The sequence below is a fragment of the Cupressus sempervirens genome, chromosome 4 (genome assembly GCF_028749045.1).
Source record: "Cupressus sempervirens isolate cs-2001-9-10 chromosome 4, ASM2874904v1, whole genome shotgun sequence".
Lineage (NCBI taxonomy): Eukaryota > Viridiplantae > Streptophyta > Pinopsida > Cupressales > Cupressaceae > Cupressus > Cupressus sempervirens.
In genome coordinates, this window is record NC_143121.1 from 128,124,232 (window position 1) to 128,268,410 (window position 144,179).

General features: G+C 35.0%; 1 protein-coding gene and 1 pseudogene across 1 annotated transcript; both read right to left on the reverse strand.

The window, feature by feature from the left end:
• Positions 1-22,749: 22,749 nt before the first annotated feature.
• On the reverse strand, positions 22,750-77,836 carry LOC149560267 (ferric reduction oxidase 2-like; annotated as a pseudogene).
• A 459-nt stretch (positions 77,837-78,295) lies between these two features.
• On the reverse strand, positions 78,296-84,248 carry LOC149560268 (tubby-like F-box protein 5). The gene is made up of 4 exons (XM_089824576.1): positions 82,525-84,248; positions 82,092-82,179; positions 79,569-79,704; positions 78,296-79,417 (listed from the first exon to the last, which is right to left on the reverse strand). The coding sequence occupies exons 1-4, from the start codon at positions 82,882-82,884 to the stop codon at positions 78,745-78,747; spliced, it is 1,257 nt and encodes a 418-aa protein (XP_089680702.1). The 5' UTR covers positions 82,885-84,248; the 3' UTR covers positions 78,296-78,744.
• Positions 84,249-144,179: the final 59,931 nt, after the last annotated feature.

Consider the following 144,179-nt stretch of genomic DNA (forward strand, 5'->3'; position numbering starts at 1 on the left):
CTATGAAGAGACATATGTACCTATAGCCAAAATGGAAGCACTAAGGATGTTCTTGGCTTATTCAAAAAATAAGAAGTTCAAGGTTTATCAGATGGATGTTAAATCAGCCTTTCTAAATGGTGAACTTTAAGAAGAATTATATATTGAGGAGCTTGAAGGTTTTCCTTTATCAGAAGATAAAGACATAGTATGTAGACTAAAGAAAGCTCTATGTGGTCTGAAGCAAGCACCTAGAACCTGGTATGTAGGGTTGGATAGTTATTTGACAAAGCCTGGACTTGCTAAAGGTATGGCAGACAGTAACTTGTATTTGAAAGAAGTTGAAAATGGTTTGTTGATTATTGTAATAATTTTTTATGACATCATTTTTGGAGGTAATGATAAATAAAGTGATAAGTTTTTTGAAGAGATGAAGAATGAGTTTGAGATGAGCATGATAGGAGAAATGAAGTTTTTCCTAGGATTGCAGATTGTACATAATAGTGAAGGATTTTTATTTGTCAAGCTAAGTACTTGAATGATTTTTTGAAAAGGTTTGGTTTGGAAAGTTGTAAACCTATTGGTACACCTATGATAATTGGCCACAAGTTATCCATCAAAGATGAGACACCTATAGTAGAGAAGAAGAATTACAGATCCATGATTGGAGGTTTGCAGTATTTCACTCATGCCAAACCAAATATAGAAAATGCAGTTAAGATTGTAGCTAGATTTCAAGATGATCCTAAGGAATATCATTTTGCAACAATGAAGAGAATATTTAGATATTTGAAAGGGACATCTGACTATGGAATTTGGTATGACAGATCGATTAATTTCACTCTATGTGCATATACTGATGTAGATTGGGTAGGTAGTATGGATGACAAAGAAAGCATCAGTGGTGGAGCATTCTTTCTTGGAGAAAGATTGGTTTCTTAGTTAAGAAAGAAGAAAGATTGTATTTCATAGAGTATTGTTGAGGAAAAGTATGTTGCAGCAACAAATAACTATAATCAAGTTATGTGTATTCAAAGAAGATGTTGAAGGGTATCATAATTGATTTTGAAGAACCTATTAACATTTACTATGATAACACAAGTACAGTGAGTATGTATAAGAATCTTGTATTACATTCTAAGACTAAGCATATATCTAATAAGTATCATGTGTTGAGAGAGAAAGTAGCAAAGAAGGAGATCATATTAGAGTATGTGAGTACTAAAGATTAGATTATAGATATCTTTATGACTTGTCTTTGCCTAAAAGATACATTTGAGTACTTGAGAGGTATGTTTGGGGTTATACGCATGCCTACTTCTAAGTAGGTGGTGCAAAGAGTGTGTCAGTCTAGTGGTACAGAGCATTATTGTTAGCATGGATTGAATGTTGATGCTTCCCATATGGGGGAGTATTTTTTATGATCTAAGTAATAAGGACTCTTGGTATTTGGTATTGAATAGTGTCTTTAGACACTCGAGCTAGTTGAAGAATTGTTGCAGCATATTAGCAATTAGTATGTTGTAACATTGAGATTGAGGTCTTTGACATTGATGTTAATGGGGGAGAGTATGCATGAAAGAAACACATCTCCTAAGTATGGGAGAAAGAATAACTCCTAAGTATGGGGGAGAAAATATGCTTGAAGGAGACATATCTCTTTAGAAAGATTTAGCAAGATTCATCTAAGGAAGCAAGAATATGCATCTGATGTATTATGAATTTTTTAGTATGAAGTAAACAATTGATGTCTAAGGAGCAAGAGTATACACTTATTGTGCACCTATGTATTGATATTATTTTTAGTGTGTGGACAACTGATGTTGGTCAGCAATACTAGTAGAACACTATTTGGTATTCTTGGAACTTATATGGTTATTTCATCTATGTTTTCATCAATGCCAAAGGGGGTGATTGTTAACACGAATTTTGATGATACTACTTTCAGGGAGTATCCTAAGCATTGGAGAGTATTGAGATGTTGCATTCATTACTATGTTTTTCATTGAGCTCAACATAGCATGGTTTCTATAAAGACTAGCTAAGTAGAAGGAAAAAATCTTAATGGTATAGATAATGGTTTGATTGTTTAGTGATGCATAGTTATGGACATATTTGGCACAGTGTCTTAATGATGTAGTTAATTTGTAGAGTCTTAGTTGAAGACATATGGAAGATGTGCCTAATTTACAAAGAGTAATTTAGAGACATTGATGTAGGAGCATCCTAGGTTAGCATGTTATCCTACTCATTCTGACAGTTATTGTCGAGTTTCAATCGTTGCCAAGTTGTTGCAATTGTGGAGTGCTAGTAATTTTGTAGTTTAAATCAATTTTAGGTTATCCTACATCATGTAAACACTTGGGTTAGTGTGTTATCCCATCTATCTCTATAGTGTGTGTTGAATTCCATATAGTGTGTCGAGTGACTCTTCATGTGTTGAGTTTTCCTATTTATGTCAAGTGTCAACATTTTGGATATGATTTCTGTGTTTTTGGTGCAAGATGACTTGCAGGATTTATTTTGACTACAACATTTATGATGAGATCTTGCCTTGGGATGTGTCTTGACTATTTTTGGGTCGACCTTCCTATTTTGTATGTTCTAGAATATTTTGTAAGCCATTTTTGCAAGTATAAATAAGGGTCTTGCTGAGTCTTTTGGGACAAATTTTGGGAGAAGGAAGATAGATGCAAATTTGGAAGAGCTAGGACTATGGCTTAGAAACCAGAGGATTGCTTGGTGGACCTAACGGTACAAGTGTGATTCTTCCTAGAGTTCTTTTCTAGTTATGTATCTGGACTAGCTGAGATTGGCTTTGTAAGTTGGATCTTGTTGGATCTTGCAGAACTGATTGTTTTGTAATTCCTATTTATATTTTTCCCTAATATTGCATATTATTAGTTATATTTTATAAATAAAGAGTTGTGATTTGGTATCAAATCTTGAATTTTTCTTCTTCTTGTTGTTTTTTTGTTGTGTGGTTATTTTTTGGGGGCTAGGATTGGCGATTCTCCTGCCTTGCACTGCATCAAGTGGTATTAGAGAAAAGGTTGTTCCTGAACATGTAGATAGATCACCAAAGCTAAGGTAGTTTGCACAAAGATCATGGGTTGAAGAAGGTTGATTTAGTGGAGCCGATTGATTTTTTGGTTTTGTAGATCTATTGTTTAGGGTTTTTGAAAACTTGGAAGATGCCTCCAAGAATATTGGACCCTAGGGTGATTGATGATCTTATTGATGCTATAGAAGAACGAATCTCAAAGAAGGTTAAAGAAAATTTTAGATCTAAGATGGAGGAGTTTAAAGCTAATTCCAGATCTTAGCTACTAATACATTAGGGGTCAATTTGCGACATTAATTTGTGACGGCAGGCAAATCTAATGTGTTTTTGGGCTTTTTTTTTCAATTATAGCTCAATGACATCGCAATTGCGATGCTAATAGGATACAAGAGAAAAAAAAAAAAAAGGAAAATGTTTCTCGTTTGTTATACAACATGAACCCGTTCCATTACCAAACGCAATGTCGATGGATGGAGGCAAAGGCGAGTTTGAGGCAAGGTGGCTTTGGTTTTGAGGTGAGGCCATTTTTAGATTGAGGTGGCTTTGGTTTTGCTGGTGAAGGGGAGCAATGGAGCTGCTAAAGAAGTAGACAGAGTGGAAAGCCTCTCAAACCAACCCCCCATAGGTTTTGCTCAATTTTTCTCTGTAGGTCTTGTATTATTTTGTGAGTATCCACACTTCCCTTGTCATAATTCATACAAAAGAATTTTCACTTTTACAAGGAAAACTTCATTTATTATGGTTTTTCCTTGTACTATTGTCCTTTGACTAGTTAGTCAAGCACTGTCTCAAACAACAAAATTCTAAGGTTGCTTCAAGTCTGTAAGAGAATTCGACATATTTTTTTAGTTGATTTAAATCCATGTCAAAAGCTTCACCACACAAATATTGACCAGAAAGAGAGAATAGAACATTTTGTTGGAAAGATCATAGCACTGTCTCAAACAATAGAATTCTAAGGTTGCTTCAAGTCTATAAGAGAATTCAACATATTTTTTAAGTTGATTTAAATCCATGTCAAAAGCTCCCCACACAAATATTGACCAGAAAGAGAGAACAGAACATTTTGCTGGAAAGACATTGATCGAACCTTATAAATACAACTATATCACTTTGTGAAAGGGCTTCAAGCACCAATACTAGGAAACTAACCACCAAAGAATAATATACAACTAAATTTAAATTTAAGTCTATGTAGCCAAGTTGAGAGCTTTGAGTAACCTCCTGCATAAAAAAATATGAAAACTGACCCATGATCAAAATATAAATTCCTTCTCTAGATGAGAATACTATTTTATCCTTATTTATTTAACAAATATAGAATGAGATAATAAGGCTATTCCTTTTCCTAGAAAAGCTTCAATAGATGTGAAAACTAAAACATGATCAAGATATGGATTGCATTTCAGATAAGAAAACTATTTTAAATTTTAAAAATTATAAGGTATGAATTTTTTAACCAAAAAATAGAATATGTTAAGGCCTGCAGCTTGACAATTGCAACAAATCCTTGTTTATTTACTAAATCTAAAATGAAATATGTGGTTATTCCTTATTATTAGGAAAGGTTGCACTCGATCTGAAAACTGATCCTTGATCAGGATATAGATTACTTGCAGATAAAAATACTATTTTTTTTTGAAATATTATTACCTAAGGTATATTAATTTAGCAACATCATAGGAGACAATCACCTTGCAATTTTGACAGCTGCTTGCTAAATTAACAAATCTAAAATAAAATAATGTGGCTATCCCTTATTCTTCAAAAGCTTGGACTGAGTTTACAAGAACCATTCAGCACATGCTATGAATATTGTAAATATATAGAGAAAAGATTTCCAGAATTTCCAAACTACATTGACTTGCATCTCCAGATGTTCAGTGTGTGCTTCTTTATTTAGATGCTTTGGAACTTTGCTACTTACTTGCCATGTACCTAAGAGCCTCCTCAGATGCTTGGTGTTGTGCTTCCTTCTTTGTTCTACCTATACCTACTCCTACTTTTTCTCTACTAAACAAGACCTGAACTCAATAAGAATTGTAATAAAAAATATAAATAATGTCAGCACTAATTTAATCAATTTGCAGTATTGAACACATTATCTTTAAATTAAACTTAATATAACTTCCATGGGGATGTAATTAGAACCAATTCATTTATTATGCACTATTTTCCTTCTATAAAGGCCAACAACCTAGCAAACTAACCTCCACATTAAATTGGAGCTTCATTGTCTTATCCAAAAGAGAATTACATTCCACCTGAGAAATAGCTAATCAATAATCTAGTAGCTAACAAGATACAAAGACAATCATGATACAAAGAAAATGATAGTGTGACAAATCCCAGCTGAATACCTTTGTTCCACATTTCATTGCAATTTCTTGTAAAACTCCCATAGCATTTGAAGCATTGAGTATGTTACCTCCTCCTGGATTGCTATTAGTTGGCACTTTGTTCATGGAAGATTCTTCATCTTCTTATTAGCTCAATCAAAATAAGACCTTTAGTTTAAAAAATCCACCAGCATTTCCATATACAAGTCAGAACTAGAATTTGCATTATAATTGCATATACATTAACTTAAGCTTGTCAAATCTCTCTCTGAAAATAACAGATAAATTTTACAAAAATTGCAATTCCACTGAATTTTTGCTTCACATTTCATCTGACATTTTTTCTATTTCTGACACCTAATTTATGTCAAGCTTGGTACCAATTGATTTTGTGTAGCATTTTATGGTCATTGCATCGTGAAACACCAATTTGGGGGAGAGACCCCCTCTGCAGGAGTCCACAAGGGGATATTTCATTTATCTATTGTTCACCATGTTGTACAACCTTAACCCAATCTAGACTCAAACCAAAGATCTCTAGTAAAGAGGGTGTGCATATTCTTGCACTGCTTGATCAACATAGATATTTTTCTTCTTAAGAGTAATTATGTTACCAAGCTCTCAAAAATATTAATTTAAAGGTTGAGCCAAGTTATTAGAGGATGTCAAAATTAGCCACATGCTTCACATCCAATATACATGCATGGATACATGGGAATAAAAATATAAATGTAAAGAATAAAGTTACTAAATCATAGCAATCAAAATGATAGTTATTAGAAGAAGAATTTTTCTATATTTGGGCAAATATTAAAATCTTTCCTAACAAATAAATACCTGAATGGGAAAATGAATTTGGAACCATATGATTACTTTTTACTCTAGCATCTCCAAAAATTCCCTACTGGAAAGGAAATTTTAATAAGCAAGTCCCTTACATAAAAATTCACTTTTAGATAAATTGAAAATTCATACTAGTCAATACATGAATGTAGCAACAATTAAAATGCCCACCTCCTCAAAAAGTCATCTTTTAGCCTCGCCTAGACACCTATCAATTGCAAGAGAATTCTCCACACCATGATTGAAAGAAGGCTGTTGAATTTGTTTTTCTAAAGAGAATCGGACTGAACAATTAGTCCTTGAGTTGGCCTTGTAAGTTGCTTGGGACTCGTCTCTTCTTCTGATCCAAGCCATCCACCAAGCACTTAATTTGGAGGTACTAAAATTTGCAATGGTCTAATAGGTATAGGAGGATCAGCTAAATTATGTTTCCTAGTATCTTGGCCATGTTGCAGTATCAAAAGTCACCTTCTTGTATCAGGATCCAATTCTGATTTAGGAACTTCGCCTTCTTCTCGAATTGGAGAACCTTGAATATTAGATTCTATACTATTAATGGTTTGAGGTACAAACTATTTAACTATTGGAATCCCATGGGAATATTCTTGAAAATGTTTGATTGGAGTATTTGTACAAGATGGTCACACAGGAATAAAAAATGGAGGTACAATAGCAAGTTGTGTTTGATCGGGAAGGTGAGCCATCATTTTAAAACCTTGATTGTTTGCCCCATTAGAGGTAATCTCTGATTGCAAAGGAGAATTAGATTCCTACAAATACAATAGCACTAGTCAATGTAGTATAAGTCTTTTGATTTTTCCTGTGATTTAACAGACACCATCACAAGATTATATAATAACAATAACATATCCCTGACAGTCACAATGTAGGGTTTAGAGAATTGGACTAAGAAAAAACATCAATATAATGCCTAATTCACTAGATGATTAGGAATGTGATATTTTCTATGCAAGATTAGAGTCTAGAGAGAACCACTTGTGAATTTTCAATTTAATTGTCTATAGAATTGATTGTTCATATGGTTCCCTTAATATTGGAGAAACTATCCACTTTATTGCTCTTAGGAATAAAGAACATAATGCTGACATTACACATGAATACATAAACTAATATGCACTTTTAAGCATTGTTTCAATACAAAATACCACATTGATTTACAAGAAACCAAGTTTCTCCATAAGGAAGAATATTATTGCAGGTAGAGATTAAGAGGTGTTGTTGAAATTAATAGGCATTTGCATAATCCCAATAGAGACGAATGGTGAGGTTTAAGTTACTCCTAGCAACCTATTGTAAATTCTCACAAATAAAGTTGTACACATTCATTAGTTTCTTCTTCCTCCCAATTTATTGCAATCTCTTGGCTTTTTTATTGTAATTTTTTGTACTTATTAATGCACCTGACCTTAAAAACATTGTATCACACACTTGTTTTTTCTTGTAATGAACTCTTGAATTAGCAATGTTAAAGATTTTAGCTATGATAGAAATATTTATCTCTAATTTTTCTCTATGTATTGAAATTGAGATAATACCTATGGATTCTGTTTATAGTTGGATATTTGAGATAATATTATATGAAGTGGCATGTTTATGCATTTGGAAATATGAAAAGACTTGTATTTGAAATTGAAGAGAACATTGGTTGTGATATGAAGAGTCTCTCAATTATATATATGTGATTGCTTTGTGTGTTGAGATAACGTATCAAGTTGAAAGCATTGTACTTGAACATTTTTATATCAATGAAAGATATATTTTCCTAGTGTGATTGGGTCTTTCCCTTCAAGCCAAAGTGTTCTCCCAAAATAAATGTCTTGTGTCTTTTGTACCTTTTTTGTGTTCTTTGTTGTTGTTTATCCTTACTTCTAGGCAAAACATTAACAATCAAGGGGATTGAGGCAATTTGTAACAAGATTATTTGGGAATGGAGAGATTTATGGTCCAAGCATGAATGGGTAATGAAGGTCTAATATAGCACACAATATCTGAATCAACATTGGAATTAATTAGTCTTAAAAAATGGTTGATATTAGTTAACCATGTTAATTGTGTCCTAGGTATAGTTGGTTCTGGTATAAGTCTATAAAGATAATACACAAGATAAAGAAACTTAAGATGTGTCAACAACTGTTTTGTCAAGGGTCATAGTTATCCTTATTTAGGATTGCCATAAAATGATGAATAGAAAAACCCTTGATCTCTCCTTAGCAAATAAATCATATACCAATAATCTAAATGCATATCAATCCATTGAACAAAAGTCATCTTATGTAAACTAAACTTTTTTTTTGTTGCAAGATGTCCAAATAACTAAACTATTAAGAAGATTCTATCAAGAATATGTATCTGGGGCAATTGAAATGTATTTTGAAATTCTCACATACATTCTACTCATTATCAAAATTATGCAAGAATTATATATTTTATTGTGTAGATCCACCAAATATTGGTCACCTTTCAAAGTGATAAGAAGTTACTTCTTGAATAAAATCTAATTGCACAAAATTATCTTGATTGTTAACAAAATGTTATATCTTTAATATTCAATTGCAAGCATTTAGGGAAAACTAGAATCAAATGCAATGTGTGAATAGTTAATTTTGAGAAATTTGGTCAATAAAATAAAGGAGAGGAAGAATCAGTTCAACCCATATAACAACTACTTCGTGGGACTTCTAACTGTATGTAAGAAGTTAAATATAAAAATTCAAATACATCAGGACCAACATAAAACCTTCATGAATTCAGCATTCAAAAAGATATTGGATAAAACTATCCATCAAACTAAAACACTTGTACCTTGGATTTAGGTGAAAGCACAACATTGCAATCATGTTGGCAAATCCAACTCCAAAACACAACCCTACTGAGACTGCCCACTATCGATCCATCTCGTCTGCATCTCCATCTGCATCTGTCACTGTTGTGTTGTTCCTTTGTGTTTGGCCACCTATTTCACCCCCACCAGATCTCATTGCTCCATTTTCAATATACCCTATGGATGTCCCTATCTAACTATATATCTTTTAATTGCATATAATAACTAATTTATGTGATTTTGCATGACTATGTTTGACTCATATAACTGTGATCTCTCTAGCACTATGATGTCATTTAATATGTCTTGCTAAGGCTTGTAAATTTTGTTCCTTTTTCCATGTCATGTAATATGTCTTTCCTTGTCGCTTATATGTTTTGAGATTGTTGTTAGGCCTTGTAGCTTGTATAATTTTATTGTTGGAGAGCTTCTACAGCTAAGCAAGAAGATTGTTGCACGAGTTATAGCCATGCGCTCGGGTATGAAATTTGTATATTTTTAATCTACTATATATTTTAACTAGACTTTTAGCTTATATGTTTTGAAATTTTAGTGGCTTAATGTTGTAAGGCCTCTTGAAATAAGACCTTCAGGCAGTTGGTCAAAGTTTTACAAATAATCTTATCCACAAATTTTCCTAAAGCAATTGACTGAATTTTATAAAAGGTGATTGGGTTAAATTTCTTAGGAATAAAGTCAAAGAAAGTATTTTTAAAATATTAAAGTATTTAGCTAGGTCTAAGAAGATTTGTGTACTTTTGACAGTTTTCTTAGTTTGTGAAAGTTGTAGACCGAAGTTTTCATACCCTAATTTTTGCTTCCTGCGAAGAACAATCATGTCAAATAATATAAGTGAAGAAAAAAATAGGGAGACAATCGCTAGATTGTGGTCTAACTTCAAAAGAAAAGGTGATGGAAAATGTTATTGTCCTTGCAAAATTTGTAAGGGCTTAAACTATAGAAGACTGCTAATCAAAATAGTTAAGAGACATTGTAGGGAGAATGGTCACATTTAAGGGGGGCATGACTATCATCCACTGGTAAGTTATTCATTATATCATTTTAAAAATTTATATACATATGAAATCACTTGATGATGAGTTGATTATCATGGTTTATTTATGTTAATCAATTTTATATAGGTTGATCTCCCCAGGGAAGTACATGATATGAACCGCAACAATCTAAAGAATATGGTTTTTGAAGTGGAGGAACATGGAGGTGCGAATATCCAAGGTGAAGATAATGATCCCATGGAAGATGACGATCATGTGCCAGAAAACACAATTGAAGATGATGGTATAAATACATTGATCCATGACACATTTAGTCCAAGTGTATCTGATCGTGATGATGATGATAGCCTTGATGTACCTCTACTTGAGAAGGCATATGAGCCCCTATACAAAGACTCCCAAAAAACTCTTCTCTCTGCTATATTGTTGTTGAACTTGAAGGTTATGAATGGTTTATCCAAAATTACAATGTCATGTATGTTAAGGTATGTCACATATGTCTTTATAGTTAACAAAAGGTGAATAATGTACCACTAATATTATTTATATTAACAAATTATATTTTTTGTTGTAGATTGATAGGCGAGTTTCTGTTACCACCATCAAATATTCTACCTCGTTCATATCGAGAATTATCTACTATTATGAAAGATATTGGAATGGGGTATGAAGCAATACATGCTTGTCCCAATGATCATAGTATATATTATAAAGAACATGAATTTGCAACACAATGCCATGTATTTCATACGAGTAGATATCGAACAGATCAACTAACAAAAAAGGTGCCTCAAAAAGTTCTTCGTTACATCCCTGTTATTCCACAGATGCGACAATTATTCAGGTGTAGTAGCTTGGCTCAATTTATGGATTATCATGCACGCAATAGAAGTCAAGATGACATTATTCGAATCCCTATGGATGGTTTGACATTTATGCACATAGAGGAAAAGTGGCAACACTTCAAAGAAGAACCTTGTAATCTCAGGCTTTCATTGGCAGCGGACGGTGTCAATCCATTTGGAGAGATGAGATCTGTTTACTCGGTGTGGCTTGTTTTTGTTATCAACAATAACATTCCTCTATGGATGTCAATAAAGAGGGAGCACATTATGTTGGAAATGATTGTTCTAGGTATCTTATCATTTGATAGTTATTAATTTACATGTACTTACAAATCTTGCAGTAAAACGGTCACAATAATTATATAACGTTACTGTTCATTCAAGTAGGTAAATATCAAGTAAAAGATATGAATGTATATATTGAACCTCTTATTGATGAGTTGGTGGAGTTATGGAATGGTGTCACTATTTATGATGTGTCTAGACCAATAGGACAAAGACAATTTCAATTCCATGCAATACTTGCATGGACAATACATGATGCCCCAGGGCTAAAACATTTTTGTGGTATGTTATAGTGAATTCAAGTTGTGCATGATAATTCTAATTATAAAAATCAACATATTTAATAATCCAATTATATCATTATCTTGTAGGTCTTCAAACAAAGGGAAAATTTGCATGTCCAATTTGTGGTCCAAAGATGAAATCTCGTCATTCAAAAAGTTTAGGAAAGCAGGTGTTTGATGAGTGTAGACACTTCCTCCATAGGAATCATAAGTATCATAGTACGGAAAAACATCTTTTCAATGGGAAAGAAGAGACTACATCAAAGCCACGAAGAATGACACCTCCCCTATGGAAGTTGAAATATAATAGAATTAATCGTCGAGGTAATGTCGTTCCACCTAATGGTTTATGTTTGTAATTTATATATTTCTATTGTGATGTTTTTTTACTAATTGTGTAATTGATGATCATGAAGGTCGTCAAGGCAGTATTGAGAACCTTCCAAAGGGACTAAAAAGCTATTCCAGACAATTTAGTAGGTTGCCCTACTACAAGCAGTTACAAATTGTGCATTTGTTTGATACTATGCATATTGGAAAGAATATAACAGAGACATTGTGGAAAATATTCGATGGAAGGCGTGACAAAGAAAAAATTATCAAAATTTGTAATGACATTCATGAATCCAATCATGCATTGAAGAATTTCATTCACTCAAATAGCAACAAAGATCATATTAACATAAGTGCCCTTCCTTGGTTATTAATGGAGCAACAAAGTGATGCCATAAAAGAAGTCATACAAAAAATTTGATTTCCCACAGGATTTGCTGCGAACATAAACAATCTCATATCAAAAAAAGGTGAACTCGGGCCAAGGCTCAAAATGCATGATTGGCATACTTTCATCAAGGTAAATTATGTTCTTCTATATTTACAATATATTCATAAACTACGTGTACTGCTCATTATGTTATGTTAGAAAACAATGAAATGATTGGTTTATAATTACTGCAGTACATGATTCTTCTATCTCTCCCAGAGCACTTCAATAATAACATCAAACAAGTGATATATGATCTTGGAAAATACATGAGGTAAGCAGTAATATCTGTTCAATTTGTTGTATATATTTATTATATTCATGATTTGTTTTTCTTGCTATATAATCTATTGTATATTAGTTTGTAAAGTCTCGTATCTATATATTTTTTGTGACTTGAATCTTTTAATGTAGGTGGTTGTAATCTAAAGAAATCAATAAAGAAGATATAAACTATTGGAAGAGAAGAATTCCTCATTTACTGTGTGAAATGCAAAAGTGTCTACCTCCAACTTTTTTCAATGCACAACAACACTACCTCATACACCTAGTTGAGGAGATTGAATTGTGTGGACCTGTACACAGTAGGTCAATGTGGATGGTTGAGAGGCACTTGAAATCTTTGAAGGCTTTGGTTTGACAAAGAGAACATCCTAAGGGTTCTATGGTAGAGGGATATATGGTATACCAGACTATGGTGTACATTACTGAATATCTTCCTAAGTTTGCATCAAATATCCATGTAGATCACATTTGAGATCTCGAGCCTTTTAAAAAATTAGAAGGGGAGTACTTGATGGGGAAAGGTACATTGAGGAAAGTGAGATGTAATAAATTATAAGATGTTATTGTAATAAATTATTTCTTAATCTTCAAAATAAATTGGTTGTAAGTTGTCTATTTTTTTTTGTACAAGTGCTCGAGAGTAGGATGCACTACATTTGTATATTGCAAACAATCTTGATTGGATGATGGTATGAATTGAACGATGTCAACATTTTGGTCTTACATTAACATGGGAAGGTGTATCTTCATTGGTTAAAGAAGCTCATCGTAATGGAGATTCCAATGTTACGCAAAGGGAAATAGATTTAGCACATGGTTCAAGAGATTTCTAGGTATGTACAAATTTATTAATCACATGTATGTTTATCAACTCACGATATAATAATTTTGACATGTTTCACAAATTATAGCAGGTTAAACACCACAAGGCTATGTTCTATAATGGTCAAAAATTTCACGTCAAAGTGTTGGATGACACGAAGAAAACTTGTGATTCAGGAATAACTGCAATCTTTCAAGTGACTAATATTTCATCTAGAAATGACTTACATCCTCGAGAGTCTAAAAATTGATACTATGGCATTTTGGATGATATACTTGAGTGTGACTTTAGCTCCTTCAAATTAGTACTCTTCGTTGTCAAATGGTACAGGCTACCACTTAATCCAAATTATCCTGATAGAACTTTTATTGAACATGATAATGTATTTACAATGATTAATACAAGGTCATTTGAGCTAGTTGGGGATAAGCCCTATGTTCTTCCAAGCTAATGTGAGCAAGTATTTTACTCAGAGGTTCCACATAAATTGGGTTGGTCATTTATTGTTAGACATGAACCAAGAGGAAGGCCAATAAAGTATAATGCGATGGAAGAAGAAGATATCAAAGAAGTAGAAGATGATGTAGATGGTGATCATGATCGACAGTTATTGGATGATGTTCCTAACACAAATTTTCATGAAGAAGAAGAAGATGATGATGAAAATGATGTTGCTACTGATGATGATGATGAGGATGATGTTGATGTTGATGATGATGTTGTTGATGATGATGACGACGATGATAATGACGATGACAACGATGATGGAGAGGATGATGATAATGATGATGATGATGATGAGGATGATGATGATGACAACGACGAGGATGATGATGATGAAATTTAGAGGTATGCCATCAATCCTTAATCTATTTAATATTCATTTCTTGATAGAAATATATTTGTCTTTTATGGTTACATAGTTTATCCATTATCTATTTAAAAGCTACAAGTTTCAACTAAAAATAGAATACTACTAATCTAAATTAACTATTAATCTAAATTAATTAAATAAAACTATTTAAAACACATATTGATGTGTGAATGTATTGAGCCGTATTTTCTTTCAGTTCAAAAGCATTTGTAAGTGTTTAGTTTAGAAAAGGGAATTCATTAAATATCTATAAAAGGGAGTTGTACCTACAATAAAATTCATAGGGAAAACATAATATAAGTGCTTAGCCAATTTTTTGGTTAATAATTCTACCTCTATAGGTGATGTAGAGACCCTAGGTGGACTTGCAATCATTCATAACAAGAGTGACTTCCATAGTGTTCTCACAACACCAACCAAGCATCTTCATAAGATCCCTCTCCTTGATCCAAACAAACTCCATAACCTATCAGAGTGCACACCAAATCCTTATGCCACCTTAGGTTCTACATCTTTGGAATAATCCCATGAATGTCCCTCAATCCATCCAATGGATTCATCCAAGCAATCTAATCAACAAACTATCAAATGCTCACAATGCCTCAATAGGCGCCAAACTTGACTTCACCTTAACTAGGTGTTTCCTCCACCTCCACACACATAAAAAAACTTCAAATAGCATGTCCCCAAGGTGACTAAGCCCTCAACTCATCAGCTGATACAAAAACCCAGTTTTAGCCCTTCACTAGGCCTACTTCCCTAGTAGGCTTATAATGTGAGCCTGATTTAAGTGTTATATTATGTACCTTTTAATGTTTTTAATTTTTATTTGATGCTTATGATGGATTTGATTATGATTATGATGTGATTATGCTCACGATAATTGAATTACATTTGCAGCAAATTGAACCCCTTTCAAGAGCATCCTGCACAATCTCATGGATCGACAGGTATAAGTCAATAATCCTTATAAAGAGTCTATTTAATACACTTATCAAAAGTAAGATTGATGTCTTCTAATATCTCTCCCATTTGCAAGTACCAGCGAATAGGTATTTTTCAGAAGTGTCTTCCTCGAGTGAGGGAAATATAGGAATAGAAGAGGAAAGTGAGACATGTAGATTATCTAAAATAGGGAGATTAACTAGAGGTCAAAGGGCTAGAAGGAAATTCAATAAATGCATGAAATTTTTCCTTGCTCAAGGGCGGTCATGTTCTTATGATGATGAGATGGAAGGCGACATCGAGGTGCCCTTGAGGTACCAACATCTACAAAAACATTGGGTACCCAAGGAACTTCCTCCAATAAACACTAATTTTTGTGTTAACAAGAGGATATATCACATAGCACCATCATCATTACATGGTTTGGGCCTATTTTCTATGGACAGCATAAAGGTGTCTTACAAAAAAGTTTCTGAATTGATGGAGTATGTTGGACCATGTTACAATTACAAAATTTGGATGCATATTGTTCAATATAAAAAAAGTATGCATAGCTATGCCCTCTCGAAAAATTATATACAACAGCAAGACAATAATCAAAGTAAAAGTGTGGCTATATACATTGATGGAAAGCCAAAAGCAACAGGGAATATTGTGGATTTTATAAATAGTACATGACTTGGGTCAACTATAAAGCAACCCAATTGCATATTTGAGGCCCACAAGGGAAATCGTGTATTCATCTATGTGATAAAATCAATACGTGCAAGGGAAGAGCTTCTTATTGATTACAATTTGAACCACATAGATACAAATGAGGCTATTATCATGGGGGTAGTACATACTATTAAACCAACTCCTAATCAATGAATCCAACATAACATTTAGTCAATAAATTTTTGGCTAACATTTTTATACTTGATCTTTGACACAGGGGCACAATATGGAGCAACCGCCCGGAGGGGATGCTGGCCATGTTCCTAGCTTATCTACACATGAGCAGGTAAAACTCATTGTAATTGTGCAAACTAGATAGAAGCAAAATGTTATTTTTTTAATGTTTTTTTCTTCATTTTTTTGGAGTAATTTTGATAATACTAATACTATTGTTGTCACAGAGGGTCAGTGGTCGGAGGGAGGGAAAGGAACTTGCAGTCCCTAATCAGTAGCCCCCCCTTGAGGAGGACCCTTTCTATATTGATTTAGCAGAGACCGATGACCCGATCGGTTTGATAAAAAAAGTGCTAAAGAAAATTGGCAGAGAAATTATACGTTTGGAAACCATAAAGCCTACTACTCAGGAAATAAAAGATAGGGGATCTGAATTGTTGCACACCTCTGAAACCTTAAAAGTAAGTATTAATGAAATTTTTAATTATAACAAGAGTTCAATAATGTTTTTTATGTTATGCTCTTTTATGGCATTAATTAAAATATGGATGCATTGTCTTTACAGAGTTTTTTGCATGATTTCGAGCCCTGTTCCCATGATGAGGGTGCTGCAGGTGGTTCAGGTAGATCGCATGTTCCGTTCCCCACTTGTGTTTTCCACTTAATATATATATGAATGATCATAATCATTGACAATACATGCTCAAACAATCCTTTTTTTTAATGCTCTAACAATCTTGTCCATGCTAGTCCACGCATTCTATATTTATGCATGCTCTAACAATTTTATTCTTTAGCTTCAAATCAATTGTATCCTATGACAACGCTGCCTCCATCTAGGACAACCACAAATCTCTTTTCGACTGCTAAGTCGACAACACGCAGCTTACAGGCATCGACTGTTGCACCATCTACTGGTACACAAATCCCTCTTTTTCTCTCTTATGAAAGCAACAAAAAAAAAAAAAAATTACAACTTTTTAACATCAATTATCATTTGTTCTTTTATACTTTGTGACAAAGACTTATGAAACTTTTTACAATAGGAATTGCAGCATCATTTCCTAGATGTTCCTATGTTTCTAGTACGGGAATGGTGAAGGATGTCATATGAATCGTCAACGACGATGAAGGCATTTTATTAAAATTAGCCAAAGTTCCAGGTACTTTAAAGTTATTATTATTTTATAGTGATATAATAGTAATTTAGTTTTTGATCACTCTTCATCGACTAATGATCCCATGATTGTTTTGTAGGGAATGATGTTTTTTGGAGAAAAATTGGTGATGAGTGTTTACGAATATTCGGGCCCACCCTACATACTTGGTGGAACATCATATCCTAACTAAAATCCCAAACCACTATTTTGATTTCATATAATTGCTAGAATAGTTTTCCTTTTCATCCATTTCTTGAACTATATTAAAGGTAGCTTCACTTCATTTATGAGTCTAACATGGTTTTTTTTAGTTAAAAGGTGGAATAACCAAGACAAATCATTGAAGGATGATCTTATAGAGAGCATGACCCAACTCTTTGGACCTCGTGCATTCGAGAGAAACAAGATCCTTGAAAAAGCTAGTTTATGTTTGAAGTATATTAGGGACCAGTACAAAAAAAATTTACGAGATAACCCCAGGTATGAGCATCTGCCTTATGTTCCTGAGGCTGAGTGGCAGGCTCTGATTTTGGATGGAAAGTATAAAGTTGACAAGAAAAATAATATTACACCAGTAGAGAGTACAGCAAGGTATGTGATACTGTTGAGAATGTAATTATGTACTAATTAACCTCTATATTTATACTATCTAACATATTTCAAACTTTGCATAGATTGCCTGACACATCAAAGGCAACAAAGGCAAGACTAGAAAAGCACGGGACACACAAGCTCAGCTCTGGTGGTTTTTTGAAACTTCAAGCACGAGTTGTAAGTATTAGTAAATGAAAAATTGTATCAAAATTTTTATATAATGTGATGGGAAATGCTAGGATATACTAGCTTATCTATGCTCTTGATCCTCAACTTGGATCTTAGTGTTCCTCCACACCTATATATGATGCAGAGTAACACGCTTTGGAAGCACCAACAAACTCCTAGCACCTTGGAACAACTAAGCAATTCAACTTATCACCCCAATCCTCTGTTCTCCACAAGAACATTCAAGGCTTGATTCACGTTCAAACAAGGAACTAATCTACTATTACAATTGCTCCTTTAATTCATGGACCCAACTCATCACATAAGGCTGCATACTAGCTACTTCTCCCTTGTACCATTTAAGGTCTCATACACCCAACCTTGACACCAAGTGTTTTGGACAACTCCAACCCTCTAATATAAATGGAAACCAAAAAAAACATCAACACAACCCAAAACAAATCAGGTCTAAGGCAAACTTTTTGTTACCAGTCACAGGGCAGATTGCAGCACTTGACCTTTATTCTACACACCCAACCAAGAGTGCAATTGGATCCTCTAGGACTCCCAAACACCAAAGACAGTTTAGAACAACTCCAACATGACCAAAATAAGGTGTAACAATGGTTGGAAACCCTGCTAACTATTTACCATTTCCTTTTGATATTTTAACTACCCTCCATTGGTTGATGAAACAATGCAAGTAAAATTCACCATACCATGTAAAAATGTAGGGCTCAGAGTTCAAGAGATGCCTCACAGAAGAGGATAAGAGAATTGGCTTCCAACAAGGTTGTAGAGCCATGGCTGAATGGCTACGAGTTGAAATCAATGTGGAAGGTTCTAATAATGATGCATCTGAGCCACAGGTAAATAACCTAAATGAAATTTATTTCAAATTGAATACTTTACCAATTAGTCTATTTGATGTTAAGTTCCAATATAAAGTGAGTACATCTGTTTTAAGAAAGAAATGATAACAATGCGTAGGATGTTGGAATGCAGCCTGACAATCCTTCTACACAATCTGTGGATGCTGAAGGTTCGCATGACGTGCATCCTAGTGGTGGAGGTATACATTTGCTATTAAATTTTTTATATATAATTGCAATTGGTGTTTGGATTAACGTAACATTTTGTATAGTAGTTGTAGAGGATCAAAGGGTCGATGTTCATGAGTGTGTTGATGTTGAGTCCAGACAAAATGATGTGGTCAGATTAGGTAAAGAGTGCCACAGTTATGTTATTTAAAATAATTAAATACTTGTAACAATTATAATAAATTATTTTTAATTTAACTCTTTTATTTGTTATTGCAGAGGACCCCCCTTTGCAACAGCATAGGAATGTGAGATCATCAAGAACAGAGAACAAAACAACTGATGAGGTGGGAATTGATGATGACACTGATACTCCTTTTAGAGCTTACATAGAAAAAAGAAATAGAAAGAAAAAAAAGAAATGATTGTCATATACATACCTTAATTGATAATGACTGAATTTTATGTCTCAATGAATTTAATTATGTGCTAATGAATGTTCATGAATTATGTGTTAATGTAGAATATTGATGAATGTTGCATGTTAATGAATCTAATGTGTTAATGAATGTTATCATGTGATATTGATTGAATGTTACATTTTATTAATGGTTGAAAGAATGAATGAATGTTAGATGTTAACGGGGAATGTAGAGTGATGTTAGGGGGAGGGGGGTGGGGCCAAATGGGCTTCCACCTTCACATGGTTGGCCCTGTTTAGTAGAGAATATTAAACTATTCTCGAAACAAAGTGAAGCTCAATAAGATACTAATTTTTTCTCTATTTTGTCCTATGTTTAGACTGTTGTCCTATGCATTTAAGGCTTCATGCTTTGAACTGTCATGAAGTTCTAAACTTGTAGATTTTTTATTGCATCCTTGGATCTCAACACTGTCTTGGGACTGTGTTATCACCAATGATATGATTATCATAATTAACTAGGGAAACAATGAGTCCCTATGTTTCATTGGATCTCATGCAATGATAGAAAGGCAATGAGAGTACAGATACTTGTGATGACACTTGAGAAAACCTTTGTGTTTCTACCCTACATTATCATACAATCAACTTACGATTGATGCATGTGTACAAGTTCTTAAAATTTATAGTACAATTTCCTCACTATCATGATCAGCCTCCCTTTTCCAAATGATGCCTAACTCAACAAGCGAGAGGGGAAAAAGACTAACTAGCATCCACCTCATGCCAATAGATTGTAGTTAGACAATGTCAAAATCAAAAGATCATAATTCAAGTCAATAGAAATAATTAAAATATTGCATGTATATGATTTGCAAAACACAATCAATTTTACCAATCTTATTTATAAATTATTCGAATAGGAGGACCTATGGAAAAGATTTAGACTAACAAGATATCAAGTCATGGATATTCGTAAAATAATAAAATACTAATTGACATAAATTTGTATTTAGTGTCATCAAATTTAGTTCATTGTATCAAAACATCAAATGCACATAGATAAATAGTTAGTTAATAATCATTTTTTTATTCACATAATGAGTTAATAAAATTTGTTGTGACAAATAATATAGAATGCTCATGGAATGTGGAAAAGACAAGAAAGCTTATGAATAATATAATCAGGGTCAAAAATATCATACTCAGCGTCTCACCTCATTGTAACTGAGCCTAAATTGGAGAGTTCAATCTTCATAAAAAATCGCAAACCTTACTTTGATTTCCACTTTTTTGTATCATGGATTGTTTAAGCAGTATACAAATCTAGTCCTAATGCCATTTTTTTTTTTTTTCTTGTGAAGGTATATGGGCAGGTATGAAAATTGTGTGCTATTTTGATGGGAAAACTTATGAATGGGTGGTAATAAGTCGACAATGCAATATTATGGGTAAGGTAAGTATTATCTTCATGCTCAATTTTCCTTATCCAAGTAGAAAAGTATATTGTTTTTTAAAATTTCTATAGTGGCAGTAAGGGTAAGTATGGGCGAATGCTTACTGCCACTATAGACGAGGTAGGAACTTCTTAACTATAGACTGGTAGCAAGTGAACTATTTGAATTTCCTCATTCCAACCCCATGTTGCCCCTTTTGGGGGGAAGAAGAATATTTAACAAATTGTTTTTGACTTTGTTCTTGTGTGAGATTGCTAAAACTCCCATTCCAGCTCTCTTCCATTTCACATGGTCATAGAAATCCACTATTCCTCGATCAAAAAGACAAAAAGAAGCAACACAACACTAGGCTAGCTCTTTCATAGCCTTAGCCAAGTTCCTCCCAAGGCTAGCCACTTCTTCAATAGAGTCCTTCACAATTGAACTAGGAGCTGCCTCAATTGCCTTCTTTGTGCTCAACCTAGTATGCTTACTAGGACCACCACTAAAAGAGATACTAGAAGGAGACATAATTTCTTTTGCACTTCTCTTACCTAGACTAGTAGTAGTAGCATAGAGAATAGAAGTCACCATATTCATATTCTACTCACTATTTTTGATAAGCTAGCAAAGTTTGGTCTCATAATCCAAAAGTTTACCTAGAATGTCACCAACCTTGGCTTCCAGTTCCATCCTTTTATTTTTCTCTTTCTCTAGGCTAGCCTACAAATTCCTAGCCATCCTTTTCAAAAAAATTACCTCATTATAAATCCAACTGTCAACCATTAGGGAAATATCAGCTCGCAATTTAGCTTTGTGAAGAAATTCAAAATTTCTCTCTCATACCTCCCTACCCATATCATTAGGAACATCAATGACATAGTTAGCCTGCTCAGTATTAATTTCTCCAATCCTAGTGTCTTTTGGACCCCCAACTAAATCATTTTCCCCCATAGCATCAAAGCCTTCCTTCCAACTCACCAACATTCTGGTCCACATTAGGCAAATTCACCATATGTTTATCCAATTCACAATCTTGGGCATCCTACAATTCTTCCTTCTTTTTTATCAAGAAGATCCCCATCCTTCCTTAATTCCCTCTCTATGAAATTATCCTTCAAAGGATCCTATTTGTTACTTGTAGTCCTTCCTTCCTCGCCTTTATTGGTACTTTCAATTCGAGGCTTATCCTTTTTACCTTGGATCTTAGTTTCCTTTGGGCTTTTCTCCTCCTGTTGTAATGTTGTTGCTATAGTTATTTTGTTCATGAAGCTACTGTGATTCTGCTGGAACAATGTTGTTAACTTTTCTTCTTAATCCAATTAAAAATAGATATGGAATACACATTATTGTTATTATCAAATGTTTGTATAGAGGGAAAGGAGATCAGTGTCCCTCGTTTATGTGTTTAATTTTTTTCTAATGTTGTGTACATAAAAATTTATTACATATTTATCCAAATAATTGGCACCTATTCTTAGTATTTTGACATCATCCAAAATCTTCCATAATCTTGAAATTTCTTTTTATTTTTAATTCTTGATGCATTTGTGAGAATGCTCAGCTGATACCATAAGGAAAAGTTAGACAAAGAAAAAAGTGAAAACCTCCAAAATGGCTCAAAGTATATCATTCTTATTAAATTCATTACATAAAAGTTACATAGTACTCAGGAAAACTATAGAGTTTGGTAAAGAGGAAAATACTATGTGGGGTCTATGAATTATTGGACATGATATAGGTAAATTTATGAAGTATGGTGAATGTTCAAAGTATAATTTTTTTTTTGCATACACAAGTGCATTTGAGAAAGAAAAGCAGGTAGGACTTCAAATCTTGTGAGAAGACTTGACTAGAGAGTGTAACTAATAGAGTGAAAATCCAGTGCAACAGAGGATTTGAAACTCAATAAGGAAGTGTGACTCCTGCAGGCTGATGCTACACTTTCCTGCATACTTTCTGGTCCACAAACTATAACACCCACAGTTTTTCCATCCATTTCCAAACCAAATTTTCCAATGATGTCTTCCAATTTGACATGCCAATCACAAAGAATAATTATAAGTATTTGGGTCAAGAAAACTACAAGAATGTTTTAGTTCATAATAGAGCCATATAAAATAGTGGATACAAAAACAAAGGTATGCAACACTTGGAGTACTAGATACTTGTGATATTGCTATCAAGATTCAATTGTGTAGTTATTGGGTCAAACACATTAGCCCATGTTTGATGAATAGTGGTTTAGAAGAGCCCATCTCTCATGAGAGTGAATGGAACACTTCACACTCATTGCATCTAGGTGTTCCATTCATGGGTCAGTGAGTGCAATGAATGTTGAGTGTTCCATTCATTCTCATGAGAGATGGGCTCTTGTGAACCATTACTCATGAAACATGGATCATTGAATTTGACCCAAAAACTACATGGTTGAATCCTAATAGCAATATCATAATTTGACTTGCAATGGAAACTCCTACTTTTCTACTAGAAATTAGAAAGCATGTATGGTTTTGCACTTTTCTGACATTTTTAGATAGATAAAATTAAAAAATATAAAATATAAAATATATTGTGTGTTTCATGAATTCTTTATAGCTTAGTGCTAGACCCATGTAAGCCCAGTATAAAAATTTTGAATTTCCCCTAGTCCAAGTTTCAGCATAGCCAGTTGCTTTTCTTAGTTATAGATGGTGAACAAACAATCGGGTGGCATCCTTCCATGATTTCCATAGCAGATCCATAAGGGGTGAAATCTTTTTTTATTACACAAGAAATGAAGTTACCTTGAAGATTAGGTCATTGATGATAATGTATATTGCATCCACTTAAAATGGTGTCGCTTTGTTGCTCCCCTATATTGCCTCTCGATTGCATCTCATACATCTCTTGTGTTGACTTGTGGACTTTCTTGGTTTGAACTCTTTTCCAAACCATATAAGCTAAGCCTCCAAAGATTAGAATCCCCAAACTCATGCACAAAAATGTTATAAGTCCTCTGGCCCACCATGGGAACAAAGTGTAAGTGTTGTTATCCAATGGGTATATATAGAAGTGATTTAGTACAATGCTCAATATAATATATCCTAACAATGCAGAAGCAATTATTGTTGCATGCCATAAAGTATTGTGTGTGCTTGTTATAGAATTTAGAGAACCCATACATGTATCTACCTCGAAGATTTTTCCTCCTTTGTTGTGGTCATTGTTAACAAATATTTCAGTAGGTGAAGGTATTCCCTCTACATCCAGCTTTCCCATTTCAGTATCTGGGGTTTTTGCCTGAGTTACATATGCTTGCACCTCTACTTTCACCAGCCTAGAATAATTTGGACAGATACTTGAGGGAGATATTAGATTTAGGACACACAGATCTTCAACTTTTTTGACTAAGTATATGAGGAGGACTTCCCTAGGAACATGGTTTCCATTGTTAATGTTATGCCAATGCAATGTTTCTGATAAAATGCTCAGCAGTGGGGCTATTCCACTCCCTCCACCGATCAGTACCAATGCTTCATACCTGCACAGATGAACATAATTGAGATTACATATTTTACATTTTATGTTGGATGAATAAGGCATATTTTCAACATTTTTGAAAAAAACTATAATGGTCCCTGGTCAAGTTATAGTATTTTCTCTTGAGTAACTAATTGTAGGAGTTATCAAGGCTTTTTAACTGTATCAGCACCTTTTAAGCATATCTTGTATCTTGATTTAAGTCGACTAATGCCCAAATATATGCACAATATAATATATGTTCTAGCTTATGTTTTCTCACCATGATAATCTAAAATCTTACCATATAATAATAAAATTGAACAGATAATTTGATACCTTAAGAAGTCACTAGAAGCTTGACCAGAAGGACCTTCAATAGCTGCTTGAAGATGTGAAGGTCTCTCCACAGAGTTTATACATTCCATGAAGTTGTCAAGCTTTTTGGTCCATCCTCATTGGCACTTGATTAGTATAGAGAATTGGTCTGAGTCAATGCTTGAAGTAGAAACAATGTCGAAAGGATGCCATTCTGAACGTGATATAAAAGGAAGGTTCAAAAGAATAACACTCATAGGGTTATACACCAGCCTTGCATGTATAGAAGTTGCTTAGTCGAAGAGTGTCTTGACTAATTTACATTGTATGTACTTAACTTGTGTTTCCATAGTAGACTTGTTGATCTTCTCATATTCATATGCATATGACAATAAAATGTTGTATAAATAAGGTATACAAAATTATAAGTTTTAGGTATGTAAATGAAATTGTAAATTATGGTTAGCGATTACATTTACTGGCAGATCAAAACTTCAAATAGAACAATATCATAAAGTTCCTAACCATCCTTGGTCTCCCAATAATCAAAAAAAAATTAAAGATCAGATTGAAACTCTACCTTATTCCCTAAAGAATTGGACAAACCTGTAATGACAGTTAACACAGAACAAAAATATTAAGACGAGAAACGATCTCAAAATCCTTTAAAAACTTCAAAAGTTGAAAATAGACATACTAATACTCTGACAGCTTTTCAAAAACTATCTTAAAATGTTTGAATGAGCCTTTTGTCAAATGATGTGAAAATAATCAACATAAGTTAAATGAATGACCAACAAACTCCTCCTAAGGTTCAAGGGGGTATAAAATATCTTCAAATATGCTTAAAATTTTTGTTAGAATAACATAGTTCGATGTGAATGAGAATCTGATATAAATGCACATAACTCAGTTCATAGAAACACAAAATAATGGATTCCTTACTTTGCAATCTGTGAGCCCTAAAATGATTTGGTTCGTGAATAAAAGTGCTTATGCAAGATAAATATAAATTGAAACTAAACATTGTTTTATTTGTATCTTTTCCACTCAAAGTCCACCTATTTTTATTTGTACATAAACAAATTGAGTTTAATAAGGCATGTATACTTACTTGGGTGCTTTGCAATAGCCAGTTGTACTATGCTTGAAGATAGTTTTCTGGCATATATAACATGTACAGTTTTTTGTGACTGGAGAAACCGGAGATAATGGTCAAGAAGAAAAAGGAAAATTCTAGGTAGTGCAAGAGAGAATGCCATGTCTCCAACGTGCAGTGCAAAGAAGATGATGAATATCAAATACAGGTGGTGAGTGTAGTAGAAGAATTCAAAGAAATGTTGTCTGTTGAGTTTTATCAATGTCAACCAAATTATTAGGTTTGCTGACAAAGTAATCTCTCCAGCTATATTTGAAAATCCTATTTTAGTCCAGGATAATAGCTGCACATCAGAAGAAACCTTTGTTACCAATGTTTTCTCAGTGCCATGTTCACAATTAATTATTAAAGACTTAATTTTGATATGACACAAATATGATGTTGCATATTCTTGATGAAGTCAACATTATATTTAGATTTGAATAGCTCTTGTATATCAGGATAAATGTTTGTGGTGTATCTATGTGCACAATTATTCAAAAATTAGAACTTGTATAGTCCTACACATATCATTGAGGTTACTTTTGGAATAATATATGTATGGAAATGTATTAGCTACTATTAAGGCATTCCTATTCAATCTGAAAGTGATGCTATGATGCAATTGGAATGAAGTTATGTGGATCTAGGATATATATAATATGAAAATATGTCTCACCATGTTGTACCTAGATCATTCTTGAAACTTTAAGTGTTTGTGAAGATTCTAAAACAATGGATACAAAAACAAAGGTATGCAACACCTGGAGTACTAGATACTTGTGATATTGCAATCAGGATTCAACTAAGGAAATTTTTGTTTTTGTTTTACTTTGTACCCATAGCAATTGTGACATCAACTACTAGCATTGTAACATGGTTGTTGTAGCGGCGATGCCATCTACCATCACAATTGCTAGGGTGTCCATCGCAATTACAATGTCCTCCACAAGAATTGGGATGGGGTTGATGTAGCTGCGACGGCAATTGTCATCACAATTTTTGGGGTTTCCATCGCAATTGCGACATCAACCACAAGAATTGTGATGAGGTTGATGTCACAATAAAGTGGTTGCATAGCAATGGATAGGTGTCGTAATTGTGACGATATAGGATAGACGTTGTAATTTGTGACTAAAAAACAACGATGTTTATTACTGTCACAATGGTGACAAATTTCTATCATAATTGTGACACATAGCCGTCAAAAATCGATGCCAAATGTATTAGTATAGATAGCATTAATGAAGAGTGACATGATTGCTGAAATCATGAGTGCTTTAGGTGGTGTACCTAGGCATGTGGGTACTGGAGGTAGTTATGAAGAAGTTGTCAAAGCTTTTGAAGTTGTTGGATTAAGTGGTGAGGATAGAACTAATCATGTGAAGAGACCCATTGGAATTAGAGCTCATCAATTTGCTTGACCTGGATCTCTTTTGAAGCTGAAGCATAAGATGGAGGTTTTTAATTTTTTAGGTGCTTTGAATCCTAAACACCTAATTGATTGGATTGGAGAATTAGAAGACTACTCTAAGCTTGAGGATATTAAGGATCCACTCAGAGTGAGGTTGGTACAAACTAAGTTGAAGGGACATGCTGCCCTTTGGTGGAAGGAATTGCAAAGAGATAGATAGGAGGAAGGTGAAATGAAGATCTCTAGATGGATATTGATGGTGACTAAGTTGAAGGCTAAGTTCATTCCTATTGATTATGAACTTGAGTTGTTTAAGAAGTTTCAAAATCTGAAATAGAAAGATATGTCTATGAATGATTATACTGAGGAGTTCTACAAGTTGACTATTTGGTCTAGACACAGAGAATTATCAAAGGAAAAGGTAGCTTGGTATATCAATGGTTTAAGATCCAATATTCAGGATGAGGTTGGTATGTTGAATATTCCTTTGGTTGAGGATGCTTATCAGTATGCTTTGAGAGTAGAAGAGAAGTTGAAGAGGAAACATCAAAGAAATCCTTGAGGAAAGGAGAAACAAGATAGCTTAGCACAAGCTAAACCGAGTGTTGAAAGTGAACCAGAACCTATTGGTTAGAAAAGAAGGATAGGTAGAGGTGAGTTTAAAGGTAATTATTTTAGATGTGGTAAAGAAGGGCATAGATATTTTGAATTTCTGAGTGGTAGGACAGCTACTATTGTTAATGAGGTTGATGTCCAAGACAATCAGCCTAAGCAAGGAGAAAGTTTGTTGGCTCAGCGAGTATTGGTTGGTCTAATGTTAGAGGACTAGTTTGTTCAAGACTTACTGTAAGTCTAGTGGCAAAATCTACAAGGTGATTGTAGATGGTGGTAGTACTGATAACCTTATTGCTAAAGATATGCTTCAGAAGCTTGGTTTGAAGAAAGTGAGACATCCTTATCCTTATCAAATTGGCTGGTTGCAAGGTGAGCATGCTTTGGAAGTGAGGGAGCAATGCCTTGTTGATTTCCAGATTGGGTAGTATAAGGATCAAGTGTTGTTTGATATTGTGGATATGAATAGTTGTCATGTGTTAATTGGTAGACCTTAGCAGTATGATTGTAGGGTTGTGCATGATTATGTCAAGAATGTGTTTACTGTTGAGAAAGGTAGTATGAAGTTTTTCCTGATTCCTTTGTAGAATGAAGAGCTTGGTAAGAGTAACTTGAGTATTGGCAGCCAAGTTGAGTTGGAAGATTTTGAGAAGGTTGGAGATCAGCATGGAAAGTAGACCTATAGAACACCTATGGTGGATGTGAAGAAGAAGAAGAAAAACAAAGGAAAGAGTGTGCAAGTTGAAGACTTGGAGGACATGTATGTGAAGAGCCAGTTTGGGATTTATTTGTTGAATCTAGAAGATGTTCTTCCAGTGTCTAGATCATCTTTTTGAACTTGGGGTGTTTGATGTGGGAGCATCCTGGGTTGGCATGTTATCCTACTCATTCTGATAGTTGTTAATGAGTTTTAGTCATTGCCAAGTTGTTTCAATTGCTGAGTGCCAATAATTTTGTAGTTTAAGTTGAGTTCAGGTTATCCCACGTCAAGTTAGCATGTTATCCCATCTCATTTTGTAGTGTGTATTAAGTTCCATAGTGTGTGTCAAGTGACTCTTCATGTGTCAAGTGACTTTCCATGTGTCAATTTTTCCTATTTATGCCAAGTGTTAGCAATTTGGACATGATTTCTGGATTTTTGGTGTGAGCCAACTTGTGGGATCTATTTCAACCGTGACATTTATGATGAGATCTTTCCTTGGGATGTGTCCTAACTGTTGTTGGGTTGGCCTTCCTATTTTGTATGTTCTAGAATGTTTTGTAAGTCATTTTGGCAAGTATAAATAAGGGTCTTATTGAGTCTTTGGGGACAGAGTTTGGGAGAAGGAAGATAAATGCAAATTTGGAAGAGCTAGGGTTGTGGCTTAGAAACCAGAGGATTTCTTAGTGGACCTAAGGGTACAGTGTGATTCTTCTTGGTGTTTTTTTTCCAGTTGTGTATCTAGATTAGCTAAGATTGCGTTTGTAAGTTGGATCTTGTTAGATCTTACATAACTAATTGTTTTGTAATTGTTGTTTGTATTTGGCCCTAACCCAAAAGGCCTTATCATCGGGCATATTGCATGTAATCAATTATATTTTATAAATAAAGAGTTGTGATTTGGTATTAGATCTTGCATTTTTCTTCTTTCTATTGTGTTTTTGCTAAGTGGTTATTTGATGGGGATTAGGACATCTCCTTTGGGGATTCTCCTACCTTGCACTACGTCAGACATGGTATTGGGAAAGCAATTCCTGATGTTTGTTTTCTATCTTACATTTGAGATGCAATGAGAAGATGTGCAGTCAAGTAATGAAAAAGGATAGTTATTTGAAGGTGTCAGCAAGTGCACAAGCCCTAGTATCATACGTGTGAAGTTTTGTATAGACTGTGAGCTGATAGTGTTATTGTAATTGTAATTAATTAATTATCTTATTATAATTAATTGGGAAAGCCTCAAGGCTAACTTAAGGAATTATTATGAAGATATGGTATAAAGAAAATATGTTTTCCTTGTTTGTAATGATAGTAGAAGTGTTGTGTTCATTGTATAAAGTGCAAAATGTGAAAAGGAGTGGAGTGCTTAGTAAGTGTGTATAAGCGATCCAAGGGATTATTGGATGTGAGATTTGTGATCTGGTTACAAGATAAAAAGGAGTAGAAGTTTGGTTGATAGGACAAAGAAAGAGGAAGGAACAGTATGGTACAATTCTATTATTCTATAAGGAATAATACAGAGATGGGTTCATTGGTCTTTCCCTTGAAGTTTTTTGGGTAGTGGGTCCATCTATCTTCCACAACTCCTAATAAGGTTTGCACAACTCCTAATAGGGTTGGAATCTCCTAAAATGGATTCAAAATCTCCTAACAGGGACTCATAAGTACTTAATGTATTCATAAACTACAGGGTCCATCCTCTAACAAGGAGAATTTATATTAGTACATCATCTTGTGGGTACCATCCCCACTAAGGTTTTCCCTCTAATCAAGGGTTTCCCTAGTTAACATATCTAGTGTTATTTTGTATCAGTATCTTGTTGTGGTTTTAGTTTATATTATTCATATGGTTAAGTTTTAGTAAGGTTGATAATTGTGATAATAGTTGGATAACTAATTCACACCCCCCCCCCTCGCCCCCCTGTGTTATATCAGTGGACTATATATTCTAACAAGACCATTATACAACAAGTAGCAGATGGACTAATAGAGTAGTTGGCCCTACTGCAAGAGGTTATTGACATGTATACCAATGTTTCCATCACCCTTGTAATCCTCATGATAGGCAAGGAGGCATTGTTTCACTGCAAACAATCCTTGGAGTTTATTATAGAGAGCTTTATAAGATTTGCAAAGGAGCTCAAGGATGTGCATGACTTGGTGTAGAAGGTTATTGAGAAATTATTCCAATATCCAAAGATACTAAATATAGAGTCCTTTGTGTCTACTAATGGTAAGCTTGTGGATATTGAGAGGATGAAGTAAAAGTTCTTGGAATCTGTCGATGAAGTTGATCTACTCAATTTCCAAATGTCAAAGATCCAAGAACTCTTAGCAGTAGACTTAATCATAAGAAGAGAATCAGAGAAGTTCTAGTTAAGGGTCGCTAGAATTGATGAACTAACTAAAATGCATGACTACTAGATGATTCAAGCTAACAATATCATCATTCCAAATGTCAAGGAACTAGAAAAAGTAACTAATGCTATGAAATCTTATAGAACCAAAGTAGTTACTCCTAAGAAGACATGATGATCTGATGATCTGATGCTTTTCCTAGACATCTAGCATTCTCTCTCTTCTTTCATTTTGTATCCATTCATGGAATTTTTTAGTCTATGTAATGGAAAATGATTCTAGCTTGTCCTATTTTTAGCTTATTTTGTTTAGAGATGTGTTGTGATGCAATCATCTATTGTAACTATCTATTTTGAGAAGGCCTATATATGTAGCCTTTTGTGAAGTTAATCAGAATGAAAAAATTTACTTATGGGCAAACTCATGTAGCTGGGACTACTATGTGTGACTTTGAGTCCAATTTTAATTATGTTGTTCATTTAGTTTCGGTATAGTGGTTGGAATGAATGTTCTATGGTTGAAAATTGAATGAACACAAATGAACTTGGCTTTATTTCCTTCACTCAATAGATTGTATGATTTACTTTCTTCAACATAAGCATCCTTTTGTTCTTTATGTTGTATGCCATATTTCATGTGTAGTATAGTTCATTGCATAAGGAGGCTGGATATTGGTGGATGGAGTGACTAGGAGATAGATAATTTGGGTATTGTTTAGAGATCAGTTAACTCTATAATCCAGTAATTACCCATTTTACCATCCTTTCTTTTTCTCCTCTTGTTGTAATTGTTTATGCATGTTTCTATTCCTTTCATTTAAGTAGGAATAGATTGTATATTGTGAGTAAGTCCTCATTTTCACTTGCCTAGATTGTTTAATTTGTTAAGCAATTTTGTGTTTTTCTCTTCTACTCTCAAGTTAAGAGCACACCCCCAAAACTTGAAAAACAAAATTCATTGCAAATCTTGCATTTATAAGGGAGTTGTACCTTCCAATTTAGGGGTCTTTGATAATTACTATACTAACCCATTCTATTGTTAACCTCTTTTCTCCCCATGAGCCATTGGGCAATTCAAGAGTCAAGGTATAAACCCAAAAAATAAGGGAGACAAATTGTTAACCAACATATTAATAATTCCATGTCTATATCCTACCGAATTGTCCACCACCTAGTTCCCTTCCATGTATAGGTGTTGTATCCTAACATCATTGAGACTATTTAGGATATACTGGGCATCCCTAATGATTAATGTGGCATTCCATTACATCTTATTCTTTTCCTTAGCATCTTTAATGAAAATCATAGAGTCTCACTCCATAATCAAATTTTGATTTCACATGCTCTTAGCTAACTTGACCCCCCACAGAAGCCCAAATGCCTTAGCCTCATTGCTCGAGACACTTCAACATTTCCTAGAGTATCCTCTGATACCAACACCTAGAGAATTTTGGACTGTTCCTCCTACAGTGGCTCCCTCCTCCCACTTAGATCCATCAAAATTCAACTTCAACTAATTTAGGAGGGGGGGAGTGGTTTCCATTTAGTTTAAATCCTATGGCTTATCTAAGAATTACCCATTCTCTCAATAATTTGATTAATGCCCCACACTCTTTCCCAAGCCCACTCAACATAGATTGGGAGGTGCGAAGGAGATTTCCACTTCCATATCATGGCCCCTTCACTTATTCCTCCCATACATTTGTGAATGGCCACCCCTAGGGGGTATCTTTATATCTAAATATGAAATTATTTTGTTCTTTCCATAAGTTCTAGCATACATATTAGGGGATAGCCTTCTAGACCATTTTATCATGGGGTGGTGGAGAGGGAACTACCACCAAGGAATAAATTGGGAGATTGAATGGTGAAAAACCCATGATAATCCAATCTGCCCAAAAATACTTTGCCAAAAGTAAGGGAAGTGAATGAAGAGGTGTGGGATGGACTCTTCCTCCTTATAGCATAACACACACCTATTATACATCTAAAATCTACACCTCTTGAGGTTATCAATGATGAGAACACTATTGTGCATGACTAAACACCAGAAAATATTGATTTTGGGTAGAAAGTGAGGGTGCTAGCTATTTTTCCACTCCAGATTTCCCATATCACCATCTAGGGAAGTACAAGAAGATTTCAAACTAAATTCCCTATTTGACTTTTTTCCCATATTATTTTGTCTTCCCCCAAGAAGGAAGGGATACAAATCCCCTTCAGCTAGATATTAAGCTCTTTAGCTAAGGCTCTGCTCATCCCATCTAAGTTATCTACGTTGAATGTCTTCCATTGATTATTTTGGAAGTGGTCTTTTACCATTTCTCCTATCTCAGTCTCCACCATTCCTTTTAAAGAGGAAAAATTTGTTTCTTCTAAAGGACTTTTCCCCAACCATCTTTCCTTCCAAAATTTGATATGTTTACCATCTCCCAAGGTCCATTGTATGTCCCATTTCAAATATTTCTTTATCTTTGTGATGTTATTACATATCTTTAAACTAGTTGGAAGATCTTCACTAGAAAGAGTCTAGGAAAAAAGTTAGGAATTCAAATACTTAGCACTCATAATGTGGCACCAAGGGGAGGACTTTTTTACCCACCTTCATCATGAGGGATTCATTGAGATCTCCAATTCTTATCAAGTTCAAATCTCCTAGGAATTTTGGCTTACAAAATTTGTCCCAACTAACCAAGCTTAGCTTCTTCTTTTCCTCCACTCCTGTCCATAAGAAGTTACATTGTATCTTCTCAATCATATATCTAAATTTACTAGATATATTAAATAAAGATAAGAAGTAAACTAGGATACCTCGTAAAGAAACCATGAGTAATTGAAGCTTACTAGCATTTCTTAAGACCTTCCCCTTTGAACCTACTAGCTTCCTCTACATCCTCTCCACCATTGTATTCCAGAATTAAGCGGTCACTTCCTTGACTATGAGGGGGGGACCTAGATAAGTGTCAAGGAGAGAGGCAACCTAACATTCCAATTCCCTAGTAATTCTTTTTTGAATATCCTTCTCCATATTGCAAAAATATAATTTACTTTTTTTATCAATTATATGTTGTCCCGACACTTCAACATATCCATTCAGAGTCCTTTTCCAGACCTTTTCCTCTCTTATGGATGATATTCCATAAAGAAAGGTATCATCAACAAATTGTTGGAGAACCTTGGGAGGTAGAGTCGTAGAAGGCTTAATCCCCTTGATATCATGTCGCACCACCAAATCCAAAAGATTCCTACCAAGAATCCCAACAACCATTATGAAGAAATACGAAAACAATGAGTCACCCTTTTTAATCCTCCTCTTCGCATGGAAGAAAGGCCTTGGTGAGCCATTCACTAGCACCAAAAATTGGATAATATTAGTCATCACACCAATCAGGGTGATGAAATGTTCCCCAAACCTGAGTCTCTTAAGAGTCTTAATAAGAAATTCTCTTCTTAACTTGTGATAAACCTTAGAGATATCAAGTTTCAATGTCACAGCAGGGTTACCACACTTTTCCATGGAATATAAGACCTCATGTGAAGTGGTGACAGCATCCAAGATCTATCTCCCAGGAACAAATCCATTCCAAATCAAACTAATAATGTTGTTTAGAATGGGTTTCATTCTATTGACCATCGCTTTTGATAAAATCTTGTAAATAGTATTACAAAGGCTTATTGGTTGAAATTTTTCTAATTTGGAAAGGTCATTAATTTTAGGGATGAAAATTAAGAAAGTCTCATTGAGTTCTCTAAGAATCCTACCTATCATGATGAAATCCCACACTGCATGGATGAGATCATACTTGATAATTTCCTAGAATTTGTGGAAGAACTTCAAGGGAAAACCATCTATTCCAAGGGCCTTGAAGGCACCCATGGAAAAAATTTGTGCTATTAACTTCCTCCTTTTTCACCTTCCTAACCAAGTCCTAATTTGTGCCATGATCAATGACTATACATAACTTCCAAGAAGTTAGACTCGGTCTAGGGATTAACTTGAACACTAGGGGGGTTGTAAATCTCCTAAAAGTAGTTGTTCATCCATTTCTCTAGATCCTTCTCATCTTGAAATTCTTCATTTTCATTGTTGAACAACTTCACATAGTATTTCTCTTCTTATCCTTGGAAGCTGACTTATGGAAAAAACACATGTTCCTATCTCCTTCCAAAAGCCATTGAACTCTAGATATTTGCTTCTAAAAGAATTATTCCCTTCCAAGCATAACATTATATTTTCTTCTCCATCCATGTTCTTCTTCATAAGTAGCCATTGAAAGGTCACATTTCATGATCCTCCCTTGTAACTGTTCTAGCTTGAACTCAATTTCCTTCTTGTATTTAAAGATATCTCCAAAGCATTTTTTACTTGACTTGTCAACTTCTCTTCTTATAAATCCTAGCTTTCTTTCTATACAATACATAGCCGATCCTTGTATTCTAGTGTTTTGTCAATGGTTAATTTGGTCTCTAAACTAAGGATGTGAATGTCACATGATTTCATATCATAAGGGTTTCTTCCTGTGGCAATTTTTGGAATTCCAATTGACCAAGAGCATTGAGTGGTCAAAGACCAACCTTGAGAATCCTTGGAGGGAGGTGTAAGGAAGGATATCCAATCCCACCGATATTATCACTCTATTAAGCCTTACCTAAATAAGATTACTTCCCATCCTATTATAAGACTAGGTATATTGGACTCCCTATAGTTCAATATTCATGAGGTCATTTCCACTCAAGAATCCCTCTAGATCTTTCATGCTCTTTGAGATATCATTTAGGCCACCCTTTTTCTCTAGAGGGTATATGGGTAAGTTCAAGAAGTTAGGTCTCAATTCCACGAAAGTCCATTTCATGGAATGAGACTTCTTTAGAGACAGTCACCTAATTTTTAAGAAATGGGTACCCATTATGGTTTGGGTGCCCAATCTATATTCAAAAGTTGGGTACCCTATTTGTAAAAACATAAAACCCATTTTTTGTGGGGTTTTTTGTCATTTTCACTGTTGATCACTATTTGGAGATGGGAGCCAATTTGTTCTTAGAAACGGGAGCTCAATTTGAGTATTCTACTGAACCCCAGGTGATTTTTCACTCCTCCAGGTATTTTAATTTTATTATTATTATTTTATTTCATTGTTTTTAGTTTTTGGCTTTACAATTTCATCAATTTATTGCCTTTATATATGTGAAATTCTATATTTACATTGTAAATTATTGTTTTGTATGGATTATTATTCAAATTATATTTAGAGTATGTTTTCTCTCCTCCTTTTTTTTATAGTTAGATTTTCATTTAATTTTTTTTTTGGTAGATGTTCATTTAAAAATTAGTATTTTAGGTGTTTGGATGTATTTAATTTATATGACACATAATTAAAGTTAAAGTGATGGATGATTCTAGATGCATTAGATGTTTAGATTGTTTAAACATGTATTTAGATTGATATTTTAGATTTATTTCAAATAAATAGTAATTATAATTTTTTTTTGTACATATTAAATATTGACCAAAGATTATGGTTAGAATTTGTATAAACCCTATACTTGAACCTAAACTTTACACTTAAATACATGTCTATGAAATATTTTTCTAACTCTAATTTATTAACTTGTTACCCTATTTGTATCCCTAATTCAAATATAATCCAAATCTTAGTTATATATTAGACCTTGAATTTAATAATCAAACTCTAACCATAATCTTGAGCCATAACTATAATTCACTTTTTGACCTTAACTATAACTAGTTCATATTTTTCTCTACTTGGACCATAACCCTATTCTATCCTTAAGTCTAGTAAAAAGTATTCTTCAACCATAAGATCAATTGAAATATACAACTCTATCCTAATTTGAATGTTAGTTCCATAATCCAATCTTAATAGAGCCATAGTAACACTGACCTTAATATGTACATCCTAATTGAACCCTGCCTAGTGCATAATCCAAAATCCTTACTTCGATCCTAAAACTAACTCTAAACCTTAAATTCCTAGCTCTAGATAATAAGTTAAGTTTTAAACCTTATATTCATAACCCTGCCATATAGAGACTAATTTCTAAATGTAAATGTAAACCATGATGTTAGCCCATATCCATACCCTAACACTAAACCTAACCAAGTTTTATGTTCATACCCTAAAATGTTATTTCTAAAACTTAACCATGTAACTGTAATCCTCGAACCTTAACCCCTAAAATTTTTCTTTTATATGTAAACCTAAACCCTAACCCTATATTGCTAAACCATAATCTCCTACCTAACTTGTATCATAAATCAAATATATATTAAATTCCAAAACCTTTTTTAAAAACACTTCTAATCCTTAGCCTAACCTTGACCTAATCTAGAAATATATTTTGAATCCTAATCCATACCCTAACCTTAGTCCTTTGTGTAACAATAATTTTAACTCTATTGCGCAATCATAAGTTAATGTAAGCCATAACCTTAATAATAATCCATTCCATAAATTTAATCTCTATCCTCTTATTTTTGATATATTCAAGTAGTTATAGATGTATTAAATGTAACTATATGGTTTAAAGATGTAATAATATTGATCTATTTAGATTTATTTTAACTAAATAGTAATTGTAAATTAATTTTATGTTGTACATATTAAATACTAACCAAAGTTAAGGGTTAGAATTTACTTAAACCATATACTTAAACCTACATTTTATAGTTATGTACATTTATGATTCAATGTTTCTTTAACCATAATATATATTATTTATCATTCTATCATGAATATTCTTTCCTTAACCATGTAACTATAATTCACTTTTTGACCTTAACTATAACTAGTTCATATTTTGCTCTACTTGAACCATAACCCTATTCTATCCTTAAGTCTAGTAAAAATTATTCTTCAACCATAAGATCAATTCAAATATACAACTCTATCCTAATTTAAATGTTAGTTCCCTAATCCAATCTTAACTAGACCCATAGTAACATTGACCTTAATATGTACATCCTAACTGAAACCTTCCTAATGCATAATCCAAAATCCTTATTTCAATCCTAAAACTAACTCTAAACCTTAAATTCCTAGCTCTAGATAATAAGTTAAGTTTCAAACCTTATATTCATAACCCTGCAATATAGACACTAAATTCTAAACGTGAATGTAAACCATGATGTTAGCCCATATCCATACCCTAACACTAAACCTAACCAAGTATAATGCAAATCACATGTATAAATTAACCTTTCAATTTAATAACCAAACTAGATAATCATAATCTTGAATCATAACTATAATTCACTTCTTGACCCTAACTCTAACCACAATATTTCTCTTTACTTGTACATATCCCTATTCTATCCTTAGGTCAACCATAAATTGTGCTTCAACCATAAGAACATTGAACTATATATGTCTATCCTAGTTTGAATCCTATCTATAATCCAATCCTAGAACTAGAGCCACAATAACCCTAATCGTAATATGTACACTCTAACTAAACCCTAACTAATGCATAATCCCAAAAAAAAACCTAAACATTATATGCATAACTAGATAATATAAGTTAAGTTTCAAGCCTTATTCCAAAAAAATATATAATTAATGTAAAAAATTGAAGATTTAAACCTAACCCTTAAATCCTAAATGCTAAATTGTAACCTTCATTCTAAATGGAAAAATTTTAATCAAAAATTTTAAATCCTAAATCTTAACCAACATATATTAATGCTCAATCTATTAAAACCTAATTTTGTAAATGTTAATAGTTTAGAACACTTTTGTAAAGTCTATGCACAATCATAACACTAACTTTTTTTAAAAACACTTCTAATCATTAGCCTAATCTTTATCGTAATCTAAATATAATTTGAATCATAATCCATACCCTAACCCTAATCCTTTTTGTAACAAAAAATTTAACTATATTGCATAGTCTTTAGTTAATGTAATCCATTTAATCTTAATAATAATCCATTCTGTAAATTTAATCCTTAATTTAGCTATAATGCAAATCATAGACCTATATAAATTAACCCTTCAATTAAATAACCAAACTAGATAACCATAATCTTAAATCATAACTATAATTCAATTCTTGAACTATATAACCACAAATTATGCTTCAATGTAAGAACATTGAACTATATAAGTCTACCCTAATGCATAATCTGAAACCCTTAACCTAATCCCAAAACTAACCCTAAACGTTATATGCATAATTATGATAAGTTAAGTTTGAAACCTTATTCCTAAAAAAATTATAATTAATGCAAAAAATGAAGACTTAAGACTAACCCTTAAATCTTAAATGCTATTTATTGTAACATTAATTCTAAATGGAAAAATTTTGATCAAAAATGTTAAATCTAAATCTTAACCAACATATATTAATGCTCAATATAGTAAAACCTAATTTTGTAAATGTTAACACTTTAGTACCCTAAATTCTAATCACAATCATAACACTAACTATACCCTAACCCTAAAGTATAAGCACAATCATAACACTAACCTTAACCCTAACCTATATTCCTAAACCATAGTCTCCTACCTAACTCAAGTATCATAATTCAGATATATTATTCCAAAACCTTTTTTAAAAACATTTCTAATCCTTATCCTAATTTTGACATTAATCTCAATATAATTTGAATCCTAACTTGGATACAATAACCCTAGTCCTTTGTGTGACAATAATTTAACTATAAGCACAATCCTACTATTATAATCCATAACCTTAATAATAATCCATTTTGCAAATTTAATCTTTCTCCTCATGTTTTTTATATATTCAAGTAGTTAAAGATGTATTAGATGTAGATATATGGTTTTAAAGATGTATTTATATTGATATTTTCAATTTATTTTAATTAAATCATAATTTTGTGAATTTTTATGTTGTATAAATATATGCAAATTATATTTGATGGACCCACCCCCACCCCCTCCCCGACCTCCGCCCCCTCCATCTCCACCCCCACCTCCATGACCACCTAGTCCTCCTCCACCACCTACCCCAAATGAGCTCTGCGAGAGCATGAGGTGTAAACTTTGTGACCTTATGTGAGATATACAAACTATGAGGCATGAGACCTATCCCCTCATCACTTGATTGGCCTTGCAGATAGCATGCAAGGAATTGTACAATATATAGAGCACTTAGACAGTCACATGGATAGCTTTAGATCATGGAGAAAAAACATGTGTGCTTTCTATTCTAACGGTCTATCTTATAGAGAGGTCCATCAGCTAAAAATAACTAAAGGATATTTTTAAATATATTTTTTAAACCTGAAGATAGGTGATGAGATAAGTGAGAAGAAGCCTTGAATATCTATTAGATGGTGCACATATCCTCGTATATCAGAGCACTTTTGGGAGCGATGGTGGATGCTATTTGATAATCCACCACATGCTAATCATAAGGTATCCATGTATTTTCTTAAGAAATTATGGACGGAGTTTGAATTGGGTTTGAAACCTAATTATTTTGATATTAGATCATTTCATAGGTTCAATGGAGGGATTTCTCAAGATAGGCCTAGGGAAAAGCTTAGTGATAATACAAGGAATCACCAATGTCCTCAACCTCTTGTTCCTTTTCTTGCACCAGTTGCTCTAGTGCCTCTCCATTATCAAGCAGTTTCATCTGCTCTTACTTCATTGAGTGCCCTTTCGAGCAATTTAGTAGACCAATGGATGCAGGTGATGTATATTCATCCCCTTGAACACTTTTATACCCATTGTGGAGGTATATGCAGAGGCCCCCCAAAGTGATGTCAATGCAGCATAGGATGGCCATGATGTCGAAGGTGGTGATTTTGATGATGAGGCATACACTACTCATGGTGGTGTTAGTGATGATATTGATGTGTCATCATTTTTTGACCTTCTTTGTGGGAAGGGAGATAGTCAGGAGCAATAGGTAAAAATTTAATTAAAATTTATAAAGTACATTATTATTTACTTTCTACATATATGCATAATTGTATTAACCATATTAAAACTTATTTAGATTTTCAATTAATAGAGAATGGATGATACTATCCTCCTAGGAGACAGTATAATCTTTTTTCGAGACCTTCAAACATTGGCATCCCTCATACAATATACACTTTGAATTACACTTTAAATAATGTACATTAGAACTTGAATTTAATAGCATGTGCTCATATATTATTTTTATCTAATTTTGTAGGGATTGTCATCTGTTAAATAGTTAGATACTTGTACAAGTCTTGATCCATCCATCACTAAGGCATAGCCTCAAATAAGTACGGTATGAACTTTTCAAGAAAAACAGTTTTTATTATTTTTATGTACACATTGCTATTAACTTATCTTCAACTTTGATTCATGTATAATAATATATGTTGGTTTTACGAAGAGGAGATGGGTCATACTTTTCCATATAGGCCTTAGTATAGTCTATTTTCGACTCCTTCATCTTTTGACCATTTCAGACATGTCGATGATCATCATGGTAGCATATCTCTAGACACATCTATGACACTAGCTATACTCAAGTATGATATATATGCTTTTATTTCAAAAAAAATGTATTGTAAATTATGTACTTTTTAATTTGTGTTGCTTGTAGTTCATGTGTATATAATTTTGACACAAGGTTTATGTATCCATAATTTTAGGATGATGTCACCATGAGTGCTGGTGGGACTATGGGACTAAGCCAAATAGAGGTATAGACATCATCCTTTTAGGTCAGTATTGTTATTTATACATTTCATTATGATATTTATCAAATTTTTAAATTTATGTATTCTATTACAGGACCTAACCACTGCCACATTTGGTAGCTATGAGAGTGCACCTCCTCCTATTACAAAGGGACACCTATCTCACATGGTATTATTTTAAATAAGTACTAAATATTTAATTTTATTTAAAAGTTATATTTTGAAACCCATTTTAATTAAGCATGTGCATATTGTCTTCTCAAGATGTGACACAGGATGTCCCACACAATGAGACACATCATGTTACACAGGATGAGACACATCATGTTACATAGGGTGATCCAAGTCCTCTTCACATGGAGTAAAGAGGACTGTAAATCAGATATATATTAGGTCTTTTGGTACCTTTAGATTGTGTTTTTATGAAACATATTTTTATTATGATACACTTTGTATTAGGACAGTTATATGTATTATACATTTTTTTTGACTTCATAGATCATGCTATTACATGTTAGACCATATTATATATTTTTACGACTTCTTATCATGCTAGTGTATCTAGTATAGATTCTTAAGTTATCATGTTTTCAGTATGAACTCTTTTGTTTATTGTGGAATATTTTATTCTTGTTATGACATATTTTAATAATTTTAATTAAATATAGGAACATTAATTTTAACATGTTTGAATGTAAAAGTGAATTTCAAATAGAAGTTAACTCCTATATTTTACACAACTGAACTCATATGTTTTTTTTAAAAAAGTGAAGTTGTATATTGAAAATAAGTGAAGTCATACATGTTTCAATTTTAAAATAAAAAATTGGTTGAACACATTTCTTCAAATGAGGTCCTACAAAATAAAAATAAAACACAATTTGAAATGTTAATAAAAGCATAAATTAATAAGACCTATGTGTATTATGTAAATACGTGTAATGCATGTACTCACTATGTGTAATTTCACAAGATGTTGATGTTGGATCCACCATAAACATTTAAATTTTCATAAGTTTTACTTGAGACCTAAATAAGAGGTATATAAGTTCTCTAATTTTATATTGACAACACATACATACATTTAAATTATATAAGTACACATATAAAAAGAGCACAATAAAGAAAAAACTTACATGTGTGTATTTTATAGTCATCCCAATGTACCATCTGCATCCTCTCTCTTTTGCAATGCATTTATGATTGCATCATGGTCATCCATTGAAATTTTCCATAATACCTTATCAGTGGGTCTCCCTTCATATCTTTCTAATTTTATATTTGTTGCCACAACCAAATGAGAATAGTGTAAAATCTTCTTTTCTGATTGGTAGTCTTCAAATGCTGGTAAACCATTTCTTCTTGTTACGTATGTACATAGCCAAGTGCTAGCTACGATGACAAACCCAATTGGATACTCAAAACCATTATCATCTACTTGATGACATATCAATTTTTTCTTAGGTTCCACATATCTGGCTAGCCAATACTAAGTATGTTCATCATTATCATTAGGTGCAATAACAGCATAAACATGTCCTACAAGATAAGATAAAGTACATAAATAATTTAATCGCATGTGTATATAAATAAATAATATATTAATAACATGTAGTTGAATTAAATATTAATGACATGTACATAAATAAATAATATAAATTTAAGCATGATCACAAGAAAATTTAGTCAAATTGTGCATACCAGTTTGTATGAGGTCTAAAATACAACCATAGTTTTCTAATGCAAATGTAACTTTTGGGCCTTCATTTACTATATCATCTTCAAAATATGTGTCAGTAGGTGCTAATGATTTGTGTTTCCAATCTTCAACCCATTCTATATTCTCACATTCTTCCCATTCACCTCCAAGAAAAAACTGACAAAAACAAGCGAGCTTCCTAGTCCATATAGTCCAAGTGTTAAAATATGAACTCCTAAATGAATGTCATTTAGCTGACCCACTAATTGTCTCACAATAATATATTGAAAGGATATCATTCTCTTCAACTAGGTAGAATAAACGTCTGATTGTAGAGTTCTAACTTGACCCTATGTATAAATATTTGTTACATCATTCCACAATCTCCTGTTCATTAATTGCTCTCTACAAAGGGCTCTCTTCACACATGCCCCGGCACCATTATGTTCTCCTTTACCATGTCTAGCCTTAAAAAAACTCCACATATGTTGAATATTAGATTGTCTATGTGTCCTACTCAACCAATAGAATATTCTAGCATTCTTGAATTGTCATGTAGAATTATCTGACCATATCCAATGTTGTGTCATTTGAATTTGTCTCTCTCTTAAATTATCATAAAATACCTTGAAACAATATTGGAAAAAATTAGATGAATGAAGTTTATTATCACTTATATAGAAATGGTACTATCTTAATATTTTTTTGATCCTCCTTTGTACTATTAGGTGCATGCCTATAAACTATATGAACAAAAATGGCTACTTACATTGAATTGTAATATTGTGCTTGTACCTCATCTTGGGGTGCAAGTGTCTAGTTCTTTGCAAAGTCAACACCTGAAAGTATAGTACCAATTGAAAATTTATTCTTACATATGTGAAATTGTCCATCAAGCCATCTAGCATATTGAGAGTGTTTAACATATTTTGGTATGATCACACTCTTAAACTCATCCATAAATGCATGAGAACTAACTTTATCTGTAACTAGATCACACCTTCATCCAATCTTCCCATCCTTCAATGGATATTCAATAGTTTTGAATCTTTTTACATCAACTAATTGTTGTCCAAAATAGTCAAAGAATTTTCATGCAAACATTCATCTAACAAAGAAAGATTGCTCTTCAGAACAAAATCCTTACTCATGACAATCTCATGAAGCGAGGACATGTTATGCCCAGTAGATGTCCCTTGTGTAAGAATCAGGCTGAGACCGAAAATCACATTTTCATCTTATGTGACTATGCCAGGGAGGTGTGGAATGTCATCACACATGATAATGTGACCCTCTGGTGCAAACCGAATAATCTCATGGATATTTTCCATCAGTGGAAAGGTCTTTGTAAGATTGCTGGTCGACAGGATCACTCGAACTGGATTTTACCCCATTTTTGCTGGGGAATCTGGAAGGAAAGGAACAATAGAATATTTAGAGACAGAGAGGAGCCAGCTATAATCCTTGGCAGGAAGGTCTCGAAGAATATAAAGGAAAATCTCCAAGTGCTGAAGGAGGAAGAAGAAGAAGAAGGGGACAGAAAGATAGCTAAAGAAAAAGACAAGAACCTCAAAAGGCAGGATGCTAGCTGGCTTCTCCCCCCAGATGGTTGGTCAAAATCCAACTTTGATGGGGCCTCCAAGGGTAACCCAGGCCCTTCAGGCTACGGTGGAATCATAAGAAATAGCTATGGGGAGGGAATAGCTGCCTTTGCTTCCCCGCTGGGAATCCAGACTATTCATCTGGCTGAAGCTAGAGTTGCGAGTATGGTGGTCAAGTTGGCTTTTGAAGCCGGGATTACTAATCTCTGGCTTGAGGGGGACTCCAAAAAAATTATTAATACCATTAATGGTATTTCCCCTCCCTCGTGGACGATTGCGAACATAATTGCTGAGACTTGCGCCACTCTCACAAAGTTCGATAAGGTCCACGTCACTCATGTTTACAGAGAGGCAAACCCAGTCGTTGATTGGTTTGCTAATAAAGGGGTTAACGCCACCATTAATCTGTCCTGGCATGCCGAAAAAGATTTTTCGGCGGAGGCAAAGTTGCTCATCGACCAAGATAATATCTTGGGAAGGACGGCTCAAATCCAAGGCAATTATGGATAATAAAGATTGCTTAATAAATGGTAAGTGCCATTATTGGCATCATGATTTGCACCAGCAAAAGGGGTTTCCTCTGACTTTTCGACATGCTCGAAAGGACGATACAATTATTTTCAGAAAGGGGTTTATTCATGGGTATCATAAAAGAAACATCACCATTTTTTCGAATGCAAATAACTTGCACAGATCAGAGTTCATGAGAATTGTGGAAGTTGATCAGGTAAACATGACAGGTGAGAGGAGCAGAAAGGAGCCGGTGGGGGAAGTTCAGAAGTGGAACAACAAGGCCAAAGTTTGGAGAGAGCTGGAAAAGGGTGGGGTTACTAATTTCTTCGAGAAACTTCATGGCTCGGATCCTAAGATCACTAACAGCATGGTGAATTTGTGGAATAATGGTAAGGTTAAGGTGAACGGGGTCTACTTTCAAATTACTGAGGATGTGGTTGCTGAAGTCACGGGGATTCCGATGGAGGGGCATAAATTCTTCAGAGACAAGAAGATGTCTTCTAATGCAATCAAGGATTTTGTGAAAAACACTGAAGAGCTGAACAAGCTGGGCAAGAAAGAGACATTTTTTGTAACGGATACTATAAAGAAGCTCTGGAGGTATGTTCTCTACGCTGTCATTGAATATATAACCCTAGACCCCAGGTTTGATAGGGTTAGGACTCACCATTTTGTGATTCTGAATCATTTTCGCCATGGTAGTAAGATCTCCTTCCCGTATTATCTTTTTAACTCGATGAACAAGGCCATTTCTAGTTTTAAAAAGAAAGCTACCGTCAACCCGGCACTGCATGAGGGTCTTTTGCTTCTGATTCATGAGCATTTCCATGCTCAAACCATTAGCAAAAACCCTATCCAGGGGGCGGATGTTGACAAGAGAAACTCCAGTTTTTCCTCAGATTCTGACGATGTCAAGAGCATCAGCTCTGATGAGGTTTTTGAGCATTCTGGTAAGAAGACTAAAAGCCATAAGAAGGATTACCCCTCTATCAAATTACCTAGCAGAAAGAGCCCTAGAGGTCATACCCCAGCTAAAATTGGCTCTGCTGAGGAGGAGGAGGAAATGGATACTGATGATTTTGACAAGGTTTCGAAGGAGGAGCTGGATGAGGAGAAACTGAGAAAAAGACAGAAGAGGGAAGGAGAGAGCATGGAACGCTCCAGCAGTCAAGGAAAGGATTCTCTGCCCATTCCCCTCTCCCCTATTCATCCTCAGCCTCCTTTGGAGGAAAATGACAACTCTGGACAGATTGAGGGGGAAGTGCAAGTTAATAACAGAAGGAAGGCTTGGAAGAACTTCAATGTGAGAACGGCCACTATGGGAATTTACAGAGAGGCGATGAACCCCCAACTCCTGGTGGACGACCTCGAGAAGCCTAGACTCAATGAGCTAATTGACTCGGCGATGGTGGCTATTTCTGATAATGCAAGAGAAATGGGTATGAATCTGTTGAACAATGCCCGCAATAGCATGATCGACAACTTTAGATCAATTAAATGGCTTTTCCATGAGCTTGAGGATGTCATAGATAGGGTTTCCCAAATGGAAAAAATCAAGAGCAAGACAGGTGTTGAAAGCCAAGGCGACCGGAACAGCTGGGAGACTCTGATGGAGAGGAGAGTAAAAAATATTGAGAACTATAATCACAACCTGGCTAGTCAAATGATCTCCCTCCTCGCTTCGATCAACGACAACATCCTCTCTCTCTTGGATAATCTCAAAGACAGGAACCAGATGGAGGAAGATGATAAACAGAACAGAGACAAAGATAGGCTGGATGTGGATAAAGCCAAGGACAGCACTATGGAGCAGGATTTGACGAACGCCCAGGATCATAAGGTAGAAGAGCAACAAGAGTGCGCCGAAGCTGCCCAGACCATGCTCGAGATGGAGAAGTAGTCTGCTAGGTTTGGTCTCTGTCCTTTGGTTTTTGTTTCTCCTGGCTTTGGCTTTTTGTCCGGTCTCTGTTTTTCTGGTTGGTTCTCTGGCCTTTTTAGTGGGCAGCTGTTTCGGGCTGGGCCTTTGGGCTTATTTTCAGCCGTAAGGATTATGTTTTGGCTGGGCATTTTTTCGCTTATTTTCAGCCTTTCTTGTTGTTAAACTTATGGGTTTCAGGACCCCTTAAAACCTGTTTACCTTATCAAAAACAAAGAAAGATTGCCACACATATCACATGTACCAGAAAGACATGCATTGGAAAGAAAATATTGGTCATTAGGTGGCTTACAAAACAAACCTAATATGAAATCCTTTATAGTTTGAGGGGGTATTTTTATACCACATTCCTACAATATTTCTTTACTTTGCATGGTATTATGTATAGATTGAAATACATCATAATGGTAACAAAATTGAACATGAGTTTTATAACAACATGTGATTCTTTCCTTGTTAATCCTTACATACCATGGTTTAAACTTTTCAAAAGATCTTTGACTAATGGTAATAGTTAACACCTTATCATCTAAAAAATTTCTAAACAATTCAGTTTCAGTCATGTCCAAAAGGTGTTTAGGATGTGGATCGTGTATTTTTGAGCCAACTTTCAATTTAAGAACATCTCTTGAATTAGGTGATACTCTTATATTATCATGCCAAAAAAATTCAACCAAACTTTTGACTTCACTAGTAAGTTTCATATTAGATCTTGAGAGTCTACCACTAGAAGTCCACAAACTATTTGTTGGATCACATTCAAAGTTAACCCTTTTCTTTACAGCTCTTTCTAAATTTCTATGACTCACATTGAGATATCCACTTATGTTACTAATCAATATTTTGTTAACTAAAGTTGTTATTGTTTGTCATGTTGCATTCTTATCTTTAGAGTGACTTCTCTTTCCAAATAACATTAAAGGCATTAGCAACAGTGGATACAACTTGTTTTAAAGACTCTTTTTTATTCTTGGGTTTTGCATACATTCCTAACCTTTTTCATTGATTTTCACATTTTAGAGATTTTAATTAGTTGCAACATCAACTGATGTTGAAACCCAAATTTCTTATTATAAAAAAAATGTCTATATAATCTATTAGCATGTGTCCTAATCTATCTCCATGAAACCAATCTGTGAAGATTATCTAGCACATCATTAGAAAAATAAAAATTATGTTCACACACTTAAGTATCATTCAAACATGTTTATTCAGTACTTGGTGTTTCCATGTCTACATTCATATAATTGTTATTTTCAATTGACATTTTATTTTCAGTGTTATTTGGAATTTGAATCTCATTTTCATTAATCAAAGGTATCTTTTAAACATAAAATAGTGAGATTCACTAAAACTTTAATAACTTTTTAAATTTTTTGTATTTCTTAAATTAATTTACATGTCATCAATCTGCACACTATTCTTTTGAAGTTTTAAAAATTTTGAAAAGGTTAAATTTTGATTAAATTATGGTGTCCATACACAAGAGGTTTTATAAATTATCTTAATCGTCAATAAAAAATAATAATCATTATATAATTAAAGAAAATTATTCTCATCAATATTTGGGTAGGTAACTCCTTTTAAAAAGATTCACAAAAATTCATTTAGTTGTGTCAAATTATGGTGTTCGTACATGAGTGTGGTATGGTCCTGAAACAAGCATTTTAAAAAAGTGGTTTTTAAAGATCCATACCAAAAAAAAAAATCTATCATATGGGTATACAAATAAATTACATATTCAAAAAAGAGATTCTGGGCACTACAATTTTTAATTCTATAGTTTTTTTATATTTAATCTCTAAATGCTTCAAATTTTGGCATCAATTGACAATATATTTCAAAAATAGGAATAGCATTTCGACTTTTTGGCAAAAAGTGAGACCCAACTTCTTGCATTGACCCATATGGGGGTGTTGAAATCTTCTACACACATGAAATAGGTACCCTTCTAGTTCTTCATATAGTTAGAGGCTTCATCCCAAAGTTGAATTCATCCACCTCTAGTGTTTGAAGCATAGATGTTCAACAACACCCGATTGTGATTATGCTCATTAAGGGAAACCGCCACAAAATGGGGGTGATAATGCAACTCTAATCCTTCAAGTTTATTAGGGTTCCACATAGTGGCAATCCCCCCAGAAACCCTAGTTGCTTCACTATAAGAATATTTTGCCCCTAAATATAGGTAACTTGCCATTTTATCAAAGTTTAGTTTACTCATCTTAACTGAACCTGAATGAGAACTATATCCATGTTATGATCTTTGATCATAGATTTCAAAATAAAAATTTTCCTAGGGCTATTAAAGCCCCTAATATTCCAAGAGATTAGGTTCATTTTTTACATCTTTTTGTATCCTCCAAGGTCCTCTATGACCCATTAGTTGTGTCCCATAAGGTAACCTTTATTCATGCAACTCTCATTGGGGGTCTACCAAGCCTTGTTTCCAAGCCCACATCTGGCTTATTTTGGCCTCGCACCTTTCATTTGGGTTCTTACTACCCTCCCTTCATCCAAAAAGGGGCACCCAGTGTTCAGGATGTTGAGCTCAACTCGGCCATTTGGAACTCAATACATGGAATATTAATCCTAAGAGTGCCCCATGGAAGTGAACCATTCATCTCATCATTTCCTACTATTGCTTTCATCTTCCTCCAGCCATCCTTGGGTTGGGCTAGAGTCAACTTTTACTCTTCATTCTAAGACTTTGGTGTCAACACCTTTGGGGTCATTATTTCTACAATAACCTCTATGCAAAACCCCTTAGCGTACAAGGGATCACTCAAACCATGTCTTCTTGCTTGTCGATCTAGAGTAATCTCGCCTCATCCATCTCCTTCTAGATTTTGCTCTCCTCCAAGAGACCACTTAGGTCCTTGTTACCAATATGGGTCTTAGCTCCCTCTCAGTTCATTCATCCCCATGGATCCCTCAACCATAGGGGTTGGTCCTAGGATGTCACCGAGGATTCATCAGCAGTCACCTCTGTGGCACCCAGATGTTTTATGGGTTTCATCTCTTTATTATTCCTTTCTTGAGATCCATTTTTCATCCATAGACCACATGACCAAACTATCTACAATGTTGGTGATATAGCTCCACATTCTCATAACTGATAACTTGCCTCCAAGTTCCCCATTTTGAACTCAGAACAATACAACTTGGTAGCATGTTATTAAACACTACATTCATAAAAAGTCTAGTAAATCCTAACTGGGAACTATATTGGATAATAATGTCCACCTTAATGAAGTGCCTGAATGAATCCCTGATCCATTGGAAGACCTTATCATCCCATAATTCCAATGGAAAACTTTGAAGATGAATCCAAAGCAGGGCCATTCTTTGCAGGTCAACACTAGGGTGGAAACTGGGCTTCCATTTAGCTATGACCAGCATGTGTTTCCCCATCTTCAAGAACCTGCCAAAACCTAGTTTCTATCCTCTTCATTTATGAACTTAAATAGATATATTGCCCCCACCATTGAAGAAACTATGATCGATCCTCTAAGCTTCCACCTATTAGAGGCCCATTTCCTAACCATATTTATGGTAGGTCTATAGCCTAGAAACCTTCTAAAAAGGCTTAGCGAAAAGCTTCTTCAAACATTTTCCACAACTACATTTGGCAAAGATATCTTTAGGCTAGTGTCCTCATACAAGATAGTGGGGTTAACCTCAAGGGTGGATCCAAAGTTTGTTCTACCTACCTATATACCTTTCCAACTCAATTTAGGCTCAACCATGCTTGTATCTATCTCAGGAGCCCTAGGCCCAAAAGACTGTAGAAATGCCAAATCCTCTAGTAGATATAATGAAGCTGAAGATGCCAACTCCTAGGCCACCCAAGGTACCCATAGTATCTAGGCCTTTTTCTTTTGACATGACCAGCCATAAGTCTGGGCAGACCTCCTAGGTGGGAGGGTCCAAGTTTTCTCATGTAGGAATAACCATTAACCATCATTAACGAGCAGAGCAAAGAAGAGCTAGAGAATTGCATAATCCTTTCTACTGGTGTAGTTACATATTCATTAGAAACAGATTCATTAATAGACATTACTTTCAATTTCTTAAAATCATAGTTTCTGATATATATGTTTTGATTTCTTACCTTACACTTTAGCTTCTCTTTCTCAACATCTCGTTGATGTTGATGCTTGAGAAATTTGTACCATTACTTTCCATTGATATGGTGAATAGCTCCCACTTCATTGAGAGTCTCTACCATATATAAAGTATCTATCTTACTTCCTTTTGCAATTAATAAGGACCCTTCTGTCACTTTCCATTTCCTAAATTCCAACTTGACATAAAATCCTTGAGAGAACAATTTCCCTACTGAAATAGAATTATTTTTGAGCTAAGGGACATACTTGGAATCTTGTAGCAACCATGTCCATTAGCTATTTTTAACAAAACATCTCCTTTACCAATGATATTCATAAATTTATCATCAGAAAAAAAATGCCTTACTGAAATTGCCCTTTTGAAAGGTTTTGAAAAACTCTATATGCGGGGTAGTGTGGAATGATGCTCCTATGTCGAGCAACCAATCATTTGTTGTAACTTTTTTTGAAGTCAAACTAAGAACCTCATCGTACTCCATATCTACTCCTTGCTTACAACCAAGCTCTGATAGCAATTGTAATTTTACTTGAGAAGATAAACTTAACAATCATATTAAGACAGAGATAACAAAATAGAAAAAATAAATAACACAAAAAATTATAGTGGTTTGGAAAACTTGCCTACATCCACTCTTGAACCAAGGAAATTGCTTATTATCATTTAACCAATATAATACAATTTATGGCATATACATAGCCATTTATAGAGCCATTTATAATTGCCAAGGAGAATGGAGAAGGTGAATGGTCATGACCTTTGGGCGTCACATACTCAACAGTCTCTAACTATACTTATGAGATGATTTGAGTTACTAACATTGTGTATATGCATTGAAAGCTTGAGCTAGTCACCCTATTCATATTTCATGTATACTTGAACTAATTGTTGTGTATATTGTGAAACTTAGATACAATCTAATCACCTATTTGTGTGACACAAGTGGATCTAGTCACTTTGTGTTTAGATGATGTATACTTGAGCCAATCACTATAAGAATATGTGATATTAAAAGGAGATAATTATTTGTTTCATGTATGTAAGTAAACTAGTCTTAGTGTGGAAACAACACTTATTAGAATGAGTTCAATATCTTTTTATTATAATTAGATTAAATTAAGATCCTGCTACTGATAAATACTTATAGTTTGAATTTTGAATTCTCTATTTATCTTATTTATATCCTATAGTTATCTCTTCACCACTTTTACAATAACACACATGACTTGCAATATATAATTTATTAAAAACTTATCACAAATTCTAGACATTTTTATCCTTCCCAATTTTACATTAAAATAACTTCCATGTTTTCAAATCATTAAAAAAATCCAATTTTTTTTTAACAAATATGAATTCTTTTATTAGTAAGCTTAGGTTACCAATTGAATAAGTTGAGCTGCATTGGAACCAGCTATAGGATTCAATGGTAAACTATAGAAGTGCTTAAATTTTGACTCTGTTTAAACCCTGCTACTGATAAGATTTTGATTTTGATTCATCCCCAATTATCCTTTATAAGAATATAAATATTCTACCAAGAATAGTATACTAATTAAAAGAGAAATCCTTCGAAAACACGAAAGTTGAATTCTCACAAGCCCTGGGCCTAGAAGATTGTAGAAATGCCAAATCCTCTGGTAGATCTAATGAAGCTAAATATTTCAACTTCTAGGCCACCCAAGGTACCCACAGTATCCAAGCCTTTTCCTTTTGACATGACCAGCCATAAGTTTGGGTAGACCTCCTAGGTCGGAGGGTCCAGGTTTTCTTATGTAGGAACAACCATTAACCATCATTAATGAGCAAAGCAAAGAAGAGCTAGAGAATTGCACAATCCTTTCTATGGGTGTAGTTACATATTCATTAGAAATAGATTCATTGACATACATTACTTTCAATTTCTTAAAATCATAGTTTCTGATATATATGTCTCAATTTCTTACCTTACACTTTAGCTTCTCTTTCTCAACATCTTGTTGATGTTGATGCTTGAGAAATTTGTGCCATTACTTTCCATTGATATGGTGAATATCTCCCACTTCATTGAGAGTCTCTACCATATATAAAATATCTATCTTACTTCCTTTTGCAATTAATAAGGACCCTTTGTCACTTTCCATTTACTAAAGATCCCTCTAGAGAACAAGCAAGTGATACCTCCTTTGAACCTATGCCAAGATTTCATGACAAACCTGTCTTTAACAAAGACAATAATGAAGACATGGATACATGTTATACACTTGATGAACAACAAAAGGATCCTAGACATACTTTTGAGGGGACTTTTACTCCTTTGGAGGATTCTTATGATGTCATTTTGCAAATGCTCCTTCATAATAAGTTGATCACATTGTCTAAGTCTATCTCATATGAAAACCAATTCTTGGATATAGTCCCCATATAGGATAGTGTAGTTAACCTTAGGGGTGGATCCAGAGTTTGTTCTACCTACCTACATACCTTTCCAACTCAATTTAGGCTCAACCATGCGAGTATCTATCTCAGAAGCCCTGGGCCCAGAAGATTGTAGAAAGGCCAAATCCTCTGGTAGATCTAATGAAGCTAAAGATTTCAACTCCTAGGCCACCCAAGGTACCCACAGTATCCAAGCCTTTTCCTTTTGACATGACTAGCCATAAGTCTAGGTAGACCTCCTGGGTCGGAGGGTTTAGGTTTTCTTATGTAGGAACAACCATTAACCATCATTAACGAGCAAAGCAAAGAAGAGCTAGAGAATTGCACAATCCTTTTTATGGGTGTAGTTATATATTCATTAGAAACATATTCATTAACATACATTACTTTCAATTTCTTACAATCATAGTTTCTGATATATATGTCTCGATTTCTTACCTTACACTTTAGCTTCTCTTTCTCAACATCTCGTTGATGTTGATGCTTGAGAAATTTGTGCCATTACTTTCTATTGATATGGTGAATAGCTCCCACTTCATTGAGAGTCTCTACCATATATAAAGTATCTATCTTACTTCCTTTTGCAATTAATAAGGACCCTTTGTCACTTTCCATTTACTAAATTCCAACTTGACATAAAATCCTTGAGAGAACAATTTCCCTACTAAAATAGAATTATTTTTGAGCTAAGGGACATACTTGGCATCTTGTAGCAACCATGTCCATTGGCTATTTTTAACAAAACATCTCCTTTGCCAATGATATTCATAAATTTATCATCAGAAAAAAAATACCTTAGTGAAATCGCCCTTTCAAAAGGTTTTGAAAAACTCTATATGTGGGGTAGTGTGGAATGATGCTCCTATGTTGAGCACCCAATCATTTGTTGTAACTTTTGTTGAAGTCAAACTAAGAACCTCGTCCTACTCCATATCTACTCCTTGCTTACAACCAGGCTCTGATACCAATTGTAATTTTACTTGAGAAGATAAACTTAACAATCATATTAAGACAGAGATAACAAAATAGAACAAATACATAACACAAAAAATTATAGTGGTTTGGCATACTTGCCTACATCCACTCTTGAACCAAGGAAACTACTTATTATCATTTAACTAATATAATACAATTTATGGCATGTATACAACCATTTATAGAGTCATTTACAATTGCCAAGGAGAATGGAGAAGGTGAATGGTCATGACCTTTGGGCTTCACATACCCAACAGTCTCCAACTGCACTTATGAGATGATTTTAGTTACTAACATTGTGTATACGCATTGAAAGCTTGAGCTAGTAACCCTATGCATATTTCATGTATACTTGAACTAATTGTTGTGTATATTGTGAAACTTAGATACAATCTAATCACCTATTTGTGTGACACAAGTGGATCTAGTCACTTTGTGTTTAGATTATGTATACTTGAGCCAATCACTATAAGAATATGTGATATTAAAAGGAGATAATTATTCGTTTCATGTATGTAAGTAAACTAGTCTTAGTGTGGAAACAACACTTATTAGAATGACTTCAATATCCTTTTATTATAATATATTAATTTAAGATTCTGCTATTGATAAATACTTATAGTTTGAGTTTGGCATTCTCTATTTATCTTATTTATATCCTATAGTTATCTCTTCACCACTTTTACAATAACACACACGACCTGCCATATATAATTTATTAAAAACTTATCACAAATTCTAGACATTTTTATCCTTCCCAATTTTACATTAAAATAACTTCTATGTTTTCAAATCATTAAAAGAGTCCAAATATTTTTAACAAATATGAAGCCTTTTATTAGTAAGCTTAGGTTACCAGTTGAATAAGCTGAGCTGCATTGGAACCAGCTGTAGGATTCAATGGTAAACTATAGAAGTGCTTAAATTTTGACTCTGTTTAAACCCTGCTGCTGATAAGATTTTGATTTTGATTCATCCCCAATTATCCTTTATAAGAATATAAACATTCTACCAAGAATAGTATACTAATTGAAAGAGAAATCCTTCGAAAACACGAACGTTAAATTCCCTCTTACACGGCAATGGAAAAAAAATTTCCAAATCATTAAATCATTTTGCATTAAATGTTTGGCTTGATCTGCTAGCTATAAACTCAAGAATAGTGAAAATACAACGACCATATAAGCTATTCAATCAGCTCAAACTGCAAAGTCTGTGATATACAAAATCACATTTACAACCATGACCAGAATGATTGTTTGAACATCAGGTTCTTCTCTGAGGATCGTTTCGATTCGGGATATTAAACACATTAAAACTCTATTAAAGATGTAGTGGTCGAATGTGACCCATTAACTACAAAATTATCACTGACTCCTCAATATTATATCATAGTACACATTAATCACACCATCTTAACCTCGCATTAAACCCAAAAGTTTACCATATAAAAAAATTAAGATCAACAGAGCTTTTCTCCATAAGACGAGAATAATAAAGGCATTTCAGGATTATAAGACATTATGTTTCATCAGTACATGCCAATGAGTGATTGATTGTGTAAGCTTTTGCTCAGATGTTTCATTGACAGGTAAGATATTAGGAACTCTTGTGCTCATTGGCATCTGTTTATCTAAAACTTCATAAAAGTCAGATAGTACATAGATGTTGCACACTTCTTTCCTTTTGGGCCCATCAAGGAATGGAGCCTAAGAACGTTGACAGGAGGATAGAAAAAATATAAAATGGAATATGTGGGATACAGCCATAATATACTGACTCTATCATTCTCTAAAACAGGTAATCCATCATTTCCATAAGAAACATATGTCTGTTACATTGGCAAGCGATCTTACTAATTGTACATTGAGTTCCTGCCACTGGTCCATTTGCTAAAATAGCTAATGGCATTACTTGTACTTAACGCTGCAATGAAGAGTTACCCAAACAATCAAAGATAGATCTTGAAGATGACATTTCTTGCATATATTTAACTTCTACATAAATTCATATCTTTACAATCCTATGCACATGCAAATTGTTACAAGCTATCATGGACTCCAAATGGTTAAGCACTTTTTCTTATAAGGTTTGGATGACTATAGGTTTTTTTTTGGATGAATTCGCACCTTATCATTTGAAGAGGGCACAATATGCAATTCATCGCCCCTAAATATGGCAAACACTTATGTAAGATCTGATTGAAGTCTCACCTTATGCAATATTTATCATCTTCTACATCAATATAGACTATGTATGACAACAAATTCTCAACTAAGCAGCACTATTTTGTCAGAATCCGTGTGAAGTTCAATACCTTTCACAGCAACGTAGTTAGTCACTGTATCGGTAAACGACAACTCGAGTACAAATATTCTTAATATGTGATATTTATGCCATCAGTTATATGTGATCTTCATGACATGATTATCTACATTCAATCTCTTTAAAAATGAGCTACTATTTTTGTTAGAAGTTGTAATCTTTCCTTGGTGTGTTTATAAATCAAGGTTAGATCTCCTTTCTTTATTGTTGTAATATATTAGGATATAAGCCAAAGTATCCTAATATATTTCTTTTTTGTCCTTTTTCCACTAGATCTTATTTTGTCATCTAGTGGAATATGTAAGGACAAATATATATTGTAATTTTTAATTTTAGATTATTCCTCCTTAAGAGAAATCTCACACTTGGCCTCACACACTTATGAATGGTGGCATTCATAGACATGGGAGTTACATTCTAACTCCTCTCTCTCATCTCTATTTAAGAGATGACCCTCTTCTCTCATTTAACAATGAGGTTTCTTCCTCTTCTCAATTATTGTATGAGCATTGCTCTCTATCTCTCTCTCTCTCTCTTCTTAGGCTTTTCATGCCTCATTCATAATGTCACAAGGGGTTTTCTTTGCTTTCCCCTTTCCAAATATCTTGTCTCATGGTGTTGGAGCTTGAAGCTTTCTCTCTCCTATTTTATGGTAATATCTTTTTATGCATTTACTCACTTAGATTCTTTTCTAGTATTGCTTATTTACAGATTTCTTTTTCCATTTCTAACAATTTTGAATATTAATTATATACTTCTTATTCTTTTCACGACATAATCATCTACATTCAAATATCTTTGGAAAATAGTTACTACTTTGATTATTAATTATATAATCCCTATTTCTTCCACGACATGATCATCTACAGTGAGTTCTTCTTTGGAGACTACTACGAATCAGAAGATTAGACCCATTAAAATTGCATAAAATATATGGTGGTCAAATGAGACAATATAAACTGCATATTATGACTGATTCCTCAATATTTTATCAAAGTACAGATCAACCTCTCCATTTTCACCTTGCTTGAAACCCAAAAGATAATGTGGTATTAAAATCTAAAATAAATGAATTTTGATTGATTTTTCTCTACAAAGGGAGAATATATAACAGTCTTTCCAGACTTATCAAACATGGTGTATATGACAGACCTATTGTCTAAGTCTTTTGCATCAACATTTCATTGACTGGTTAGGGTCAGATATTATAAACCCTAATACTCGTTGGCATATATTTATGCAAAATTAATTATTACACACAAATCAAATGGTACAAAAATGTTGCCCACTAGTTTAAAGTCATCTCTTTTAAGGTCATTCTCTTCTTCTAGGTCTACATATTCTTCTTCAAGACATCAATTGACTTCATTTATTGGATCTAAAGATCCCTCTAGAGAACAAGCAAGTGATACCTCCTTTGAACCTATGCCAAGATTTGATGACAAACCTATCTTTAACAAAGACAACAATGAAGACATGGATACATGTTATACACTTGATGAACAACAAAAGGATCCTAGACATACTTTTGAGGGGACTTTTACACCCTTGTCATTTTGCAAATGCTCCTTCATAATAAGTTGATCACATTGCCCAAGTCTATCTCATATGAAAATCAATTCTTGGATATCTATTATGCTTATCATAGACATATTGATCATACTACTTCAGATTGCATGGCATTGAGACATAAGATTCAAGATCTTATTGATGACAAGGTAGTTGGCATTGAAAACCCCAATGACTCATGTGATGAGGAAATTTATCTTGAGAAATATCATGTTGATGGACCTATGTCTAGTGATGGTTTCTTTCCAACACCTCCACTTCTTCTAACACATATGAACTTCCTACAACATAAAAGCTTTCCAATATACCTCCATCAAACAAAGAACATAATGCTTTTCATATTGACTATGCTTACCCTCAAGGGCTACCTCTAAAAGAAACTCAAACTAATCTACATTTGGTTGCAAACCTTTTTTTATGCTACTAAGACTAAAAATCCTCAACCTTCATGTGATTATATGCCTAGATTTTAGCTAGTATTTCACTATCCTTTCAAGATCCTATCACGCAAACCTCATGTTATCCCTTGTCTTTAGAAGTGACTCGATGTCAAGAGGATTCTCAAAAGGCTAAAGCAACAAATGTCAATAAAGATCAAGATCAAGCACCCTTCATCTTCTTTAAGATGTCACTCTTCCATATCCTATACTCATTGCAAGACACAAACTCTTATTCTTCATATGCTTTTTCTACCATCTCCTTTCCATCACCCAATTAGCATCTTTGAGTATACCTTTCTATGGTCTTGGATTATCATGACATATCCTTTCAATAGGAGCACTATCTAACTCTAAAAAGCTTGACCTATTTCTAAAAATTCAACAACAACAAAAAGTTCCTTGGTGAAACCTAGGAATAGGAACCTTGATAGAAAAAGTAAAGAGAAATAAATTCTTCCTATGGTGAAAACCATTTCTTGTGGAACCTTATATAAGTACCATGATGAAAACTTAGCAAATAGGCATCATTTATAATTCTTCCATAATTCATCTATTCCCTTTTCTCTCTTTTATCTTGACAATGTTGAGCTATCCTTGCATATTGGCTATCTTATCCATATCCTTCCCTATCATAATATTATCATTCACTCATAGCCTTCATCCCTAGCTTCATTCTTATTACTCTATCCTTTCACTATCCTATCCAATTGACCCCTTGGTCTTGATCACATAAAGATGAAAACATGGTTCTCATAGGCCTCTTGACATGTCCACTCTTTTAGATTATGCACTTTTATGTTATCTCTCATATTGGCTTCCACTTCTTATCACATATGCTATCTTGCTTATTGATTTGTGCTACTTATCCCATGTTATCTTTCTTATTGGCTTCCATTTCTTATTGTATATGTTATCTCTCTTATTGGCTTTCATTTCTCATCCCATATGTTATCTTTCTTAGTGGCTTCCATTGCTTATCCTATATACTATCTCTCTTATCGGTTTTAACTTCTTGTCCTACATGTTATCTTCTTTCTTCTCTTTCTTGGCTTGTCCAATACCTTCTTTGTATGGATATTTTTCCCTGTATTTCCCATACTCTTAAGGAGTAAGTCCTTGAGGATTGCATTCATCTTGCTCCATCTATCTTTTCTTATCCGCCAACTTGCTACTCCATCATCTCCTTTACCATTCTTGGTACTAGGATGAAATGATGTGATCTTTCTTGAGAGCTAGTTAATCCTGCCAAGTGGTGAAAACCTAGAAATGGGTCCCACTTGATACCCTTGCACCTATGTATATCAATATCTTACTTTACGCTCATGAACCATTCATCTCATATTCAATTTTCCTTGCTTAGCTTGGAACTAACTCCTAGCTACATCTAAGGGGCACAAATTGTATACCTTGTTGGGTCTCTTAGTTGCATTGGTGTTCTTTTGGTAGCTCTAAAAAAAATTAAACGCTTCCCCTTGACGTCAAGTGTTTCTTAATACTTATCAAATACTTTGGCTATTGTCTAGGATGTCATGATACTTCTCATTGGAAGACTTGAGTCATAAGGAGACAAACAGATAACTTCCACACACACATAGGGCATATTTTCTTTTGATTTCTATCTATGGGTGTGCCTTGTCAATCTTAGATCTCTTAAGCATATTGATTTTCCCACTTGACACTAAAGGTCTTCAACGTACCATCCTTGTGTTGTTGTGTATTGCAAGTGCATACATTTGGTCATCTCAACATTTGGTGTCTCAATGAAAGTGTAATCATGCTATGATAAACCTAGGAAATCTAACTACATTTTCATCTTGACCTTTATGTATTTAATGCACAAGTTAGATTCCCACATTTCTATCTGATATAGATCATATTTGTATCCTCATAGTTATGCTAGTGATGATTTTACAATCTTCTAATGTCCCTAATAAGGCTCGATGATTAAAAAATAGTACCTACTTATATAACCCTTGCAATTGCACCTTTGCATACTAATTTGCATTTTAGAGGTCATTATAGCTTACTTTTGCATTTGAATGTTGAGAGAATATTCTTTATCTTTTATGTATATTTCAACTAACTACGTTCACCTTCTCTCACTTCTTCTCAATCATATCTAGTCATCTCCTCTTGGCTTCCACTTGCATCTTTGTTATCCTATTGTCAAAAGGGTTACTCTTACAATCACTTATGGACCCCTTATATAGAATTTTTGAACTCATTGGATTTCTACAAAAAATATACCATCACCTCATTTCAACGTCTTGATCTATTTTTAGGATCAAAATCAAAATTTGAGTTCATCTTGCTAGTCAAAATTGCTCAAAATTGCATTTTAACATTCTTCCTTCTTCTATGCAATTGGCTGACCTTTTGAGGCTTAATCTTCAAATCTTTATGAGGTTGAATCTTGTTGAGGCATTCATCATTTCTTCATTTATTCTTTTCTACTCTCTTCACCTATCTTCTCTTTCATTCTACTTCATTTTATCTCACCATTCTTCTTGCTTGGACCTAATTTTTACTGAGGCATATCTTTATTTCTTGGTGGCCACTCATTAGTCTTAATTGCTTATATATTATCTTGGATCTCACTTTATCTCAGTTTGATCAAATCTAGCTTATTTCTACATCTCCTCTACTTTATTTTGATTTCGATCTTGAGGGGGCAAGAAGACTCTATCAATGCTTCTCTTTGTTGCATCTATTTCTCAGGAGAATATGCTTGACCTTTCCATTTTCTTTTAATCTATTTACTTGTGTTGGCTACGTGGCTTGACATATTAATGATCATCTTGGGTATTGGTACTATCTACTGCTCTCCTAATGTTCAATTTTACTGCTAACTAACTGCACATTTAGGATTTTCTGTCGGAATTACAATAAGAAAGGTAAACTTATAAGGGGGGGTGTGAATTACTAGTTTACACTAGGACCCATAAAACTTTCACCACACATCCATCTCATACGTTTAACAAATAAACTGAAATACCATGTAAAGCATGTATATCTAATGCATGTAAGTAAGTAAACATTCACACATTTAACACCAGATATGATCACCCAGAAACCCTCCAATGAGAAGGTAAAACTGGGGTGGGGATGACACCCACAAATCTTCACTACTATAGTAATAAAGTGTATCCAATGAAGGTTAAAATGTTTTTTACCATGAAACATGATCTACCCTATGAAAGGTCTGCCCTATTAAAGGCTTACAAAGATTGTTAGGTCTCACCCTATTAGAGGATTTCAACACCCTGTTAGAAGTGTTCCTAGTTAAAGGACTTCAACTTACAATTAAGTAAGATTCCTATTAGAGAATTTCGTATAGCTTGTTAGGACTACTCTGTTAAGAGATTTTAACTGAAATCACCTGTCAGAATGTCTGAGCATTGATCCTGTAGTTAGCACTTGATTTCCTGATGATAGATCACCTCTAAACTGATGTATCTTTGATCCTTCTTGATCAGGTGTTTCTTTGTTGTACTCTTTTCCTTTCCTCTATTTTGCTCTTAACTGATTTAGCAATGCAATCTCACTTCATAACTCCTTAGCCACCATGAATGCTCTGTTTATGCATTCAAACTATTCTCCTCGCAAAATAGATAGTTTGGGGTTTTTTATCCTTAAAAAGACTTTTGGCGACTTAGGGTTAGGTATGAATCGACGGTTGAGTTTCATCCATTCTGTCGCTTAAACCTTCCCTTTTTCTTATTGGTTCCATGTAATTGCATAGGGAATCCATCTTGATATTCGTCCTTACCTCCAAAATATCAAAATTCAATCTTAAGTTGGCTCAAAAATGGTTTAGATAGTTGTTTGTGCTATTACAAACAAATATGTCAAAACTTTTCCACTCGGCATCTGAAGTCTCTAATGCTTGGCATATATTGTCCTCTATGTTGTGACTCGGCATCTGTATTACTCTGCATCAACTTTTTACTTGGCTCTTCTATTACTCAGCACACACTGTCTACTTTGTACTTGAGTGGCTCGGCACATGAGTGACTCGACACTCATTATGGACTCGGCATGCTCTAAGTTGTGATCAACATGTACTACTTGTTCATCATAAACTAAGTAAATAACTTAAGTGTGTTGACACTCACTTGTCAAAACCAATATGAGATCAACAATCTCCCCCTTTGACAGGAGTGTCAAAAACACTTGACTATACAATAATATCCTTAATCTCATGAGCATAACATATCTCTAACTCAGCTTATATACAAAACTTCAAAATTTCAAAATCTTGGAATAACTTGGATACCTCAAAATCTACTAACTCCCCCTGAGTTGATAGGTATGTTTTGTATCCAAAATTTTGTACTCTTGATGAGTGAATATGCCTCAACTGATACACTTTGACTTCATGTTGTTTTGTTCTTGCGCTTCCCTTAGCTTATTTTGTCTTTACTCTGTCCTTTTTCGACTTTCTCCCATTCTTCTTATCTCTCCCTTTTCTTGTTCTCCCCCATTTCTCACTCTCCGTATATCTCCCCAAAAATTTGTATTCTCTTATTCTCCCCCAAAATATATATCTCCCCCTTTTTGACACTTATGTCAATGGGCTATACACTTATTGTGTGTTTTTCCAAAAAGGATTTATGGACATCTATAATTATCTTGAGAGTGGCATCCCAATTCTCACATGCAACATCCAAAGACTTTATTTGGATAGCCAACTTGGAAGCAAGGTGGACTGGGCCATCTAGTGTTGAAAGATTGGGGTCTTTCTTCAATAGAGTTTCAGCATAACCTAGTGTCTTGTGCAAAATTTCCATATGGGGGGTCAAGGTTTTTTGAATGTTAATCAATTTGGCCCTTATATTGGCCTCTTCTACTGACAATGTAGCTAACTAAATTTAGGTTTGGAGCAGTGTCCTAAAGTGCTTCTCACTCTGAGTTGGTGTCATTGGCAGTTTTGCACCTGATGAACTTATCTGAGTTTCTAGACTCAAAATGTGACTTCTAGTCTCTTGGGTGAAGAGTGTTAGATTACACAATTTAGTATACAATGGAAAAATATTCTAAGTACCTTCTTCACATCCTCAACCTTAGTTTCCAATGCAACTTGTGTTAGTGCTATGTCACTTGATATCTTTTCATTGACCTTGCTCTGAATTTTCTTTTCTGACCATTCTAGCAATTTTGCATTTTGTATCTAGGTTAGCATCACTCACCTTTTCCACTATGTTTTTAAGTTGTTTAATCAATGTCTTGGTCTTATCTAGAGTTGGCAAACTAAATGCATCTAAAAATATTTCTTTAATATCTTGTAGTTCTTGCTTTTGCCTGTGCTCCCTTCTAAGCATTTCTTGATGCTTTTTCCTTGCTAGAGCTTGTTGCAATATGCCCATTTGTTCTATGGTCATTGTATCATAATCATACTTGCAAAAAATGATTTCTTCATAAAGGCTCACATCTCCACATTGGATTACTTCTTCAGCCTTTGATGAACTCGAGCTCAGCACTGAGATCTGCAAAGGAGTTGCATCTGTGCTTGGCTTATGAAGAGGAGTGGAAGGAGTACCAAATGTTGGTAAGGTTATCAGTGCTTGTATAGTTGCTTGTTCCTTCATTCTAGGTGTCTGCTCTATCTCTTTAGGCTTGTCCTATTCTGTCACAATGACTTGACTTGCACCTTGATCTTGTGTTGTAGGTTCAGATAAGATTACCTGTCCTATTCCACTCTGTGTTTCTGTTATGACCTAGCCTTCCACTATATCCTTTGCAATTGTATCAACCTTGTTTGATGTAGCTTCAGGTTTGGTGTCCAAGGTTGTACATGAGTGACTTGAGGGGGCATTGAAGGTGGTTCTTGTGTACTCACCTTCTCCCTTTCAGTATTAGTCATTGACTTTTGTAGTTCATCCATACTTATCAACATAGGATTAGCACATAATTGCACCTACAATATAGTCTGATCAAGTATTTTCTTAAGGTTTTCCTCTGTGAGGAGATTGATGTTCAGAGTTGTGACATCAAAAACATCCTTAACCATTATTGTTTGAGAGTTTTCACTTGTCACATGTTGAGGGTTGACACTCGACAATTGTGCGTCTTGCACACTCTATTCTTCCTATCGCTCTAGATCATTTGTTGCCCTATCATCTATATGCATTTATGCTCCTCCATCAATAATATCATCATGATCATCTTCTTCATCATCCTTCACTTTAATGGATTCTTGTTCACCTTCCATGACTGTAGTCAACCCATAAGTGAGCTTCCACATCTGTGTGGACTTCTTAACTACATCCTCAATATTGTTTTGCAAAATATTGAAGGCTTTGTATTTAGGTGTAAACCTAACTACATATTTCTTCATAGCCTTAGCAATCTATGCCTTAGTTAGTCCAGGCATCACTTGTGCTAGAGATGTTTCTCTAATTTGTCTCTTTAAGTTCAAATGATAGTGTCATTTTTGCTCAACTCTGTCATATAAACTCTTAGGCATTGAGTTGGCAATCTCTGGAGGAGTAGTTTTGAATTTTTCCATCATGGCATATATGGCCTCCTCCACTTGATTTTTCTCTACTTTACCAAGATTGTCAAAATCTATATGTGAAAATCTTGATAAGTCTACACTATTCTTAACATTTTCACAAAGGTTTTCAAGATTTGAAAGAGGATTGTGACTCACCACCTTAAATTGGTTGTTGTCATCTGACTCTATTTTCTCTTCATCAAAATCTACTTGTGCCATATATTTCCTTCTTGGCCTTTTCTACACTTGGCCTCCTTGCTCTACTACTTTGGTCTTTTCTTTAGCCTTTTGTGTTGTTGCACGTGTAGTAGCTCTTGTAGTAGGTGTAGTAGGCTTGGCTTGGCTTGGTTTAACAGTCTTCTTAGCCACTACCAAAGGTTTTGCCTTGGCCTTTCTTTTCTTTTGTTTAGTGGGAGTAGGTTCTTTCTCGGCTTCTTCTCCCTCGACACCTTTAGCTATTTTAGTCTCCTCTTCCTGTTGGTCTTCTCCCATACCTTGTATCAAAGCTAGTGGTACTTGTGTTTGAGAATCTTCTTCCTCTTCATCTTCTTCTTCTTCTTCTTCTTCTTCTTCCTCATGCTTGGCACCTTCTCCAAATTTTGCTTTCAACTTCTTTACCAATTTATCTTTCTGCTTTATAACAAAGGTTGTCATTAATTCCATGGTGATTTTGGACTTAGCCAACTCATAGTTTCCAAATGCCTTGGCATTTTTGTCAACCTCTTCTACCAGTAAATCTATTATAGCAGAAACTTCATCCATGTTTATTTTATGACCTAATGGTCTCAACTATCTCACCCTTGGTATAGCAGCTTATACAAAAGTATAGTTAGCATCTACTAGAAAACAGATATCATCATAATGCTTTTCTACTAGAGATACTGGTATTCTCAATCTCTTTTTCATTGACTGCTTGAAGTCCTCAAAGTAGCTAGTCATCACAGATTCAAAATTATCTCCTAATTACTCAATATACTCACCAATCTACATTGCTAATGACCTATTGGTTTTCCATGCAACTGTTCCAAAAGTAGGAAAAATGTTTTGCACATAAAAGAATATACATATCAATATAGAACCAAATTTACATTGCGCACTCTTTGTCTTTCTAATGGCTCCAAGGTTCTCAACTAGCTGTTGCAGTTGTAACTCTACTAGATCATATGTATGATCTTTCTTTAAAAAATTATATCCCACATCCATAGCTATATAGGATACATTGTTTAATCTACTAGATTGATAAAACTTGTGTGAAATCATCTTGATAGAAAACTCAATCAATGGATCAATGATTGTATCAATATTCATACCTCTCTTGTTCCATAGAGCTCTAGTATTCTTTTCAATTACCTCTTTAGCATCACTTCTTAGTGTCTTAGGATGATCTAGGGTTGGGTAACAAGTAACCCTATGGATTATTCTCTTAGTTATCTTGATAGGTCCATTATCCAGCCATAATGAACTATCATGAATTCGGCTAAGCACTATCTTTGTCCATTTTGTCTTAAACAAATTTGGGAAATCTAGGGCTCATGTCAATCCCTTCTTTTCTATGATTCTGAATTCTTCCTTTAGTACACCATTATCACAGAGTCTTTTGTATGCTTCCTTGATCTACATATCCCCAATGCTACCAATTTTATAGTTATAGCATTTCCTAACATCTTGCACCATTAAAATGTTTGGTGGTATGATAGAAAATACACCAAGAGGGTCTTTCTTGTAAGAAATATTAGGAAAAGCTTTGAAACTGGGTTACTTGACTTCATTACTCACTAATTGGACATTCAAAACTTCCTTTCCCTCTACAGTCTTTGAACTAGATACCATTGTGTGAAACAAGGGTTTACGAAAATAAAAATTGCATAGCTCGGCTCTTGATAAATAACTTGTTAAATCAGACAAAATGGCATTGAATCATTGCTTGAATCTTCTACAATCATTGTGGATGGGTTTTCTGATTGCCTTCTACTCTACTCTCTCTTGCTTAAATTTGAAATGATGAAAAATGAATCAAAAATCAATCAAATATCCTCTAAAACCCCACAATTAATGTTGAGTTCTTACACAGTTGTAAGCTCAACATAAAAAAAATTTAGGCTTTCTCAGCATCCATTATCATTTCAATCACTCAACAACCACTATGAGCTCAGCATTAACTAGCCAATTTGTTAGCTCGACATCTTCTAGCATTTTACTCGATACACATAGGAAGTGTTTCACAACAATAACGTGAAAAACTTAAAGATTTATCTTGGATTACTATCAATATTATGCATCTTTGTTCATGCTAATGTAATATTTTCAATACTAAAACCTCTTGGAACTGATGTATGATATAGCTTTTAAATATCAATCCCACATACCTCTTGATTGCCTAGTTTGATGAGGTGTGATCACCTGACCCATTGGGTGAAGTGATCGGTTCTCCATTTGATGTATTACAATCATCATTTTTCTTCCATGTCTTATTCATCTCATCTCCAATGTGTTCAACATGTACCTTGCATTTTCCTTTATTAAACTCATAGCTTGGTGCCTTTGACCTTGTCGGACAATATCAACTAATGTGACCAGTCATCAAGCAATTAAAACATGTGGTTTGATTCAACCACCTTTTGTAGTCACTTCTGAAGTGTGTTCTAATACAATTCTCAGGAACATGTCCATATTCTTGACAATAATTATAGCCATATTTTGTATTATAATCCCAGTTATAAGAGTTTCCATTGTTCCTCTCTTTTGCTTGCCTATTTGATGACCACATGGGTTTCGATCTACATTTAAAAGTTTTTTCCATACTTTTGATAGTTGTAACAATATCCTTCAAATCTTTGTGTATGCATGGTCTTGTTTTTGCATTCATATGCCTGATGACCATGCTTGATGCATTTATGAAAGTGAATCATGCTCTTAGGTTTGACATTTTGATTTATAGTCTTGCTCCTACACACATTAGTAGTATGTCCTTTCTTACCACAATTATGACAAGTGGGTTTAGAGTTCTTACCTTTGTTGTTCCTTTTTTCTCACAATTATGACAAGTGGGTTTAGAGTTCTTACCTTTGTTGTTCATTTCTTCAACATTTTTGGATGATTCTCCTTCTTTAGTACTTGTGTATCCCAGTCTAGCTATATCATTATTGGATCCAGGAGATCTCAATAATTGCTCAAAGTATTTGATGGCTTTATTTGGTTTGATGAAAGTTTCAGCAGATTCCTTTTCCCTTTTTAGATCATTATGTAATTGCTCATTCTACAGTTTCAATGTAGTTATCTCCATGTCCTTGACATTAAATTTATAGTTGGCATTTATCATTTGGCTTGGAGTATCCAATTGCATGTTGGAAATCTTGGTTAGCTCTACTGACTTCTCTTCCAATCTGTTGCTCAAAATTCTTTTGTCTTCTTCAATCATGGCTTTCTCTTCCATAGCTTGCTTTTTCTGTTCAGTCACCTCACATAGTAGTATGGCTTGTGATTCTTGCTCTAACTTGAGATTTTTGATTTCCTCAACTTGAACTCTATTCTTTTCCATTAGATCTACAACTATTGCATCAAATTCATTAGAGTCTCCATTAGTAAATAACTTAGTAGTGTCTATCTCTTTGTATTGTGTGTCATTCTCTGCAATAGTAATTTCTTTCCTTCTCTTCAAAGATTTCTTTAGCTCTTCTCTTGCTTCATCCAGTTGATGTAGAATGAGTTGTATCTCAATTCCTTGATTCTAAATAATCTTTCCCAACTTGTAGACTTCTAGTTCAAGATCTTTCCTCGGAGCTGTAAAGCTTCACTTTTACAGAACAAGGTTCTAATACCAATTGTTGGAATTACAATAGCAAAGGTAAACTTCTAGGAGGAGGAATCAGTAGTTTACACTAGGACCCATAAAAATTTCACCACACATCCATCTCATACACTTAACAAATAAATAGAAATACCATGTAAAGCATGTCTATCTAATGCATGTAATCAAGTAAACATTCACACATTTAACACCAAATATGATCACCCAGAAACCCTCCAATGAAAAGGTAAAACTGGGTTGGGGATGACACCCACAAATATTCACTACTGCAGTAATAAAGTGTATCCAATGAAGGTTACAATGTTTTGACCATGAAACATGATCTACCCTGTGAAAGGTCTACCCTATTAAAGGCTTACAAAGATTGCTAGGTCTCACCTTGTTAGAGGATTTCAACACCATGTTAGAAGTGTGCTTGGTTAAAGGACTTTAGCTTACAATTAAGTAAGCTGGCTGTTAGAGGATTTCATATAGCCTGTTAGGACTACTCTGTTAAGAGATTTTAACTAAAATCACCTGTTAGAATGTCTCAGCATTGATCCTATGGTCAGCACTTGATTTCTTGATGACAGATCACCTCTAAACTAGTGTATCTTCGATCCTTCTTGATCGGATGTTTCTGTGATGTATTCTTTTCCTTTCTTCTATTCTGCTCTTAACTGATTTAGCAATGCAATATCACTTCATAACTCCTTAGCCACCATGAATGCTCTATTTATGCATGCAAACTATTCTCCTTGCAACATAGATAGTTTAACTCTTCATTCTTGTTATCTCAACTTGTATCATATATTTCCTTTTAGTATAGCTTGCATTGCATTATGATTCTTGGATACTAGCACTCTTTCTCTCATCTTTGAATCTCTTGTACTATGGTGCACCTTGCAAGGGCTACATATCTAGGTTCATTTGAGAGCCACCATACTTCCACTTTCACCTTTGTACATCATAGATAGAGTGTTATAATCTACCCCTTGAGATGCTCTCTTTCATGGCTATTCTTGAGAAAAAGGGTTTATAGAAGTGTGTCCACATTTTTGACATACAAGGGTTAGAGAGATAGGGTTAGGAGTTAGGTAGAGAGAGAGGTAGGTTATGGGTTTTAGAGAGAGGGGTTAGGGAGGGAGGAGGAGAGAGAAAGGTTGGGGGTTTTAGAGGAGAGTGGAGATAGAGGGGGGATTAAGGGCTAGGGGTCAGGGATTAGGGGTCAATGAGAGAGGGGAGGTTAGGGGTTACAAAGAGGGGGATTAGGATATATATATTAGTGGTTAGAGATACAATGTTAGGATTTAGATAGAGACTGAAAGGTAGCTTAGGGGTTAGAGAGGGGTTAGCAATTACAAATGTGTGTGTGTGTGTGTGTGTGTGTGTGAGAGAGAGAGAGAGAGTGAGTATTTCTCAATAGAAATTATGTTAAATCAATTTCAAAGAAGTTTAGAGATGGAGGGAAACTTAGTGATACATTGTGGTTCCTATAATTGAATGTAAGATATTTCCCTACTTTTATGTGGATGTAATCTTTAGTGGTAAAACACTTAAATATTTGTAATATAAATTATTTAAGAGTGAAACACATAATTGACCGTATTAATTCTATATTTTGGTTGTATTTATTTTCTTATTGTTGTTCTGTGTAAATTAAATATTAATCTATTTCTTAAATTAAACAACTATTTCCAAAGCGATGAGAAGTTGTGGGAACATTGTGGAGAAATTGAGAAAAGATAGAAAAGAGGATAAATAGATAGGAAAATGCACAATACTAGACTACATATTTTTATTATAGACCTCTAAATTAAGATCTATGAAGTATGCACTTCATTTTCCATTTGTAAAGTCACAAGAATTATCATCCTTCCATCGATGGAAGAAAGTCATGGCATGGTTTGATAGTGTTGCACTCATGGCAGTATTTGGACTTTATATGAGCCATTCATTTGTCATTTACTTTAAACCCTACATGGATTCCTATATCTATGCATTTACTCTTGTGGTTGCTATAAGTGTAATCAACAATTTAACCTTCTCTAATCCCAATACCAAATAACCCCTACTATAGTTTATCTTCTTTAAATTTACATCTCTTTAATTTGTCTTTTCTAAAAAAAACTATCGGCGTACCTCTTGCACCTCTTTTTGGAGCAAGTGCTAGTGTATTTATTTTTAATGAACTATTTTATTTTCTAAGATTATTAATACTTGTAAGTTTGTAAATTTTATCTCTTACACCTTTCCCTTATATTCTTAATCATTTTGTTTATCCTAAGAATGTTTTTGTACTTATAATTTTGACTAATTTGGCATGCTAACTAACCCATTTCTAGATTTTACATTTGGAACCATATGTTATTTCTATTGAGAACAATTCAAAATCTTAAGACATCATTTCATCTATCAAGTTCAACCTAGGTGTAACCTTGACCCAATCTAGGACCATACATGCAACTTTGACCTATGTCATCCAATTCAAATAGTAACAGAGTTCTCAAGCTAATTCAATCCCAACTAGTTGTTGTTTTCTTACTTCCATACCAAAATGTTCAAATTGTGTGCTTAGGATGTATAAAAGGCCAACAATCGTAGATTATTTTAATCCTCTTTAGATCTCGCACTTCCCTAGCATTTGCCACCAAAAGGGACCACCTAGTTGTCATTATTCAAATTTTAGTTACATTATCTCAAGAATCAACTAATATCAAAGCCCTAGTCCTTGCACCAAGTCATTCCAATTCTTTGTTGCATCAAATCACATAAACTAAGCATCATTATTACCAATTTTGTATACATGTATTGCATACAATGTTTGGTATGTCTTCCAACTTTTATCGTTAAATCAATTAAAGGGTTCGGCCAAGACAAAAATGGTAAATTTAGTATATTTGTATGTCCTAGCTTAGAAAGCTTCTATGTTATTCATCAATGCCACCAAGAAAGTGCATGGATTGGCAAGTTCTTATTGTGTGCACTTAAGTTTTGGAGACATTGGATTTAAGACATAACACAAAATTTAAAATTATAGAATTTGCTAAAAATAAAAAATGTAAGCAATAAAAATGAAGATGCAAACTTCATATAGATTCATAAAATCTCAATGTTTACAAAACAATGATTTCAATTTATTTACAAGAAAATCTAACTTTGTATTTTAGATATGATTTTTTTTATATCATTTCTTACCAAATATACATTTTTAATTGCCATGAGTCTTCTACTCACTTCTACTCACTAAATAGTGTGCAAGCATTTTTAGATAAATATGTATGTTTTGTGAATTGATATTTTGAATAGTACTTAGCAATCAATCATGTGAAAAAAAACAAAATGTTAAATACAATCAAAAACATCAACTTATAAAACATGTATAGTTTATTGAGATTAAATGCTAGGCTCATCAACTTAAAACTAAATGTTATTTTGGATTAATTAATTTATACTTGAAGTTAATCAATTACCTCACGTGTAGACCATGGAAAAATCTAGGGAAACACCCAAATATTTGAAAACCATGATACCAAGCATGCTCCATGCATTGGCATTGATCCCACACCATGGGAGGACGCCTATATTACTTGGGCTAAGGTTGCATCGATTTGTCCAAAATAAAAATTCATATTTTATTAATAAGAATCATGTGCTTTAAACAAATAGATAGACATAATCATAAGACGACAAAGCCCACATTGTTGTTGGGTTTTAATGTTCTTTGTGCAGAGTATGTTGTGGGTGACTTTTTTGGAGGGCCATTTTCTATGGCTTTGGTTTCATTTTCAATGCATTGATTTTGTAATAAAGAAAGGATCGGTCATATACCAGATGTTTGTGAAGACATTTGTCTGCTGGTGGAGCTCCAAACAATATGTTAAATCAATTGTAATGTCCAATGTAGACAAGAGCATTTGTTTTTGTAGAGATTTAAGAGGCAACATGCTTATGAAGTTTTGAGGCCATCAATCAAATCAACTATAGCTAAAGTTTGGCTATGACAAGAAATAAGGGTAATCTCTCTAAAATGACTTTCAGTTTCCTCAACTATTGCCTTTAAATAACCTCCAAATCTTTCCCAATCAAACAACATCAAACGATCATATCAAGCATTTAAATTTGTTATACAACTGACATGACATGGGATTTGTTTTGGATACTCCGTTAAGCTTTTTAACCCTTTGAGCTTTGTTAGTATTGATGTAGACAAACTTTCCTCTTTGTTTAATCGATGTGTTTTTCAAAGATAAGGGTATGAGATGATATTATAGAGTTTATTTATAGTGTAAATTAAAGTTTCAATAATATTATAATATATATCTATTTTCAATTTGAGAGTTTTATTTGTATGTTAAGAATGGATGTGTTTATTTAGGTTAAATTAATTTGAAGTGTAATTTTTATACTTTTATTATATAAGATAAGTATAAATATTTTCAAGTAGATATTTGTTAGATTTTTTAAAGGAATATTAAAAATAATGATCATTTTATTAGTAAATGTTCTCCTTGTCATGAAACTCGTGAATGATTATATGGCCTCTTTAAAGATACATGACTCTCTTTAAAGATACATGACTCTCTTTAAAGATACATGACTCTTGGTAGACTATGATATGCAATGATTAAAGATGATAGATTCTTTTCTTTTGAGAAATGTTTCATATTTGTCAATTTGTTGTCAAAGACTTTGCTTCCACATGGCTCCACATTTTGAGATTACTTTAAATGCATTAGTTCTTGAGAATTGAGTAGAAAATGTCCTTGTGGTAGAGTTATAGATATGATGATTAACTCTATTTATTCATTATTTTCATTATACTCATTCAAACTCATAAATTAATTACGACTCTCCATACATATTATATCATTATTATTATCATGCCCAACAATATCAAAATTATCTAGCTTGTATCTCTAATAAAAATCAAAAGGTGATCTTTATAAAAGAAAAGTAATTACTACAAATAATTACATATATTATCTCACTAATCCTATCCATATCTCTTCACTCTCATTTGCATTTGTTCTCATACATTTTCTACTTATCTATTCATATTACATCATTAATCATGCATAATCTCACACATCTCTCTTCAAAATCCTTCTAAAATGCATTTCCAAGCACTATGAGATTGATTGGGTTCAACCCCAAGGTGTGCAAGAAAACCCACTATTTAAATTTTGAATTTCAAATTCCAACTTTCTCACTCCCTTCTACTCACCATTAGGAGCTTATTTAATATGCACTTCACATGTAGGAGCTTATTTAATATGCATTTCACATGTCACTTTGTTATGGATTTTAAGGGCATTCAAAGTGTAATTCATTCATAGGAGAAGATGCCATGCTAGAAACATTGAAGCACACATGGGTATTTAAAGATCTATAAAGAATTAAACATATGTGCATGTTGTTTTCCAAATTTCTCATCATCATTTATCCAATTGATATTTTATTTATCCAATTGACAAAAATCAAGAAGGTATAATCTCAATGTTTTCCCTTCCAATCAATTGCACGGTAAATTGAATTGATAACATTCAAAATCATTTCACAATACTTTGAAGATTCCTAATTTAACGTATTATCAACACCTCTTATAATAAATCCTCACACTACATAGACATCTTTTATTTGTATTACATTGTTTTCATTTTTTTTTCAAATATAAATTTGAATAATATAAATAATTTTAGTTTAAAAATAATAATTTTCCTTACAATCTTAAACTCTAGTAATACTAGAGGTATGGAAATAACAGAAATAACACATTAAAGGAAGAGGAACAAGAAGCAGCCAAAGTCTTAAATATTTCATCTTTTTAATTTTGTACCAATACTAGTCAACGCTTCACTTAAAAGAAATGGTTTAAGTTCACACTATCATACAATCACTTAAAAAATTGGTTTAAGTTCACACTATCATACAACAATTCATAATTGTACACTAAATTGGATCTATTGGTTTAAGTTCACACTATCATACAACAATTCATAATTGTACACTAAATTGGATCTATTGGTACATTTATTGGCATCATATAACTGATTATTTTTTCAAATTTATAAAAATCTTTTAAAAATATGTATTGATATAAAAATTTAGTTTCAAGTTCCCATTGTCATACAACAATTCATAATTGTACACTAAATTGGATCTATTGGTATATTTATTGGCATCATATAATTGATTATTTTTCCAAATTTAGAAAAATCTTTTAAGAATATATATTGTGTATTCTAGTCTTAAACTAATTGTGTACCCACTAATGTCCCCACTTCATGTCCCCCCCACTAGAAGCTCCTGACTCATGCCTAGTCAAATTTGACTTTGAATTTTACCGATTACTTAAATGTTTCATAGTCATAGACTCATTCAAATGACTTTGAGTTTTACCTACTAATTAAATTTTTCATAGTGTTTTACACATTCATAGCACAGCTGATACAGCTTTGTGGAAAATGTTAAGTCAAACCATGATTAGAAAAAATGAACAAAATGGATTAAACACAATCTTACAGAAATTTTCTGCCGCTGGGAAATTCCCTTTCATTTGATACAATCTTTTTTAAAATATATTATTGAAAACAAAAAGAACAAAATTATATTGGAAACAACTTACAGAAACAGTTGAAAAAGACATAACCAGCTGTCACAACCCAGCTATAACAAATTCAAGGGAATAAATTAAAAACCAGCTGTCGCAACCCACCAAACATCTTTTCGCATATTTTGATTGTAAACCATTCCAAATATTATGATTAGTCGTTCGATACCAAATTCAACCTACAAAGCTTAGTTGCTAACTTATCTTTATAAAGAGATTCATACATTGACAATATTATTTTCAGAAACCCCAAGAAAAAAGAATATTGGCATCTATAATCATTAGATGGTTCTCTTGTGACACAGATTATTCAGAAGACCTTTTCGGAATTTACCTGTGTCAATTCCAGATTTGTGATCATCAGGCGGTTCTCTTGTAATACAGATTATGCAGAGACCTTTTAAATTTAGCTGTGCTTGTTCCTTTGCATTGGGTATATACGCCTAAAAACGGAACACAACTCCCAATTTATTTGAAAACATTTTGTTTTATATACTCTCCGATAAACAAAAATTATTATTAAAAAGGTACAACTACTGTCAAAGAACGAGATCAGTAGAATAGCTAAAACCATTCTGGAGTCATTAAAATGCGCACGTACAGACACCGAACTTACCCTGTCACAGCCGCTGTTGCTTTATAGCTCTGCAAACTCCTGTCTTAATATGTACTGTTGTAACAGTTTTCCCATCCTAAATAATGGACCAGAATAACCAAAAAAGCTTCACAAATTGACCGTTGCCAAAAATAATCCGAAGAATTGTTTCTTGTTCCTATTCTAGCATATATTAAGCTCCGCAGTAGGAAAATCAGGAAAAAAAATGCACATTCATTCCAGTGCAATGCAGAGCAACCTGCTGTCCAAATTACGCGCTAAAAATCCCCCCATTTAGTTTTCTATGCAGTAAATAGATAAATTATAATCAATCTCCAACAGTTTACTCTTTTTGAGGAGTTACCAGAGGAAACCAAGCTCATATAAAGATGATTTTATTTAGCTTGATGAAAAGTGAAGTATTCAAGTGTCATAATAAGTAAATGAGTAAATGTATTATTTATCAGGGAAGAGCTACTCCAGGGTTCAGTCAGGCCAAATTTGTCAAGCCTGTTATCCATTAAAGCACATTCACAGCCATAATCGTAAAGCTCTAAAAGAAACTGACAAAAGTTTTGGGTTTCAAATAGAGCATCAGAGTACCGGTTTTTTTGATTAAGTGCAATGTCTTCCCTGGAGAATGCTTTCACTGAGGAAATAGACACCTACGAGTAAAGGTGCGTTAAAGATCTGCCCATGAAATTAGAATATAACTGCAGCAACGATGCTGAATATCCCACTGGTGTACCATAACTCACATTAATCACTCCATTTCAACGCCCCTATGATAGTGTGAAAAAATCTTGGCGAACAAAATGATGCTCAAAAAAATAGTTTCTACAAATGAGGTGGAAAGAAAGAGAATGTTGCTCATTGACAGGCAAAGCACATGCGCTCATTGACATCCATAATTACATACGAGTCAAATAATACAGAAATGTAAAGCCCCCACCAGGAAAGCTGTCAGAGGAATTGCACTCTTTGTTGCTCATTGATTGCCTTACAACCCATCATTACATACAGCTTTACCATATGAGGCTGCTGTAGACGGGCCCATCAAAGAATGGAGCTCCAGACCATTTTTAGGGGCCATTGGCGCTAAGTGAGAGGGACCCGCAACATGAGCGGGACTCATTTATACGATATATGGGATACCGTGCATGCTCTTCTGACAGTGCCGTGCCTTCAAATAACCCATCTTTTCATAAGGGACAACTCCAGACACATCGATTTTTAGGATGGCATTTTTGCCTGCCACTAATTTGTTCAAGTGTGATAAATATCATTGCCAAGAACAGATTGTTCCTAGCGACCCAAAAAACTATTGTTAAGCTGACAGTTACTGCACAGTTTTAGCTATTTACAATTGTTGTATAAATTCCCTGCGCATTTTCTTGTTAGTTCATCCTAGACTAGAAATTATGGGATTTTAAAGTGAAAATGATAAATCGATTGCCTGTTGAAACAAATTTTAGTTGTCTTACCCAATATTATTTATTATAAGCCAATCACAACATACAATAATGCATCAAAACTATCCTCCAGATCATAACGATGCAAATCAGTTTAGAAACAATATCACCTTAACCATGAATAAATCAAAAGACGGTTATAGTTCTCTATAGATGCAATAAGCAGTACAGATGATTAAATACCGCAGACTAAAAGAAACTGCTTGATAGTATCTCAAACTCGTCAGTGCCCTGGTAAAAGCAAATACAATCTTGTCATTCAAGGCATTGCAGCCAATAGTTCTGTATTTACTTTATTTTTTCAAGGGCAAAACTTGCAGAATCACCAACTGGTATTTCATAGGAGCTGCCTGAGAGCTATTCCTGTTCCATGAAACCAGCTCCAAAATGCTCTAAATCCAAGATAGGATTTTGTCACACCTGAAATCCTCATCAGCATTTCAACCATGAAGCTAGGCTGTACTTCTTGTACAAGATTTCCTTTCATCCAATCTTTCACCCTAAAATACTTCTTTGGATCAATCAACTCCTTGAATGAGCCAACTCCTTGAATGAGGGCAGGCGAATTATATCATTCACAAGCTAGTTTTGTATCAAAGCTGCTTAGGCATATAGCAAAGGCCTGGAAAGCTGAGAGGGGGTAACGATAGTCCATAGTAAATATGTCTTTGCCAATCTTCCCAAACTGAAGAATGACTTTGTCCTGATCGGCCTGTGTAATAGTTTGTGAAGGTTCAACAGCTGCAACAAGTTGAAAGTTTTTCACAGATGCTACTGTGACCCGCCCTCTGAAATTAAGGCACCAGCACTGTAACTGTTCATGCCATCTTGGAGCCTTGTTTTTCAAGACAAGAGGTCCATCTTTGCTAAGAACATTGATCGCAACTTCTGATAAGTTAGAGCTGCTGAAATCCACAAGTGGCTCCTTCAAATGGGAAGAAAATGACATTGAAAAGGAATCATCCAAGGAATGAGGAAATTCTGTGGGTGTTGGAGCACACCCTCCAGCCTGAATAGATGAAACTGGAATTGAATGCATTGTGCATTGCATTCTTCTTGGTCCTCTAGTACCAAGTACATTAAACTCATAGGCAATGTTTGCAATGTTATAGTTTCCTGCAGGTACTTTTGGAGATACTTGTTTGGAATAGAACCTTCGACTTGAACGAGTATTTGACACTACTGCACCACTGTGAGGAGGTTGACTGTCAAATATTGTGAACTTTGTACCCAAGAAGTTTGACCTACAAAACATTCAGAGGCAACAAATGAAGATCAGTTTGTAAACATGATCCTTGCAGTGTGTCAGCAAATGCACAATGCATAAATTATCAGCATAGACAATTGTACTCGGAAAATAAGAATTGAAATCATGAGGTATTCTCTCATAGTCACCTCAATTTGCCCACATATGTATTACTTGAACGGGAAAAGTCCTCGGAATTCATTGAAATTACATAATCTGTACCACCTGTGGGACGTCTAACCTTTTTTGCAGCAAAGAGAAATTTGCCATTTTCAACAATCAGACCTGCAACATGCACAAACACCAAACAGAATGTCAAACATGCCTCCAGACTCTTGTCCTACTAAAATGTTTCTTAGGCGCAACTAGTGGGCAAGTACTGCATATATTTATTTTTGCTTTAAAAAGTCATCAGATATGACAGAAAGTAGCATATCAGGATACTGAATAATGCACAAAATTTCCAATATTAACATTTAAAATGAATCCAAAACTTACCCCTCAAGTTGATTGAGAATCATTAACACATTTATGGTCATTTCACAAAGTCCATCATATGTGAATAAATTCGATAAACTTTGTATCATCATAATTGATCTTAAACTGAAGGCTCGTTTAAGAAGGAATAATTTATCATGATAATTGACTTAAAATGAAGACTCTAGTAATTTTAATCCCCTTAAGCTCCTTTTGCCTATGGACAATTAATGCAGTTTAGTTAATTGTGATACAAGAAGCAGATTTATGGATTGAATTGAAACTATCTTGGCCCAATTTTTATAGTTATAATCCCATTGCGTGTATGAGAGTGAGTGTTCCAATCATGAATCATTACATGAGAGATGGGTGGGGGTAGGGGGTTGCTGCAGAGGTAGATTAGTTGGGTGGGAGGGCCCCCCCCTACTATTATAAGGTAAGGTAAGGGTAAGGGCCTCCCACTTCGGCTAATCTACCTCTGCAGCAACCCCCCCATTGTGTGAACCACTACTCATAAAACATGGGTCAATGAGTTTGACTCAAAAACTGCACACTTGAATCGTGATAGCAACATCATGGACTAAAAACGGCTACGAGAACTGAGGATAATAGATAAGATAAGATAAGATAAACTATTAGGGTTGAACTTGGCATGAAAGATCTAACTGATGAACTGGCAGGCCAAGTCGATATATATAGTATAAATCCTTCCCCAAAACACAAGTGCAGCAAACTTTAGCGCAAGGCTGTGGTTAGAAACTAATCAAGATATATAGTGCAGCAAAGTTTAGCGCAAGGCTGTGGTTAGAAACTGATCAAAATATATAGTAATCTGGGCACCGAAGTTTCTATAACCTAATGTTAAAAGGTCAAACAGTTCTCGCTGTATATCATCCTCTAGACAACCAAATACAAGAAAAAAAATGCTTAGAACAAAGGATGCTCAATAGTTTCATAGTATTTCTTGTTGTATATAGTATTTCTTGTTGTATATCATCGCTGGACAATCACATATAAGAAAAAAATATTAAAATAATGGTCATAAAAATTCAATATGGACTTGAACCCAGTAATTTTTCTACTGAACATAAAAGTACCCATAATGGAACGGTAAACTATGTGATGCATTTACAAAAACAATTCTTCTATCAAGCATTACTTATGCTCCACGAAGAAATTTTTGGAGATGAACATAGTCAGTGTGGAAGGGCTAAGTAACTGACAAGATAACAGCACAGGACATTTGAAATTCTCATAACAAAGCCTTGAATCATCTTCAAGACAAACAAATACTAGAAAAAGAAATATAAATTTAAAGATGAGGGGTTACTAAAGATCAACTTTAGAGCCTAATGAATTTGTCAAAATCCATCGTAGTAGACCTAGGACAGTTGCAAACAATGATATTACATATACAACTCCTCTATGTTTCTTGCATGTTGCTTTTAAAAGCATGCAGCAATGATCTATGAAGAAATATTTACAACTGAATAAAGTCCTTATTAATGGCCTAAGTAACACGATAGACAAAATAAATAGGACATTTGAAATTCTTATAGGAAACCCTGAAACTACTGCTCCATATCATAAAGAAATTCACACAGCAGATAAAGCTTCAACGGAAATACACTTCAATACAAACGCAAGAAGCAAAATAAAACAGAAATCTGAACAAGAATAACAAACCTCACACATAAAGTCAACAAACCTCACACATAAAGTCAGGAATTGTGAAATGAATCGTGATTCAGAAACAGGCTTAGTAAATCCCAAGCATATTTTTGACATGCCACAAAAGTAAAACCAGTAAATCCAAAAGCTATAAGAGATGTAGGAGAGAACGCCATCAGTAATTTTTGACATGAAACACACAAAACCACACATAAAAGGGTAGAAAGCATGCATCATCTAACGAGTCTTGTGACATGGAGAAGGCAATCCGTTGGAGGGCCACTTGCATCCGTAAAAATCAAATAGTTTGGTTGCTCTGATCTTCTGCCAAACTATTAAAATGGGATACCATATTCAGATGGAATAAGAATTCTACAAATTCAAACAACAATGACCAAACAGTCTGAGAGATTCTTCTCTCAAGTTAATATGAGCTTCAAACTCTCCTATGAAAAATCAGAGGCATAAGAACTGCCGTTATTGTAAATTAAGTATTTTGAAATAAGTTGAAAAAACAAATTTACCAGGACTTAAACCAAGGAACAAGTGATAAGTAGAAGTTCCCCTTTCTCTTTTGATATAGCATTGTATGGGTGCATCACGCGGCCCAGGCTGTAATAAAATAACACAAAAACGAGAACATTAGGAACGATCAACAGCTGCCAGAAAATCAAATTTATACAACACCAATTAATAGAGAGAAACGGCACAAATTAGATATATAGCGCTAATCATATTAAAAATACCAATTCATCTCAAGCTGGAATCTGATAATAATACACAATTTTAGTTATTAGCTCGTTATTAGCAATCAACAACAAAACGCTTAAATCGACCTAAAATATCCACCCTAAACAATACCTAAATTTAGACCCTAGCAATCAAGGAAAATGAATGGAAAATATATATCTATAAACGTTGTTTTCTCTTTATTTAAAGCATAAGATGAATGCCCACCTGCTTCAATGATATGGGTAGAGTAAGTTTTCCACATTGCTCCGGTGTTTTAATAATTTCTTTGGTGATCTCTCTCCATGATTTGCATACTCCAGCACAGGAAACCACATTCTTCCGAGAGGGCCATGTTCCCTCACTGGCCTCTAGCCGGTGAATCACATCATAGAGTATTTCTGGGGGTAGATTGGCCCATCTACTCTGCTGAACAAAAAGAAACTGGCACTGCGATTCGCTTACAGTGCTATTGGACCTTGCTCTGGGCTGCTGCAAAACCCTCAGGTCAAAACTTCGCCTTCTAGATATGTTACCGATCCCGTTCCGCATCTCCTTGATCTCCCGCACTATGCTTTTGAAAGACATGTTGACTTCACTATTAATTTTTTTTACCTCGTACTAAGGATTTATAAAGAGTAGTGAAGAGAATCAGTACTGCAGCTTCCTCAGGAAGAGAAAAAAAAAATATTCAAGGAATCTCCATTCTATACTGAAATGTAGATCGGCTCAAAGACAAATCGTCTGAATGGATACAAAGATCCATATTTCCAGATCAAAGTTACCCAGTTTTGAAAATTATAAAGCCCCTTAATTCAAGGGGCTCGAAGGTAGATTTGTGGACTTCACCGATCAGAAGAAGAAAGCAGTCAAATTTGCATAAATGCTCTAAATTTCACAGAAAGTGGCCCCGGGTGCTGAAAGACAGCTCGAACTTTTGACAATTTCTGAATCTTGGCAAAACAAATACAAACATCAAGCAAAACGGTGCATTTCCCTCTATTCCTTGATCTAAACTATAGCTCTATCCAAAGCCTTCAGTTTCGTACTAAAAGAAATCAATACAGTCCTCTGGAACCTTCGTTCTTGACAAAAGCGGTATTAAAAAAAATTAGGCTTTTATTATTAAGGACTTGACCTTTTTCTTCTGAAGGAATAAATCCTCTGAAATTTCAGCACCACGGCTCAAATTTCTAGATTTTCTCCGTGGAATATCTTATTCCGCTTCCAAAAGCTTTCTTTTTTCCAACGGCGACACCAAATCTGCAAAATCCTTCGTTTTCTTCCCCAAAATCAGCACAAAATATTCAAATTCCTCCGTTTTCTTACCAAATGCAACACACGATCTCAGAGCCTTTTTTCTCAAACTCAGAAACTTTTCAAATGCCTCCTCAGCGGTACAAATTGCTACAATTTTTTGCCGGATAGTCTCCGTGTTACTCACAAATATCAACTTCTTCCCAAGAACAGCTTAAAGGACCAAAATCCTTCTTTCGGGGGACTAAAGCAAGGAAAATGCTTCGTTCTTCAAGGAAAGAAGCAAAATCCTTCGTTCCATTACCAAAAGATGCACAATCCTTCGATTGTTTTGCCGCAGCAATCAAAATCTTTCGGTTTTCTTTTACTGACAGTTTAAATCCTCCGTTCGCTCCGCCAAAACAAGCCAAATCCTGCCCCCTAAACTTAAGAACAGAAAATTTCTAAATTTTCACCTCAAACCCTATATTTTTCTAAAAATCTCCATATCCCCTCAAATTTCTTCATTTTTTCGAAGGAAAAGAAATTAACCCCAGATCTTCCGAAAGCGTCAAACTAAAAATACCAAAAGGAAGAACAACACAATCAAATTCCCCTTCTGGAAAAGAAAAAGCAACGTCAAACAGAGAATTTAGTTCTGCACATTCAAACGTTCGAAGACATTAATGAGTCTCACAAATTTGACGTTCGTCCATGCAAAAGTGCTCCTGCTTCATTATTTTGACCGTCGCCTGCCGGACTTCAAATCCGCCTTAAATCGAGTTGAATTATGACAGAAGTTAATAAAATATCCTACTTCGGTGATTTTTTCTATTTTCAAAATATTAAGGCAGAAATTAATAAAAAGTAATCCTATATATTAGGCTGATTTTTCTATTTGTCAATAAAATTAAAGACAGAATCAATTAAATATTATGTTTCGCTGATATTATATTTTTGAAAAGCTGTGGAGACTCCCTTTTTTTAATCATCGTTTTCAGGGCTTTGTCCGAAAAGACAAGAAGAGAAGCTGCCTTGACAACTCTTACAAGAGCCTTTTTATTTTTTAAGTCTTTTTTCTTTAATTTTAATTTTCTTGGCAAACCTCTTTTTGCTCCCCTCCCAACCTCAAGCCATGGTTTAGGGATGCTTTTGTAATCTTTCTCTATTTTGGGGGTGGGATAAGGAAACAAAGTCACATGTTCTAACTTCACTCAATAGAAAGGTGTAGGACTTTTTCTTTTAAATTAACTTATAGATAAGTCAAGAGAAGGAGAAACCAACTTACATAATTGATATGTCATAGAGAGGGAGAAGATTTGTTCATATAATAGAACATTGATATAAAAGTATTTGTATATCTCATTAGTAAGGGATCGAGATTATTTTAGAATTTCATAAACATAACAATAAAGAACTCTTTTCTAATCTTTAAAAGTTAGATACTTTTTTAATCATTAAATGTTAGATACCTCAACTCAACTTGAAGATGGATTTCATTATCATAGCATATCTCATGGAAACCTTATTATAGGAAAAATCACCTCGCAACTAGTAACCCAAAAATTTTGCTCTTCTGAAGTGAGCTATGTTAGGAGACAACCTTGTTAAAGGTTACAAACACATTGTTAATGTGACCTTGTTAGAGGGTTTTCACCAAAGATCATCTAGACCTTATTACTCCTGAAATATCTATAGAGTGGTTTGCTTTAAAGGACTTACAAAACATTCAACTGAATGTCACCATACCATGGATTTACAAATAAGACTGTTAGGTCCACTTGGATAAGAGATTTTCTACTACAATGGTTAGAAAGTAACAATGAAATCATCTGTTTAGGTTTAGCGCTACCTTTGCATGTTCAAATCTTTGTTTCACTCGATTTCTTTCCTATGTTCATCCTCTTTCTTCATCTTGCTTCCTTCTAGTTGATCCACTCACTAACATGCCAACTTAGCACTTCTCTTGCTTGATCTTCAAAATGCAGTTATGCTCGGTTATCCACTAGCTATCACCTTCCTTCTTCAACTTGATCAGCAATAATAAACAATGCGTTCATCCCTTAAATAGAATTTTTTTGCCACTTCACTAGATTATTCATGTTTTGTCGCTTAATCACAATCATCATATCTTCATCCAGCTAAGATTAATTAAATCTAGACACTTGGGTATTACGCCCTCACCTTGAACTTTGTGCTTCAATTTAGATCATTAAAACTCCTTCATCAGATATATTCTTTGAATTTCTCTAGCTGTAGTTCTCATAACTAACTTCGTCCTTATCTTTGAAACTTCTCGAACAATTTTTATTTTCATCAAATATTGACCTTAGATTAAATGTTTTTGACATTGTTCTTCCTTTTCATTACTCAATTAACATTACATCCACTTAGTCAATACTAGGCCTACTTAACATTGCTCTTGCTCAATCAATACAACACATTCTTCACTTCTTCATCAAGTGCTTGATGACAACTATAGTAGCTCAGTTAATACTAGGATTCTTCATTCACCAACCAAACTATCTTGCTTATAAATGATCTCAACACTTAATCAAATCATGTAAAACAATCAAACCAACATTATATTATCAGAGTCTAACTCATTTAAGTGCCCATTGAATACCATACACTTATCAACACTTACATCATCATTGTACTTTCTTCAAATCCTCTTCATCAATCAAATGACATGACACTCTATTGAGTTAACATAATGTCTCACCAATTAAAGCTTGACATCAATGACAATATAACAACTGATATGACTTTTCAATATACAATAATTAGCTTCTAGTTGGGGATAACAATGTCCTCCTTTGGCATTGATGGTGACACTCAACACAATGTTACATTTCATTTAGACATTATGAAACAATCCATTATCAAAAACCAAAACATCTTTAGTTCTCTGTCTTCATTTAGGTTCTCTGCAACTTCGTGATTTCTGCATCATTGCTTGGTCTGCAACATCATAAACTCCCCCTTAGGATGATCGTTATACTTCAACAGCATCAACAACTTGTAACATCTCCCCTTTGATAGCAATAAATATCTTCATGCAACATCAACTTCATTTCATACTACTTCATACATATGCTTCTTTAACTATTTTGCTCCTCTTTACTATACTTTATAGCTTTTTCTGATGCAGGAGCATCTTAGGGTAGTTGGCAATCCTACATGTTGGAGGGATTTTGGCTTTGGATTTAAGGACTCAATGACCAAAGGAGTGGTGCTCGATCATTACTAGGTGTAGTGTTGGCCAAGAGCTTGGTCACTAAACGCTTGCTCTACATCTACACTATGTTGCTTGATAGTTTGGGCTTGTTGAACAGAGCTCTTACGGATTTGATCAATTGACTTAGAGAATTTAATGTGTGTGATGTGAGATCATCATGTGGAGCGATAGTGGGAGTTTGTGTGGACCTATTTGGGTCTTGGTTACTTGTTCTAGGTGTAGTTAATGAATGTTGTAAGTTTATTACTGTTGTAGGCTGACTTGTGGCTCAACATGTATGTAATGTAAGGGTTTACTTAATTTGTAACTTTCTAGGCTAACTTGTGGCTTAGTTGGGTATAAGTAAGGGGTCTTGTGGAGTCTTTAAGTTATAATCATTTGACTTGGAGAAGAGGATGTGGAAGAGGAGCGAAGTTTGAGAAGTGCTAGTAGCTACGACTTGTGAAACAAGGAGATTGCTTGGTGGCTTGCGAACACAAGTTTAGATCCTGTTTGAAGGTTTCTACTAGAGTGTTGTGGTGCTACATATTTGGGCTAGCTAGGGCTTAGATTGGATATTGATAGATCTTGAAAAACTATTATTTGCTTTATATTTGGTCATAACCGGGAAGGCCTTATAGTCTAACGTATTGCATGTAATCAGTTATTTATGAATAAAGAGTTGTGTTTGGTATCAGATCTTATATCTTGTGTTTTTTATTAGATAAACAGGTTTTACAAGGATCCTGAAACCCGAGAGTTAATACAAATCAAGCTGAAAATAAGTGTTAGAAGCCCAACCACAAAAGAAACAAGTCTAAAGTTTGAAGTAGTACAAGGCCCAACCAAATAAACAAAGGTGTTATGTTCCTATTGTGTGGTTATTTGGGAACTAGGACATCTCCTTTAGGGATTCTCCTGACTTGAACTACGACATTTTCATATCTTCTTATTCTTCTCAGATACCATCCCCACCTTTGACACTTACTCCATACACATCTTCTCTTTTCTCCCTCACATCTGAACCTTCCTCTACTTCTTTCTCCCTTTGAAAATGATGCCAAAGGTAGCTATAAGCTTTAATGAGAAACTTATAAAACCTTATATCTTTTGTACCTTGCATGTACTTAATGCATATGCTTCATTACAAACATTTTCACAACCCTAGGAGTTATCCTTGAAGAGTGAACTCTTGCATCAACTCCATAAAGATATTTGGACCATCTATAAATTGGTGCAACACTCACCCTTGCTCAGCGAATCTTCGATAGGAGAAGGGCCCCTAACTTGCCTCTCAAATACTCAAAAATATCCTTAGGCAATGCCTTTGTCAATATATCTGCAATTTGCTCCTCGACCTTCACATACTCTATCCTAACTTGTTTTTATTGAACTTGCTTCCTCAAGTAGTGATACTTGATAGATATGTGTTTTTGTTTTATATGCATCATAGGGTTCTTTGATATGTTAATAGCACTTGTGTTACATCACAATAGATAGTAACAGGTTCACTGACTTCCTCATGCATACCTTCCAACAATTGTTTGATCTAGACAATATTTGGACTGTTAATTGCATCAACAATATACTCAGCTTCAGCAATAGACCAAGAAACACAACTTTGTTTCTTACTTATCCATGTAACCAACCTTTCTCCTAAAAAGAAAGGTCAACCACTTGTACTCTTTCTATCATCAACATTTCTAGCCCAATCAACATCAGTATAAACTCTTAGCTCAAAGTCACCTTCTTTCTTATACCAACAACCATAGTCTTCAATTCCTAAAATAAATATATGAATCTTGCAACTAAATTAACAACATGTGCACTATCAGATATGTTGTGTACTACATACTTTCAACTTTCCAATCATTGATCGATATTGTGTCTCATTCACTTTAGCAGTGTTGTCCTCTTCGGTAAATTTGCATTTGGTGACCATAGGGGTGCTAGCTGGCCTTGACTCATCCATGCAAGATATTTTCAATATATCTTTTATGTATTTAGACTAAGTCACATATATTCCTCCTTCTATCTAATGAACTTGTAAACCAATAAAGAATTTAAGCTCACCAAACATAGACATTTCAAACTCCTTACTCATATGATCAACAAATGACTTGTATAAGAAATCATTACCACCAATTATTATATCATAAACAAATATTTTTGCAATTGGTACCCTACCTTCAACTTCAGTTTTCAAATACAAGTTACTTTTATTACTTGTTCTAACAAATCAAATTTTGATCAAATATGAATGCAATCTTTCATACCATGCTCTCAATGCTTGCTTTAAAACATACAAGCATTATTTAGTTCGCATTCCATGTGGTTGTGATTTGGCTCCACAAATCCTTCATGTTGTTCAATATAGACCTCTTCCTCCAGAATTCCATTTAGAAAAGAAGACTTAACATCCATTTGATAAAATTTCAATCTCTTGTAAGCTACATATACCAATAGTGTTCAGACTCCTTCCAATCTAGCAATAAGCACAAAGGTCTCGCCATACTTAATTCCTTCTTCTTGTGCATAACCTTTACAAACAAGTCTAACTTTTTTCCTCACAACTTCTCTTTTCTCATTCAGTTTGTTCCTAAATATCCATTTAGTTCCAATCACATTCTTATCTTTGGGTCTCATTACCATTTTCCATGTTATTTTCAATTTGATCTATCTACTAATTCATAATATTTATCCAGTCATCATTTTCAAGTGCATCTTTCGCAGTTATGGGCTCAAATTCCACAATCAAACATGTATTATCATTCAAATTACTTCTCGTCATGACTCCAACACTCTTGTCTCCAATAATTTGATCTTGTAAATGGTGCCTTCTTGCACACATTTCTAAAATAGGCTCATTTCTGCATTCAATGGCATTATGATCATTTAGTTGGGGCTCAACATTCTACTCGGGGTGTTCTATCTGTGGCTCAAGTATTGCAAATAGTTACTCGATTTCTCTTTTTTGTTGTTCAATGTTCCATTGCAATGACTTAGTCAGGTGTACAAGTGTAGTATCAGGTGCATCATCTTGAACATAGGCAAATTGATTGTAATCTCTAGGTTCTTTCTTTCTCTCCTTATTGTTCTTATCTGCAAACTTATCAATTCTTACATTTGCACTTTCAATCATCATGTTACTTACTTTATTCAAACAATTTTATACCTTACTCATAGTAGAATAACCTAGGAATTGTTAGAATTTTTTTCAGCATTCCCCTCAAGATTCGTGACAAGGGCTTAACTGCCTCCTATGTACTATAAGTTGAGTGGTTGTATCGAGCATTGATAGATTGTCTTTTGGTGAAATGAAAACCCCACTCTAACAAGTGGTATCAAAGCCTGGTCATAAGTTCTAATCCTCAGACCCTCAGGTAACGATGAGGGGAAGATTGTTAGAAATTTGTTTAGTGCTCCCATCAGGATTTGTGACAAGGGCTTAACCACCTGCTATGTACTATAAGTTGAGTGGTTTTATTGGGCATTGATAGATTGATCTTTTGGTGCAATGACAACCACACTCTAATAGGAATATAGCATCATCTCCTTTTGAATCAAACATTCCATTCTTGCATCTTTATGAATACAACACCTACTTCCAAAGACTTTCAAATAACTTACAATCAGTGTGTGACCATACTATAATTCATATGGTGTCATGTTTTTCCCTTTCTTCAACTGAACTTAGTTGAGGGTGTAAACAACAATGATAATAGCTCCTTTCCAAAATATTTGTGTAACTCCCTTTTAATCAACAATGTTCTAGCACAATCAACAATATATTTGTTCCTTCTCTCTACAATTCCATCTTGTTGTGGTGTCCTCATTGTAGACAAATATCTCTTAGTTCCATGCTCAACACAATTGTCAATGAATTCACAAGACATAAATTCACCACCTCTATTAGATCTCAAATATTTCAATTGGTTACCTGTGTCCTTCTCAGCTCTAGGCTTATATCACTTGAACATTTGAAATGCATCAGATTTAACTTTTAGAAACATAACTGTCATTATCCTTGAATAATCATCAAACATAATAAATTATCCATCTCCATAATAAATCTTCACTTTTACAAGACCACACAAATCCATATGAACCAACTCAATAATATCATTAAATGAATGTGACTTACTTGAGAAACTAGACTTAGTTATCTTACTAAGTTGACATTGTTTACACATAGAATTATAAAGTTTATGTAGACTTAGTAAACCTCTCACTTTCTTCTTTCTACTCATCTTAATCATATTATTAAAGTTTGCATGACAAATTCTCTTATGCCATAACCAAACATCTTCAATGGTAACAAATAAGCATGTACTTATAGTAGAATCCAAGTAAAATAGATTACCTCTTGTTTGTCCTTCTGTTCCAATCAATTTTCCATCAACATCATAGATTCTTATCTTTTTTATTCAAAAACTCCAATCGGTGACCTATGTTAATCACTATGCAACAATCAAAACAATTTATTTTAGTCCTTGAACCCAATAAGCATCATAACATCTAATCTTATCATTCATCATTAGTGATCCTTAATTTTCACTAGACATGGAACATCATTACCAAGCTTAATAGTTCCACCATCATATTCTTCTTACTTATCAAACTTACCAATATCACTAGTCATGTGATGCGAGCATCCACTATCAATAATTCATGTATCATTTTTACTAATATGATAAATAAGAGCTTTTTCATTCTCATGTCTTTCCTCATCTAAACCTTCTTTCATAGCAACATATACAACTTCCTCATGTTGGAAATAATCAAGACTAGCTAGGTTACTGAGAGGGGAGGGGTGAATCAGTAACCTCGAAAACTTTAAATTAATTTAGCACTTCATCATTCATTCATCTAATCTACTGCATGCATGAGAAAAGATAAACATTCATAATACATGAACACAGAATTTTGGTAACCCAGAAACCTTCCAAATAGAAAGTAAAACTGGGGTGGGGATGATACCCACAAAAATTCACTACTCTAGTATAAAGTTGGCTTGTTAAGGCTTACATTGACCACTTCTAATGATCTGCCCTGTTAAGAGCAATTTGGACTGCTAGATCCACCTTGTTAGAGGTTTTACAAACATACAATGTAGTATGCACTCTATTAAGAGATTTAGAAGAAGGCTGTTAAGTCTAACCTGTTAAAGGATTTAGAAAATTGATTTAATAGTTAGGATGAAATAGTAGATTTGACTTACAACTTGATTGCTAATTAGATCCTTGAAGTAAAAATCACCTCTTGTGATTGATATAACCTTATTACTCCTTGTAGGCCTTGTTGAATACTTTGCTTTGCTGCTGATTCACATTCACTCTTCTCAAAATATTACAAATCCATTTCTTGATACTCTTGTGTGTATATTGCAAATGATACAGTACATTACATATATACCATTCCAATATTTACAATTACAAGGTCAACTAAAACAAAAGTAAACAAAATATTACTGAGTCAACCAAATAGTAGAAACTCGAGTTCTAAATAGTTGACTTGGTGACCTTCTAATACTCAACGTCCACTACATTACTCAGCATCATCATGCACTCGGTAGAAGTAGAAGCTTGGTCCATACTAATCACACAACATAGCTTCAAACCCAATGACCATTGGAGACTCGGTAGATATAGTGTTATTTTGTAGATACTGAATCCTTCGTTTACCTTGTTTTCACTCGATAAACACTACACATCCATCACTCGGTAGACACTGGCTTCTCATCACACAAACTGATGACTCGGTAGACACTATGAAGCTCGATGACCACTATCTGCTCAATGAACACTGTCTGCTCGGTAAACACTGCTGGATTGCACACTCACTTGGTAGCTTCAAGAATGCTTGGTGTGAACTGCTTAACTAATGAACGTACTTGGCAACCATTGAATGCTCAGTATAAACTATAGACTGAGTGATGAGCTCGATAACAATATAGAATTGAATAAGTGTTGTCACTAATGAAAAATATAACATAATGCCGACAATCTCCCCCTTTGGCATTAGTGACAAAAACACTTATAAGCCAAGACTTATGTACACTGACATACTGATTTTTTGATTTTTCAAAAATGATCTTTGTAAAGCTGTTGTATATACATTTTCACATATCTCCCCCATACATAAGACATAATATATACATAGTCTTTTTGTACACATATCAATCTACTTTCTCCCTTATTGTCTCCACATGTCTCTTATCATCTCTTACTCCCCCTTTTTGACAATAGTGCCAAAGAGTTATGCTATATATTCAAATAGAGACACCAAAATGTGAGAAAAATCCAGAGTGTACCTTGAGAATAAGAGCTAAAGTCTTATCCCAGTTGTCTTGCAAAATTTTGCAGGTGGATCTAGTGCCACTTGAACTTCTGCAGAAAGTTCAATCATATGATCTATTATGGAAAAATTGTTATCCTGGACCAATGTTTTTGAATATGCAATATGTTTCTGCATTGTGTCCATAACTGGAAGGATCATATTTTGGATATCTATCAATGTGGACCTCATCCTGGCTTCCTCTCTTAGTAATTCTGCCTACATATCTGACAAAAATCTCACTTTGATGTGATGTGATGAGCTTAAACTTGGGTCAAGCTATAGCCTTTGAGCACTTGCCTTCATATCTACATCAATCTTATTGAGTTTTTCTTTGATCTCCTTGGTATACTCGATAACATCACAAAGTTTTCCAAAAATAGGTGTTACATTGGAAAAAGATTGTTCAAGATTGCTCAAAATTGAAGATAGTTCTACTCGGTTTATAGCAATGTGCTCAAGCACCTTGTTATCAAACTTTTTCTTTGCCTTCTCAATTAACTTTTCTTGGCCAGATGTATCCTCATTGAACTTATTGACTACTTCTTCCAATTGTAGCAAAATGTGTTGAGATGAATCCACATCAACACCAATAGCTTCTATTATTATATTCTTAGCATTCTCAATTATTCTAAACTCTCTACCTCTTTTGTATACACTAATCTAATATGCTAGAAATACTAATTCAATGAAAGAATTTACACATTAAACTAACATAACATATAAGAGAGACAAAGAGAAGGCAAACTCAAATGAGAATGTGAGCCATGGATAGGCTCTCTCAATGAGATTGTTCTCTTGTTTTTGGGATGTGTTTAATTATGGATTGGGGATGTATGCTCAAGTGCTCAAAATGGCTTCAATGGAGATGGGTAATGGAAAATTGGTAGCCTTGTGAGCTCTCAATTTGGCATTATAAGGGTATGGATATGGCTTTTGGCTCTCAAAAGGGCATGATAACTTTACTCAAATGGTTGTGATGAAATGGCTTGGGAGGGGATTCAATTTATAGGCTAAGGGCTTGAGGGATGGAGGGCTAAGATGCAAGGAGAGATGAAGGCTTAAGGAGGGCTAGGATGCACTCAAAGAAGAGCACATGGATTGTGCTTGTTTAGCACCAATGGGAAGGTGACACTTGTCACAAGGAGGATGAGTGTGAGAGGGTAGGGTAAAGGGTTGGTTAAAGGCATGATGAGTGGGGTTGAGTATGTAAGAGAGATGTAAGAGGAATGAGTGTGGAAGAGGGAAGAGTGTGGAAGATGAATGTAAGAGTCATGAGTGGGCTTGTAAGAGTCTTTTATGGTTTGTAAGAGCACTCATGACTTGGTGGTTGGGATTTTTGGGGGGAGACTTTGGTTTGGTTTAGGAAAGTCTTAAACTTGCTTAGGGAATGTGACAACATTAGGGGGTGGATTAGGCTTGGGTTTAAAATTAGATTAGAGATTTTAGAGATGTGCAAGTGGATGGCATTAATGAGGGTGGGTGAGTTAGTGGCTAAGCTTGGTTAGTATGGGTGGATGGGGTGGATTAGGCTAAATGGAGGATTAGGGATAAGTTAGGGGTTTTTAGATTTGAGAATTTTATTTATCAAATCGATTTATTTAATAAAGGGGGATTTTTGGAATTAGATAGAAGAATAGGATTTAATTGATAAATAATAGGTTATTTGATTTATCAATTAGGACTATAGATGATTAATTAAATTAATCAGCTAGGGATGGCAAAGGATTAATTAAATAAGAATTTAATTAATGATGCCTTTAGAGATGGCTAAATTAGATTATCAAAGCGGTGTAATCAAATTTAGGTGTCTACATTTTGCCCCTCTTTGACATAGTGTTGAGACAACACTATTTCAAAGAAGTTCGAGTGAAGACGACATGAGGAAGATGTTTTAGCAACAATGTTGCCCCAATCTCGGATAAGAAGAGGAGAGACTAGACTCAGATGATGCCCCCTCAAGAAGGCAGCGAAGAGATAAAAAAGGCTCGACGACTTCTTGAAAAGTACAAGAAATTGAGACGAACAGAGACACAGATTGGCAAAGAGGAGGGGTTGAATTAGCTCAAACTCTCACTATGGGAGAATGATAAAGGGAAATTAGAGGCACAATAGTAAAGCAAGCTTACGACTTTCTAGGATTGGGGGGAGGATGGAGGAGCAGAGCACTATAAAAGGAATCCATGGTAGGGAGATGGATGATGGAATGATAAAGCTGATGCAACAGGATTTCAAAGAGTCAATTTGACGGAAGATGGGTTTCAGAGATCCCTAGGACTAGGATTGTGGATCTCGAAAGATGAGGCTTGGTGGATTGATTTGATTGGTGGATCCCTAAGACTAGGATTGTGGATCCCTAAAGCTAAGCGTGAGGAGTGATTCAAAGAGATACTAATGCATAAGCTGGGGGAGGAGTGACAGATGCTGGCGATGGATGGGGGATAATGGAGATGAAGGGAATCCATTGAAGCTTTTTTGAGCGGGGGGGATACTTCAAAGAGAAGTACCACCATGTAGTTGAGCACTAGATTTGCTATAGGACTGTTGGTTAATTGCCAAGGTTACCAAGAACATCAAGGCCTTTTCACCAACCGTCCAGAGGACTGATGAACTGAATCAAAACAAACATGCAAGGATTGCCCCAGTATCACACATGAGTCCTAGAGGAAGCAGCGTGGAAATGACACTAGGTAACCCACAAGCAGAAAAGAAAACAAGCAAAAGACATGATCAAGACCTAACGCTCAGATTGCCCCATTCGCAGTATACCATGATATGGAAGATCATGGCAACCTTGAGGAGGGAACAAAAAGATTGCTTGGAAAAGATATTTCAAGACCCAAGAGGGAAGATTTCAAATCAAAAGAAAGTGAAAATCGAAAAGAGAACCGTTTGCCAATGAGATGGGTAGGACGAGGTACTAACGGACCAAGATCAGACATGAGGAAAGCTATATCCTACAAGGACCTATCGGAGAGTACCTAAGCTGATGGATCTGGATGAGTGATGCGTCTAACAAGCTGAACTAAGAAGGATAACACTTTGGTGACAGGAGATCTAGCTAAAGGATGCATTGGAATAGCTAAACAAGATGTGCGATGTGTGCAAGATGTTGATCAAGGATGAACTGACATGAACGCTGGATAGATACAATGGTACTAAGCTAAAGAGGATGTACAAGCTAATGGACCAAGATATGTTACAAATGTACAAGTTTGTTCATGTAGTTTTTTTGTGAGATGGAAATGTTTGTGAAGGATGGGATGTCTATAATAGTTGATAGGTGGATAGGTAGATGGTTTGTGAAAAGCTTAAGTGAAAATGGGGTTCTTTGTGTGCATGTGATAGGATACAAGCTAGGATACAAGATTATTTACAAGTTGGAATATGGTACAAGCTTTGGACAAGATTCAGATATACAATGTATGGTACAAGATTGACAAGGTATAATACAAGCTTTGGTACAAGATTTTACAAGCTGAGGTACAAGATTTTACAAGCTGTACAAGAGGTATTTACAAGCTTCATCAGATTTTGGATATTTGGTTGGAACACCAGGGGAACAAGTAGGTGTGTTATGGGACGGTGAATGGATGGATGAGGGATAGGATAGTGATAGATAATAGATTAGTCTTAGTACACAAAGTGCTTGAATTACCAGGTTTTCACCAAAGTACCTATCCAAGGCACTTGAATTGCCAAGTTTTCACCATTGGATGCTTATTTCTCTTTACTATTTTTTTTTGTATTTTTCAAAAGCTAGGTATACCAAGGATCTTCACGTATAGAACTTCTTGAGATGAATGATGTTAGTAGGATCATTCAAGAGTTCCCCTTTTGGTGTAGATAGCTGATAGGCTTCGGAGCCAAAAGATGCAGTGACAACATAAGGACCGAGCCATGTAGGTTCAAACTTGCCTTTCTTTTCTCAATCTGCTTGGACTTTCATGTTTTCTTTGAGGACCATGTCACCTGGCTGAAAGTGTCGTGGAGCACCTTCTTGTTGAAATTCCTTTTGAGACGAGTTTGATAGACTATGAGATGATCATAAGCTTATTGTCACTTCTCATCTAAGAGATCTAGCTGGGTGAGCCGAGCTACTCTGTATTCTTCATCTGATATTTTCCCTCGCAAAGATATGCGCAATGAGGGAAGTTCAACCTCTATGGGTAGTACCGCTTTGGCACCATAGACTAAGGAGTATGGAGTTGTTCCTGTGGATGTACAGAAGGAGGTTTGATAGGCCCATAGAGCCGGATTTATTTGTAGGTGCCAATCATGACTGAAATCATTGACAACTTTCTTTAGGATTTTGAGGAGGGTTTTGTTAGTTGCCTCTGCCTGGCCGTTACCTTGTGGGAAATATGGGCTAGAAAAGTGGTAATGGATGCGGAGGGAAGTGCATAATTATTCCATGTTGAGATTTTCAAAGTTACCTTTGTGGTCAGTGAAGATGGTGGATGGGATGCCGAAGCGGCAAACAATGTAGTACAAGATGAACTTGGAGACCTAAACTCCTGTAGCTGAGACTAGGGGGACTGCTTCCACCCACTTAGTGAAATAGTCTATAGCTGTTATTATCCATTTATGTCCATCAGATGTGAGAGGTGTGATGGTTCCAACTAGATCAAGACCCCAACAAGCGAAAGGCCAAGGTGGTCCAATAGGCTGTAGATCCTGTGCTGGAGCGTGCACAAGATTTGCATGCTGCTGACATGGGAGACACTTTCTGATAAAGTCACAGAAGTCTTCTTCAATGGTAGGCCAATAGTAGCCTACTCTAAGGATTTGTCATGCTAGGACAATACCACTCGTGTGGGCACCGCAAAGTCCAGAGTGTACTTCTTTTAACGCCATCGCGGCCTCATTTTCATCTAAACATCGAGAGAGAGTATTGTGATAACCCCGACGATATAGGGTATTGGCTATGATAACATAGTGGGATGATTTTCGGATGAGGTTCTGGCATTGGGTACGTGTGAGGTGAGGGGATATGATACCATCGTTAAGGTAAGCGTGAATTTCATGGTACTAAGGGGATTAGGGACCAACCAAGATACAAACATGGTTTGAATCCTCATTCACATAGGCGGGTGTGAGGAGCTGCTCGACTAAAAACTCATACTGTGTAGCTGCTTGGGGAATTTCCAAGAGCGAGCCGATAGTAGCCATATCATCTGCTGCTTTGTTCTGTATTTGAGGTACTTGTGTAAAATGAAGCTTTGTAAAATGCTGGGTTAGCTGATCAACTAGCTCTTTGTAGGGTAATAGATTTTCATCTTTGGTTTGATATTCATTTAGGACTTGCTTGATGATGAGCTGAGAATCGCCAAAGACTTGTAACTCGGTGATATTCCATTTTGCAACTATCTTTAATCCTGCTATAAGAGCTTCATATTCTGCTATATTGTCGGTGCTAGGGAATTGTAGCTTGAAGGCTTTTGGAATGTAATCTCCTTGAGGTGTAACCAACAATATTCCTACCCCTGATCCATGAGAGGTGTATGAGCCATCAAAATAAAGTTTCCATGGGGGTTGTTCTTCAATTAGACATATATGCTCATCTGTAAATTCTGTGATCAAAGGATATGCATCTATTAGAGGTGCATCAGCTAGGTGATCTACTATAGCTTGCCCTTTGATTGCCTTTCTGTCCACATACTGGATGTCAAACTCACTTAGTAGCATAACCCACTTTGCTAGCCGACTTGTGAGTGTTGTTCTAGAGAGCATATACTTGAGAGGATCAATTTTGGATACTAGTTGGATGGTATGACTTAGCATGTAGTGGCAAAGCTTTTGAGTTGAGAAAACAACTGCCAAACAAGCTTTTTCCATAGGAGTGTAATTGAGTTCATAACCAACTAGGGTTCTACTGATATAGTAGATGACTCTTTCTCTGCTATAATCATCATGTTGTGCTAGAAGCGCCCCTAGAGTAGTAGGTGTTGCTGATATGTACAAGATCAAGGGACGACCAGGAACTGGTGGGACCAAGATAGGGGGATTGGCTAGATACTGCTTGAGCTGATCGAAGCTGCGCTAACATAAAGGATCCCACTTGAAGTTCTCATCCTTCTTTAGTAAATGTGAAAATGGTGTACAGTTATCTGCAAGCTGGGAGATGAAGCGTCGGACGGCTTGAAGCTTTCCCTGAAGAGAGCAAAGCTGTCACAGTGTCTAGGGAGGAGGCATATCTAAGATAGCCTTGACCTTCTTGGGGTCGATCTCTATACCTCATTTAGAAACTATGAAGCCTAGAAGCTTACCAAATGTGACCCCAAAGACACACTTCTTGGGATTTAGCATGAGATGATATTGGGCTAACCTATCAAAGACTTTCTCCAGGTCAGCAAAATGATCCATGAAGGTGTGAGATTTGACTAGGATATCGTCCACATAATCTTCCAAAATGCTATGGATAAGATCATGGAAAATGGCTGTCATAGCTCTCTGATAGGTAGCCCCAGCATTCTTTAGGCCAAAAGGCATCATGATGTAGCAAAAGGTTCCCCAAGGGGTAGTGAATGCTGTCTTGTGCTGATCCTCTTCTGCAATCTTGATCTGATTATACCCGAAAAATCCATCCATAAGGGACAAAATTTTATGTCCAGCTGTAAGATCTACAATCATATCTATGTTGGGAAAGGGAAAATCATCATTTGGACAAGCTTTGTTAAGATCTCTGAAATCAGTGCAGATTCTGATGTCACCAGAAGGCTTAGTGACAGGGACCATGTTGGAGATCCACTCTGAGTAGTCGATAGGTCGGATAACCTTAGCAACTAACATTCTTTCTAATTCAGCTTTGACCAGTAATGCCACCTTAGGGTGCATTTTTCTAAGCTTTTTTCTGACGGGCTTGATCTTTGGATCGACTGCAAGATGATGAACTACAAGCTTTGGATCCAACCCTGGCATGTCCTGACATGACCATGCAAATTGGCCAATGTTCTCTCTTAAGACCTCAAAGAGGAGATCAGCTTGGTCTTGTGATAGGGATGCAGCAATATGAACAAGTCTGGGGATCTCTAAAGAACCGATGTTGACTTCTCTAGTATCCTCAATTAGAATAGAAGACACCTCTGGTCGATTATCTTGAGGAGGTAATACTAAATCCTCATGTTCTGTTTGTGGCTCTAGATTTTCTTGCTGAGGGGTTCTCTTCGCTGCCTTAGCTAGTCTCGGATTCACCTTAGTTCCAGTTTTGGGTGTATCAAAACTAGGTTGGGGATTTTCTCCAAAATACCCCTTGGGATCTAGCTTGTAGATGTAGGCAGAATCTGGCTTTGTTTGCTTATGAGGAGTTTCGGCTCCCATGAATCTCATAAGTGCTTCCTCTGATGCGAACTCATCAATGTGTATGATGCTTGTTGGTCCCAATCTATGAGTTGTGGGTGAGCGAGTGGTAGGTCAATGAGATGGATGGATAGTTCTCGGAGAACAGAGTCTCCTAGGAAGATTTGGTCTGGGATATCATCGTAGGCTCTCTTTTCAACTTCCTCAGGAATGTCTTCGATTTTGACAAGGTCATGGTGGATGTTCAAAAAAGTGTGACCGTTCTCGTTGGTGCCCCTAGTTGTGGGTATGCCAAAGCCAAGACCTGACTTCGTTTCCCACTTATGTGCTTCGATGGGACATTGCATGCCCCTTTCTTCTGGTCCTAGTCCACCTCCTTGATAGTTCCATTTTTTAGTGATGAGCTTATGTTCTTGGGGATACTTCTGGCTGAAGTGGTCAAGGTGTTCTTGATTTCTTGAAGGTGCATCCTTATGTAACCAATTGTTGATATCTGGAGTGAGCTCTTCATGAAGAGGGATTTTTGAGGATACAAAGGTGGTTGGACCAAACTGTTTGTATCGAGGAGGTGGAATCTCCTTAGCTTTGTGATATGTTAGCCATCCATGGGTATGTGGATCAAGTGGGATTGCTCCGACAACAAATGCATCTGACAGACTATATTCTCCACAACCTTTGTTATTGATCTTCACGGTAGATAGGATGGAGGTGAAGATGGTTCCTGGGTCATTACAAGTGTGGGATGAGCTGGCGATGGCTGTGCCGATATCAATTCCAGGGAAATGATTTATATAGGAGGCTTCAACTGCATTGCAATAAGCAAAGGGTTCTGGGTCGGCATGGATGGTTACCTCAGTGCCCTGATGCGGAAATTTGATGCACTGATGGTACATGGATGGAATGAATTTCATGGCATGAATCCATGAGCGGTCAAGGAGGATGTTAAATGGTAGGTTTAGATCAATAACATGGCAAACCGTCTCTTGGATGACCGGCAACCTTGATTGGCAACAAAATAGTTCCTTCTGTGGTTCTTTCCAAGTTGTCATAAGCTTTGATGGTGATAACCTCACTGATCATATTTGCCTCAGTTTACCCAGCTTGTTTTATGAATTTTATGGTGCAAATATTCAAGGCTGATCCATTATCTATCATTACTCTTTTTACGACAAAATTGGATACCATGATGGCTATGCGAAGCAGGAGGGTGTGATCTGGCTCGACCAAGGGTATGTCGGTGGGTTTGAATGATAGGGCACATGAGGAGGATAGGTGTCCAACGAGATTACGAAAATCAATAGCGTTGATATCTGAAGGGACATGAGATTCTATGAGAGCACTGTCAAGGATGTCTTTGTACACAGGACTAGTGCGGAGAAGGTCTAAAATGGAGATTTGGGCTGGCATGTTCCCCAGGTGTTCCAAGATATTGTACCGGCTTTTTGATGGAGCTGATGAAACTGGTGGGCCTTCGATGTTAAATCGCGCTCTTCGAGTGGTGACTGTACACTCATTGTCTGGTCCTCGAATATTGATAACATTGACAGAAGGCTCTTTCTCGAATATACAACCTATAAGGCTACCATAGTCTATATAGGATGAAGTGTGGTTATTGTTCTTCCCATGCTGTTGGTTTGGCTGGCGGTTGTTGGTGTTGTTGTTGTTTTGGATAGGTGCTTTTCCAGGATTTTGGTTATTGTGAGGAGGAAACACATTTTGATAGATCTACAAGCCTGCATTGGGAGAGGTTTGTGCTCCAACTGTGATTTCTTTTTGATCAATGAGGTCGTGCACATAATCTTTCAGTTTCATGCATCTGAGGGTGGTGTGACCTTTTACCCTATGAAATTTGTAGTACTCATTGTCTTTGTACCATGCAGCTTTGGATTGGCTTGGGTCAATTTGCTGGGTAGGAGGAAATTGGATGAGGTTTTCCTTAACTAATTTCTCAAAAATGACATCCAATGGCTCACCAAGGGGTGTATAGTTTCTAGGTGCAGGTTGGAATCTGGGCTTTTGCCCTGTAGCTACATTGATGGCATTAGCTTGATTGCTAGATCCTTGGAAGTTGGGTCTTGGATTGTGGTTTTGATAGCTTTGATTACTCTGCTGTTGGTAGTTGATAGCTTGTTGATTGTTTGTTTGATATGGTGGGTTAGACTGATTTTGGGAAGGACCAACAATATTCACATGTCTGGTGTCAGTGATGCCATCTATTGCAACGTGCTTGTTTTTGTTCCAATACCTAGACTTGTCATTGGAATGTGATTGATTTTGGTTGGTTTCCTTGTAAATCTTGACCACACCATCTTTAATGAGTCCTTGCTCAAGGATCATTCCTTTTTCTTTGATATCTTTATAGGTCTGCAAACATTTCATGGTCATGTGGTGAGCCAAGCTAGAATGAGTATTATCAATAAACATTTTCACCACATGGTGCTCTGGCAAGGTGCAGGATATGCGGGTGGTAAGGGTTTGCCATCTTTGCAGGTACTCAGCAAGGCTTTCTCCACCTTTTTGCTTAGTGTGGACAAGGTCAACTATTAATAACTCTGTTTCAACAAGATGGGCATATTGGGCTACAAATGCCTCAAACAATTCAGCGAAGTTTTTAATTGTGCCATATGGGATTCTATAAAACCATTCAAGAGCTGGCCTAGCCAAGCTTTTGGGAAAGAGGCATAAGAGGAAGACGTCACTGTATGCCACTTCTTGGCAGTGCATTAAAATTCTTTGATGTGGGTGACTGGGTCTCCTTTTCCTCTAAATTTGTCAAATTTAGGTACCTCAAAATGCTTGGGGAATGGAGTCATAGTAATGGCTCTATCAAATGGATAAGGACACACAGTCTCAAACTTGAATGTCTTCGGATCATTCCCTTCTTGGATGGCTTTCAGAGTTGTCTTCATTTGCTCCCATTCTGAATTGATAGGCAATGGTTGGGGTGCCCCCAATGTAGGAGTGCCTTGAGGTAGGTATGCGCTAGATGGGGCCACTGAATATGGATGGCTATGAGGGATTTGCTGATAGGGATTGTACATTGTTTGGGCAACTGCATGGTGGATGACAGGTTGCTGAGGTGGAGGTGGCACATATTGCTGCATGTGTTGCGAGGCTTGCTGTTGATATGGGATTTGAGGTTGGGATTGAGGAACATAAGATGGCTATGTGATAAATGGATTGCTTTGTGGAGGTAAGGTATAAGATGGTTGTGAAGCTTGGGGAAAGGATCGAGGGGCTTGTGGGGTTTGACCAATATATGTGGGTTGTACCCCCATTTGGGATGGTATCTGCAAATAATTGGTGGTTGGCTGGGGTGGTGGATTACCTCCTAGAAGTGGCATTGAAAAGTAGTTGGTAATAGGAGGTAATGGATTAGTTGGTGGTGGAGGTGGTGGGAATTGAAATCTTGGGAATGGAACTGATGGGGTTTGATAGCTTGGTGGCTAGATTTGAAAGCTTGGTAGAGTGGTGGCAGGAGCTTGGGCCACTTGAGAGCTTGGCAGAACATTGGTGGTAGCTTGTGGGGTTTGATAGCTTTTTGGAGTGAGGGTAGTAGCTTGTGGATTTGTGGCTGATGGCACTGAGCTCCAAGGACCTAATGGAAATGATGGGATTGTGCTTTGGGCTGTGGTGAACAAGTTGGGGGTGATGAAGGGTTGATTACTTAGCCCCATGGGTGGCATCCCTATTGTATATTGCTGAGGTTGGCCAAAGATGCTAGCACTGATTTGGGAGATGGGTGGATTTGGAAGGCTGGGATGGGGAGCAGTAGAAGCAATAGCGAAGGGAGTGACCGGTGAGGTGTTTTGGGTAAAGGGGGTTTGGAGTGGAGAGGTATGAACCAAGGATGGCGTGGTAGTGGCTGGATTGGCTTGCGGAATGGAGATTTTGACTTGGGTGGAGGATGGTATGTTTGAGTCTGTTGGATCAAAAGGATTGGCTTGAGGCTCTTCTTTTGGCACATATTGAGGATAATTTGGATCATATGAGCCTATGGGTGGTGGCAGCTGCCCAAACAATGGGTGAGATGGATCTGATAATGGAGGGGGTCTTCCAAAGTCAAAGGTTCCTACATTGTCCCTTCGAAAATTAGCCATTATTGTCTCTTTATTCTTGTCTATAATGGCGTTTACCAATACTGCATTTCTTGGTTGGTTCATGAAAGCTTCAATGTCAGTAGGTGATGGCATAGCTTTCTCTAGGCTGAAGGATGGCTGAGTGCTCAAGGGGGATGATGTTGTTCGATCCAAATGATAGGGCTCCATTGTTTCTTTCTTCTTGGCTAAGCGAGTGACGGGTGGCATGAAGATGCAGAATGTTCCTAGGGATGAGATGCAACAATGTTGATGGATGCAAAGGGGGAAGGCTTCTCTATGCAAATGATTTCCTAGGTTGAGGCAAAGCTAGGTAAGAGGAATGAGTGTGGAAGAGGGAAGAGTGTGGAAGATGGATGTAAGAGTCATGAGTGGGCTTGTAAGAGCACTCATGACTTGGTGGTTGGGATTTTCGAGGGGAGACTTTGGTTTGGTTTAGGAAAGTCTTAAACTTGCTTAGGAAATGTGACAACATTAGGGGGTGGATTAGGCTTGGGTTTAGGATTTGATTAGAGATGTTAGAGATGTGCAAGTGGATGGCATTAATGAGGGTGGGTGAGTTAGTGGCTAAGCTTGGTTAGTATGGGTGGATGGGGTGGATTAGGCTAAATGGAGGATTAGGGATAAGTTAGGGGTTTTTAGATTTGAGGATTTTATTTATCAAATAGATTTATTTAATAAATGGGGATTTTTGGAATAAATGGGGATTTTTGGAATTAGATAGAAGAATAGGATTTAATTGATAAATAATAGGTTATTTGATTTATCAATTAGGACTATAGATGATTAATTAAATTAATCAGCTAGGGATGGCAAAGGATTAATTAAATAAGAATTTAATTAATGATGCCTTTAGAGATGGCTAAATTAGATTACTAAAGCAGTTTAATCAAATTTAGGTGTCTACATCTTTCAGCTCTTAACTACTTCTGCCTTGCCTTCTGCTCCAAAAGCTGACTGACCAGTATCATTTCATCAACTGTAGTAGTATCCAGATCCAACTTGGGAATTACAATGTCCTTGTCCAAATCAATGTCTTCATTATTTTCCTTACCAGTAAGTAGAAGTTTTAGGGGTGTCTTTGGTTCTACTTTTGACCTTACTTCCTTAGACTTAGGAATAGAAACAATTGTAGAGATAGCTCGACTCTCAGTAAAAACTTGAATAGGTCCAACTAAAGAAAAATTGAAAGAAGTGCTAATTGAATCCAAAACTGATGTGCTATCCAAAATTGAAGTGACAATAGGTGGAGCACAAACTAGAGTAGAAGAACTAACTAGAACAAAAGTTGGTGCTATCAAAGTTGTAGTAGACAAAACTATAGAACATGATGGTAAACTTACTGTACATGCTGCTGATGAAGTTGGAACAATTGTAGAACTAGATGCTATTGATGTTGCTGATTCAAGAGCTGATGAAGAGGGTTGTAGCTTGGTAGATGAAGTGGTAGACACTTCCATTGCAGATACCTAGAGTTGTGAGGTAGCAAATAGTGACTGAACAGATGATGTGTCTATTGTAGTTGCTATCACATTTGTTGAAGTTGTCTCCAACCCTGATGATGTAGTAGTCTTAGGTGGAGAATGAGGAAGGGAGGCTATAACTTGTGCTACAATTCTCACTGGATCACTTTCTTCATCTCCTTCCTTTTCTTCCTCTTTAGCTTCTTCCTCTTTCTCTTCATCATCATCCTTTAATGGCCGATAATCTTCAACATCAAAAGTGACACATGGAGTGTTATCATCTTCATTATTGTCACTGTCATCCTTGATCTCTACTGGATCTTTACTAGGCTTGTTCATATGATAGAGATTTTCCCACATAGATGTGGCATCCTTGAATACATGCTCAATTTCTTTTACCAAAATCAGACAAGTATGAAATCTCATCATCATTTTCTCTTCATTCTTTTTAATAGCTGCCTTAACTTCTGCATTTGAAAGATTTGGTAGCAATTTTCTCAAGGATTGCTCAAATATGTCTTTAGCTATTTGTTCAGTTGCTTACCACCTAACCTTGACTTTGTCTAATAAGACTACAAAGATTTGTGAAGCAAACTGATCAGGAGAGAATTTCCATCTTCCTAGCTTGTCCATGATCAGATCTTCAACTTCTTTTTGTTCTACTAGAGTTTTGGATTCATACTTGAGTGCTTTGAAGTTATTAATTCCAACACCTACTCTCAATTGATTGAGTCTTTCTTGAAATGCGAGAGGAGGCTTAACAAGCACAACTCCACTAATCTCCTTTGCTTTGAGATCTCCTTGTGAATACAACTATGGAGGTCTTGGGTGGCTTGGTAATGATTATCCTACCCTTCTTTTCACTGGCTCTTCCTCCTTCTTAGATTCTTGCTCTTTTGCTTTAGATTCTTCTTCATCCTCTCCTTTTCCCTCGGTAAGCATGAGAGGGGCACTTGCAGTTTTCAACTTGGCAACCTTCCTCTTGCCTTTGCTAATTGCTTGGGGTAGCTTGATTTCAAGCTCAATTCTAGCTTTGGCCTCTTCATAAGTTCCAAATATAGGCTGCTTAGGATCTGTTGGCTCATTCACCAGTGCTTCAATGATATCTTTGGTTTCATCAATGTTAACCTCATATGGAAGAGGTTTCACCCATGCAATTCTAGGCCTAGTTGCCCGGATATACACTCTATCACAATCAACCATTAAACATACATTATCTTTGTAATCTTCAACAATTTTGGGAGGAATCCTAAACCTGTTGTTCATCTTCTCCTTGAAATCTTCAAAGTAATTATCCATAATGCTATCAAAATTTATACCCATTTTAGCAATGAAATCATTAATCTGATACAGAATTGGAGTATCTTTCTTCCATACTACTGAACCTTTTGATGGGAAAAACTTTTGAACATAAAAGAAAAGACATGTTAACAAAGAACCAAATTTACAAGGGTTGTTCTTTGAAGTCCTGATACTGCCCATGTTTTTATTCAACTACTTCAACAATAACTCTGATAGATCAAATTCCAAATTCTTCTTTATAATGTTATATGCCAAATCCACTGCCTCACACGGAATGTTGTTCAAATGACTAGAGCTATAAATCTTGTGAGCAATGATGTGAATACCAAACCTCAATTCAATGTCAGAAACAATGCTAATCTTCAGACCTCTATCGTCCCACTATGCTAGGGTTTTCTTTTGAAGTTCATCCCAACCTAGGGTTTTGGTAGTTTTGGCCTTGCTCAGCATAGGAAGACCCGTAATCTTATGAATCATTTTCTTGGTGATCAATACAGGCTGCTCTAACCACAATTGACCATTATGCACATGAATGAGAATGTACCTAATCCACTTAATCTGAAAGCTCCTTGGCATATGTGAGATATGGGTTAATCTTTTGGTTTCTAGATGCTTATGCTTGGGTTTCAATGAACCATCAACACACATTTCTCCTAGGGAATTATCCATTTTTAGGTTTCCAATTTCTTGAATAGGACACTTAAAATGAGTGCAAATGTCATTGATTAGGAGTGCCTTGGGAGGAATTTGTGATTGAGCTCCATTAGGGTCCAGTTACTCCGCAACTGTTGGTACTAACTTGAAGTTTGGTGCTTTCCACTCCACACCTTTTACCAACATCTCAAATCCTCTTTTTTCCTTGCTGCTACTGCTACTCTTGGATACCACAGTTACTTAGTAAATGAGAGAAATTATTCGAACCAATTCTTCACTACAAATTTGCTCAAAATTGCTTGGATGCATCAGGAAATCACTTTGCTTTGTGTATTCTGAATTCATGGTGAAAATGAAGTCAAATTTTGCCCTTTTTGATGAAAATTTCTCCATTAATGTTTGGTACCATAATGACGTAGTGCATGATAGACTGTCATCCACTCACTTGCTCGATAGAAGTTGTAACTCGACAATCAAACACAATTTTTATCATTCCCAACCTAGCTCAGTTGAGTCTATAACCAACCTTGCTCAGTATGACTTGACTTCTTGTGATCCCTCTGTATTTGAAATATTGATTTGGATCTTTTTCTTTCTTTCATTTGGAACTGCTCGAGATTTTACTTGAAGATACAGTTATAGTCCTTCCTTTAAGAATCTAATTGGAAATGGTGGAGTCACCCACTTCTTGAGTGACATGACCATCATTTGAACTATTCTGCTCAATAGATTTGGGAATCCACTGCTATCTCATCTACTTCCTAATATTATCAACTTTAGCTTTCTTTTCATCTTCAACCTTTCCTATATTCATGCAATTCTTAGCTATGTGACCAGGTTCAGTGCATGTATAACATCTTACTGTTGTATCCTTCTTTCTCAAGTGATGCCTTGCATAGTTTAAGCCAATGTGTCCATATTCTCCACAATAGTGACATCCACACAAAGTATTGTAGTCCCAACCAAATATTGCCTTTAGAAGTTGTTCAACTGGATTGAATGGTTTACATCTACATTTAGATGCCTTGTGACCTTGTTTCTTGCATTTGTGACATTTACCTTCAAATTTTGGTTTCTCCTTGCATTCATTAGCTTTATGACCATGTTGACTGCAATTATAACATTTTCCATTGAATTTTGCCTTTCCATTGCTCCAACATTTGTTTGATGTATGACCTAACTTACCATAGTGATTGCAAGTAGGTCTTTGATTCCTTTGGGCACCTTGCTTGGAAGATTCACCTTCTTCTTTGTATCCAAGTCTTGCTTTACCTTTTTGTCTATGAATATTCTGCTCACTTTCCTAATTCAATTGATCCATGTCTGCTTGAGATTTCATCATCCTTTCATTGAGTTGCTTTTCAGAAATTATATCAACTTTCAGTCTTTCATTGATTTGTCTTTTAGTGATTAAATCATTCCTTAAACTTTCAGTATTAGATCTCAGACTCATGATTTCCTCATTTGCATTGGAGAGATGATTGACAAGACTTTCTTGCTGAAGGGATTGACTTTGAGTTTCATTATTTCTTATCTCCAAGTCTTCTTGCCTTATTCCTTTGTTCCAAGATTTCACACATTCTTATTGACTGAATTTATTGTTCTCTTTTCAAATTTTTTTTACCTCCTCTTGTAGGGAGCCATTCTTTTCTATGAGTTCTTTGATTGCCTCATTTGCTTCATCTAAAATACTTGAAGGAAAAAGGTCTTCAATCTTTTCTTGAACATACTAGTGGTCATTCATTTCTTTTGCAAGTTCCTTCCTTCTTTTTAGGGATTGAGAAAGATGCTCTTTTGCTTCCTTGAGTTGAGCTATGGCTATCTCTAGATCTAGCTTCTCATTGTCAATGGCTTTGTCAAGTTTGAATATCTCCATTGTCCTTGATCTTTGTTCAAGCTGTCAAACTTTATCCTGAGAACCACAAAGCTCTGATACCAATTTTTGGAAATAATCAAGACTAGCTAGGTTACTGAGAGGGGAGGGGTGAATCAGTAACCTCGAAAACTTTAAATTAATTCAACACTTCATCATTCATTCATCTAATCTACTGCATGCATGAGAAAAGATAAACATTCATAACACATGAACACAGAATTTCGGTAACCCAAAAACCTTCCAAATAGAAAGTAAAACTGGGGTAGGGATGATACCCACAAAACTTCACTACTGCAGTATAAAGTTGGCTTCTTAGGGCTTACATTGACCACTTATAATGATCTGCCATGTTAAGAGCAATTCGGACTACTAGATCCACCTTGTTAGAGGTTCTAAAAACATACAATGAAGTATGCACTCTGTTAAGAGATTTAGAAGAAGACTGTTAAGTCTAACCTGTTAAAGGATTTATAAAACTGATTCACTTGTTAGGATGAAATAGTAAATTTGACTTACAACTTGATTGCTGATTAGATCCTTGAAGTACAGATCACCTCTTGTGATTGATATAACCTTACTACTCCTTGTAGACCTTGCTGAATACTTTTCTCTGCTACTAATTTGCATTCACTCTTCTCAAAATATTAGAAATCCATTCCTTGATACTCTTGTGCATATATTGCAAATGATATAATAAATTACATATATACCATTCCAATATTTACAATTACAAGGTTGGCTAAAATACAAGTAAAAAAAATATTACCGAGTCAGCCAAATAGTAGAAACTCAGGTTCTGAATAGTTGACTTGGTGACCTTCTGATACTCGATGTCCACTACATTACTCGGCATCATCATGCACTTGGTAGAAGAAGAAGCTCGGTCCATACTAATCACACAATGTAGCTTCGACTCGGTGACCATTGGAGACTTGGTAGATATAGTGTTACTCGATAGATACTGAATCCTTCGTTTACCTTGTTTTCACTTGGTAAACACTACACATCCATCACTCAATAGACACTGGCTTCTCATCACACAAATTGATGACTTAGTAGACACTGTGAAGCTCGGTGACCACTATCTGCTCAGTGAACTTTGTCTGCTTGGTAAACACTACTGGACTGCACACTCACTCGGTGGCTTCAGGAATGCTCGGTGTGAACTGCTTAACTGATGAACATACTTGGCAACCACTGAATGCTTGGTATAAAATGTAGACTAAGTGATGAGCTCAGTAAAAATACAAAATTGTATAAGTGTTGTCACTAATGACAAATATAACATAATGCAAACAACTCACCTTGATTCTCATCATCTGATCCTAACTTGGTGTGCTCTTCCTTAGCAATGTAGCATGACTTCTTTCTTTTGTGTTTGTAATCCTTGTTCCTTTGGTTATTGTTCTCCTTGTCATTATTGTCACTCCCACTCTTGTTAGGAGATCTAGTAGCAATATGATCAACTTCATTGCATTTGAAACATATCAAGGGTAGTTTACCATTGAATTTTCATTTACCTTTTGGTAGCCTTCTAGCCAGCAATGCTTCAAGCTCATCCATCTCTTTGTCATTTGAATCAGAATCACTCTCATTCTTTTAACACTTATCTTTCTTTGAACTTCCAATAGTTAGTGATGTCTTGAAAGCATTCTCAATTTTAGGTATACTATTATCAAAGTTACTCAACTCAAATGCAATCAATCTAACCAAACTATCAAGATTTATGATATTACCAAGAATGCCTCTGAATTACTAAATAAGATGTTCTCTAATAGCATAGATAAGAAATAAGGTTCTCAATACTTCACTTGCAATTTCTTCATTATAGATGACTCCTACAACATCTTTGATGGCACTAACAACTTCCTTGATTTGATTACTATATTGAACAACATATTCTCCTTCTTTCATCCTCATGTCATCATGCTTTCCTCTAAGGATTTTAGCTTTGGCTCTCAACACATTCAAATCTCCATCATGCACAAGTGTAATCTTATCCCACATTTCTTTTGTAGTGTCAGAGTCTTTGATAGCATCAAAATCAACATCAAAAAGAGAAGAAACAATCTTTATCATTAGGCTATTGTGATCTCTTTTTTCCCCTCATCTGATGAAAAGTCATAAGTGGGGTAGGAGGTACCTACTAATTATCCAGATAATGTAATACATCATCTCCAATGCTTGAAAAGTACAGTCTCATTCTGCTTTTCCACAATGCAAAGTTCTCCTTATTCAACTTAGGAACTCCCCTCTTATACATCTTTAGATCTTTAGCTCAAGTCCCTTCAAACTTTCTCCTTCAAGCACTTAGATCTTATACCAATTATTAGATAACTAGGGGGTGAATTAGTTATAACCAATTATCCTACAGGTCTTTAAACACATTTCTACAATTTTAAACATTTTAAACTTTCAGATCACTAGCTTGGTAACTAGATCTAACTTTCAACTTAATCATTCAATAAATAGTTAACTTCATATACTGAGTATCAAAGCAAACTTTCAACTTATATTGAGTTACAACAATAAATAGTAAACTTGAAAATATAATACAACACAATAAGCATCCACACAATTTTGACACAAGTATTTAAAATAGAAACCATGTTAAGGGAAAACCATCTAGGAACCAGAAACCCAAAAATTTCACTCTTTTGAAGTGAGCTTAGTTAGGAGCCAACCTTTTTAAATGTTAAAAACACATTGTTAATGTGACCTTGTTAGAGGGCTTTCACCAAAGATCATCTAGACCTTATCACTCTTGAAATATCTATAGAGTGGTGCTTTAAAGAACTTACAAAACATTCAATTGAATGTCAACATATGATGAATTTACAAATAGGTTGTTAGGTCCACTCACTTAAAATATTTTCTGCTACAATGGTTAAAGAGTAACAATAAAATAATTTATTCAGATCAATGGTTAAGCAGGATATCAGTTCTAATATCTAGATCAATACTCCTACTACTTCCATTGACTCTAAGATTAGGGTTGTTGGTGATGGTAGGGAAGATTCTCATGAGGCAAAACTTTCCTTTCTTTACACTACTAAGCTTAAAGTGGAGGCATCCCTCTAAGGTGATTCCTGGCTTTACAATGAAATTATGGTTCTCAAGAAGAAAATGGAGGTTATGCAGAAAGAGCTGGACTACGAACAAACTATGAGAGTTTAGATGGAAGTACAAATTGGTAACATCCCTGAAAAGCTCAAAGAATATGAGTAGGAGCTCTGTTACCTTATTAAGGAAAGTGGTCAAAGAATGGAACAAGTCACATCTAGTCTATGTGCTACGACAACTAGTCTAGGTAAGAAGAGTAATGAGGAGATAATGTCTCTTGGTAATGTGAGGTTGGGGAGTCCAGGTGGTCCTAGTAAGAGAACTAGTTAGAGCACAAGGAAAAAGGCTACTAAGGCTCTTGAGGCTCTTGTTTTAGCTTCAGCAGACATTATCTAGGGTACTACAGAAGTAGGTAAAGAGGTGACGAATATCATCAAAGAGTTGTTGTAGCTATTGGTTTTGGAGCGGGTGTGCTGGGTGTTGGTTTGAGTGATTTTTCTAGTTTTTTGCTTTCTATTTTCTAGCTTGTTTAAAACTTTAGGTTCTAGGTCCTTGTAAAATGTAGTCATTTTTTATGGTTTAAACTTTTGGTTTTAGGTCCCTGTAAAACCTAGTTTCTTTGTTTAAAACTTTAGGTTTTAGGTCCTTGTAAAACCTGGTTGTGCTTAATATTTATCTTTAGTTTTTTGTAAAAGGTTTTGAGTCCCTTCAAAACTTTCTTTTACCATAATCTAAAACAATAAAATAATTTATTTAGGTTTAGCACTACCTTTGCTTGTTCATGTCTCTATTTCTCTCAATCACTTTCCTTTGTACATCCTAATTCTTTCTTTTGCTTCCTTCTAGCTGATCCACTCACTAACACATCAATTCAACACTTCTCTTACTTGATCTTCACAATACAGTCATGCTTAATTATCCTCTGGCTATCACCATCCTTCTTCAAGTTAATTACCAACAATGAACAATTCACTCATCCCTTAAATAGAAAACCTTTTGCCACTTCATTAGATTCTTCCATGTTTTTCTACTGAATAATCACAATCATCAGATCTTCATCCAATTAAGATTCATTGAATCTAGACACTTGAGTATCACGCCCTCACCTTAAACTTTGTGCTGCAACCAAAATCATTAAATCTCCTTCATTAGATCTTCTTTGAGTTTCTCCATCCATAGATCTCATAACTAACTTCAACCTTATCTTCAAAACTTCTCGAACAATCTTTAATTTATCAAATGTCAACCTTAAATTAATTTTTTTCCAAACTATTTTTCCTTTTTATTACTCAGTTAACATTACACTTGCTCAGTTAATACTAGGCTCGGTTAACATTATTCTTGCTTAGTCAATACGATATATTCTTTACTTCTTCATCAGGTGCTCAATGACAACTATAATGGCTTAGTTAATACTAGGATTCTTCACTCACCAACCAAATTTTCTTTCTTATACATGACCTTAACACTTAATCAAATCATGTACAATAATCAAACCAACATTATACTATGATAGTCTAACTCATTCAAGTGCCCATTGAATACCATACACTTATCAACACTTACATAATCATTATACTTTCTTCAAATTCTCTTCATCGATCAAATGATATGGCACTCTACTGAATTAGCATAACGTCTCACCAATTAAGGGTTGGCATCAATGACAACATAAAAATTGATATGACTCTTTCACATACATTAATCAACATTATTAACTGGGCCTAACATTCCCTCTGGGTCTTAAATGGTGATCACATCCCTTATACATATATGATATGGTGAGGTTCTTCAACATGATCATTTCCTATAGGTCTTTATAATGATCTCGCCCCTTATACATATATTGTGTGGTTTACTTTTTTAGATCATCAATTTACACTATAATTGTTTTTGGGGAAAAACTATTTAATAGAAAAAAGATGGGAAAAAATCACACAAGAATGGAACATTGATATAACATTATTTACACTCTTGATTAGCAAGGGATGAATCTAGAGCTTAAAAAACCTAACAATAAAGGATGAACTTCTCCAATCCTTAGGTCTCACATAACTCAATTCAACTTTAAAGATAGAGTAATTTATTAATAGCATATTTTTTGGGCCTTAGATGGATGAGGCCAAAGAGTTCTTGGAAGATGAAGTTGTTGATCTCAGATTGGTTTTGACAAGTGAGTGTCTATACACTTAAGTCATTTACTTAGTTCATGCTGAACAAGTAGTATATGTTGAGCACAACATAGTGCATGTTGAGTCAATAGTGAGTGCCAAGTCACTCAAGTGTAGAGCAGACAGTGTATGCTGAGTGATTCAAGAGTTGAGTAAGTAGTGCATGCCAAGTCATTCAGATGTTGAGTCACAGTATAGAAATCAGTATATGTTGAGCATCATAGACTTCAGATGCCGAGTAACACAGTTTTGTCATAGTTGTTTGTATTGGCACAAACTACTATGTAAACCATTTTTGAGCCGAATTATAGATTGCATTACAATATTTTGGTGACAAGGATGAATCTTAAGTTGGAATCCCTATGAATTGCATGCATCCAATCAGGTAAAGGGAAGGTTTAAGTGGAAAAATGGATAAATCACAGCCATTGATTCATACCTAACCCTAAGTCACCTAGGTCTTCTTAAGGAGGAAAAACCCTAAACTTCTTATGTATGTGGAAGGAGCGAAGAGAGAAGTTTGCATGCACAAACAAAGTATTCATGGTGGCTAAGGAATTGTGAATTGAAATTGCATTGCAGAATCAGTTAAAGGAGAATAGAGGAATGAAATAGGATCAAGAATATATCAGTCTAGAGATGATATGTCATCAAGTAAAAAAGTGTTAACAGTAGGATCAATGCTGAAAAATTCTAATAGGTGAATCAGTTAAATCTCTTAACAGAGTAGTCCTAACAGGCTATATTGAAATCCTCTAACAAGGTGCTTGCTTCATTGTGAGTTAAATTCCTTTAACAATGCACACTTTTAACAAGGTTTTGAAATCCTTTAAGATGGTAAGATCTAACAATCTTTGTAAGCCTTTAACAAGGTAGACCTTTCATAGGGTAGATCATGTCTCATGATCAAACATTGTAACCTTCATTAGATACACTTTATTACTATAGTAGTGAAGATTTGTGGGTGTCATCCCCACCCCAACTTTACCTTCTCATATCAGAGGGTTTCTAGGTAATCATATCTAGTGTCATATATGTGTGAATGGTTACTTTCTTACATTATTTATATGTATATGATTTACATGGTATTTCACTTTACTTATTGAATGTATGAGATGGATGAGTGGTGAATGTTTTATGGGTCAAAGTTTAAAGCACTGATTCACACCCCCCCCCCCCCCCCCCCCCACCACTTCTCAGAAGTTTACCTTTCCTATTGTAATTCCAACAATTGGTATCAGAGCTAAGTTCTCTAAAAGAGAAGCTTTGTAGCTTTGCAAAAGGATCTTTAAAATAGAAGTCTACAAGTTGGGAAAGATCATTGAGAATTAGGGAATTGAAATACAACTCATTCTACATCAACTAAATGAAACAAGAGAATATTTAAAGAAATCTTTAAAGAGAAGGAAGGAAATTGCTATTGAGGAGAATGACACACAATATAGAGAGATGAGCACTACTAAGCTATTTGCTAATGGAGACTCCAATGAATTTGATGTAGCAGTTGCAGATTTAATGAAAAAGAACAGAGCCCAAGCTGAAGAAATCAAAAATCTCAAGTTAGAGCAAGAATCACAAGCCATACTACTATGCAAGGTGACTAAATGAAAAAAGAAATCTATGGAAGAAAAAGACATGATTGAAGATGACAAAAGAGTTTTGACCAATAGACTGGAAGAGAAATTATTAGAGCTAACTAAGATTGCTAACATGCAATTGGATACTTTGATTCAAATGATGAATGCCAACTATGAATTAAATGTTAATGACATTGAGATGACAACATTGAAGTTGCATAATAAGCAATTAAATGACCTAGAAAGGGAATAGGAATTTTTTGAAAGTTTTAATAAACCTAATGAAGCCATAAAATACTTTGACCAATTATTAAGATCCCCTGGATCCAATAATGATACAATTGGACTAGGATACACAAGTACTGAAGAAGGAGAGTCATCCAAAAGTGATGAAGAAAGGAGCAACAAAGGTAAGAATTCCAAACCTACTTGTCATAATTGTGGTAAGAAAGGACATATTGCTAATGTGTGTAGGAGCAAGACTGTAAATTAGAATGTTAATCATAAGAGCATGGTTCATTGCCATAAGTGCAACAAACAAGGTCATCAAGCACATAAATGCAGAACTAAGACCATGCACACTCAAAGATTTCAAGGATATTGTTATAATTGTCAAAAGTATGGACATAGATCTTTTGAGTGCAGATCCAAACCGATGTGGTCATCAAACAGACAAACAAAGGTAAAAAACAATGGCAACTCTTATAACTGGGATTATAATATAAGGTGTAGTTGTCACTATTGTCAAGAGTATGGACATGTTTCTGAGAATTGTATTAGAACACACTTCAGAAGTGACTACAAAAGGTGGTTGAGTCAAACCAAATGTTTTAGTTGTTTAAAGACTGGTCACATTAGTCAATATTGTCCAACAAGGTCAAAGGCACCAAGTTGTGAGTTCAATAAAGACAAAGGCAAGACAGATATTAAAAATGTTAGAAATGAAATGAATAAGACATGGAAGAAAAAGGAGGATTGCAGCACATCAAGTGGAGAATGGATCACTTCACCCAATGGGTTAGGTGATTACATCTCATCAAACTAAGTAATCAAGAGGTATGTGGGACTGATATTCAAAAGTTATATCATACATCAATTCTAAAGAATTTAGTTATGAAAAGTTTACAAAGCATGAACAAAGATGCAAGATGTTATTAGGAATCAAAGAAAAATCTTTAAGATTTTCATGTTATTACTAAGCATGAAAAGTTTCCTATGATTGCCGAGTGAAAAGACTAGAGGATGTCAAGCTAACAAATTGGCTAGTTGATGCTAAGCTTGTAATGGTTGCCGAGAAAATGAAAATACTAGTAGATGTTGAGTGAGCTTGAAATTAGTTAATGTCGAGCATGCAGCTGTGTAAGCACTCAACATTAATTTCAGTATTTCAAAGGTGTATTTGATCGATTTCAACCCATTTTACATCATTTCAAAATTGAGAAAGAGCAAGAAGAGCTAGAGGCAATTTGGAAATTCATTTGAAGCAATTGCAAGAGATTTAAATAGCTATTTGACATCATTCCATCAAATTTTGCAAGGTATTTATCGTGTGCCAAGCTACGCTGTTTAAATTTTTGAAAACCTTAGTTTTATAAAATGGCATCTAGTTCAAAGGGTGCACAGGGTAAAGAGGTTTTGAATTTTTAGTTGGTTAGCAACAAATTAAAACAACCTATTTTCAAATTCATACCAGACATTGCATACAAACAAGATCCCTCTTGTGCATTATCCATGATACCACTGGAAGTTCTAATGATTCAGGATGTCAAAAAGTGTTACAATTGTAAAATTGGGAGTATTGGTGACATGGAGATAAGAGAAACATATGGAAAAATTTGTGAAAATGGTGTGTTAAGGGAAGAATATAAGATTGTAGAAAAGAAAGGGTTAACGCATGCCCTAGATTTCCCTAATATTTTTAAAACTGAATGTATTAGGATTGGTTTGAGTAGGATTCATGATAGTTCACTATGGTTAGACAATGGGCCAATCAAAATCACAAAGATAATAATCCATAGGTTAGTAGGGTATCCAACCCTAGATTGGCCAAAGACTATGAGGATTGAATCCAAAGAAGTTATTGAAAAGAACACAGGGGCTGTGTGGAATAAGAGGGGAATGACCATAGACACCATTACAAATCCTCTAATTTACTTTGCAATAAGGGTAATTGCACATAAGTTTCATTAATCAAGTAGATTGAATAGTGTACCCTGTATTGTAGTGGATATGGGTTACAAGGTTGTGAAGAAGGATCATACATATGATCTTGTCGAGCTACAACTACAATAGTTGATTGAAAACCTAGGAGCAATAAGGGAATCAAAGAGTGCTCAGTGCAAATTTAGATCTATTTTGATATGTATCTTCTTTTATGCTCAAAACACATTTCCTACATTTGGTAATGGGCATGGAAGAAAAATAGGTCTATTGTAGTTCAAATAGGAGAGTTCATTGAACAGTTAGGTGAAAATTTTGAGTTAGTAATGACTAGTTATTTGAGGACTTGAAGCAATCTATGAAGAAGAGATTGAAGATTCCAGTATCATTAGTGGAAAAAAATTATGATGATGGTTGTTTTCTAGTTGATGTTGATTATACATTTGTTCAAGCAACAACTCCAAGAGTAAGATGGCTAAGGCCATTAGGCTATGAAATTAATGTAGATGAGTCCTCTACAACAATAACACCATTACTTGTAGAAGAGATAGAAAAAGATGCCAAAGCTTTTGGTAATTATGAGATGGCCAATTCTAAGATTACCATGGAACTAAAGACTACCTCTGTCATCAAGAAGGAGAAATTAGTAAAGAAATTGAAAGCTAAATTTGGTGAAGGTGTCGAGCAGCAAGAGGATGAAGAGGAAGAGGAAGAGGATGAAGATGAAGAAGACACTCAAATTCAAGCACCACTTGCATTGACACAAGGAAAGGGTAAATATTAGCAAGAGGAAGAAATAGAAATTGCAGAAGGTGCTGAGGAAGAAGAAGCCGAGGAAGAACCTATTCCTACTGATCAAAAGAAGAGAAAGGCTAAGGTACTAGCTATGACAAGACCCAAGAAGGTTTCTAAACCTAGCCAGCCCAAAGCTACTACACCTAACACAAGGGCTAGTGCATGTGTCATTGTATAAAAGGCTAAAGAGAAAGCCAAACCTATAGGACAAGAAGGAGGAGTATAGAAAAGACCAAGGAGAAAATACATTGCTCAGGCTAAATTTGATGAGGAAAGAACTAAATTTGATGATAATAGCCAATTTCAAGTGGTGAGTCATAATCCATCCTTAGATCTAGACAACCTATGTGAGAATGTTAGAAATAATGCAAATTTATGAGGATTTTCTCACATTGATTTTGAAAACCTAGGAAAAGTTGAAAAGAATCAAGTGGAGGAGGCAATATATGCCATGATGACAAATTTTAAGAAAGCATCTCTAGAGATTGCCAACTTTATGCCTAAAAGTTTATATGAAAGAGTTGAACAAAAATGGCATTATTGTTTGAACTTAGAGAGGAAAATTAGGGAGACATCCCTCATTCAAGTTATGCCTAAAATCAGTAAGGTACAAATTGATAAAGCCATAAGGAAATATGTTGTTAGATTTGTCCCTAAATATAGAACCTTCAACATATTGCAGAATAACATAAAAGATGTTGTCAAGTAGACCACACAAATGTGGAAAATTACAAATGGGCTAGCTATAGTCAAAGAAGGAGAAAAAGAACCCATTGAGGTTAAAGATGATGAAGAAGATGACAATAATGAAGAGAAGTTGAGGGAGGTACTGAAATGAATATAGATGATCATGCAACAACCGAGAAAGAGTAGCAACAAGAACATAGTGTACAAGATACATAATTGCCAAATGTCATCCCTCAACAAATAACAAGTGTAAATATTGAAACAGTTATAGTAAAGGATGTTTCTAATCTCACTACTCAGAACATCAACCCCCTAATAGAGGAAGACTTGAAAAAGATACTTGATCGATTTACACTATAGGCTAAATTGTGTGAAAACCCTATATTGGTGAGTGTAGATGAACTTCAAAAATTAGTGACTAACACTACAAGGGAGGAGGTGAAAACATAAGAACCACCTACCATCACCGCTCAAGTCACTATTGTGAAACCTTTAGATAAAGTACCAGAAGGTACACCAAAAAAAGCTACTGAAACAAAGAGTCAGACAGGTCAAATAGATTCATCTACACCTCCAACACAAGTTCAAGGTGCAATTTAAGGTAATGTGGTAGAATTGGACAAGCTTGAAGAGACTGAGTTAACACCAAAGTCGAAGGAGCTAGCAGTAATTTAAGCACTTGTAACTTTACCAGAATTTGGTACTCCTTCTAGTCACACTCTTCAGAGGCCAAGCGCAGATGCAACAACTTTGCAATTCTTAGTGTCGAGTCCAAGTTCATCAAAGGCAAAATAGGTAATAGCATATGGAGATGTAAGCCTAGATGAAGAAATTGTTTTGCCGAAATATGATTATGCCACAATGACAATAGAGTAGATGGGTATTCTTCAAGAAGCCCTAGCTAGAAAGAAACATCAAGAACTACTTAGAAGGGAGCATAGATAGAAGCAAGCTTTGCTTGATATTAAAGAAATCTTCCTAGATGCATTCAGTATGCCTACTCCAGATGAAACAAAGCCACTTATTGAACGATTGACAAATATAGTGGAAAAGGTAAGTGATGCAGACCTTGATACTAATGCAAAATTATTGGAATGGTTTGAAAAGAAATTTCAAAGTAAAGTGAATGAGAAAATATCTGGTGATATAACACTTACACAAGTTGTGTTGGCAACTAAGATAGAAAGTGTGAAGAAGGTACTTGAAAATATTTTCTCTCTATACACCTAACTATGTAATCCTACACTCTTCACACAAGAGACACCGAGTCACATTTTGAGCTTGGAAAGTCAAATTAATTCATTAGGGGCAAAATTTCCCATGACTCCAGCTCAAAGTGAGAAGCATTTTAGGACTCTATTGCAAACCCAGAGTCAATTAGCAACATTATCTACAGAAGAAGCCAACATAAGGGCCAAACTGACCATCATCCAAACTACATTAACTCCTCACATGGAGATTTTGCACAAGGTGTTAGGCTATGCAAAAACTCTTATGAAGAAAGACCCCAATCTTTCTACATTAGATGGCCTAGTTCATCTTGCTATCGAAATTGCCATCTGAATTAAGTCTTTGGAGGTAGCTTGTGACAATTGGGATGCCACTCTTAAGATTATCCTTGAGGTCCATAAATATTTCTTGGAAAAACAAGTGTATAGCCCATTGACATCAGTGTCAAAAAAGGGGGATAAAGTAAAAGCTTAAGCAAAGGGGGAGAAAGAGAGCTAAGCTAAGAGAGAGTAAGAGCATGGGGGAACAAGTATTAAATGAAAGAGTATCAGTTAACAAAGAATAACAAGGAAGTGAAAGAGTATTAGTTGAGGCACATATACTTAGTAGGAGTAACATTTTGAGTACAAAAGTACAAAATCAGATCTAACAACTCAGGGGGAGTTATAAGACTTTGAGTTATAAAATTTTGATATTTTAAATTTTTTTACATAAGCTAAATAAGAGATATGTTATGCTCATAAGAATAAGGACATTAATGCATGACCAAGTGTTTTTGACACTCATGTCAAAGGGGGAGTTATAAGACTTTGAGGTATAAAATTTTGATATTTTAAAATTTTGTACATAAGTCGAATAAGAGATATGTTATGCTCGTAAGAATAAGGATATTAATGCATGAACAAGTGTTTTTGACACTCATGTCAAAGGGGGAGATTGTTGATAGTGAGTGTCTATACACTTAAGTCATTTACTTAGTTCATGTAGAACAAGTAGTATATGTTGAGCACAACATAGTGCATGCCAAGTCAATAGTGAGTGCCAAGTCACTCATGTGCTGAGCAGATAGTATATGCCAAGTGATTTAAGAGTCAAGTAAGTAGTGCATGCCAAGTCATTCAGATATTGAGTCATAGTATAGAAATCAGTAAATACCAAGCATCAAAGACTTCAGATGCCTAGTAATGTAGTTTTGTCATAGTTGTTTGTATTGGCACAAACTACTATGTAAACCATTTTTGAGCCAACTTACAGATTGAATTACGATATTTTGGTGATAAGGACAAATCTTAAGTTGGAATCCCTATGAAGTGCATGCATCCAATCAGGTAAAGGGAAGGTTTAAGTGGAAAAATGGATGAATTAGAGCCATTGATTCATACCTAAGCCTAAGTCACCTATGTCTTCTTAAGAAGGACAAACCCTAAACTTCTTATGTATGTGGAAGGAGCGAAGAGAGAAGTTTGCATGTGCAAATAGAGTATTCATGGTGACTAAGGAATTATGAATTGAAATTGCATTGCAAAATCAGTTAAAGGAGAATAGAGGAATGAAATAGTGAACAATAGAGAGAGATCCGATCAAGGATCAAGAGTACATCAGTCTAGAGGTGATCTGTCATCAAGAAACAAAGTGCTAAGCGCAGGATCAATGCTGAGACATTCTAATAGGTGAATCAGTTAAATCTCTTAACAAAGTAGTCCTAATAGGCTTTATTGAAATACTCTAACAAGGATTACTTTATTGTGAGTTAAAGTCCTTTAACAAGGAATACTTTTAATGGGGTGTTGAAATCCTTTAACATGGTAAGACCTAATATTCTTTGTAAGCCTTTAATAGGGAAAACCTTTCATAGGGTAGATCATGTCTCATGATCAAACATTCTAACCTTCATTAGATACACTTTATTACTACAAGTAGTGAAGATTTGTGGGTGCCATCCCCACTCCAGTTTTACCTTCTCATTCGAGGGTTTTTGGGTAATCATATATGGTGTCATATATGTGTGAATGCTTACTTGCTTACATGATTTAGATGTATATGATTTACATTGTATTTCAATTTACTTATTGAATGTATGAGATAGATGTGTGGTGAATATTTTATGGGTCAAAGTTTAAAGCATTGATTCACCCTCCCTCTCAGAAGTTTACCTTTCTTATTGTAATTCCAACAGAAGTTATGTTCCTAAATGTTGTATTTCATCTAGGTTTTAAATGATAATCTCATATATTATGCATATATCAACTAGTGAGGCTCTTCCACAAATGATTATGTTTCCTTTAGGCCTCATAACGATCTTGTTTCTTATACATATATTGGGTGGTTTATTTTTCTTAGATCATCAATATTCCATGTATAATCATTTTTTGGAAAAGGTTCATTAATAACAAAATAATAAAATATAAAATTATAATATAGCATGATGTATAAGGAATAGAAAAATGTCACTTACAAAGCACAGGCCAAGAGAATAATAGACTACAATAATTAAGTAAGATGAAAAAAAATACAACAATGTCACTTTTATGTGAGCATAACTCAAGACAAAAAATGAATACAACCGAAAAGAAAATTACTATTATCTGAAATAAGAAGTTATTACATGAAATAGACCCAACTACATGTCTTGTGGGCTACAATGTTATCAGATTATAGAGAAAAACCCTCCTCCAGGACCTCCCAAAAAAATGCTAGTTCACTACAAGGATGGGTCTTAAGTAGCCTATTTTAGTGTTAAGTCCAAGTGTAAAATTTGTATTATGAAATTTGGTAGTGGGGCACCAAAATATAAGCTCTAGAATTCAAATTAGATGTAGGTTGGAAAGTAGAAGGTTCTAGAAAAAGTGGTCCAACTTTTGGGAAGCATAAATTTTGATTTGGGACTTTGATTGATAAATTATTTACATCATTGAAAAGCTCTCTAAGAGCTCTACAACCATATGGACTACCTATGGTTGTCCCCCATTGTTTTGTGTCTTACGATGTCATTTAGTGCCTCAAATATGTGTTGGAAATATGGCTAGGTAGGATGAGTTAGGGTTGTCATTTATGACAACATATATCTCAGAATGAGATGGCATAATATACCGTTGAAGATTCTACAGCCAGAGATAGAAAATTGTCTAAGTGTTTGATAGTTTCACTAGTAGTACAATGATAGTTTTTGGTATTGCAAAAGCTACAAAGATATTTGAAATGTGTGAAGTCATGGATTGGTATAACAAAGTGTCATGATGATGTACCTAAGTGCATAGATCAGTAAAAATAGTACAAACAAAGTTATAGTTCAAATACCAATAAAGGCAGTCTGCACAACAGAACATAGTACATAAAAAAAAGGGGAATAAAGTGCTAAGGAATTATTTTGGTCATGAAATAATTACTTATTAATGTAGGGATGACATCTTGGATGTTTACCCTAATTTAGCATAATGTGTGATTACATCAAGCCATTTGCTCAAGATTTTTTGTGAAAGAAAAGAGTATAAGTAAAGAGTTATTACATGTGAAGTATGATGATATGACATATGTATTGTAATGTGAATGTGAAGTTTATGATGAGTATGCAAACTATGTATATGACATGAAAACTTGTATGAGAGATCTATGATGTGAATTTTGATGTCAAATTAGAGCTATGTGAAGTACATTAGTCAGTAGTAAAGAGGTTTTTGTATCTATCTCATTTTGTATGAAGGTACCATATTGAATATTTGCAAGTTAGGGTAGTGGACTCTTCTTGCATACAATTGTAATTGTATTACCAACTCTTAACAGGGTTGAAGAAACTCCTAACAAGGTTGAAGCAACTCCTAACAAGGTTGAGGCTTTTAATAGGGCCTAGTCCTCTAACAAGGACAGAGACACTATATGTACTTCATAGACTCCTAATAGGGTCAATATCCTTAACATGATTATTTTGTTTAGTAGATCAATTTGTGGGTACCATCCCCACTGAGGTTTTCCTGTAGAATATTGATTCACCCCCTCCCCCCCCCCCCTCCCCAATAATATCTATTTCTAATAATTGTCAGAGCACAGTTACTTAGAAGAAGTTTAACAACTTCAATAAGATCCCTATGGATATGGAACAATTAAAGAGGAATCTAGACGAAGTCCTAGAGAAAATTGATCTTCTTATAGAAGAAAGAGACAACTTGAAAGAAAGGTATGAAGATGTAAAAGATTACATTGGTAAACTAAAAGATAATATTTATTACCTAAAATATATATAAGAATCAAGAGAGCAAACTAATGATAGTGATGAAGTAGTAACCCTTAAGAAAGAAAACTAGATCTTGAAACATGAGTTGAAAATTATTGAACTTAAGTTGAGTCTGAAGAAGGATTATAGTAAGATTGAACCAGATGTGAAATCTAAGAATGAAGATCTAAGATCCCATCTAACTCAAGTAACATATGAATTAGATTCAATCAAAATAGAGCATGCAGAATTAGAGAAGTACAATACCACTGTGAAAGGAGAGTTTGTTGAAAACAATTGATCAATTGAATATTGTCTTTGAAGTTACACAAAATGTCATATCTTTACTAGTCAGTGTATGCTGAGCTCAATTAGGTGATGGAGATAGTTCCTTGTGTCTATCAAGCATTCTAGTGTTTTCCAAGTTTGCAAGACAGTGTCTACCAAGTTCTCTTGAGCGTCGAAGAGAAGTTCACAAAAGTTATGTGTTAACCAAGCTCACTTAGTTAACGAAGGAAATTTGGATAGAACCAGTGCTAACCAAGCTCACTCGGTTACCAAAGGAATTTTGCAAAGATGCAATGTTAACCAAGTTCACTTGGTTAACACAGGAAAATCATTTTAGTGTTAGTATCTACTAAGCTAGGTCGGCTAACGAAGGATTTTCTTGTTTTGGCATATTGAGTTAATAAATTTGTTTGTCAGTTCTAGCCGACTGAAGAGATGAATATTAATTATTCTAAGGTGTATTTAAGCCGACTTGACAATATATTTGATATAAGCATAAGGTCAAGTTGAGGATTGAAAGTGTGTGAGAATGTGTGGAAGATAAGAAGATGCTTAGAAGAAGTGGAATGGAAGGATAAGAAGAATCCTTGAGGAGCTGCAAAGATACATTCAATCAAGAAGGATTAAATACTAAAGATAGAATTGAGATATGAAATTGAAAAAGATAAGTTTGCATCAGAAATCAGGTCATATCATTGTTACTCTCTAACCATTGTAGGATTGTATCAAATCTCTTAATAGAGTTGGCTTAACAACTATTTGTAAATCCTCTAACAAGGTGGCATTTCTAGATTGAAGTGTCTAAAGACCTCTAACAAGGCCACTCCTAATAGGTTAATTAAATCCTCTAATAGGGTCACACCTAAAAATGTGTTCTATAATCTTTAATAGGGTTGGCCCCTAATAGGGCTCACTTCAGAAGAGTGAAAAATAGTAACTAGTTGCAATTGGTGATTTTTCCTAAATTGGGTTTCCATGTTAAATCTTGGTGTCACTTGTGTTCATGCTATTTCTTTCATGTGTATGCAAATAAATTAATTAAGGTTAATCAAAATTAAAGATCTGCATGTTCAATATTTTCCGAGTTACAACATATTGTTAGTGTTAACCAAGTGCCTATGTGTTAACCTAGTAACAATAGTTTCAATAGAGTTTATGTTTTGTATTAACATATAAGGGATTAGGGATTTATTTTTTTAGTAATTGATTCACCCCTTCCCTCTCAATTACTCCTCTTATATTTCCAACAATTGGTATCAAAGCGCTTGGTTGTAGAGAAGGTTTCGAGGACCTAAGCTAAAGATTAGAATGCCTTACATAAGAGAGATTCCCAAGTTGAACATAGATAACTTAGAGGAATGAAAAGAACTTATGAAGCTACATCTAGTGACCATTAGTGATTCAAGTCTAAAATATTTGAATACCTAGTATAAAGTTCTAGCTGAAACCATAAATGTGGAGGAGATTGTTCAAAAGAAGAATCATAACATTATGATGATTGACATAACATCTACTCTTAACTATGCTAAATTTAATGAGGTCAAAAGGTGTGCTACTGCTCATGAGATGTGGACCAAACTAAAGGATATCTATGGAGGTGATGATAATATGAAAAGAGCAAAGGTAGAAAGCTAGAGAGGTTAGTTTGATTAGATGAAGATGAGAGAGGATAAAAACATTACAAAGTATGTTGAAAGAATCAAAGCTAGTGTTAGTGCAAGCAAAACCTCTGGAGGAAAAATTGATGATGTCATAATGGTAAGCAAGGTACTCAAAACCCTTCTTCCTATCTATGAAATTAGAGTGTCTACTGTTCAAGAGATGAGATGTGATCAAAATAATAAGATAACCTAGGATGCTCTAGTAGGAATATTCACAACATTTGAGCTAGATAACTATGATAATTATGTTCCTAGTTTTAGCAATCTTGAATGTGCATTTCATGCCAAGTTGTCACTTAGGAAGAAAACTACAAAGTCTAAAGGTAAACAATCTAAAAGTGAAGAGAAATACAATTTGATAGTGATCTTGAAGCCATTGAAGCTCTACTTGCAAGAAGATATCCCAAAGGCAAAGGAAAGTACAAAGGTAAAATTCCTCTAATCTATTTTTCTTGTGAAGAAGTTGGTCCCATTGATGCAAGGTGTCCAAATAGAGAAGACAAAGATGAAAAGAAGAACAACAAGTACAAAGCCAAGAAGGATTTCAAAAGATACAAGGATAAAGGTAAGAAGTCTCATTTCATGGCTAAAGATTTAGATAGTAGTGATGATGATGAAATGGTCTATATTGTTGTAAAAGATGAATATGATGATGAAGAAGATAAAATGGCACTTATCTCTCATGTTAGCAAAAATGATACATGGATTATTGATAGTGGTTGTTCTCATCATATGATTGGTGATAAAATAAAGTTTGAACATATGAAACACTATGATGGTGGAAGTGTAATATTTGGAAACAATGAAACATGTTGCATAAAAGGGAAAGGTTGTATCTCACTAACCAATGAACTTAGATGTGATAATGCTTATTGGGTTGAAGGGCTGAAGCATAATCTACTAAGTGTGGCACAACTAAATAACATTGGATTCAAGGTAGAATTCGTGAATGGGAAGGCTAGTCTTCTAGATGGAAAAGTAAATCTAGTTGGGTCTAGTAACCAAACAAAAGGTAACCTATTCTACCTAGATCTTAGTGAAAGTTCATGTTTCATTTCTCAAGTAGAAGAAAGCTAGTTATGGCATAAAAGGCTATGTCATGTGAACTTTGATAACTTGATCAAGATAAGAAAAAACAAAAGAGTGAGTGGTATTCATAGTTCGAGGAAACCTGATATGGGCCTATGCAAAAATTGTCAAATTGGTAAAGATGGGTAAGACAAGTTTCAAGAACAAGAACTATCATTATGAAGAAGTGATGGAGCTAGTTCATAAAAACCTTTGTGGACCTATTAGCATAGAGAGCTACAGTGGAGATAAATGCTTTATTTTATTTGTTGATGATTATTCTAGAATGAAGACATTAATGTATCTAAAAGAAAATTCTAAAGCTTTTCAAAATTTTAAGTGGTCTCTAGTTAGAGTAGAGAAGGAAACATGAAAGAAGTTGAAGTGTTTGGGGTCAGATAGAGGAGGTGAATTCATTTCTAATGAATTCAATGAATTAATTTCTAATGAATTCAATGAATTTTTCACTAAGAAAGTAATCAAAAGACAAGTATCAACCCTTAGTGCACCACAATGGAATGGTATAGTAGAAAGAAGAAACATATCAATCATGGATTGTACAAGAACCCTGATGATAGAAAAGAGTGTTGAAATCAAATACTAGAAGGAAGCAATCAGTACAATAGTTCATACCTTAAATGGAGTATAGCTAAAAAAAGACTCAAATCAGACTCCTTACGAACTATGGTATGGCTACAACCCTAATGTAAGTTACTTTAAAGTATTTGGTAGAAAATGTTATATCTTGAAGGACACTAGGAAAGGTAAATTTGATGTCAAAAGTGATGAAGGCATATTCCTAGGATACTCCAGTGGAAGTAAAACATATAAATGTTTGAATCTAACTATTCATAAGATCATAGAAAATGCACATGTGAAGATTGATGAGTTTGCAGAAAAGAGTGAAGAAGAGAACAACAAAGAACCTGAGGACTACATAAAGTTCATCTACTTTGAACCTGATACATTGCCAAATCCAATTGGAAGTTAGCAGACTTTGCCTCTTGAGTCTCCAAACTTGAGTCACAGTCTAAAGGACACAAGTCATAGTTAGAAGCTATCGAGTTGTAGCTAGTGCAACCCAAGTCTCAATCTTAAGGACTCGAGTCATAGACAATGGGACCTGAGCATGATGCAGAAGATAATGGTGAGGCAAGTGGAATAAGTTCTAAATCCAAAGTGCCTGTATTAACAAGATATGTTAGAAGGCACCGTGCACTTGAGCATATCATTGAGGACAAGTCATATGGAACAATGACAAGGAACAAATTGAAAAGTACATGTTTTCTTATTGAATTTGAACCTAGATCAGTTAAAGATGCTTTGAATAATGAAAACTAGATTGAAGAAATGAATGAGGAGATAGAATAGATAGAAAGGAATAAGACATGGACTCTTGTTCCTAGACCCAAGGATAAAAATGTAATTGGCAAAAAGTGAGTTTTCAAGAATAAGCTAAATGCAGATGGAGAAGTTTCAAGAAACAAAGTAAGGTTAGTATGCAAAGGTTATTCTTAAGAGGAAGGTATTGATTATGGTGAAAATTTTTCTCATGTTGAAAGATATAAGGTGTTATGACTTTACTTTCTTATGCTACATATAAAGGATTTAAAATATATTAGATGGATGTGAAATCTACATTCTTGAATGGAATTCTAAAAGAGTAAGTCTACATAGAGCAACCTGAAAGTTTTGTAGATCCTAGCATAAGGGATATGGTTTGTAAACTGCACAAAGCATTGTATCATCTCAAATAAGCTCCCAAAGCTTGGTGTGAAAGACTTCATAATTATTTGATGAAGATTGGTTTTTGAAGGACAAATGATAACAACAACCTATACATAAAAGAAGGACCAGGCAAGAAGATTGTGTTGGAAGAAATCTTTGTGGATGATACATTGTTTGCTAGAAATGATTTTGTGCAAATATTTTTCAAAGGAAATGAGTAAGGAATTTGAGATGTCAATGTTTGGAGAGATCGAATTCTTTTTTGGCTTGCAAATTTAATAGAAGAAAGATGGTATCTACATTATTCAATCTAAGTATATCAAGGAGATACTAAAGAAGTTTGGAATGGAGGATTCAAGAACTATTGAAATACTTATGTCTACTTGACATAAGCTTTCCAAAAATGATTATTCCAAGGATGTAGATTATAATACATACAAATCAATGATTGGAAAATTGTAGTATGTAGTACATAGTAGGCTTGATATTTCTCTTGTAGTTGGTATGATGGCAAGATTTTAAGCTAATCCTAAAGAAAATCATATGATGGCAATAAAGAGAATCATGAGGTATCTAAAGGATATTGAAGATTATGGATTATGGTATAAAAAAGGAGACAATTTTGATCTAAAAGCCTTCACTAATGTTGATTGGGTAGGAAGTGTTGATGATAGGAAGAGCACCAGTGGTGGATCATTCTTTCTTGGTAAAAGACTAGTGTCTTAGACAAGTAAGATGCATAATTGCATTACTTAGTCTACAATAGAGGCAAAGTATGGTGTAGCAATAGTTAATTATTCCAATATTGTTTGGTTCAAGCAACTGTTGGTAGGTATGAAGGTAGAAATCAAGGATCCAGTGGTTATCTTCTGTGATAACACCAGTGTAATTAATATATCAAAGAATCTTGTGATGCATACCAAGACCAAGCACATTGCAATAAAATATCATTTTTTTAGAGAATTGGTGCAAGACAAAGAGGTGAGATTGGAATATGTGAATACTAAAGAACAAATTGTAGACATATTTTCCAAGCCATTACCTAAGGATGCATTTTTGTATCTAAGAGGTAAGCTAGGGGTTATTCCCCTATCTGAAGCTCACTAAATGAAGTTTAGTGATGCATCAATTAGAGCATGTTGAAGATCAGACAAGTTGATGTGGTAAAGAGAGTAGATTGCATATGAATCAGTATTTCAGGTATATTAAAATTCACTAAATATTGTCTTTGGCATAAGATGTTAAAGAAGGAGAGTTTGGTTATCATATTTACAAAAAAATTGTTTGAATATATGAAGGAAAACTTGGTCTAATATCAAAGAAGAAATTTTTTCTATCAGAAGAAGGTGTTGAAGACAGTGTAAACTTTGGAGAGTTTGCTGACAAAGGGAGAAACTGAAGATAGAGGGAGTTTTTCTCATGGATGAGAATAAGAATGAAACTAATGATATTATCCTTACTATTATTTTTCTCTGAAATTTAATTGTATTATGACATGTTGTGTTGCCATCAATGCCAAAGAGGGAGATTGTTGAAAATAATTGATCAATTCTATATTGTCTTTGATGTTATACAAAATTTAATATCTTTACCAATTAGTGTATGTCGAGCTCACTTAGGTGATGAAGATAGTTTCCTATGTCTGTCGAGAATTCTAGTGTTTTCCAAGTTTGGAAGCTAATGTCTACCGAGTTCACTCAGGCATCAAAGAGAAGTTTGCAGAATTTGAGTGTTTACCAGGCTCACTTGATTAACTAAGGAAAGTTGGATCAAATCAGTGTTGATTGAACTCACTTAGTTACCAAAAGAAGTTTGCAAAGATGCGGTTTTAACTAAGTTTACTTGATTAATGCAAGAAAATCATTTTAGTGTTAGTGTCTACCGAGTTGGGTTGGCTAATGAAGGATTTTCTTGTTTTGGCATATTAAGTTTAATAGATTTGTTTGTTGGTTCTAGCCGATTGAAGAGATGAATATTAATTATTCTAAGGTGTATTAAAGCTGACTTGATACTATATTAATATAAGTATAAGGTCAAGTTGAGGATTGAAAGTGTGTGAGAATGTGTGGAAGATAAGAAGATGCTTAGAAGAAGTGAATTAGAAGGATAAGCATAATATCCTTGAGGAGCTACAAAGATATAGTCAATCAAGAAGGGTCAAGTAATGAAGCCATAATTGAGATATGAAATTAGCAAAGATAAGTGTGCATCAACAATCATGTCATATCATTGTTACTTTCTAACCATTGTAGTAGTGTATCAAATCTCTTAATAGAGTTGGCTTAACAACTATTTGTAAATCCTCTAACAAGGTGGCATTTCTAGATTGAAGTTTTGAAAGACCTCTAACAAGGTCACTCCTAACAAGGTGATTAAATCCTCTAATAGGATCACACCTAATAGTGTGTTTTGTAACCTTTAACAAGGTTGGCTTCTAAAAGGGCTCACTTCAGAAGAGTGAAAATTAGTAACTAGTTGTAATTGTTGGTTTTTCCCAAATTGGGTTTCCACATTAAATATTGGTGTCACTTGAGTTAATGCTATTTCTTTCATGTGTATGAAACTAAGTTAATTAAGATTAATCACAATAACCATCTTAAGATTTGTATGTTTAATATTTTTCGAGTTACAACATTTTGTTAGTGCTAACCAAGTGCCTGTGTGTTAACTGAGTAACAATAGTTTCAATAGAGTTTATGTTTTGTATTGACATCTAAGGGATTAGGATTTATTTTTGTAGTAACTGATTCACCCCTCCCCTCTCAGTCACTCCTCTTACATTTCCAATAGAGTTAACTCAAGCTAAGCAATAGTTAGAGACGCTTTATTCTATTAGTGAAAAAATTGATGAACAACTATTCTATCAAAGATCTTCTTATGATAAGACAGGTCTTGGATATCTTATTGGAGAGAAATCAAAAAAGAAAACTAAATTTAGGAAAAAAACTAGATCTAGTTGCTGAAACCCCCAAGCCTAAAGAAATTGACTAGAATGGGATTGAACCAAGCATTTCTATAGAAGTATCTAAAGAAGTTGAGCAAGTTAATCTATTTGAGATGCATGATGAACCAAAAAAAAAGAGCAAGTTGAACCACCTAAGTAGGCTAGATATGAATTCAGAGGTAGATGTTTTACATGCAATTAAGTTCGTCATATGAAGAGAGATTGCAAAGGTAAGTCTTTTACACCTATCACTAATTTCTATTGTTATAATTGTCATGGTTTTTGGGCATAAAGCAATAGATTATAAGAAACCTAAGTTTGATAGAAATAATGGAAATACTAGAAAGTTTAGGGATACTAACCCTTTAGGTAATGAAAGAAGGAGATCACAAAGTAGATTTAATGATGGAGAAAGACCTAATGAAGTAAGGAACCAGATTCTATGTTACAAATGTAACAACCTTGGACATATTGCAAGGAATTATAGAGAACTAGATAATTAAAATGGAACCATCAGAGAAGAGATGCACCTATATGTTAGTTATGAAATAACTTTAGACACATAGCGAGATTTTTTAGAATGGATAGAAGAAACTTAATAGGAATCCTAACTACAAAAGGAACAATAACAAAAATGACAAAAGAAATGATAATGGTAGCACTAACAGTTAGAAGGAAGCACTTAAAGAGCATGTTGAAGGGTTCAAGGAAGTATTTGTGAGAGTAAATGATCTAGAAAGTTCACATACAATTTTGGAAGAACAATTTTTTGATGCACTTGAAGAAAGAATGAAATCAACTATAGTGTGTGATTCAACTTACTTGAATTAAACACTTTTTTATCGAAGATAGAGAATCAATAAGATGAAACAAAAGTTAGAAGTTGAGTTGAGAGTTGAAAAGTTGACATGAGGTAGTAAATATTATAAGTAATCACTGGTTAAGAGCACAAGTCATTTGCTAATCAAAAGAGGGAGAATGAAGACAAATAAGTTTATTGGTTAAAAGAGTAACAATTTTATGGATTTTGGTAGATGTATAATTAATGTGAATTCAATTTGAAAGATTTGAAGGATGTGAACAAGATTTTGAGTATCATTCAATTGTGTGAAGAGTTAAGGAGCAATTTAGAGTGATTTGGTAGCAAGTAAAAGTAAATTTAAAGTGATCACAATACAGAGTGGAAAAGCCCTAGTTTGGTGAAATTCAAGTATTTTATGAAGTTTCTAAAGTGTTTGAGTTAGCTAAAAGGGAGTAGCCTACTGTCAGTGATGTTAGTGAGAGGCAAAGATATGTGTTTAAGAAGAACTCATTCATATCTTAAGTTGATGTTCCCTTAGGAGCATTTTTGCAAGTTCCAAAGAATGTTCTTCACATAGAGGATATTAGGTCATACATTCATTGCAAAATTGAGAGCATTGGAGACAATGACATTCATAAAGACCTAGACCTAGTGTGCCAAGCAGACTTATCATTGAAACAAGAATTTTCACACCTAAAGGAAGTGAACATTGTGAATCATATGTTCTATATAGACTTCGAGAACCATGAATGGAGCAGAATCATTCTAAGCCGCATTTATGAAGGAATGTTTTGGGTTGGAGATGTGCTTGTCATGATTGAAAATGATATGATACATAGGTTAACTGGTTTATGCAATGAGAGAAGAAACCAAGTTAATGAAAAGAACGTGAATAATATGGTGGAGACCAATCTAAAGACTAAATCAGATTGTAGGAATATGAGGATTGACCTCATGAAGAAGAAATATGTGAGAGTGATCAATAAGATCATTGGCTATAAAATTAATCATAGCTCAAGATTAAACTTAGTACCTACCGGTTTCCTACATGCAACTTACATGATGATAGCTAAGAAAGAAAAGGTAAATTTGTGTGATATTTTGAGGAATCAATTGCTCAAAAACATAGAGAAACTCAAGAAGAAAAGAAGTGAAGTGTTCAGGTTTGAGTCATTATTGATAGATCTAGTCTTCCAAGTGATTAGACAATTCCTTAGTATGCTTGATAGAGAATGGGATAACAAGAATCAATGCACCATGAGCTTGGTGACATATCATTATAGAAGACAGTCCGAGGAAAATATTGTTGAAGACATCAACAAAACGATGAAAGGTTTTCAAACTACAATGAAACATAGATATAGGATAACAACCTCACTTGTGGAGAAGTCCTAAAAGGACATATGTTTCATGGTTGAAATATATGGAACATGCATGGAGGCAGTTGTGCTGAGAGTTAAGTTCATAGACCCTATGGGATATGAATTAAGTGAAGAAATAATTGAAGGGTATGCAAAGATCATACTTGAGACTGAAGAGGATAAAGATACTCCTAGATAGGGAACTTGTGTAGAGAAAATCATAGAAGTAGAGAGCAAGCTCTATAGTAAAGGAATAAAGAAGAATGTTGAAAAGAAAATTAAATCAATTCTTAAAGAATTAGGAATGACCAGAGAAGAATTTAATGAGATAAAGGGTATAGCCTTGGAGATGAAGGCTATTGGTCAAACTGAGCTATTGATAGCTACTCTTATTTCAATAGTAGGAGCTTTAGAGGGAGTAATAGTAGCAGGATCTACTTTGCAAAAACCTATTGTTCCCTATGCCGCAGTAGCCCAAGTGCAACCCATTATTGTAAAATTGCTGAAGAAGATTGATGAAGAGGAGGTACATATAGTAGAAGGTAAATACTCTATTCCTCCAACCAAAAGGAAATCAAAGAGATTCACAAAGGTGAAACAAGAGGCTAAGTCACCTAGCAAGAAAAGGACCAAGTAACTGTCAAGTGACCCTGGAAAGAGAAGAAAGATATTATAGATGGTTGAATCAAATGAATAAGATAAATCTGAAAAAGAAGAGGATAAACCTACATAAAAGTTAGTTGGAAAAGCAAGGACAACCACTAGGAAGAAGCCTTAGAAGCCAAAGGTAGATAACTTGAATATGAAAATCATTAATGACAATAATGCCATTCAATTGAATAAGTTTTATAGTATGTATAGCAATATGGATAGAATTCAGTTAGAGAATTCAGTTAGCGAATGCAGTAGTAAGAAATATGATTTTGAAGAATAATAGATTTGAGGATGTACAAAGACATATATTAGAGTACATATATAATAGGTTGATAAATAGGAGAAGAAGAGTCATTGGTGAAGATAAAAAAATAAGAAAAAAATGATCAAGAAGTTTTGTGAAGTCAACAATGATGAAGACTTGCAAGATATAACAAAGGGAATTGAGCCCTTATTGAGAAATAAAAGAAGAGCCATTCTTTTGATGGGAGGCAATTATGAAGAGGTAAACACGGAGATAGACGAAGCCATTGTTAAATACATGACTTTTTTACCCAAAGAAGTAAGTGTGAAGTTAGGGGGAGGAATCTCTATGTCCGTTGAGCAGAGTACTCCAACAACTACATCAGTGAAAGCTAAGGACACTCATATGGTAGACCTATCTCTGCAGATCTCCATTAGAACTAATACTATTAGTGTAAATAATTATTATTTACATTTTACTTAAGTTTACTTAGGATAAATGCATTATTTTATTATTTATTATGTTAGACACCTAGGAGTTTGCATACTCATATGAGTTTTCATGTTGACAACACATGAGCAAGCAACTCTATTTTGGCACATGGTGTCTACAACACTAGATTTTGCATAATTAACTTAGTTGTCATGTAGACAATAGAGGTGTTTGCACTCTTAATTAAGCACATGGTGTCTACAACATAATTTTATGTGACACACCTATGTAGGCTTACCCTCTCATCATCACACTAACTCCTGTGCTCAATGGAGGATAATCCACTCTTGGTGGACATGTGCTTAGTTGTGAGGCTTAGTATATTGCTAACTCCTAATCAATCTAGAGGCCTTTATATATAGGCACTTTTAGTGTACTTGTACATCAATTGAATTTCATATTGTTATTCAGATCATACTCTATTGTTCTATTTTGTGCTAGTTGTTGAGCTTCTTGGTCTTGGGTGATTTTTCCCTAAGGCAAATTCTTACATGGTATCATAGCCATTGGAGACCATTCTTGCTTCACCTCTCAGAGGGCCATCGATTTAGATCTGGTGAATCTATAGTCATTAGGAGCATCTAGAGCCAAAGTGGACCTAACCATTGCGTTTGGAGTGTCGATTTGGTGAATTTTGACTATAAATTCACCTACCCTAGGCCATAGTCAAAATTGAGGCAAATTGTTTTTGCAAACTGACACCCAAAGGCCCAATTTGTAGAATTGGTATGATCTATTAGATCTACGAATTTATTTTTTCAGATCTATCATTTTATTTTCTCTGTAATTATTATATTTTTGAAAAAGAAATTTTGGCCTATCAGGCTTGTAGAGAATTTTTTTTGTAGGAACCAAGTGATCAAATCTCGGCCCCTATGGTGAAATATTCTTTGCAATTGCTGGCATATTCCTTGGCAAAATTTTTTGGTGTTTATTCCCACATCACCTGTCGACATTTACAAACCACCGACCACATTATGCAACAACTGGCGAAGATAACGACTTACACTTCTACTAGCGATGGCCTTGATTTATTTTAAACTCAGTGGTTCTTTGTTTTAATACACCTTAAAGATCTCCAACCAGATGCATGTGGGACTAAAGTCCCCCCAGAGATCTCCACCTGCCAGCATCGACAATGATTCTCCCAGCCAGACTTTCAAAACTTTGGCTTCGCTTACAGTCTGGCCAACGACACCACAGAAAACAATTTTGGCACTGCAGAAAACAATCATTGGTGCCATGACTAGACCTTTGGCACCATGTTGGAAACCCATCTCCATTGAGCCAAAGCTCCATGTCTGTTGTGACCCCTGCCATGTTGTCTACAAAGCCATGCAAACACCCAGTCTAGTCAGTAAGACATGATAGCCTCTTGCACAACATCATTTGGCACGTATGTAGTAACCACCACATCACAGGGCGACTCAGTAGAAAACATAGATGACATGTGTTTTCCATGTGGCACTACCACATCACTCGATCTATATGTTGATGTCACTACCAGGTCACCCAGGGAGGCCTTTTTTGCTCACATCAACTAGTCATGTGATTAAATTTGATGTCTGTTTGACCATCACCAACAAGCTAGATTTCACTACCACAACACTTGTCTATATGTTATATGTTAAGCTTAACTTTGTAGTTTTCTTATCAGACCCCTCTCCAAATTCAATTTTCATTTGACAGTCTAACTTTGGGAGGCCATATCTCAGTCATCCGAACTCTAAATCAGGTGCAATTTTTTTGATTTTGGCTAGAATTTCATGAATTTTTTAGTGCAGCTATTATTTTCTTGTTTTGGTGCATGAATTTGTTAGAAAGTTTAGTTTTTGGTAACTGTACCTATCTAATCTTGCATTTTGCAACTTCAAACACTCTGTACGAGCTCATTTGGACTTTAAATCAGGTTCCATTTTTTGAGAAAGTGAATAATATTTTGTCTACTTCTAGATTTGTAATCAAATTATAGGCTTGTGTGGACAAAAATACCACATTCAGAAATAGGTCCTTTTTCACATTGTAATGCTTGGATAAAACTTTAGAATTGTTGTATTTCTGAGCTACATTGTAAAGTTCCAAATTTGAACTCCAAGAGGAGGTTGTAAACAAAAAATTAGAGGACTAGCACAAATGCTAATAGATATTGTCTGAGTGCCCTGTCTTTTTTTGTGTAGTCTTGGTTTTTTAGCGTCTCTCCCTGGCTTTACTTATTTTTCTATCTTTGTTTAGGGAGATGTTTTTTTTTCTACTTTCTGGCTCTGTTCTAGGCCTTAAGCATTCTATTTTTTGCTATACTTTGTTTTGGTAAGGTTTCAGGGCCCTTTTAAAGCCTGTTTTCCATAATAAAAAACAAATTAGAAGACCACTAAGGCCAAAGTTGGCAAGTGGCTATTGTAATTGCACTAAGTATAAAGTGCCAAAATCTTTCATTTTTTTTGGGGGGGGGTGTTATTGAGTGAATTAGGGGGGTTTCTCTTGGTGTTGTGTTCCTCTTTTCTTACCATTATCTTTCATTTCTTTACATCATAGGAAATCTTAAGATTCCAAAATTAATACCACATAACTATGCCACATGGTCTATTAAAAAATGGTGTGAATTGATGCATGATGAAGTTTCTCAATATGTAGATGGTTTTTTTCCTAAACCAATAGGTGATCAAGTATCTAAAAGTGATATCGATGCTTAGAATCAAGCAGATAGGAAAGCCCTAAGTACTCTTAGGTTAGGGGTTGAAGACAAGATCCTCTATTAGATCATGAAGTATGATACATCCAAGGAAACTTGGGATGCCCTCAAAAACCTATATGGTAAAATTATTGAGGAGGATGTCTACAAGATTTAAGATGAGCTTGTCTCCCTAGATCCTAAGAGCTTTGATTCTATACAGGATTTTATCATTAAGGTGAATGAGTTGAGAACAAAACTTGATGATTGTGGTACTCCCATCAAAGATGACAGGTTGATTTATCTAACTCACAATAAGTTTCCATCTGAGTACTCCACATTTGTCTCTTCTTTCAACACCACAAAGACTACCTTCGGAGCTTCCTATAAGAAAATCACTTTTGATGATTATGCTCAGCTGTTAGAGGATGAACAAACTAAGTTGACAACAATGGGGATTCTCAAGTCTTCAAAGTCTAAGGCATTGGTGGCTAATAATGGGGGTTCTCAAAATTTAGTTGGCCAAAGTTCAAACAAAGGAAAGGGCAAAAAGAAGAAGTGGAAGAATAACAAACAAGAGGACATAGAAAAGTCAACACCACAATCAAATCAACAACAGGGAAAATCTTCTCCTAATACCAAAAAAAAGCGGGACACATCAGGAGAAGAAAAAGTGTGCCTATTGTAAGAAGATGGGTCATGATGTACATCAGTGTTATCACAAGTAGATTGATGATTTGAAGAACATCACGAAGAAACACAATGTTCCACTACCTAATGCTTATAAAGAGAAAGGATCTTCATCTTCAGATTCTAAGGGCAAAGGATATGCTTTACTCACAAACATTATTAGTCAGGGAGAATAGATCATTGACTCAGGTGCCACACATCATAGGGGTGTGTCAAAGAGAGATTTTTCTTCCATGACACATTTAGAGGTACCACACATCTTTGCAGGAGATGATACTAAAGTGGAAGTTGAAGGTAAAGGTGAAGTTGAGATGAACAATGGAGTGTTCAAGGATGTTCTATATGTTCCCAATCTTACCTCCAACCTTCTTTTAGTCTACCAAATGACTCACTATGGAGGTGGAAATAAGGTTGAATTTCTTCCAGATTCAGTGGTAGTGAAAAGCATTAAGGATGAATCTATGATTGCAATAGGTGAAGCCAATTATGATTCAAGGCTTTACACTTTCTCTTCCTTTGTGCCAAAATCTAATGAACAAGCCTTGTTACTACATTCAAATACATAAAGCAAACTATGGCATGAGAGATTTGGACATCACAACTATAGATATCTTCAGTAGCTTAGCAGTAAGAAAATGGTTCATGGTCTACCTCAAGTCCAATTTTTAGAAGGTGTTTGTTTAGGTTACTCACTTGGGAAACATCCAGAAAAATGTTCGACAAGGGGAAGTCTTGGAGAGCACAATGTGTTTTTGAATTGGTTCATAGTGATGTGGCGGGCCCATTTCTAGTGCCATCATTTGGAAAGTCTCGCTATGCACTCACCTTCATAGATGACTACTCTCGCTTTACTTGGGTTTTCTTCATGGCTCAATAAGAGTGAAGTGTTCAAAAAATTTCTTAGCTTCAAGGCTCAAGTGGAAAAGCAGTCAGAAAGAGCAATCCGAGTTCTTTGAATAGATAATGGGGGGGAGTATGTGAACTCAAGACTAATAGACTTTTGTACTCAAGAGAAAATTGACCTTCAACATTCAGTACCATACACACCACAAAAGAATGGTGTTGCTGAAAGAAAAATAGAACTCTTAGGGAGATGACCACTTGCATGCTACTAAACAAGTCTCTTGATCAAGTCTTTTGGGCTGAAGCAATGAATTGTGCTAACTATATCTAGAATAGGAGTCCTCATAAAGCTTTGGATGGTATAACTCCTTTTGAAGCATGGGCTAGAAGGAAACCTTCCGTTAAGCACTTTAGAGTCTTTGGTTGTCTAGCATGGGCACAAATACCTCCATAGAAATGTAAGGAATTGAAAGCTCAAAGAAAACCTTGCATATTTGTTGGATATGTGGACTCACATAAAGCCTACAAGTTGATGGATCTAGAGACACATGACATATTCTATGAGAGGGGTGTACATTTTGAAGAAAGTTGTCCAAGCTTTACTTCTTCAACTCCTCTTTCTTCCTCCTTCATTGAAGAGAGTGATAGTGATAACAATGGCTTGGAAGATGTATGTCCTTGACCCAAACACAGGCATCAACCAGTTAAGGTTGAGGATATTTCTTCTACATCTCCTTCCACTAGACCTAGATGGGCAAAGCAGACACTGGATGCAACAGGACCATTGGCCAGGAATCCTTCAGATACTAGGAGGACAAGATCACAACATAATTCACTCCCACATGCTTATATTGCAGTTGCTTCTGATCCATAATCATTCAAAGAAGCACCAGGTGTTCTAGAATAAGATATAGCAATGGAGGAAGAATATAACTCTCTTATGAGAAATGATACATGGGACTTAGTCTCTCTTCCTAAGGGAAGAAAATTGGTTCGGTGTAAGTGGATCTATTGGACCAAGTTTGCAGCGGATGGAAGTGTTGATAAACATAAGGCCTAACTTGTTGCAAAAGGTTTTTCTTAGGTACCTAGCATTGATTATATTGAGACCTTTACACCAGTTGCAAAAATAAATTCCATTTGTTTGACACTAGCTATAGCAACAACTCAGAGATGGGTTGTTCATCAGATGGATGTGAAAAGTGCATTCTTGAATGGTGATCTTCATGAGGAGATTTATATGGAGCAACCATAGGGGTTCATATAGGATTGTTCCTTGGTTTGAAAGTTGAAGAAATCTATGTATGGACTTAAGCAAGCTCCAAGAGCTTGGTATGCCAAGATGGATTTTTTTCTTCTCTCAACAGGGTTCACTAGATGTCATTCTAATCTGAATGTCTACATTCTTCAGAGTGATGATTCTCATTTGCTACTTGTAGTTTATGTTAATGACTTGATCATTATAGGAAGCATAAATTCCATAATTGATAGTGTGAAGGCTACTTTGTAGGATAGGTTTTCGATGAAATACTTGGGTCTACTTCATTATTTCCTTGGTATTGAGATAAACCAGTCTTCATCAGGGATCACATTATCACAACCCAAGTATGCTCTTGATCTACTTGCTTGGTTTCACATGAGTGACTACAAGGTTACATCTACCCCATTTCTTTTAGGTGTTAAGTTAGAAACAAAATGTTCCACTCCACTTGTTGATGTGACTTTGTATAGAAAATTGGTTGGAAGCCTCATCTACTTGACACATACATGCCTTGAAATCTCATTTTTAGTTGGCATGGTTTCTCACTTCATGCAAGAGCCACATGAACTTCATTGGAAGGCAGCCAAATGAATCTTGCACTATATCCAAGGTACACATACACATGGGATATGCTATGTAGCTGGTACTAGACTATAGTTAGTGGGATATATAGACTCAGACTATGTAGGGGATCTTTATTCTCGCAAGTCTACTTTAGGATATATGTTTCATTGTGGTTCTAGCCCCATTTGTTGGAAGAGTAAAATGCAAAACACTATTGCTCTTTCATCAACTAAGGTTGAGTATCAAGGAGTTGTGACTGCAATGATAGAAGCTATTTGGTTGCAATAGATCCTAAAGGAGTTTGGTTTTGATCTACCCAGACCCACAGTCATCCATTGTGATAATTAGAGTGCTATTAAATTCTCAAAATGTCTAGTGCAACATCAGTGCACCAAACACATTGAGGTTCATATGCACTACATCAGAGAGTTGATTCATGAGCAGGTCATTGCATTGCAATATTGTCCTATAGAGTAGTAGATTGCCGACATCTTCACCAAGCCCTTCACGGAGGTCAAGTATCTTCATTTGCAAGATCTCTTGGGGGTGAGGGATTTTTTACCAAGGGGGTCACATGACTTTTATCTTCTATATTGTACATATCTCTCTTTTTGGGGGAGGGTTTTTCCCATGAGGTTTTCCCTCTTTCTCCATTTTTAGAGAGATTGCATTTTAGCACTGCATTTGTACATGGGTACTTAACATGGCCTAGTAGCTAAGATCCATTATGAATTATGCATCATAGATTTTGTGAGCTTAAGTGAATTCCCCTAAGTTGCACTTAGGGGGGGTATTAGTTTAAATAATCATTATTGACACTTTACTTAAGTTTACTTAGGATAAATGCATTATTTTATTACTTATTAGGTTAGACACCTAGGAGTTTGAGTACTCATATGAGTTGTCATGTTGACAACACATGAGTAAGAAATTCTATTTTATCACATGGTGTCTAGAACACTAGAGTTTACATAATTAACTAAGTTGTCATGTAGATAACATAGTTGTTCACACTCTTAATTAAGCACATGGTGTCAACAACATAATTTTACATGACACACCTATGTAGGCTTATCCTCTCATCATCGCACTAACTCTTGTGCTCAATGGAGGATAATCCACTCTTGGTGGACATGTGCTTAGTTGTGAGGCTTATCATGTTGCTAACTCCTAGTCCGTCTAGAGGCCTTTGTATACAAGCACTTTTAGTGTATTTGTACATCAATTGAATTTCATATTGTT

Bases quoted from the DNA above. Each gene is read 5' to 3' on its own strand.
- LOC149560268 (XM_089824576.1), bottom strand. From the start codon at position 82,884: ATGTCTTTCAAAAGCATAGTGCGGGAGATCAAGGAGATGCGGAACGGG. The intron at 79,705-82,091 runs GTAAATTTGTTT...TGCATGTTGCAG, and splicing joins GTTCCTTGGTTTAAGTCCTG to GTCTGATTGTTGAAAATGGC. The intron at 79,418-79,568 runs GTGACTATGAGA...AATGTTTTGTAG, and splicing joins ACATATGTGGGCAAATTGAG to GTCAAACTTCTTGGGTACAA.